Source organism: Ceratotherium simum, chromosome Y, assembly GCF_057802395.1.
Source record: "Ceratotherium simum simum isolate JZ-2026a chromosome Y, ASM5780239v1, whole genome shotgun sequence".
Classification (NCBI taxonomy): Eukaryota; Metazoa; Chordata; class Mammalia; order Perissodactyla; family Rhinocerotidae; genus Ceratotherium; species Ceratotherium simum.
Window position 1 is genome coordinate 13,204,707 of NC_141941.1, and position 142,854 is coordinate 13,347,560.

General features: G+C 48.5%; 5 protein-coding genes and 3 pseudogenes across 5 annotated transcripts; all 8 read left to right on the forward strand.

The window, feature by feature from the left end:
* The first annotated feature begins 27,316 nt into the window (after nucleotides 1–27,316).
* LOC147911674 (uncharacterized) lies at nucleotides 27,317–45,751 on the forward strand. The gene is made up of 16 exons (XM_087427838.1): nucleotides 27,317–27,374; nucleotides 27,695–27,857; nucleotides 28,197–28,444; nucleotides 28,882–29,018; nucleotides 32,560–34,379; nucleotides 34,461–35,274; nucleotides 36,316–36,990; nucleotides 37,075–39,112; nucleotides 39,650–39,818; nucleotides 40,705–40,964; nucleotides 41,139–41,272; nucleotides 41,392–41,692; nucleotides 43,113–43,248; nucleotides 43,621–43,868; nucleotides 44,787–44,920; nucleotides 45,479–45,751. The coding sequence occupies exons 1-16, from the start codon at nucleotides 27,317–27,319 to the stop codon at nucleotides 45,749–45,751; spliced, it is 7,608 nt and encodes a 2,535-aa protein (XP_087283964.1).
* A 2,144-nt stretch (nucleotides 45,752–47,895) lies between these two features.
* LOC147911675 (testis-specific Y-encoded protein 8-like) lies at nucleotides 47,896–55,743 on the forward strand (annotated as a pseudogene).
* A 12-nt stretch (nucleotides 55,744–55,755) lies between these two features.
* Nucleotides 55,756–56,349, forward strand: LOC147911676 (testis-specific Y-encoded protein 1-like). The gene has a single exon (XM_087427839.1). The coding sequence runs from the start codon at nucleotides 55,756–55,758 to the stop codon at nucleotides 56,347–56,349; it is 594 nt and encodes a 197-aa protein (XP_087283965.1).
* Nucleotides 56,350–57,191: 842 nt separating this feature from the next.
* LOC147911677 (testis-specific Y-encoded protein 1-like) lies at nucleotides 57,192–58,616 on the forward strand. Its single transcript, XM_087427840.1, has 5 exons — nucleotides 57,192–57,416; nucleotides 57,573–57,684; nucleotides 57,771–57,910; nucleotides 58,014–58,103; nucleotides 58,440–58,616. The coding sequence occupies exons 1-5, from the start codon at nucleotides 57,192–57,194 to the stop codon at nucleotides 58,614–58,616; spliced, it is 744 nt and encodes a 247-aa protein (XP_087283966.1).
* Nucleotides 58,617–63,640: 5,024 nt separating this feature from the next.
* LOC147911678 (testis-specific Y-encoded protein 1-like) lies at nucleotides 63,641–66,511 on the forward strand (annotated as a pseudogene).
* Nucleotides 66,512–71,521: 5,010 nt separating this feature from the next.
* LOC147911679 (testis-specific Y-encoded protein 1-like) lies at nucleotides 71,522–79,430 on the forward strand. Its single transcript, XM_087427841.1, has 7 exons — nucleotides 71,522–72,088; nucleotides 73,123–73,200; nucleotides 73,359–73,470; nucleotides 73,557–73,696; nucleotides 73,800–73,889; nucleotides 77,280–77,446; nucleotides 79,274–79,430. Exons 1-7 carry the CDS (start codon nucleotides 71,522–71,524, stop codon nucleotides 79,428–79,430), a joined length of 1,311 nt encoding a protein of 436 aa, XP_087283967.1.
* Nucleotides 79,431–87,590: 8,160 nt separating this feature from the next.
* Nucleotides 87,591–95,194, forward strand: LOC147911680 (testis-specific Y-encoded protein 1-like; annotated as a pseudogene).
* A 15,809-nt stretch (nucleotides 95,195–111,003) lies between these two features.
* On the forward strand, nucleotides 111,004–120,685 carry LOC147911681 (testis-specific Y-encoded protein 3-like; the record flags this gene model as incomplete). Its single annotated transcript, XM_087427842.1, has 5 exons — nucleotides 111,004–111,570; nucleotides 112,211–112,288; nucleotides 112,415–112,526; nucleotides 112,618–112,763; nucleotides 120,615–120,685. Coding segments are annotated over exons 1-5 (974 nt in total), but the record flags the coding sequence as incomplete, so codon positions are not given.
* Nucleotides 120,686–142,854: the final 22,169 nt, after the last annotated feature.

A 142,854-nucleotide genomic window follows, 5' to 3' on the forward strand; every position in this document is an offset into this window, starting at 1 on the left:
TTTTTTTTGTGAGGAACATCAGTCTTGAGCTAACATCTGATGCCAATCCTCCTCTTTTTTTGCTGAGGAAGATTAGCCCTGGGCTATAACATCCATGCCTATCTTCCTCTATTTTATCTTGGACGCTGCCACAGCATGGCTTGACAAGCACTGTGCTGGTGCATGCCTGGGATCTGAAGCTGCGAACTGGGCTGCCGAAGCAGACCACATGCTTAACCACTGTACCACCAGGCTGGCCCCCTCTCTCTCATTTTTGAAGAACAGTTTTGTCAGATATAGGATTCTTGATTGACAGTTTTTTTTCTCAGCACTTTGAATATTTATAATCCACTGCCTTCAACTTTTCAAGATTTCTGATGAAAAGTCTGCTGATAAACTGGGAATCCTTTGTATATGATATTACATAGGCTTCTGCACCTGGCCATATGGCAGGGTGTGTGTACATCTGGAAATCACAGCTGCCTGCCTTGGTCCCTAGCCTCTGGACATGGAGGCTTCAACGAAAAATACTTTACCCAGCAAAACTTCCTTCAGAAGTAAAGGTGAGATAAAGGATTTTCCTAATAAACAAAAGCCAAAGGAATTCATCACCACTAAGCCTGTCTTAAAGAAATGCAGAAGAGAGTACTTCAAGCTGAAACAAAAGGGAACATGAAAATATACAAAACACTGGTAAAGTTAAGCATATAGTCAAAATCAGAATAATCTAATTCTGTGTTATGGTGATGTGTTGACCACTTAGTTCTAATATAACAGTTAAGTGACATAAGTGTTAAAAATAGTTATAGCTACAATAATTTGTTAATTATACACAATATAAAAACATGTAAATTGTGACATCAAAAACGTACAAGAGGGGAGAGTAGGAAAGTACAATTTTTATATACATTCTAAGGTAAATTGTCACTAACATTATATAACCACAAAGCAAAATTCTATCGTAGATTAACAAAAGGTAAAGAGAGAGAATCAGACCATACTACTAAGGAAAATTATCAAGTCACAAAGGAAGGCAGCAAGAGAGGAAGAAAGGAACAACAAAACTAAAAGACAGAAAACAGCAAGATAGGATTAGTAAATCCTTACCCATCAATCAGTACTCTAAATGTAAATTGAATAATTTTTCAATCAAAAGGCATAGAGTAGAGAGAAGTCAAGATGGCAGTGTAAGCAGACTCTGAACACACCTCCTCCCGCGAACACAGCCAATTTACAACTTCTTATAGAAAAATTACCCCGAGACAGAACTGAAAACTGGATAAGAGGAACTCCTGCAACAAAGGACAATCCTAATTGAGGTAGAAGAGGCAGAAATTCCCTTCTGGAGAGGAAAAACACCACCTCCACAAGCTGCAGCACTTCACAGCTGCTGGGGAGCAGCCCAAAGGTCCACAGCCCACACTGGAGGAGTGGGGCCCTGAGCCGGGGAGCGCTCCCGCTCTAGGCATTTTGTGGACCCAGCACAATTGAGATGAGTGGCATAATACCTGACTTTGCCTGCTGCTAAAACATTGGGGAGTACTCCCAGAAATGCTGGTTCACAAAGAAATTAAAACCGGCTCTTAAAGGGACCACGGGCAAAATCACCCGTTTCAGAAAGCAACCTAAAATCACCAGAAAGAAAGGTTCACAGTGCTTTGGTGAAAAGAGACTCACCTGATAGGCTCTGAGTGCATCGCAGTGAGAGGTGAGACCTCTCCAGGGACTGGGACATTGGCGGTGGCCATCGTTGTGGCCTGGTGTGGACGTGCTGACACAGACACAATTGGAGTTCTCGCTGGGGCCTGCTAGCCCAGGGTCTCCCCCACCCACTAGAGCACTGATTTAATGCAGCTCAGCCAGGGCAGGCAGCCCACCCTATGGATTGGCCCCACCCAACAACAAGCCCTCAGGCAACTTGTGGGCCTGGATAGATTGGTGACTGCATTCTCTGCAGCCTGGCAACTGAGCCCACTTCAGTGGGGCAGGGCATGGACAAGGAGCAGGTGGGGAGTGTGGGGCGGTGGTGGAGACTGTGGGGCTCCCGCCATGGAGAGACTGGGTCCACTTCAGGAGGTCAGGGCATGCACATAGAGCAGGACTGTGTTGACTGTGTGTGTGGACCTGTGGGCGGCAGGGCTTGTCAGCTGCAGAAGACTTGTGCTTCTCAAAGACCCACATGGGGGTTTGCCCCACCTTCAAAATCCTGAAACAATTGGGTGCTCCCATGCCTGAGGCCAGCCCCACCCAGCTGCAATCCTCAGAGAGCTGACAAGAGACCTAAAGGCTGGAGGCTTATAGCAATTGTAAGCCCCTGAGCCTAACAACCTGCCACGCTGGGGGCCTACTCACTTAAAAGAAATATTGTAACACAAATATGGTATTAGAACTTGCAGCCTACTGTGCTGGGGCTCCCCACACCCGATAAAGAGACTCCAGGGCCCACAACAACTACAAGCAGCTGAGCATTACAACAGCTGGCCAGGAGCATAACTCAGCCTCCCTGAGCACCTACAGGGAGAGCAAACATGCCACAACAGAAAGCCACACGTAGACCACATAGGGGTTACTCCTGGAATATTGAGAACTGAGGGAAGCATACTGCAGGCCTCCTAAGGCATCACTTATATAAGGTCACCTATCCTAGAGCAGGAGACGTAGCTGACCTACCTAATACATACACACAAGCACAGGGAAAGAGGCAAAATGAGGAGGCAAAGGAATACATTCCAAGTAAGGGAACAGGACAAAGCCCTGAAAAAGGAACTAAGTGAAACAGGAATGAGAAACCTACCCAACAGAGAGTTCAAACAGAGTGTTAAGGATGCTCACTGATCCGGGGAGAAGAATAGATGAACTCAGTGAGAATGTCAACAAAGAAATGGAAGATATAAAAAAGAACCAATCAGACATGAAGAATACAATACTGGAAATGAAAAATTCACTAGAAGGACTCAAAAGCAGAGTAGAGGATACAGAAGAACAGATCTGTGAGCTGGATGAAAGACTAGAAGAAATCACCCATGCTGAAGAGGCAAAAGAAAAAAGAATTAGAAAGAGTGAGGACAGTCTAAGGGACCTCTGGGACAACATCAAGTGCACTAACATCCGCGTTATAGGTGGCCCAGAAGGAGAAGAGTGAGACAAAGGGGCAGAGAATCTAGTTGAAGAAATAATGGATGAAAACTTCCCTAAACTAAGGAAGGAAACAGATATCCAGGTACAGGAAGCACAGAGAGCACCAAACAAGATAAACCCAAAGAGGCCCACACCAAGACACAGCATAATCAAAATGTCCAGAATTAAAGATAAAGAGAGAATCCTGAAAGCCACAAGAGAAAGACAAGTTAGATACAAAGGGAACCCTGTAAGGCTATCAGCTGACTTCTCAGCAGAAACCTTACAAGCTAGAAGAGAGTGGCACGATGTATTTAAAATGCTAAAAGGATAAAACCTACAACCAAGAATACTCTACCAGGCAAGGTTATCATTCAAAATGGAAAGAGAGATAAAAAGTTTCCCAGACAAGCAAAAATTAAAGGAGTTTGTCACCAAGAAACCAATACTGCAAGAAATGTTAAAGGGACTGATTTAAGGGGAAAAGAGAAGACCACAAATAGGAAAAATTATCTATTCTATGATAAGAGGGTAACAGATAAAAATGCACAAGAAAAGAGGTTAGACATCATATCAAAAACATAAAATGAGGGAGGAGGGCCGTTAAAGAGTAGAGCTTTTAGACAGATGTCAAATGAAAGAGACCATCAATTCTGTACAGAAGAAGAAAGGAACAGAGAAGGACTACTAACACAGTGAGAAAAGAAAAGTTAAAAAATGCCAAGAAGTACATACTTATAAATAGCTACTTTAAACCTCAGTGGACTAAATGCTCCAATTAAATGGCATAAGGTGGCTGATTGCATTAAAAAACAAGACCCATATATATGCTGCATACAAGAAACACACTTCATGTCTAAAGACACTCACAAACTGAAATTGAAGGGATGGAAAAAGATACTCCACACAAATGGCAATGAAAAGAAAGCTGGGGTAGCAATACTCATATCAGACAAAATAGACTTTAAAACAAAAACTATAAAAAGAGACAAAGAAGGGAATTATATAATAATCAAGGGAACATCCAACAAGAGGATATAACACTTGTAAATATCTATGCACCCAATGTAGGAGCAACCTAAATATATAAAGCAATTATTAACAGACATAAAAAGAGAAATAGTAACACAATAGTAATAGGGGACTTTAACACTCCACTTACACCAACGGATAGATCATCCAAACAGAAGATCAATAAGGAAACATTGGCCTTAAACAACACACTGGAACAGATGCACCTAGTAGATATATACAGAACTTTCCCCCACAAAACCGAAGAATACACGTTCTTTTCAAATGCACATGGAACTTTCTCCAGGATTGATCACATATTAGGCCACAAAACAAGTCTACATAAATTTACGAAGATTGAAATAATACCAAGCATCTTTTCTGACCACAACGGTATGAAACTAGAAATCAACTATAGGAAGAAAATCAGAAAAGCCACAAATACGTGGAGATTAAACAAAATGCTACTGAACAACGATTGGGTCAATGAAGAAATCAAAGGAGAAATCAAAAAATACCTGGAGACAAGTGAACATATGACATGCCAGAATTTATGTGATACAGCAAAAGCAGTTCTAAGAGGTACGTTTATAGCAATACAGGCCCATCTCAACAAACAAGAAAAATCTCAAATAAACAATCTAACAATGCACCTAAAGGAACTGGAAAAAGAACAACAAACAAAGCCCAAAATCAGTAGAAGAAGAGAAATAATAAAAATCAGAGCAGAAATAAATGAAATAGAGACTAAAAAAATAGAAAAAATAATAAAACCAAGAGGTTGTTCTTTGAAAAGATAAACAAAATTTATAAACCTTTATCTAGACCCACCAAGAAAAAAGAGAGAAGGCTCAAATAAGTAAAATCAGAAATGAAAGAGGAGAAATTACAACAGACACCTCAGAAATACAAAAGATTATAAGAGAATACTATGAAAAGCTATATGCCAACCAATTTGACAATCTGGAAAAAATGCATAAATTCTTAGAATCATGAAACCATCCAAAATGGAATCAAGAAGAAATAGAGAATTTGAATAGACCAATCACCAGTAAGGAGATCGAAACAGTAATCAAAAACCTCCCCCAAAATAAAAGTCCACAACCAGATGGCTTCCCTGGTGAATTCTACCAAACATTCAAAGAAGACTTAATACCTATCCTTCTCAAACTCTTCCAAAAAATTGAGGAGGTGGGGAAGCTCCTTAACTCATTCTACGAAGCTGACATACCCTGATACCAAAACCAGGCAAGGACTACACAAAAAGAGAAAATTACAGGCCAAAAGGGCCAGCCTGGTGGCACAAGCAGTTAAGTGCACATGCTGCGCTGTGGCGGCCCGGGGTCCGCTGGTTCGGATGCTGGGCGCACACTGACACACCGCTTGGTAAGCCATGCTGTGGTGGCATCCCATATAAACTGGAGGAAGATGGGCACAGATGTTAGCCCAGGGCTAGTCTTCCTCAGCAAAAAAGAGGAGGATTGGCAGATGTTAGCTCAGGGCTGGTCCTCCTCACACACACAAAAAAGAAAATTACATGCCAAAATCACTGATGAACATCGATGCAAAAATCCTCAACAAAAACTAGCAAATCACATACAAGAATACATTAAAAAGATTTTAATGGTGGGATCCAGTGGGATTTATTCCAGGTATGCAGGGATGGGTCAACATTCGCAAATCAATCAACGTAATATGCCGCATTAATAAAATGAAGAATAAAAATCACATGATCATCTCAATAGATGCAGAGAAAGCATTTGACAAGATACAGCATCCATTTTTATGATAAAAACTCTGAATACAATGGGTACAGAAGGAAAGTAGCTTAACATAATAAAGGCCCTATATGACAAACCCACAGCTGATATCATTCTCAATGGTGAAAAACTTAAAGCTACCCCTCTAAGAACAGGAACCACACAAGGATACCCACTCTCACCACTCCTATTTAACGTAGTACTGGAAGTCCTAGCCAGAGCAAACAGGAAAGAAAAAGAAATAAAAGGGATCCAAATTGGAAAGGAAGAAGTGAAACTCTCACTATTCACAGATGACATTATTTTATGTATAGAAAACCCTAAAGAATGCACCAAAAAACTTTTAGAAGTCATAAACTAATACGGTAAAGTTGCAGGATAGAAAATCAACATAGAAAAATCATTTGCATTTCTATACACTAACAACAAAGTAGCAGAAAGAGAAATTAAGAATACAATCCCATTTACAGTTGCAACAAAAAGAATAAAATACCTAGGAATAAACTTAACGAAAGAGGTCAAAGATCTGTACACCAAAAACTATAAAACATTGCCGAAAGAAATTGAAGAAGATATAAAGAAATGGAAAGATATTCTGTGCACTTGGATTGGAAGAATTAACACAGTTCAGATGTCCATACTTCCTAAAGCACTCTATAGATTCAATGCAATCCCTATCAAAGTTCCAACAACATTTTTCACAGAAATAGAACAAAGAATCCTAAAATTCATATGGAACAACAAAAGACCCTGAATAACTAGCGGAATCCTGAGAAAAAAGAACAAAGCTGGAGGTATCACCCTCCCTGATTTCAAAATATACTACAAAGCTATAATAACCAAAATAGCATGGTACTGGCACATGGTACAGACACACAGATCCATGGAATAGAATCAAAAGCCCAGAAATAAACTCAAACATCTATGGACAGCTAATCTTTGACAAAGGAGCCAAGAACATACAATGGAGAAAAGAAAATCTCTTCACCAAATGGTGTTGGGAAGACTGGATAGCCACATGCAAAAAACTGAAAGTAGACCCTTACCTTACATCATACACAAAAATTAACTCAAAACAGATTAAAGACTTGAATGTAAGACCTGAAACTATGAAACTTCTAGAAGAAAACATAGGCAGTACGCTCTTCGATATCGGTCTTAGCAATATATATTCAAGCTCCATGTCTGACTGGGCAAGAGAAACAATAGAAAAAATAAACAGGACTACATCAAACTAAAAAGCTTCTGCAGAGCAAAGGAAACTATCAACAAAATGAAAAGACAACCTAACAATTGGGAGAAGATATTTGCCAACCATACATCTGATAATGGGTTAATCTCCAAAATATATAAAGAACTGATGCAGCTCAACAACACAAAAACTAACAACCCAATTTAAAAATGGGCAAAAGACCTGAACAGACATTTCTCCAAAGAAGATATACAGATGGCCAACAGACACATGAAAAGATGTTCAACATCATTAACTATCAGGGAAATGCAGATTAAAACTACAATGAGATATCAGCTCATGCCCGTCAGAATGGCTATAATTAACAAGACAGGAAACAATAAGTGTTGGAGAGGATGTGGAGAGAAGGGAAATCTCATACACTGCTGGTGAGAGTGCAAACTTGTGCAGCCACTATGGAAAACAGTATGGAGATCCCTCCAAAAATTAAGGATAGAACTACCATATGATCCCACTATTCCACTGCTGGGTATTTATCCAAAGAACTTGAAAACACCAATGCATAAAGATACATGCACCCCTGTGTTCATTACAGCGTTATTCACAATAGCCAAGACTTGGAAGCAACCTCAGTGCCCATCAAGGGATGAATGGATAAAGAACATGGGGTATATATACACAATGGAATACTACTCAGCCATAAGAAACAATGAAATCCAACCATTTGTGACAACATGCATGGACATTAAGCGTGTTATGCAAAGTGAAATGAGTCAGAGGGAGAAGGTCAAATGCTGTATGATCTCACTCATTAAGTAGTAGACAGTAACAACAACAAACAAACACATAGAGACAGAGATTGGATTGGTGGTTACCAGGGGGGAAGGAGGCGGGCAAAAGGGACAATTTGGCACATGTGTGTGGTGATGAGTTGTAATTAGTCTTTGGGTGGTGAACATGATGTAATCTATGCAGAAATAGAAGTATAATGATGTACACCTGAAATTTATACATTTATAAACCAACATTACTGCAATAAACAAATGTTAAAACAACAACAAAAACTCAAAAAATATTTTATTATTATATCCTATTAAAAAATGGCATAGAGTAGCTAGATGGATTGAAAAAAAAAACTCAACTCTACACTGCGTACAGGAGACTCACTTCAGCTTTAGGGCAGACATTGGTTCAAAGTTAAGGGATGGAAAAGGATATTCTATGCAAGTGAAAACCAGAAGAGAAGAAGAGTATCTATACTTATATCAGACAAAATAGACTTTAAGCCAAATGGTAATGAGACAAAGATAGCCATTATATAACAAGTGGGTCAACTCATCAAGAAGATTTACAATCATATGTATATATATTCCTGACATTGGAGCACCTAAATATATAAGCAAATACTAAAATATATGAAGGGAGGTATCGATAACATTACAATGATAGTAGGGGTCTTCCATATCCACTTTCAATAATGGGTATGTCATCCAGACAGAAAATCAACAATGAAACCTTGGACTTGAACTATAGCTTTAAAAAGTGAACCAAACAGACATACACACTACATTTTATCCAACAGCAGCAGAGTACACATTCTTCTCAAGCACACACAGAACATTCTACGTGATGGATTATATGATGTGTCACAAAAAAAATCATAGCAAATTTAAGAACACTAAAATCATACCAAGAATCTTTCCTACCACCATTGTATGAAACTAGAATCAACAACAGGAAGAAAGCTGGAAAATTCACAAAATATGTGGGAATTAAGCAACAGATTCCTGATCAATCAGTGGATCAAAGAAGTAATAAAAAAATATCTTGAGACAAATCAAAATGGAAACACATCATGTCAAACCCTATGGGATGCTGCAAAAGCAATTCTAAGAGGGAAATTTATTGTGGTAAATGCCTATATTATGATAAAAGAAAGATAACAAGTAAACAAACTAACTTTACCCTTTAAAGAATTAGGAAAGAAGTACAAACCAAGACCAAATTAAAAGGAAAGAAAGCTATAACAAAGATCAGAGCAGAAATAAATGAAATAGATACCAGAAAAAAAATAGCAAAGATCAAAGAAACTTTGATCAAAGCTGGATTTTTGCAAAGATAAATAAAATCCATAGGCCTTTGACTAGACTAAGAAAAAAAGAGAAAAGCCTCAAATAACTTCAGAAATGAAAGAGAAAATGTTACAATTGATAACACAGAAATACAAAGATCCTAAGAGACTACTATGCACAATTATATGACAACATATTGGATAACCGATGAGAAATGAATAAATTTCCAGAAACGTGCAACCTCCCAAGACTGAATCATGGAGAAATAGAATACCTGAGCAAACCAATAACAAGTAAGGAGATTAAGTCAGTAATCAAAAGCTTCCCAGCACTAAAAAGGACCAGATGATTTCACTGGTGAAGTCTACCAAATATTTAAAGAAGAATTAATGCAATTTTTCTCAAACTCATCCAAAACACCGAAGAGGAAGAAACACTCCCAAACTCGTTTTATGAGACTAAGATTACCCTGATACCAAAGCCAGATAAGGACACAAGAAAAGAAAACTGCAGGCCAATATTCCTGATGAATGTAGATGCAAAAATTCTCAAAATATTAGAAAACTGAATTCAACAGCCCATTAAATGGATCATTCACCATATTCAGGTGGGAATTATCCCTGGGATGCAAGCATGGTTCAAAATACTCAAATCAAGAAGTTTGAATTATAGTTAGTCTTTGGGTGGTGAACATGATGTAATCTATGCAGAAATTGAAATATAATGATGTACACTTGAAATTTACATAATGTTATAAACCAATGTTACCACAATGAAAAAGAAGTTTGATAGACCATATTAATGAAATGAGATAAAAATCATATGATTATTTCAATAGATGGAGAAAAATCATTTGACAAAATACAACATCCTTTCATGATAAAACACTTTTTAAGGCCATATAGGACAAACCCAGAACTAATATCATTTTCTAGGGTGAAAGGTTTAAAGGTTTTCTTCTGAGATCAGGAAAAAGACTAAGGTGCCCACTCTCACCACTCCTATTAAACATTGTATGTGACATCCTAGCCAGAGCAGTCAGGCAAGAAAAATAAATAAAAGGCATCCAACTGGAAAGGAAGAAGTGAAATTATCTTTGTTTGCTGATATTATGATGTTATATGTAGAAAACCCTAAAAACTCTACCAAAAATTGTTATAATTAATCAACAAATTCAGTAAAGTTACAGGATACAAAATCAACATAAATATATTCATATGTATATCTATACTCTAACAAAAAAATATTTGCAAAAGAAATAAAACAATCCCATTTACAATAGCATCAAAAATAAAATTCTTGAGTAAGTTTAATGCAGGAAGTGAAGGATCTGTAAATTGAAAACTACAAGACTTTGATTAAAGAAATCAAAAAAACGAATGGAAAGATATCCGATGTTCATGAATCAGAAGAATTAATATTATTGAAATGTCCATACAAACCAAAGCCATCTGTAGATTTCAGTGCAATCCCTATCAAATTTCTGGTGGCATTTATCACAAAGATAGAAAAAAGATTCTAAAGTTTGTATGGAAACACAAAAACCCTGACTAGCAAAGCAATTCTAGGAAAGGAGAAGAAAGCTGGAGGCATCACACATTCCTAATTTCAACTACACTAGAAAGCTATAGTAATTAAAACAGTATGATCCTGTCACACACACATAGATCAATGGAACAAAATCAAGAGTCCAGAAATGAACTCCCCAACTAATATTTTGCAAGACAGCCAAAATACTCAATGGGAAAGAATAATCTCTTCCATAAATGATGTTGGGAAAACTGATAGCCACATGCAGAAAAATCAAATTGGACTCCTATCTTACACCACTTACACAAATTAACTTGTAATCCATTATAGACTTAAATGAGTATGTAAAAAGCAAGAGCATAGAACTCTTAGAAGGAAATATAGAGAAATACTTCGTTGACATTGGTCTTGGCAATGACTTTTTGTGTATGATACCAAAAGCACAGGCAACAAATGCAAAATTTAGTAAATTGGACTATATTAGACAAAGAAGCTTCTGCATACAAAAGATAAGATAAGCAAAATGACCACCTACAGAATGAGAGAAGATATTTGCAAGTCATATAAGATAAAAGATTAATGTCTAAAATATATAGAGAACTCATTCAACTCAATAAGAAAAAAATAAACAAAATGATTAAAAACTTGGCAGAGGAACTAAATAGACATTTTTCCAAAGAAGACATCCAAATAGCCAACAGGTACATGAAGAGGTGCTCAACACCACTAATAATTAGGGAAATGGAAATCAAAACTATAATGAGATATCACCTCACACCTGTTAGAATGGCTCTCATCAAAAAGATAAGTGATAAGTGTTGGTGATGATGTGGAGAAAAAAGAACCCTTGTTCACTGTTGATGAGAATGTAAATTGGTGTAGCCACTATGGAAAACGATATGGAGGTTCTTCAAAAAATTTAAAGTAGAACTACCATATGATCCAGAAATCCCACTTTGGGGTTTATATCCAAAGGAAATGAAAAACAGGATATAAAAAAGATATATGTACCCCTGTGTTCATTGCAACCTTATTCATAATAGCCAGGTATGGAAACAACCTTACTATCTATCAATGGATGAACGGATAAATAAGATGTAGCATATGTACACAATGGTATAAAAAGAAAGAAATCCTGTCATTTTTGACAACATATCATATACTATACTATGTTATATCCCTTATGTGTGGAATCTAAAAAAGCTGAACTCATAGAAACAGATAGTAGAGTGGTGATTACCAGAGACTGGTCAGTGGGGGAAATGGGAAGATGTTGGTTAAAGTATACAAACTTCCAGTTATAAGATGAATAAATTCTGGGAGATCAAGGTACAGCATGGTAACTATAGTTAATAATAGAGTATCTTGTACTTGAGAATTGGTAAGAGAGTATATCATAAATGTTCTCAACACAAAACGAAATGGTAATTATGTGATGTGATGGAAGTATTAGCTAATGCTATGGCGGGAATCATTTTGTAATATATGTGCATCAAATCAACACATTGTACAGTTTAACCTTACACATTGTTTGTGTGCCAAACAACCTGAATAAAGCTGAAAAAAAAAGTGTTTGTCAAGTATGTTGGAATAGTGTGCTTCTTTAGGGTTGGTTTCTGGAGATTTATTTTGTTCCTTTGAATGGGGCATGTTTTCCTGTTTCTTTGTATCCCCTGTGATCTTATGTTGAAAATCTAGCATTTGGAATACATATCTCAGCCTGCTTTGCTGCAGGGGAAGACTTTGACTAACATCATGGAGTGAAGGCTTTGGGTCTTCTCAGGGCTTTTCTGGATATTTGGCTTCACTAGGCTTCTGCATGTACTTTTCCCTAATGGCCCCATATACACAGCTGCTTTTGTATGTCTTATTTTCCTGAGAATCTCCTAGGGCTTTAGACGTTCTATTGTATTCTGCTGCCAGTAGTCTCTTGCACACAAGCATTTGCAGGTCTGTAGTCTTCCCACAGTTTTCACATGCTTTGGCACCTGCCATTACTCAGTGGCCTCCAACTTGATATCCAAATGATACCTTCATATCTTTCTCTTTTTTTTATAATTTTATTTATTTATTTATTTTATTTTATTCCTCCAAAGCCCCAGTAGATAGTTGTATGTCATAGATGCTCATTCTTCCAGTTGCTGTATGTGGGACTCGGCCTCAGCATGGCCGGAGAAGCAGTGCGTCGGTGCACACCCGGGATCCGAACCCGGGCTGCCAGCTGCAGAGCGCACGCACTTAACCACTAAGCCACGGGGCTGGCCCCCTTCATATCTTTCTGAGCCTTGGGTTAGTCAACTTCCTTGGACAGTTATTTGGCCCATAAAATGGCAAACAAGATTATTTTTCCCTTTCATCCTGTAGGAGGAACCATGGGTGGATTGCTTATTCTCAACTGCCTGGGTGTGAGCCTGGGTAGAGGTGGGACAAGAGCAAACAAAAAGGCTGTGAAATTTCTTACCATTTTGAGTGTGACTCTTTTTTGATTGTGCATTTGTTTGCTGTTGAAGATCCTGACTGGTTTCTAGAGCTCCAGCAAAATTATTTTAATCATCGATTATTGTTTGCTTGGTGTTATAATGTGGGATTGAGAGCCTGGAGCTTCCCTCTCTGGCATTTTGAAGATATCACCTCAGTCCTTGGATATTTTTATCAAATACTTTTTAGAATAATTAAACACCCGTTATAGATCATCATGGCGGAGTGAGTTTTTCCTCTTGTCTCTCCTAAGTTACAACTAAATGGACATTCATTAACCAACAGAGGATTCCCTCCATAGCACAATAGGATGTCTGAGAGATCTGTGTAGCCATACATCTGAAGGTAGGGGGACTGGATTCCCAGGAAGCAGTGGAAAGAGGTGAGCAAATCCTTCCCCACTCCCCAGCAGCAGCGATTGAGGTTGCAGTCCTCACACAGCAGTCAGTGCACTACTGTAAGAGGATACAGGGGGGCAGCCTGGCTTGCGTGCAGATGCTTTTGCTTTTGGAGTTGCAGTCCAGCCATGGGAGCAGCACATACCCATGGTGCTCCCACCCGTGGGAACTGTCTCCACCAACTGGCACAGCTCAGCCCCAGTCAAGGGGCTCCCACCAAATGCAACAGCTCTTGTGAACTGTCCATCAGTGAAGAGCGAGCCTGCACATGCAAAAGAAAGTGCCCCTCCTCCTACCTGGTACACCAGTTCACCTGGTCCCCTGCCAAGACAGCAGTACTGCACCAGAGTGTTTACATATGCAATCTGCCAAGTGGCTGCAGCCAGTGGGCAAATGCAAATGAGCCCTACTGGCCAAACATATAGCAGATGGAATGGGTTGAAAAAACAAAGCTTCCTATGAGAGGTGACAGGTGGAATCTGTGACCTGATGCCACTTACAGATGCCCCAGGAAAAATCAGTTCATCGTATACCATGAAAAACTACAGTAATACTTCAGAGCAGAAGGAAAAGGACATGTCTCCAGAAACCAGTCCTGAAGTCACAGAAGTTTACAATCTAAATGATAGAGAATTCAAAATAGTTGTCATAAAGAATCTCAGTGAGTTACAAGAAAACTCAGAAAGACAGTTTAATAAGCTCAAAAATAAAATTAATGAGCAGAAGAAATACTTCACCAAAGAGATAGAAACTAAAAAAAAAAAAAATTCTGGAGATGAACACAATTAATGAGATAAAAAATAATCAGGAATCTTTAAATAGTGCAGCTGGTGTTATGGAAGACGAAATTAGTGACTTAGAGGACAGAAATATAGAAATGTGTCAGGAGGAAGAGCAGAGAGAATTACAATTTTTAAAAAATGAAGAAAATCTTTGAGAAATATCTGACTCAATTAGGAAGTGCAACGTGAAGATTATAGGTATTCCAGAGGGAGAAAGGAGCAGGAAGCTTGTTGAAAGAAGTAATAGCTGAGGACTTCCCAAACCTGGGGAAAGAACTGGACTTACAAATACATGAAGCCACTAGAACTCCTAATTATGTCAATGCAAAAAGTCTTTCTCCAAGGCACATAATAGTAAAACTGGCAAAAGTCAATGCCAAAGAAAAAATATTAAGGTGAGCAAGGTAAAAGGAAACAAACTACAAGTGAACCCCTATTAGGATTTCTGTGGATTTCTTAGCAGACACCTTACAGGCTAGGAGAGAATGGAATGATATAGTCAAAATACTGAAAGACAAAAACTTTAAGCCAAGAATACTCTATGCAATGAAACTATCCTTCATATACAATGGAGAAATAAAAACCTTCCCAGATAAACAAAAGGTGACAGAGATCGTTGCCATTAGACCTCTCTGACATGAAATGTTGAAATAAGCCCTCATACCTGGAACAAAAAAACCCCAGAGGTTTACAATGCTTTGAGCAAGGAGATAAGTAGACAAAATCAGAAAATTGCAACTGTCTATCAGAACACTTTAGCAAACACTTAATTGTAACATAAAAGATAAAAAAAAGGAAAGCACCAAAATAATGATACATACTTCAATTTGGTCAGAAACTTGCAACACAAAACCGAATAATCTGTGCCAACAATAGCTCAGAATGGAAAGAGGAAAAAGATGGAACCTGCTTAATGGAGATAAGAGGCTATCGGGAAATAGACTATCTCTTCTACAAGACCTTTTATAAAAACCTGATGGTAACCATTAAATAAAAAATCAGAGCAGGGAGTGACGTCAGCATCATGGCGGAGTGAGCTTTCCCGTGAACTCTTCCCCCGACAAGATACAACAAAAGCAACAGTCACAGACCAACAATGGAATCCCAGACAGTGAAAAGCTAGAGTGGAGGGATCCACACTGCCGCACATCTGAGAGCGGAACGTGCTGGGCCCCCGGAGGAAGTGGGGAGAGGTAAGGAGAACTCCTCTCCCTCCCCATCAGATCAGCGATCCGGGTCCGCGCGGCTCCCAGAGAGGGGGGAGGGGCGGCCCTCGGCGGGGAAACCGTGGCTCTTCGGACTCTCTCAGCCAGTGGGAAACTCCCGCACAGAGGACTCAGAGGAGCCACAGGGCTACCATCAACATCTGAGCACCCGAGAGAGCGGATAAAGAGGGACAATCGAGAAGCCTCCCACGTCAGGGACCCAGAGGGCAAAAGAGAGATCTCCCCCGCCCCACAAACCGGACTCTGCAGCTGAACCGGCCAGACCAGACCTAGCGATCTGGACAGACCAGACCAAGTGATCCGCGACAGACCAGACCAAGCGATCCGCGGCAGACGGAATCAAACGACTGGACCCGTGGATCGCAGCGGGAAAAAAAACAAAACAAAACTGCGGTTCGCAGCAGAAAAACTGGGGCAGACTGCAGGGGGCTTAGACTACACAGCCCTTTACCACCAGACAGTGGCGGCAGGTGGAAATTGCAGCCAGAGATTTCCAGGATGAGGAAAAACAAAACCAACACAGGAACCACATGCAAAAATATATGAAATCACCAGACCGGAAACAAAATGACAAGCACCCAGAAATCAACCCCGAAGACACAGAAATCCATAAACTAAATGACAGAGATTTCAAAATAGCTATCATAAAAACACTCAACGAAATACGAGACAACACAGACAAACAATTCAATGAGATTAGGAGTTTCTTCACAAAAGAGATTGAAATCATAAAGAAAAACCAATCAGTGCTGATGGAGATGAAGAACACAATGGAGGAGATAAAGGAGAATCTGGAATCTTTAAAGAACAGAGCTGACAATATGGAGGAAAGAATTAGTACTTTAGAGGATAGGAATATAGATATACTCCAGATGGAAAACGAGAGAGAACTAAGACTAAAAAGAAATGAAGAAAGACTCCGAGAAATATCTGACTCTATTAGAAAATGTAACATAAGAATTATAGGTATTCCTGAGGGAGAGGAGAGGGAAAGAGGAACAGAGAGCCTATTCAAGGAAATAATAGCTGAGAATGTCCCAAATCTGGGGAAGGAGCAGGAAATACCAGTAAGTGAAGCCAACAGGACACCTATATATATTAACAGACAAAGGCCTTCACCACGACACCTAGTGGTAAGGCTAGCCAGGGTCAATGACAAAGAAACGATATTAAGGGCAGCTAGACAAAAACAAAAAATAACGTAAAAGGAACTCCCATCAGGCTCTCAGCGGATTTCTCAACAGAAACTTTTCAGGCTAGAAGAGACTGGAATGATATATTCAAAATACTGAAAGGCAAAAACTTTCAGCCAAGAATACTCTATCCAGCAAAAATATCCTTCAAATATGATGGAGAAATAGTAACTCTCCCAGATAAACAAAAGCTAAGGGAGTTCATGGCCACGAGACCCCCACTACAAGAAATACTCAAGAAGGCCCTCAGGCCTGAAAAAAAGAAGAGAAAGGGAACACAAAGCTTGGAGCAAGGAGAAAAGTAGGTAGACAAACTCAGAGAAATAGTAGATCTTTACCAGAATAGGTTAGCAACCACTTAAATACTAAATTCAAAGACCAAAGGAAGAAATTCACCAAAAATAAATTTAACCTCATCACTGTAAACACACAGCCACAACACAAGATAGAATAAGGTATAACAAGAACAACTTAGAAGGGAAAGAGGAAAGTGACTGAATTGACTTAGTGTAAGGAAATAGGAGGCCATCAGATAATGGACTATATCATACACAAGATTTTTTGCCCAAACCTCAAGGTAACCACTAAACAAATAATCAAAGCAAAACCACATATGATAAACAAGGAGAAAACTAGAAGAGTCATAAGACAGAACAAACCACTTAATTGGCAGTCCAAAACAAATGGGACAAGAAACAAAGGAAATACAAAAGAACCAGAAAATAAGTGACAAAACAGCAACATTAAGCCCTCATATATCAATAATTACCCTAAATGTAAATGGATTGAACTCTCCAATCAAAAGATACAGAGTGGCAGGATGGATTAAAAAGCAAGACCCAACAATATGCTGCCTTCAGGAAACACATCTTAGCACTAAAGACAAGCACAGGCTCAGAGTGAAACGATGGAAGACAATACTCCAAGCTAATGGCAAACAAAAGAAAGCAGGTGTTGCCATACTCATATCAGACAAAGAAGACTTCAAGATAAAACAGATTAAGAAAGACAAAGAAGGGAAATATATAATGATAAAAGGGACACTCCATCAAGAAGACATATCACTTATAAATATATGTGCACCCAACATAGGAGTACAAATGTACATAAAGCAACTATTAACAAATCTAAAAGGAGAAATCAACAACAACACAATAATAGTAGGGGATCTTAACACCGCACTTACATCAATGGATAGATCATCCAGACAAAAAGTTAATAAAGAAATAGTAGACTTAAATGAAAAACTGGACGAGCTGGACCTAGTAGACATATACAGAGCACTCCATCCAAAAACAGCTGACTACACATTCTTCTCAAGTGCGCTTGGAACATTCTCTAGGATAGACCATATGTTGGGAAACAAAGCAAGCCTCAATAAATTTAAGAAGATTGAAATCATAACAAGCATCTTTTCAGACGATAAGGCTATGAAACTGGAAATGAACCATGAAAAAAAAACTGGGAAAGTGACAAAAATGTGGAGATTAAACAACATGCTACTGAACAACCAATGGATCACTGATGAAATTAAAGGAGAAATCAAAAACTATCTGGAAACAAACGAAAATGATAATATGCCATATCAAACCATATGGGATGCAGCAAAAGCGGTCCTGAGAGGGAAACTCATAGCAATACGAGCCCACCTTAACAAATAAGAAAAAGCCCTAATAGGCAACCTTAAATTACACCTAACAGAACTAGAAAAAGAAGAACAAACAAAGCCCAAAGCCAGCAGAAGGAGAGAAATAATAAAAATCAGAGCAGAAATAAATGAAATTGAGACCAAAAAAACAGTAGAAAGGATTAATGAAACAAAGAGTTGGTTCTTCGAGAAGATAAACAAAATCGACAAACCCTTAGCCAGGCGTACTAAGAAAAAAAGAGAAAAGGCTCAAGTAAATAAAATTAGAAATGAAAGAGGAGAAATTACAACGGATACCATGGAAATACAGAGGATTATAAGAGAATACTATGAGAAACTATATGCCAACAAATTGGACAATCTAGAAGAAATGGATAAAGTCTTAGACTTTTACAACCTCCCAAAATTGAACCAAGAAGAAATGGAGAATCTGAATAGACCAATAACAAGTAAAGAGATTGAAATAGTAATCAAAAACCTCCCAAAAAATAAAAGTCCAGGACCAGATGGCTTCTCCAGTGAATTTTACCAAACATTCAAAGAAGATTTAATACCCATCCTTCTCAAACTATTCCAAAAAATAGAGGAAGATTGAACACTTCCTAAATCATTCTACGAGGCCAACATCACCCTGATACCAAAACCAGACAAAAACAATACAAAGAAAGAAAATTACAGGCCAATATCACTGATGAACATTGATGCAAAAATCCTCAACAAAATATTGGCAAACCGAATACAACAATACGTTAAAAAGATCATACACCATGATCAAGTGGGATTTATACCAGGGACGCAGGGATGGTTCAACATCCGCAAATCAATCAACGTGATACATCACATCAACAAAACAAAGAATAAAAACCACATGATCATCTCAATAGACGCAGAGAAGGAATTTGACAAGATACAACATCCATTTATGATAAAAACTCTCAATAAAATGGGAATAGAAGGAAAGTACCTCAACATAATAAAGGCCATATATGACAAACCCACAGCCAACATCGTACTCAATGGGGAAAGACTGAAAAGCATTCCTCTGAGAACAGGAACGAGGCAGGGCTGCCCACTCTCACCACTCCTGTTCAACATAGTACTGGAGGTTTTGGCCAGAGCAGTTAGGCAAGAAAAAGGAATAAAAGGAATCCAAATAGGTAACAAAGAAGTGAAACTCTCACTAGTTGCAGATGACATGATTGTATATATAGAAAACCCTAAAGAATCTGTTGGAAAACTATTAGAAACAATCAACAACTACCGCAAAGTTGCAGGATACAAAATCAATCTACAAAAATCAGTTGCATTTCTATATGCTAATAATGAACTAACAGAAAAAGAGCTCAAAAAGATAGTACCATTTACAATTGCATCAAAAAGAATAAAATACCTAGGACTAAATCTTACCAAGGAGGTGAAGGACCTATACAATGAGAACTACAAGACATTATTGAAAGAAATCCATGATGACATAAAGAAATGGAAAGATATCCCATGCACGTGGATTGGAAGAATAAACATAGTTAAAATGTCTATATTACCTAAAGCAATCTACAGATTCAGTGCAATCCCAATCAGAATCCCAATGACATTCTTCACAGAAATAGAAAAAAGAATACTAAAATTTATATGGGGCAACAAAAGACCCCGAATAGCTAAAGAAATCCTAAAGAAAAAGAACAAAGCAGGAGGCATCACAATCCCTGACTTCAAAACATACTACAAAGCAATAGTAATCAAAACAGCATGGTACTGTTACAAAAACAGACACACAGATCAATGGAACAGAATTGAAAGCCCAGAAATAAAACCACACATATACGGACAGCTAATTTTCGACAAAGGTGCTAAGAGCATGCAATGGAGAAAGGAAAGTCTCTTCAATAAATGGTATTGGGAAAACTGGACAGCCACATGCAAAAGAATGAAAGTGAACCATGTGCTATCGCCATTCACGAAAATTAACTCAAAATGGATCAGAGACCTGAAGGTGAGACCTGAAACTATAAAACTCATAGAAGAAAATATAGGCAACACACTATTTGACGTTGGTTTTAAAGGAATCTTTTCAGATGACATGGCTACCCAGACTAGGGAAACTAAAGAAAAAATAAACAAGTGGGACTTTATCAGATTAAAGAGCTTTTATAAGACGAAACCAGAATCAAGATGAACAGACAACCAACCAGCTGGGAGAGAATATTTGCAAAACATACATCTGACAAGGGGTTGATCTCCATAATATATAAAGAACTCACACAACTGAACAACAACAAAACAAACAACCCGATCAAAAAATGGGCAGAGGAAATGAACAGACACTTCTCCAAGGAAGATATACAGATGGCCAATAGGCACATGAAAAGATGCTCAACATCACTAATCATCAGGGAAATGCAAATCAAAACAACCCTAAGATACCACCTCACGCCCGTTAGAATGGCTATAATCACCAAGACAAAAAACAACAAATGTTGGAGAGGATGTGGATAAACAGGAACCCTCATACACAGCTGGTGGGAATGCAAATTGGTGCAGCCTCTATGGAAAACGGTATGGAGATTGCTCAAAGAATTAAAAATAGAGATGCCCTATGATCCAGCCATCCCACTACTGGGAATCTATCCAACGCACCTGAAATCAACAATCCAAAGAGGCTTATGCACTCCTATGTTCATTGCAGCATTATTCACCATAGCCAAGAAGTGGAAGCAACGTAAGTGTCCCTCGACAGACGATTGGATTAAGAAAATGTGGTATATATATACAATGGAATACTACTCAGCCATAAAAAAAGACAAAATCGTCCCATTTGCAACAACATGGATGGGCCTGGAACGTATTATGTTAAGTGAAACAAGCCAGAAAGAGAAAGACAAACACTGTATGATCTCACTCATATGTGGAATATGAACCAACACATGGACAGAGAAAACTGGACTGTGGTTACCAGGGGCAGTGGGGGTGGGGGGTGGGGGCTGGGCACAAGGGGTGAAGGGAGTCATATATATGGTGATGGACAAACAAAAATGTACAACCCAAAATTTCACAATGTTAGAAACCATTAAAACATCAATAAAAAAAAATCAGAGCAGACTCATAATTCATAAATAAAGATAAAATTGAGAAAAACATCACCTAAAACCACCAAACTGAAATGACAGTCAGAAATACAAGGGAAGAGAAACAATGGAAATATAGAACAACTGGAAAACAAGAAATGAAATGGCAGTTAAGCCCTCGTATATCAAGAATCACTGTAAATGTAAATGGATTGTGTAGTCCAATCAAAAGACACAGAATAGAGGAATGGATTAAAAACCAAGACCCAACAATATGCTGCCTCCAGGAAACACATCTCAGCTCTAACGACAAGCATAGGCTCAGAGCCAAGAGATGGAAGACTATACTCCAAGCAAATGGCAAGCAAAAGAAAGCAGGTGTTGCCATACTTACATCAGTAAAACAGTCTTATAGATAAAAAAAACTATAAGAGACAAAAAGGGGCAGTATATAAAGATATATATATTCCACCAAGAGGACATAACACTTATGAATATATATGCACCTAACACAGGAACACCAAAGTATATAAAGCAATTATTAACAGACCTAAAGTGAGAAATTGACAGCAACACAATAATAGTGGGGGATCTCAACACCCCATATACATCAATGGACAGTTCATCCAGACAAAAAATCAACAAGGAAATAGTAATTTAAATGAAACATTAGATCAGAGGGACCTAATAGATATATGTAGAACATTCCTTCCAAAAAGGGCAGAATACACATTATTCTCAAGTGCACATGGAACATTCTCAAAGATAGACCATATGTTGGGAAACAAGGCAACTCTCAATAAATTTTAGAAGATTGAAAACTTATCAGGCATCTTTTCTGACCACAACACTGTGAAACTGGAAATCAACTACAAGATAAAATCTGTGAAAGTCACAAATATATGGAGACTAAACAACATGCTACTGAACAACCACTGGATCAATGAAGAAATCAACGAAAAATTAAAAAATACCTGTAGACAATAAGAATACAACATCCCAACTCTTATGGGATGCAGCATAAGTAGTTCTAAGAGGCAAATTCATAGCAATACGGGCCCACCTCAACAAACAAGAAAAATCTCAAATAAATGAACTACACCTAAAAGAACTAGAAAAAGAAGAATGAACAAAGCCCAATGTTAGCAGGAGGGAAATAATAAAAATTAAAGCAGAAATAAATGAAATAGAGACTAAAGAAAACACTAGAAAAGATCAGTGAGACTAAGAGCTGGTTCTTTGTGAAGATAAACAAGTTGACAAACCCTTAGCCAGACTAAGAAAAAAAGAGAGACGGCTCAAATTAAATATAATTATGAATTAAAGAGCAATTATAACAGATACCACAGGTACGAAGAAATATAAGAGAATACATATAATGAAATATAACGAAAAACTATCTGCCAAGAAATTGGATAACCTAGAAAAAATGGATAAATTCTTAGACTCATACAACCTCCCCAAACTGAATCAAGAAGAAATAGAGAACCTGAATAGACCAATCACAAGTAATGAGATTGAAACAGTAATCAAAAACCTCCAATACAAAAGCCCAGGTCCAGATGGCTTCTCTGGAGAATTGTACTAAGTATTCAAAGAATATTTAATACCCCTCTTTCTCAAACTATTCAAAAAAAGTGAAGAAGGTTGGAATGCTTCGTAACTCATACTATGAGGCCAACATTACCCTGATACCAAAACCAGACAAGGGCAACACAAAGAAGGAAAATTATATGCCAGTATCACTGATGAACATAGATGCAAAAATCCTTAACAAAATATTGGCAAACCAAATACAGCAATACATTAAAAGGATCATACACCATGATCAAGTGGAACTTATACCATGGACGCAGGGATGGTTAAACATCCACAAATCAATCAGTGTGATACACAACATTAACAAAATGAGGAGTAAAAATCACATGATCATCTCAGTACACACAGAGAAAGTATCTGACAAGATCCAACATCAATTTATGATAACAACTCGATAAAATGTGTGTAGAAGGAAAGTACCTCAACATAATAAAGGCCATAAATGACAAACCCACAGAGAATATCATATTCAGTGGTGAAAAAGTGTAAGCCATCCTTCTAAGAACAGGAACAAGACAACAGTGCCCACTCTCACCACTCTTACTCAACATATTACTGGAGGTTTTAGCCAGAGCAATTAGGCAATAGAGGGGAAGGGGGGAGGGAGGAGGGTGAAAGGGATAATTGGGTACATGTGTGTGGTGATGGGTTGTAATTAGTATTTTGGTGGTGAACATGATGTAATCTATGCAGAAATAGAAGTACAATGATGTACACCTGAAATTTTTACAATGTTATAAACCAATGTTACTGCAATAAACAAAAAATTAAAAAAAAAAAAAAAGAAATAAAAGGTATACAAATTGGAAAGGCAGAAGTGAAACTCACAATCTTTGTGGATGATATGATTGTATCTGTAGAAAATCCTTAAAAATCCACCAAAATAAACTATTAGAAATAATCAACAACTGCAGCAAAGTTGCAGGGTACAAAATCAGTTTACAAAAACAAATTACTTTTCTATACATTAATAACGAACTAGCAGGAAGAGAAGTCAAGAAAACAATCCCATTTATGATCACAACAAAGAGAATAAATACCTAGGAATAAATTTAACCAAGGAGGTGAAAGACCTATACACTGAAAACTATCAGACATTGAAAGAAATCAAAGAAGACATAAAGAAGTGGAAAGATATTCCATGCTCATGGATTGGAAGAAGTTAAAATATCCATATTACCTAAAGCAACCGACAGATTCAGTTATATCCCAATCAGAATCCCAATGACTTTCTTCATGGAAATAGGACAAAGAATCCTAAAATTTATATGGAACAACAAAAGACCCCGAATAGCCAAAGCAATCCTGAGAATAAAGAACAAAGCTGGAGACATCACAATCCCTAACTTCAAAATACACTACAAAGCTACAGTAATCAAAAAAGAACAGTACTGGTGCAAAAACAGACACAATCAATGGAACAGGATTGAAAGCCCAGAAGTAAAACCACACATCTGTGGACAGTTAATCTTCAGCAAAGGAGCCAATAACATACTATGGAGAAAGGAAAATCTGTTCAATAAATGGTATTGGGAGAACTGGACAGCTATATGCAAAGGAATGAAAGTAAACCGTATCTTACATCATACACCAAAATTAAATCAAACTGGATTAAAGACTTGAATGTAAGATCTGAAACCATAAAACTTCTAGAAGAAAACACAGACAGTACGCTTTTTGACATCGATCTTAGCAGATCTTTTCAAATACCATGTCTACTCAGGCAAGGGAAACAAAAAATTAACATATGGGACTAGGTCACACTAAAAGTCTTCTGCAAGGCAAAGGAAACCAAGAGCACAATGAAAAGACAACCCATGAACTGGGAGGAAATATTTGCAAATCATATATCCAACAAGGGGTTAATTTCCAAAATATGTAAAGAATTCATACAACTCAACAACAAAGAAACAAACAACCCTATCACAAAATGGGCAGGGGATATGAACAGACATTTTTCCAAGAAGATATACAGATTGCCAATAGGCACATGAAAAGATGTTCAACACCACTAATTATTAGGGAAATGCAAATCAAAACTACAGTGAGATATCACCTTACACCTGTCAGAATGACTATATTTACCAAGACAAAAAATAACAAATGTTGGAGAGGATGTGGAGAAAAGGGAACCCTCATATGCTGCTGGTGGGAATGCAAACAGTTCAGGCACTATGGAAAACAGTATGGAGAGTTCTCAAAAGATTAAAAGTAGAAATACCATATGACCCAGCTATCCCACTACTGGGAGTTTATCCAAAGAACTTGAAATCAACAATTCAAAGAGATTTATGCCCCCCTGTATTCATTGCTGCATTACTCACAATAACCAAGATGAGGAAGCAAGCCAAGTGCTCATCCAAGAATGAGTGGATAAAGACGATGTGGTATTTATATATAACGGAATAGTACTCAGCCATAAAGAAAGACAAAATTGTTCCATTTGCAACAACGTGGATGGACCTTGAGGGTGTGATGTGATGCAAAATAAGCCAGACAGAGAAAGACAAACACAGCATGATTTCACTCATATGTGGAAGATAAACAAACACATGGTTAAAGAGAACAGATTAGTGGTTACAAGAGGGAAAGGGGGTGGGGGGTGGGTGAAATGGGTAAAGGGGCACATATGTATGGTGATGGATAAAAATTAGACTACTGGTGGTGAGCATGATGCAGTCTCTATAGAAACTGATAAAGAATAATGTATGACTGAAATTACGAAATGTTATAAACCATTATGACCTCAATAAAATAATTGAAAAAGAAGACCATTATAAAAACCCAAGGCCACTGCTGCAAGTAGAGGGGGCACTGTGGATTTCTCACCGGGTTACATTGGGTGAATATCGTCCTCTCTAGCCCTATGTTCCTTCCTCTGTCTCTTGTTTTCTTTACTTTCTTTAAAATGGCTTTCGTTAAATACTTTGGATACCACATGCTTTACTTCCTCACACAGACCTCCAAGTTATTGAAAAAGTAGGAACTCCGTTCTTTATCTTATTTTGTTTGCTTACTTTTTATTCATCATCATAGCATTGCGCTCCTCTCATTTTGAGTATTTATTCATATACAAGTTATCATCTTTATTTTATTTATTTTACTTTATTTACAAATTTATTACTTTAAAATGTTTTTCAGAGGTATTGTAAAGCTTAAATGATTACAGTAGTGCCTTTCACTACTTCTTTTTGTGAAAAAGGAAGAAAGAAAGAGAAAAAAACAATAGGGAGGCTGTTGTAGTATAAGCAAAGGCTACTCACTGAGTCTTTTTGGTGCCTGACCCAACTGGAAGGTATAAGATTTTTCCCTCTCTCCTTTCTTCCTTTTTGCTAATTTGAACAAGAATATGAAGACTGGTACAGAGAAGGCATCTTTCAGTCATCTTGAGTATGGAAGTCAAGTACTACAGTTGCTAACCAGAGTGATAGAATGAGCTCAGATCTCTGATAAAATCGTGATGCTGACTTACCTGCTATCTCATGACTCATATCATATGAAATATAAATTTATTCTTATATAATTGACTTTATATTTTCTATGCAGTCCAGCAGAAACTAACCTTAACTAATATACTCCTCCCCTAAATTAAACGCTCTACAAGGGCAAAGACTTCTTTTCTTCACATTTGTGTGTTCAACATATGGCACACTCCATATGGAGGACTTGGTAAATATTTATTGAATTGTTGCTCTTTGCCCTATGTTGCTATCAGAGAGAAGTGAATTTAGGTCTTGATGTAATTTTCTACAAATTTACAACATAAGTATGAGTTAAGAGTGTTGAGTAGGTGTGGGTAAATGAATAAATGTATGAATGAAACATGCTATTACTTTGCATGTTGATCTATAAAGTAAACTATTATCAATCAGTATTTCATTAACTTATTTCTATGTCAGGTCATGTAGGTCTATCTAAGTCTTTTAATTAGTAAGTAGTATGTGACAGGTAAATAAAGCTACATGGTAATGCCACATAGATCATATTTTTTTTACAAAGTATAGCACTGGGATATTAGTTGTCCCACTTCAAATATAAAAGTTCATATAAATGAAATTTTTTTTAATTTTTAAATTTAACTTGACAATATTTAACTTGGCTAAATTTCTTTTGTATAACATTTCTAATTGGTTGATCATAATAGAAATAAGACAGTTACCTCACAAGTAGTTACTATGATGTCAGACATTCTATATTCTAATTTCAATCTCAACCTTGCTAGCTACTGTGCTAGAACTCTATCTTGCATTCATGTACACTTGAGCCAACATGAGAACTCCACTTTGCTTTTACCAGTTTTGGGGATTGCTTTTTCACTGCTGTGGTAGTAAGTTAGAGTTGGAATTCTTTTCTCCTTTTGTGTGTCTTAGTACTAGGGAAGATGTTTTTGTCTTCCCTTAACCTTTTAAAATGTCTTCTGTTTATCCCCTTGTCACTTATCTCATTTCCTATTTCATATTTATACTTCTCTTTCACCTAATCTTACATTTTTGCCACATTTATCTCTTTATATTCTTCTCTGTGTTCTCCTCTTTCCCATCTTCATCAAACAAAAAAAAGTAGGATGACAAATTTCATTCATCATTCAACAAGATGGGTTTTTTAATGTTATGTTTTTCTCTTCCCCTCCCCATCTGACCCTTTTAGTACCCAATTCTCAAAAGCAGTGGTTGAGCTCACTGACCCCAATGATTGCCCCATCGTCAGCATCCAACAACATCCCATGGCTAGTGTCCATGGCTGAAACCTGCCAGGGTATTATTCTGAGTCAGTGGTGGATCCTCTCCACAGCAAGCTGTCTGACTAAACTGTAAGTATAGCTAAATCCATGAAAGAGGTATCATAGTTATGTATACCTTTATATTTGCTTCATATTACTGTATTGGCTTTGGATTTGAGGCATTAAGGGGACTTTTATCTTCTTTGGAAAATGTTATATTAAAAATGAAGTTTTAAGTTCTAAAAGTCAAATGCTATTCAGTGCAATGCAGAACATCAGTTTACAGGGATATAGAGTTGAAATTTGTTGGCTTACATTGCTAAGTAAGTAAAGCCTTACACTGACAGACATTTCAGCTTAAATAGAAGTTTAATGAAATGTTTTTCTCACTATGATTTCATGTTGCTCTTCATTTTTCTGTTCCCTTAGGAAACATTTGCACTCTGACATTTCAGGAGTCATTGATAAAGAAGGTATCTTACTTGGCCATAAAGTATGCCTTCACCCTAGTTTTGATCCACAACTTGGAACAGATCCAGTGAAAGGAGACATAGGAGTGGTCCTTCTGCAGTACCCTATCAGGAGGAAAGAAATATCACTTTCTCACACTTATAACATCTTCTGGAAGAGCTGTTATAACTGCCAGTACAGACACTGCAGGGTGTACCAATATCAGAGTAAGCCACAAGAGTCATGTTCTGTTGTATCATAAATGTAACTCAGAGATTGATATAAAAAACAAAGCAAATTAATATAAAAATAAAATGGAAAGCTTACAAATGCTTATAGATAATTAAATCCCTATTACCCCAAGACTTTATAGTGATAAAAACAGAGTCCTTAAAGAAGTAAAGTGATGATACTATGGGTTACAATTATTCTGTGTTCTTTTATTCCAGTCAAGAGGGATTTGGGCACAGCTAAAAAATCCAAGAGTGTATGGGATTATTGTATGTATGAGATAAGATGGAAGGAAAGAAGTCAAACTATCTCAGAAATTCTGTATAATTAAATGATTGAAAGGTATACTGTGAAAATCTTAGACAGCTATGCCATAAAATGCTTAAGAGACATAACCCATATGTCACAATACTTCCCATCTCTATTCCTTCAGACCATACTAACTTTGGGACCAGTATCAAGAAGTTGTCAGTTAAACTGCTGGACCTCTCATTCTGCAACCATCAACATATCCACCTGACTAAAAGTCACAGTTTATGTATCTGGAGTCAGCCACAAGAAGACTGCTGGGTATTTACTGTATAAGGGCAACATTTCCAATGGGGGGATGTAAAAATGTATGTAAAATTCTATAAAATGGATATAAAGTTTCATTTATGCAAGATGAATAAGTTCTGGAGATCTGCTGTACAACATAGTTTTACGGTTAACAATTTTTTACTGTACACATTAAAATTTTAAGAGGGTAGATATCATGTATTTTTACCACAATAGAAAAAGAAAGGTTCTTTATTTTCAGATGCAACCTACAGATGTAATGTTTATGGTTATTATATAAACGTATATCATATTTATGTAAAAAGAGATACGTAGAGACATATATTCATTTTTTCTTTTTTGAGGAAGATTGGCTGTGAGCTAACATCTGTTGGCCAATCTTCCTCCTTTTTTCCTTTGTGCTCCCCAAAGCCCCAGTAGATAGTTGTATGTCATAGTTGTACATCGTTCTAGTTGTTCTGTGTGGGATGCCACCTCAGCATGGCTTGATGAGCGGTGCATAGGTCCGTGCCCGGGACCTGAACCAGCAAACCTCGGGCTGCCGAAGCAGAGTGAGCAAACTTCACCACTATGCCACCAAGCCCGCCCTGAAACATGTCTTCTTAAGATCAAAGAAATAAAGCAGGAACATTTTCACTGAGAAAATTGAGAAGTAGAGAACTTAACTAAAAAATATCTTTGGAACAATGGAAAGAATAGGAGGTTATGATTCTTAGATTGGGTTAGGTTGTTAGAATACAAATAGAATTCAATTTAGCAAATATAAACTGAGTACTTATGAAAAATACAAGTCTACAATTATGAGGTATAATTATTATCTATTTATCCTGAGGATAGAAAAATAACATAACATAGAATTATCTGTGAAAAACATACGTCTCCCAATGACTATTTTTTAAGGGTATTATGGCCTTTTTCCTAAATCTCAATCTAGGAGATCATGCAGAACATTTTAGAGAAAGTAATGTTTAGTTTATGAGACAGACACAATTAAGATGACAAAAATGGCTGGAAAGAAATTTAAGGCAAAAAAATGCGAAAGTGAAAAAGCCGTTTTAAATTTGCAAGTGTACAGAGATTAGAATTCCCGATGGAGGGGCCGACCCCTTGGCTTAGTGGTTAAGTGGGTGCGCTCCGCTACTGGCGGCCTGGGTTCGGATCCCGGGCGCGCACCAATGCACCACTTCTCCGGCCATGCTGAGGCCGTGTCCCACATACAGCAACTAGAAGGATGTGCAACTATGACATACAACTATCTACTGGGACTTTGGGGGGAAAAAAGGAGGAGGACTGGCAATAGATGTTAGCTCAGAGCCGGTCTTCCTCAGCAAAAAGAGGAGGATTAGCATGGATGTTAGCTCAGGGCTGATCTTCCTCACAAAAAAAAAAAAAAACAACCCTGAATTCTAGGATATAACCAGCAGCAAATTAAAAAAAAACAACAACAAAAAGAATTCCCCATGGAGAAGGAATATGAGGTCACATCAGTATTCTTTCTTAGCAAACTTATTGCCAGAACTTTGCCATGTCTTAAAGACTAAAAGAAGAAACAGTCTCGAAATCAGTATTTAAGAAATTTGAAAGTAGAGGAGAAAAACCACATCTATGGGGTATCCTAATCTGATAGGGTACAGAGAGAAAACAGGCCTAGTCCCAGCTGTCAGAAGATCCCAGCCTGGGGCCCAGTCATCAGGGAGCTTATGATTTGATAGGAGAGAAATTGAAGGTACATTATAGCACAGTAATTTAGTACAATATATTTTGTTAATGTTCTTATAGAAATTTGTATAGTGAATAGTAAAGCCACCATGAAGAAAGGGTCAGTCATATCTACATATTGACTAGATGAAGGAGATGCTTAAAATTTTGAAAGAAAAGTAGCTCTTCACTATAGAGATAGTTTATATAAATACAGGAAGAGCATTTAATGCATAGATGATATTTGAGCAGTAAAACTTTTGGGGGAAATGTTGGTAAGAGAGATACAGAAGAAATTAGAACAGAAAAATAACCTTGGACCATATGATGAAGTAATGATATATAGACTTGATTACTTGAGCAAGAGGAGCCACAGAAAGATTTTAAGGCAAAAAGAGGCATTTTAGAAGAATCACACATTTTCTGTTCTGCAACGTGGTATGAAAGATGGCTTTTAAAAAATTAAATCATATTTATCAGGGCCGGCCCAGTGGCGTAGTGGTTAACTTTGCACTCTCCACTTCGTTGTCCTGAGGTTCACAGTTTCGGATCCCAGGTGCGGACCTACACACCACTCATCAAGCCACGCTGTGGCAACATCCTACATACAAAATAGAGGAAGATTGGCACAGATGTTGGCTCAAGGACACAGATGTTGGCTGAAGGACAATCTTCCTCACACACACAAAAAAATTAAATCAGATTTATTTAGGAATCTAGTCAACAGTCTATTAAAGAAACTTTGTGCTCTTTACATTTGGTTCGTTATAATGATCTGGTATGCAGTGTTAGAACAGTGAGGAATCATTCATTCAGTAACTATTGAGCGCTTAAACATAATTTTATGCTGTGCTAAGATTTAGCAGTTTGAAAATCATATAGTTATCCTTAACTGCATGAAGCTTACAAGTGACAAGGAACAAATTAAAAAGTAAAATATTGAGTGGTAAAACATACTTGGAAGAGAATATTTGGTGATAGGAAGATGTTGAAAATGTGCTTTCAAAATAGGAGGTGTGCAGAAGGCCTTTTAAAAATGTTTTATTTGAACAAAGACCTAAAGCCATTGAAGAGTCAATCCATGTTAATATTTGAAGGAAAAAAATTCCAGGCACAGGAAAATACTTTTGGAAAATTTCTGAGACTAGAATGAGCTACTATGATGGTATCAAAACAAACAAAGGAAAAATAGTGAGATCAGAGAATAACAAAATCTTCAACTTTTACTCTGAGTATCATTCTGCCTGCTGGGAGGAGAAAAAAACATATGATGAGGGTTGGTATGGGAAGGAAACAGAAATGATTATGGCTTAAAAACAAGAATATGGTGAAAACAAGAAATGATGTTGGCTTAAACCAGAGTAATGGCAGTGGAGGTGATAAGGATAAACACAATCATTATATATGTTTAAGTTGTGCTCTGCCTAGAAATATTCAGCTAATGGAATAAGTGTTATCCAAATAAAGATGTTGAATATTTAGTTGATTTTTTAGAGTTGGGCAGGTTTCTCTAAATTGCCCCTGGCATTTGGTTTTTCTCTTTTAACCAGAGTTAAAAGTTATATTCTGGAGCTCCTTGAACTATGCACCATGTAACATTTATTACTGTTCACCATGTCATATGCATTTTACATGTAGTAGAAAATATATATAAACCTTACATATTTGAATGTATTTATAAACAATATTAAGTATCTACATAATGTATAAATGTGTTATTTATAAACATATATAAATATGTATTACACAGTTATGTATAATTTATATAGGTTACATATATTTTAATGTATGCATACTGTATATGTCTGTCTATCTATGTCACATATGTATGCATTATCTTTGTTTCTTCCTTCAGGTACAGCAGGGTAGTCCTGTTCTCTGTCTCTTTGGCAACCACTGGAAACTGTTAGGCCTGGTCAATGAGTCCTCCATGGCCTATTATGATCCTATTCTTGTCATCAAGACAGCCCCATACCTATCTTGGATGAGATGGCTTATCAAGGCATCCCAGAACCCTCTGGATCCTATTTTTTCTCTAACCTGCAGTTTGTTTCCTGGGGTAGAACATGGTCCACAAGACAGGCTTAGCCTGAACAGGGGCTCTGCCATTTTGACCTCCCGTGGATTCTCTGTACAGTCACGGAATAGATTAGGCACTCTCCCACTGAACAGACAGCGCCGGAATCCTCCTTTAGTATTTTTTGGTTCAAATATTAGAGACTCTTTTCCTAGCAGTAGACAGTTACATCTTAAAAGTAGTCAGCTCTCCTCAGCTAGCAAATTCCCAATGGTACAATCTTGGACCTCTCCTGTTGCCGAACCATGGGATCCTCCTGATAAAGCTGAGTCCTGGAGTAACCTAATAGCTGATACTTCTGAACTCTTGGTTCTTTTTGGACCCCAGAACCCTCCAACAGCTGATATACCTATACCCTGGGATCTTCCTCAGAGAGATGCAATGAATTATCAAAATGGAACTATGACTGATGTAGTAAGATCCTGGATTAAACCTTTAGCTGGTATAATTGGGCTTCATACTCTACCATTAGTTAATGCTGGTAAATACTGGGTTCTGTTTTCAACTGACATAGATGAATTGCAAGTTCCTTCTGAGATTAATACTGTCCCATCTGAAGTTCAATCTAGTAAGGTTCCTTTCCATGATCAACTTCTAGCTAGACCCTGGCTAGAAATTACGCCTGACATTGGACCTTGGACACATTCTGTGCCTGGTAAAACAGGAATGGTGATGCAGATTCAATCTAGTGAAGCGAGTATTAGAACCCAAATACACCATGTAGTTGATAGAGTTAACACTGTTGTTAAACCAGTAACCTATAACCTGCATCCATGGATCCCTTTAATTGTTAATAAAATTGAATTCTGGACTCATTCCACACTAAATGCAGATGGATCCCAGTATCCTACAGTAACTGAGACTTTAGAACCCTGGTTTCAGCCAGTATTAAATATAGTTGGATCCCAGGAACCTATAGAAAAGACAGATGAATACTGGATTTTTCCTGAATCTGAGTCAACTCACTTTTGGACTTCCTCGGCCCTTAATATACCCTTTACGTGGGCTCCAAGTGCAGGCAATACTATTAGGTCTTGGGCCCAATATAAGGCAGATATAATCAGACCCTCAAGTCAAATGGATAGAATTAGTCCATTGAGTAAACATGAGGCTATTATAGTCAAATCCCAGATGCAGACTGTAGACTCAACATGGGTCTTGGTCCATACTATTACTAATGAAATTGAGCCTTTCATTCACTCTAAAGTTGACACAATCAGACCTTGGACTCAACCTGAAGCTAATGTAGTCCAAACCCAGACCCAGTCAGAAACCCAGGCAAGAAGACCGTTGACTCAGCTGAAAGCTGATAAAATCGGACAATGGGTACAGACTAAAACTGAAAGAATCAGACCCTGGATGCAGCCCAAATTTCAAATTATCAGACACAGAACCCAGACTGAAGAAGGTAAATATGAACATTGGACGCAGCCAGAAGCAGATACAATTAGGTCCTGGACCTATACTGAAATTGAAAGAGTCAGACCCTGGAACCAGCCTGAAGCTGGTATAGCCAGATATTGGTTCTGGACTAAATCTGATCAAATGATTCCAAGGACCCAGCCAGACTTTAAAACTCTCCACTCTTGGGCTCAGCCTGGATTTGATATAGTCAGACCATGGACTCAATCTGAAGCGGATAGTGTCCAACCATGGACAACGTCTGAAGCATCTACTTTCAGGCCCTGGACCCAGTCTAAAATTAATACTGTCACACCCTGGACAAAGCCTGAAGTTGATGCAGTCACACTTTGGGTGCAGACACAAACTGATACAATCAGAACCTGGAGCCAACCTGAATCTCAAACAATCGTTTCCTGGTCTGAGCCTGAAGCTGATAGAATCAGATTTTGGTTGCATACTCATGCTCAGATGGATACGTTCAAACCTGGGATCAAGACTGAATTTCGAACAGCCCATTTCTGGACCCAACCTAAAGATGATATAGAGAGACCTTGGACACAGTCTGAGGCTGATAATGTCAAACTTTGGCTCCAGACTCAAATGGAGACAGCCACACTGTGGACACAGCCAGTAACCAAAACAGCTCACCACTGGATACAGTCCAAAATGGAAATAGTCAGGCCTGTGGCTGAGAAAGTAAAAGCCTGGATACAACATGATACTTATACCATCAGTCCCTGGGAGGAGTTTGAAGGTGATAAAGTTGGATTCTGGATCCCATCAGAAGATGAAACAATGAAACCCTGGTTTCAGCCAGACGTTGGTATAATCAACCCTGGGGCACAAAATGAAGCTGGTACATTAACACTGTGGACCCAGTCTCAGTCTCCAGAAGTAAATCTCTGGACACAATCTGAAACTGAAACAGTTCCACTGTTGACTCAGGATGAAACTCAAACAGTACATTACTGGACAGAGATGTTAGCCAATAGTGTCACAACAAGAGCAAAGGCTGAATTTCCAGGACTAAAGCTCTTGACACACCTTTTGTCTGATATAGTCACACCATGGACCCAGGCTGAATATCCAGTAGTAAATCCCTGGATGCAATCTGAAAATGATACAGTCATACCATGGACCCAGGCTGAGTCCCTAGCAGTAAATCATGGGACACAGTCTGTAGCTGATACAGTCACACAGTGGACCCAGGCTGAATCTCCAGCAGTAAATCCTTGGACAGAGGCTGAAACTGATGCAGTCATACCATGGATTCAAGCTGAATCTTTAGTAAATTCCTGGACAGAGGCTGTAGCTTCCATAGTCACACCGTGGACCAAGGCTGATTCTCCAGCAGTAAATATCTGGACAGAGCCTGTATATGATAGTGTTGTATGGTGGACCCAAACTGAACCTGCAGCAGTAAGTCAGTGGACACAGATTATGTCTAAATCAATCACATCATTTACCTGGGCTGAATTTCCTTCAGTAGAGAGTTGGACAGATCCTTTGGCTGACATAGTCACATTGTGGAGTCAGGCTGAATCCCCAGCAGTAAATCCCTGGTCGGAGACTATAGTTAGTATATTAACACCATTGAACCAAGCTGAGTCCCCTCCAGTAAAGCCCTGGACAGTTCTTGAAACTAATACTATCACACTATGGACCAAGGCAAATTCTGGCATCATAAATCTCTTGACACAGGCCATGGTTGATATAGTCAAACCATGGACTCAGGGTGGATATTCAGCATTAAATCCCTGGACACAGTCTGTAGCAGGTACAGCCACACAGTGGGCCATGGTTGAATCTCCAAGAGTATATCCTTGGACACAACCATTAGCTTCTACAGTCACATTCTGGGCCCAAGCTGAAAGTCCAGCAGTATTTCCTGGGACACAGTCTGTTTTTGAAATAGTCCTGCCATCAACCCAGGATCAATCTGTAGCAGTTAAACCCTGGATACAGTCTGAAAATGACAGAGCCACACTGTGGACCCAAGGTCAATCTTCTGCAGTGAATTCCTGGATAGACATTGTAGCTTTCACAGTCACATCCTGGACTCAGGCTGAGTCTCTTGCAGAAAAGGCCTGGACAGAGACTGTAGCTTCCACAGTCACACCCTGGACTCAGGCTGAGTCTCCAGGAGTAGAGACCTGGAGAGAAACTGTAGCTTCCACAGTCACATCTTGGACTTGGGATAAATCTCTAGCAGTAAATTCTTGCACACAGAGTGTAATTGATACAGTCATCTTTTGGACAATGCTTACAACTGAATCTAAGAAACCCTGGACACTGCCAGAAGCTAGTATATTCAGTATTTTATTACATTCTCAGAGTGATACTACTCAATCCTTGATTCAAGTTGAAAATCAAGCATCTCTTCTGTGGACACATCCTGAAATTGATAATGTCAATGATTGGACCTTGCCTGAATCTGGAACACTAATATCATGGGTAGTGCCTGTGCCTCAAGCAGCCAGACTCTGGCCCCAACTTGAAGGTGATATTAGCAGATCTTTGTTTGAAACTCAAACAGAAAGAATGAGACCCTGGGCCCAGTCAGAATCTCATACAGTGAGTATCTTGACAAAGTTTGAAGCTGGTATTGCCACGCCTGTGGCCCAACAGGAAACTGCTACAATCACATCATGGATTCAGACTGAAACTGGTATATTCCACCCCTGGAACAAGTCTGCAGGAGATGCAGTGAGATCCTGGACCCTTTCTGAAGCTGATGCAATAAGACCATGGATCCAGACTAAAGCTGGTATAGTCAACCCCTGGACTCAACCTAAAAGTAGTACAGTCAGACCCTGGACCCAAGCTGAATCTGAAACAGTCAGGCTCTGGACACAATCCGAAGCTACTATAGTTACACTACTGACCCAGATTGAAATGCAAGCAGCGAAACGCTTGACCATGCCTGACATTAATACTGTCAGACCTTGGTTCCAGACTCAAACTGATGCAATAAGACAAAGGACTCAAATTCAACCTGAACCTCAAATAGTTACTACCTGGATCCAACTAGAATGGCAAATAGTTCACCCCTGGATCCAGTCTGAAACTAATGTAGTCAGATTTTGGACCCACCCTGAAGGTGATTTAGCCCAACCCTGGATCCAAGCTGAAACCAACACAGTCAGACCCTGGACACATTATGAAATTGATACAATAAAATCATGGACCCAGCATGAATCTCAATTAGTCAGTACCTGGACTGAAGTGGATACAGTCACATTTTGGTTCCTGACTCAAAATGATGCAATTAGTCCCTGCTCCCAACTTGAATCTCAAATGATATGTTCCTTGACCCAAAATGAAGTTGGTTTAATCAACCCTTGGACTCAGTACAAAACTAGTTCAGTCAAATCCTGGACAAAGGTTCAAACTGGTACAGTTCAACCCTGGATCTACCTTGAAGCTGCTACAATCAGACCTTGGATCCAATCTGAAACTTTAGTAATCTACCCCTCAACCCAGCCTGAAGCTGATACAGTAATAAGACAGTGGTTCCAAACTCCAGTGGATTCAACTAAACCTTGGAACCAGCCTGAAGCTAATACACTTAGATCCTGGCCCCAGCCTGAAAATGAGACAATCCAAATTTGGACCCAGACTGAAAGACAAGTAGTAAAACCTCCAGTCTTATCTGAAGTTGATATAGCTATACCTTGGTTACAGACTAAAAGTGATACAACTAGACCCTGGATTCAAGAGTTAGGATTGCCTCACTTGCAGGCAATCAGTCCCTGGACCCAGACTGAAGTTGGTATAGTGCACTCCTGGACTCAGCAAAGAACTGCTACAAATCAATCCTGGATCTACCTTGAGACCCAAGCAGTTAGACCTTGGATCAAACTTGAAGCTGATACAGTCAGATCTTGGTTCCACATCCAAATGAATCAAGTCAGACCATGGACCCACTCAGAATCTCAAATATTCACTTTCTGGATCCAGCCTGAAGTTAGTGTAGTTCACCCTTGGATCCAGCCTGAAAACCAAGCAGTCAGATCCTGGGCCCAACCAGAAACTAATATTGCATCCTTTGCTATTCCTAAACCTGACAAAGTCAGAACATGGATCCAGCCTGAAGTAGAAATAAGGCCTGGCACCCATTATAAAGCTGGTATAACTACATCATTTTCTCCTGAATTTGAGCCAGATAGAGCAACCCTATTAACTAGTCATTTTGGCTCCTGGTCTAAATATGTACCTTTTTTACTGATAGAAAGTATTCCTTCCCCAAATCAGTATTTTATAGCTTTGTCAACTGAAATAGCTGCAACAGAAAGCCGAGATCAAATCAATTCTCTCCAACACAGTGAGGTCACAAACATTCTCCTTCTTACACTTTCAAGCACCTGGATTCCTGGAAAAGTTGGTTACCTGAACTTTGGTGGTAAATTACCAATCACCAAAACAAAAGGAAGTCCTGATGCCTCATCTACTTCTCTTAGCCCCCTTTCTCCATCTTTTCCCTCTCTTGTTCCTTGTTCTCTCTCATCTCCATGTACATTGTCACCTTCCTGTTCACTCTTTTCTTCTTGCACATTCCCTTCATCCTGTATTTTTCCTTCTTGCTCCCTTCTTTCTCCTGTGGCCTTCTTTTCTCCCATTCTCCTGCCCTTAGCTGCCTCTGATAGTTCTCTTCAGGAACTATCTTCCTCAAAATTTACTGAAGAGACCATTCTGTCTCATAGTGTTTCAACCCTGCGTGCTGCTCCAGCCACACTTTTAACAAAACAACCTTCTCTGATGCCTGGATCTCAATCTGGAACCAAGGCTAATCACCCTGAACAAGATCCTGTTAAGTATTCAGAACTCAATGTTTCCTTAGCTGAGTGTCACCTGGGTATGGTCTGGAAGGACAGTCTTCAGGCTTTCTGGCTCTTCAAGACGGCTGTTATTTCTCCTGAAACCACAGGTCAGTTCAGCCTAGTCATCTAGCTGATTTATTATCCTTGGGACTAAGTTCTTTGTTGAAGCATGAAACCTAAGTTTCTGAGTAGATCATAGATCACATTCTCAAACTTTGGCAGGACCAAAATTCAAATTATTATCTGGATCAGAAGACAGGGAATGAATTATATAATTTTAAAGGATGTTCACATATTGAGAGAAGATCTAACTTTGCCACAAAGAGTTTAAGAGCTAAGTTTTATAAACACAGTTCTTTTCAGAATACAGTACTATAAAAAAACTTTTAGTGCTTAAAAATGGTTTATTATTTCACTTGAAGAATGAACAGAGATACTTCAGATTATTCTGAGAGAGAGAGTACAGACAACTTCTGTTACTATAGCTAACTTTGTAGGATTAAAAACATAGATTTTGAAGAATTTTCCCAAAGAAGATTTACAAGTATTTTCCTAGATTCTAAAAATAGGAAATTGACATGTTCAGGGAAAGGAGGGTAGTAACACTAACTTTACACTATTGTACATGTGGATTCCTTCTGCAGAGTGTGGATTACGCCCTGGCCTTGTCCCCCACTGTCCCAACTGCTGGGAGGCAGAAGTGGGTGAATTCCCTTGGATGGTTTCCGTGCAACTTTCTTTCTCTCATTTCTGTGCTGGCTCTATACTGAATGAACAGTGGATCCTTACCACAGCCAGATGTGCAAATTTCATGTAAGTCTAAGTGAGTCATTTCAAGGTTAACATATCGTTATAAAATATGAAAACTTTGAGATTGTTAATATGTATCTTTCTTTGAAGCAGGTAGATATTCTTCCTTAGATATAGAAATCAAATTTTATTTATCTTAGTTGTAGTAATCACATCTGATATATTTCCTTAGCTTAAGAGAAAGCATATCCCCTCTTGTATCTCCTCATATCGTCAGGTATCTTGAAATTAGTGCTTTAGCTGTTTTTCAGGGATAATTTCAGGATCTAAAGAAATAGATTTGTAGTTGTAAAAAGATATCCTATTTTTAGGTAATTTTATCTGTAAAATGATGGAAAGTATCTTGAGTTTGTCATAACCTACATTAGCATCACAGTTTTGCATTTTATGACTTCAAGCATCTTGGCTCTTAAAACTCAATTTATTAATCTCAAGAAGAATAATAACTATCTGAAAATATTCTTTTGGGTATATAATTTTATTTCTCATTTCAACATTGTGAAGTAAAGCCGTTAGTATAGACAGGAAAAACAAAGCTCAGGGACAGAGAGTAACTGTCTAAAGTCTCACACCTTGTAAGTGGGATATTTCAAGTCCTAACCTTCAAGTCTATATCACTAAATATTAAACACTGTAGATATTAGGATGTGTAAAAATTTGTTTTAAGTTAAAAATTTTCAGCAAGGGTATGGCTTGCATCACAACATTTACATTCTCATCCTGAAGATGTCCATGTATATTGTGCATTATGTATTGGTGACAAGTAAAGAACAGAATACAAGTGGTACTTTAGTGCTTGCCTGGATGTCGTCTGATCCCTGTGACCTCCGAAGTTCCTTTTCACATTCAAAAATGTAATAATAATATGCTTGATAAATTTTCCCCCCAGAAAAAACTCAGAAGCTCTTGCCCTGGTTCAAGTGGGGCTTATTGATCTTCAGGACCCTGCCCAAGCTCAAACTGTAGGCATTCACCGTGCCTTGCCCTACCTAGGTCCCAGGGGACCTTTGGGACCTGGGCTAATCTTCCTGAAGCAACCACTACATTTTCAACCCCTGGTGCTTCCTATCTGCCTGGAGGAAAGCCTGGAAGAAGAGAAAAACATACAACTGTATGACTGCTGGCTACCCAGTTGGTCCCTCATGAGGGGTGAGTAATGCAGAACACACTGGGATGGGATGAGAACGACACATTTGGAAAGAGAGAGTAGTATCCTTTCATGTGTAATAGTAGAAGGTTTGTCATTATCTTTCTCTTTAGCCATATTTTACCCTCTAATCTAGGCTAAAGCTAAAAAACTTCTCTGTCTCTGTTTTCTACCAGGAAGTCCTGGAATTCTGCAAAAAAGGCACCTAAGCATCCTGCAAGTCAGCACTTGTGCCCAATTTTGGCCCAAGCTGAATGAATTTACTTTCTGCGTGGAAGCCAAGAAAGCTATGGGGGAGGCTGGCTGTAAGGTGATAAGACGGGGAGTGTGAAAGGCAGGGAGAAAGAGAGGAATAACCTTCAATAGTAGAACTTACTTCCTAGCCTTCTTTAACATATGCGTGAATATCTTTCTCCTTGTTTCTTGCAGGGTGACCTAGGGGCACCTCTGGTGTGCCATCTACAACAAAAGGACTCATGGGTGCAGATGGGAATCTTGACTCACTTTGATGAACATTGCACAAAGCCCTACGTCTTCAGCCAAATCAGCCCTTTCCTTTTCTGGCTCCAGGGAGTTACACAGCCCAGCCATGCACCCTGGTCCCAGCAAGGGCCCGTGACTACCTCTGCTTCCATCTCCCTTTCAGTCTCTACCTCTATGAATGCCTCGGCTTTTACCTCCACTCCCATTTCTGTTCGGCCTCACTTCATCTCTCTGCCACAGCCTCAAAGTAAGGCCCAAGAAAATGGTAGTGAGGGAGGTATAAGAAGGAAAGGAAGAAAAGAGGTTAATGGAAGTAGAAAAAGAGGGGGAGAGAAGCTTTTTTCTTGAGATATGTGTGAGTTTTTATACCAACCAAGTAATAGGAATCATTTACCTCATGGATGACAAAGGTGTTTCATACTTCGTATATTATTTACCTTGTATAATATTCGTATATGATATAGGTGACGTGATTATTATAATTATCTTAACTGATTACTCTGAGACCCAGAGAAGTAAAAAGGATTGTTCATGTTCTTAGGAGCAAAAGAGGAACAGGGCTGACAGAGAGATTCAAAATTCTAACACAAAGTTCTTTCTTTACTACCATACAGTGCCTTAGAAATGTTATGGTAGAATTTTAAGTTAACAGTATATATTTTTTGTTGGTAGGTAATATATAATGATTTCTGTAGGTTGCTGTGTACCCAATTGTCTATTACATTGTGATTATCATCTTCCTCCTTTCCTTGACTGTTATGAAACCTATCACTATTATCAATGTTTATTTCACATTTCTCTTCTTCCCCTTCTTCCTTTAGAAATTTATTTTTGACAGAATCACATTCCCACATATTATATTTTCACCTAATTAAAGCTGTTTACTCTGTCTCATATTGCCATGTCCATAGTGAATGATGTTTTTAAAATGTGAGATCATCTCACTTCTTTCCTCAAATCCTTCAAAGTCTTTTTCACTCACAGAACTCAAAGACTACTTCACTGAACAGGATTCTAGGTTCTATTTTCATCTATATTCTTTACTTAGGTTTTTATAGGTAGGTTACCTCTACCATTTTTTATTTATGTATATATTAAATATGATTGCTTCAACTCACACTTTTTTGAGGAACTCTAAAATTTGTTTTATTTTTAAATATAAGCTATTTCCAGAGCTTCAAACTTGAATCTCCTATTTAATGCATCTATTTTCTATCTCATTAAGATTTTAAATTTAGTAAATTTAAGTTTAGTAATTTTAGTAAATTCCAGTTCCAGCTAAACTAAAATTTTTAATTTATTTCTCTAACATTTTCAAATCAAATTATTTTTTCTTTTTTATTGCCTAATACATTAATAACTCCTAACTGGCTAAGCTAACAGCTTTATAAGGATTGCAGTGGGGGAGAGAGTTGGAATAGTTCTCAATATTTTGACTAAAGGGAGCTTAAACTGGGCCATAAAGAAATCATAGACTTGGAAAAGATAATAATAAGGGGAGCATTCTTTGTAGAGAAATAACATGGACACAAAAATGCAGAGTTTGTGTTTGCAAGTCAATTTTGATAATATTGAAATGCTAGTAGAGCTAGGAGCCATGAAAAACTTTTAAAGATGGGCTACAGATGACAACTCTGGTGAGTTTACTTTTACTGTTTTTTTCTCAGCTTTGGCAGATCGGATTTCTCTGCGATATGCCATGCCTTGGCAGGCCATGATCATCAGCTGTGGCAGTCAAATTTGTAGTGGTTCCATTGTTAGCAGCTCTTGGGTTCTCACTGCTGCCCACTGTGTCAGGAACATGTAAGTTTGCATCCTCCCTCTTCCAATAAAGTATAATCCAGTATCTCCAAATTACCTTGCTGAAGTCTTCTTTAGATAAATTCACTTCATTTTATGCCTGAACTTTATCTTGGATCCCCATAGCATCTTTGCTTCAAGCTAAGCAAGAAATTTGCCTCAGTGTGTTTGGGTGGGTGGTACCTCTTTTAATTTCTCTGTAATCCCATTGTCTGTGAACTCTGACTTGATTGATAGGCTTCTGATTTCCTTGGAAGTTCAGTAGAACTTTGTGCCTCATAGCTAAGGAAATACCTTAGACAGCCTAATGTGGTGGCTTTTAAGGGCTCAGAATCCTGTGAATCTATTCTAATTATTCTCTAAATACACACATAGGAATCCTGAAGACACTGCTGTAATACTGGGCCTGAGGCACCCTGCAGCACCTCTGAGAGTTGTTAAAGTCTCTACCATTCTACTGCATGAGAGATTCCGGTTGGTGAATGGAGCAGCAAGAAATGACCTAGCACTGCTACTCCTTCAAGAGGTCCAGTCTCCCATTCAGCTTTTAGCACCCTTGGGCCATATGAAGAACCTGAATACCTCGGAATGCTGGCTCTCTGGGCCACGAATTCTTAAACCAGGTCAGTGGTTATTTTGCTTGTTAGGGCAGTGGTTTTAAAACAAGTAAGATAGAGGGTTCATATTTTCCATGTTACAGTTTAAGGAAGAACTCAAATCGCAATTGTCTGCATTACTTATTTTAAGATTTTTATCCAAATCAAATATATACTCTGATATTTGTTTTTGTTTTATAAAATGATGGTTTTGATGATGACAGCACAGGATTTTAAAGATGAAAAACAACACAAGCTCCCTTTCTGTGTTCTGTGTAGTCAAGTGTCACAAACAAGGTAGAAATGATTTGCTTCCCAACTCTTTGCTAACTTTAGAAAAAAGGAGTAGATAATAACAACAACAAACAAACACATAGAGACAGAGATTGGATTGGTGGTTACCAGAGGGGAAAGAGGGAGGGACGAGGGTGAAAGGGATAATTCGGCACAAGTGTGTGGTGATGGGTTGTAGTTAGTATTTGGGTGGTAAACATGATGTAATCTATGCAGAAATAGAAGTATAATGATGTACACCTGAAATTTATACAATGTTACAAACCAATGTGACTATAATAAACAAAAAATTTAACAATAAATAAAAATAAAAAAATTAATTAAAAAAAAGTAAAAAGGAAAAGAAGTTTTTGTTTTGTTTTATTTATAGTTAGTGAAGTTAGACTTGAGTTGAAATTCATAATTCTACAAATGAAAATGGACTTGTTCATTATGAAGAGTGACATTTAAAAAGGAAAGAAAAGCATTGGAATAGATAAATTTGTGGAGTAAGATGGTAATGGTGGTGATAATAAAATAAATGAAACTTCTTAGCATAAAATGTTAGAGATAAAATTAAATTGATGATACAGATCACGGTTTTAGCTCAACAGTTGGTGTTTCAATATGAGCTATGTCTTTTGGGCTTTTATTTTCCATCCGTTTTTCTAGAAGAGACAGATGAGAATCCAGAAATGTTACAGATGCAGGTGTTGGGAGCTTCAAGCTGTGCCCACCTCTACCCTGACATAGGTACTTCTATTGTCTGCTTCAATACTCGGGCCAAAGACTCTGACACAAATGTGGTAAGAAGCTCTGTTTTTTTCTTTCTAATTTCAACTGATAGAATCTACCACTTTCTCCATTTATGAGAATGTACACCACCCAATCCATAAATGATAAATATAAGAAAGTGAACTCTTCCTGAGTGGGGAAGAAACAAAATTTCTTTAATTACAAAACAAATTTCCTCAAAAACTTATGTTACTAATATCAGGTTTATCTGACATTGGTTATTCTTCTCCAACCACACTAAACAGCTGGTATGGTGTTCTCCGAACAAATAAGCATTTTATAGAATTTCCTCCTTTCTAATTATAGAATCCTTGCTTATCAGAGTCCACCATACATGAAACCTCTCTTTTCTCTTTACAAATGACTTCTGTATGATCTAACCCTCAATGCTTTTATTTGTAGTATTACCTATGAGAGGAATATATTTGGTAATAATTGCCTTGCTTATGTACCTGTTTGATGTCTCACTCTCTTCTGAAGACTTTCATTAATTGCTCACTTACAAAATCTAGGGTTAAGTAAGAATTCGAGACAGTGACTTGAGTCTAATTCTACCTTTCACTTCACAGGAGCCAGTGAGTCCAGGGAGTGCTGTTATGTGCAGACCAATGTCTGGCAATGGCAGTTGGAGACAGATAGGCCTCACCAGTCTGAAGGCATTAGCTACCGTTATGAGACCACACTTCTCTTGGATATTATCTACTTCGGCAAAAGCAGGCCATCCCCTAAACCAAGCCCTCATGCCTTGGATGGAAAAGCCCAAGTCGTCTAGTCTCCTTACACAGCCAACCACATTGCCACTTTCTTCAGTAATGATTATTGCAGTGCAGAGTCTTTTGTAACTCAAGAGCTATGAAAGGCAGTGCTAAGCTGTTCACACTGTGATAGAAAAGCTCTCAGAACAACAAAAAGGAAAAGATTCATTTAGGCCATATAGGATCTCCCTATATGATTGTTAAATAAAGACTCACTCTGTCAATAATGAAAAATTTCTGTGTACATCATCAAAGACTACATACATTTTCATTAAATGTTTTCTAATCTCAGGGTATTCAAACTTTCACATTTTTAACATGAAAATGATGCCAGGTTTAACACTAAACAAACTGGCCCACTGCCACAAACAACTGTGTTCAGACATATTGAGGAGTGGGGCCTGCAGGTTCATGAATGTGTCAGAAGACTGGGAAAAGAAGTAACAAGTCGGGGCCCACGATCACAGACATAAAGGTAAGAGCAGATTAGGGTCACTGAATCTGCTGTGATTAAAGAGAGACCCTTTAATCCGCATTTGTCTGAGGACAGTTGTCTGTGACAGTTGGCCAGGGCCTTGGTCTTATTCTCCCCTTATTCTGGGTGATTCTGCTTCAGACCTGCCTGCCTTCCTGTCCTTTGGTGTGCGTTTCGAGTCTGCGTTTCTCTTTCTCTGCCTCTGACCAGAACACGCTCTGTCAGCTATCTTCCATTTTTGCATGTCTAAATGTCACATCCGCATGTCCCTATCCATCTCTGTGTTGGCCTGTCTGCGTCTCGTCCCGGGTGCTGGGACGGGTTCTGTCCTCTGGTCCCAGTGAACCTGAAGTAGTTCTGAATCCGGGGACATTGACACGTCACCCCGATTCTACATGCTCTCCCTCCATATCATCTGAACATCACATTCCCTGGAGAGGGGAGCTTTCCTAATACGTAGGCTGCAAAGAATACCTGACCTGTAGGCACGACTAAGAAAGGCATAGGCAGAGAGACAGATGGGCAGCCTTGTGGTTTCAGGAAATCAGTGAGACCCTGCCTGACAACAAGCCGCCTTAGCACATGAAGAGGAATGCTGCTTTCTGCCAAAGGGACCCACAGCTGTGGTCCCCAGAGAAGGGAAGCTTCCCTGAGTGAGCACCAGGATGGTGGCTCTGTGTGTGTTTGGTAGCACCTGCTAAAGCAGAGGGGAAGGGAGTTCCCCTTATCGTTGCCGCCTCCCCTTCGATGGCAGAATTCTTCACAAACCTTGTGGATGTGCCCTTTCTCCAAGACACTGTGTCACACAATGCCCAAAGCAGTGTACCTTTGGGCTGTTTGTGGTCCAAGGAGACAGCTCTTTAGTGTGGTGGAGGGGAAAGAGAGAGGGAGAGGGAAAGAAAGAGGGAGACAGGCAGAGAAGGATAGACCGAAAAGAGAGGGAAAGAGAGAAAAAGAGAGGGAGAGAGGGAAGGAGAAAGAGAGAGCGAGAGAGGAAGAGATAGGGCGAGGTGGAGAGAAGGATAGAGAGACAGAGTGAGGGAGAAGGAGAGAGAGACAGGGAGAGACAGGGAGAGAAGCAGAGGGAGGCAGGCACACAGAGCACTGGGGGGCTTTTCTCAACACAGGAGTTCACCTCTGAGAAAACTGGGGCAGCCAATCCGCTGTCAGCCAGAGACCTGCACACTCTCTCTACCCGGGAACTAAAAGATCCTTTGTACTTAGCGATTCTCCCCTGCGGACGCTTTCTTTCCTCGGGTCCTTTGTGAGAGATCCGTGAGGTTCAGTGGTGGCACAGGAGATAGAGGAATCCAGTGTGCCCGTGCGAATGGCTGGTTCGCTTTCTCAGAGGCGAAAAAGGAGGAGGTGTGCACCTTGGCAGCGCCGGCCTCGCTGGAAGCATCCTCCACTGGGAGGGTGGGCGCTGAGGCGGGCGGCCGGCCCAAGTTGCCTGGCGACGAGGGGCGGGGCAGTGCAGGGCGACGCCCACTGCCCGCTCACTGATTGGGTCGGACGGGCCGGGCCGCCTGGCCGTGGCTCCAGCTCCTTCCCGCCAGGAGCTCCGCCAGTCCTGGCTCCACACAGCCCTGCCCGCGCGCCCCCTGCCTGCGCGCTCTCAGAGGCGGCAGGAAGAGCCCAGGCGCCCAGCGCGGGTGCTGGAGCGCGGGCCGCTGCTGTGCCTGGCGTGCCTGGTGTGGGGACCCGGAGCTTCGACCTCCGGCTCTTTGGCAGCTGCCGCAGCTGAGGGCCGGGCCGCATGGCCAGTGAGGTGTGGTGTGGGGAAGGCGAGCCTCCCCGGGAATCCTGGGCGGCCTCCGTGGTGGGAGGGGTCCTTGTGGTGGCGGGGGCCGGCGGGCCTCCGGCTGGCCTGGGCGGCGTGTGGGTTGTGCCGGCCGGAGCTGGTGGGTCAGCTGAGGAGGCGACGGTCTTCAGCGTGGAGCCTCGGCCCGAAGCTGCGGCCCCTGACGAGAGAGAGGAGAATGGGTTGGGCGAGGACGCGGGGCTGCTGGTGGAGGACATAATGCAGGTGGTGGAGGTGGTGGCGGAGGAGGACAAGGAGACGGAGGAAGACCACGCGGTGCAAGCGGAGGAGCCGGAGGAGAAGCCTGAGCAGCAGGAGCAGGAAGAGCCCGAGGCGGGTCTCACGACGACGCGGTCCCCCCTGGAGACACTGGAGGTCCTTCAGTTGGAGCTGAGCTCTGAGAATGCACGAGCCAGCAGGGCCTACTGTCGGCTGAAGCGCAAGATCCGTCAGAGGCGGAAGCACCATCTAGATCGGAGAAGGGCCATCATCCAGAGCATCCCTGGCTTCTGGGCCTAAGCCGTATCCTTCCTGCTGCTCCCAGGGGTCGGCTGCTGAGGGTCTGGCTGAGAGGACAAGGCGGGGGGAGGATGGGGGAGGATGAGGGAGGGGGGCCAAGGGGCTCCCAAGACACAGCAGAGGTGAAAAGTGAGGGGCTGAGGCCAAACCCATAGGCTTCTGAGCAGAAACTAGGTGCAAATGGTTTTGGCCTGCAGGTTGCTCGCGCACACTTCCTGGGGACCAGAGGCAAACGTCAGCACTCACAGATGACAGGAGCACAAAGTAGCCTTCACAGGGGCAGATGTGGGAAGGACACATGTTCCGGGGAACATCCCAGGAGACAGGGGAGTCCACTTAGCTACCCACTCAATCAGAGCCTGTGTAGTCGTGCCAACTACCTCAGGGGAAAAAACACAAGGTCCTGCGTCCACACAGGGGTTTACCCCGGACATTGATGCTCCGTATGGCAAGACACCAGGTCCTGAGAGAAACGGGCAGGCAAGGCTACAAACTCTGCGTCCACGGGCCCTCCACACACACAGACACACTCACAGGGGCACACAGTCTGGGCCAAACTCCCAGTGTACCGTGGGAGTCCAGCAGAGTTCCAGATGTAGCCATGCAGCCCATTCTGAACACTGGGAGCTCAAGAAAGACATGGCTTCACAAGATCACACACACCCTCTCAGAGAAGCCATGAGACAGGGACAGAGCACAGGGCAGACATGATGAGGAGTGACTTGCCTGCAGTCAGAACACACAGGACAGGTGGAGATCAGGAAGGGTCAGGAAACAGGCCCTCCCCTCCCTCCCCATGTTGGTGCGGACAGCCTCGGCTGTGCAGGAACCCGAGAGAGGCCACAGCCCTGGGCACGATTGATGAAAGGGCAGGGGCTGAGGAGGTTGGGGCCGGCAGTGCCCGGAGTCCTGGCAGGTTGCCCGGGGCAGTCTGTTCCGTTCACCCCAGATGGGCTCTGTGCTCCTGGCTCCTTTTGCCGTAGCACCTGAAGGCTCCTTGACCGAAAGCAGATTCGGAACCACCCCCAGCTGTCTGTCATGATCAGTGACCAAGATGAAGACATCCTTAGCTACATGATCGATTTGGAGGTCAGGCTGCGGAGACTGCGGCTGGAGGTGGGGGGCCCAGGGGGGGACACACTTGGAGCGAGACAGGGGTCGGGGACGTGGTTCATCCCTGCAACCAGGCAAGCTAAGGCTACTTACAATTGATTTCACCCGTCTTCTCCTCCTCCTGGCTGTGGCAGGTGGAGGAGTCCGGCTATCCCGACGACCTCTGCAAGTTGAGGTTTTTCTTCCGGGACAACCCCTACTTCTGGAACAAAGTGATCGTTAAGGAGTATCAGCTGAGCATGGCTGGTAAGAAGTGGCTCCCAGGATGGTGGCGGGGCGTGCGGTGGAATCTAGGTCAACCAGATCCTTCCCTCCCTCCTCTCTTCCTCCAGGATATAGGGAGTCTCATTCCACTCCGGTCCAGTGGTTCTGCGCTTATGAACGGGGAGCCCCCAGACATGACACCACCAGCCTTAACTTCTTCACCTGGTTGTCTCACCACAAGTGCCCAGGGTCTAACAGGATTGCTGAGGTGGGCCCCTCAGGACGGCTTGCCAAGTGGCCATGACAGAGTCACCAGCGGCTTGGGATTGGGGTCGGGGCCCTGTCCTCACCTGCCCTGTTTGCCCTCCCAGCTCATCAGCGAGGAACTGTGGCCCAATCCCCTGCAGTACTACCCCAGGGAGGACGGCAGCAGCAGACCCAATGGAGAGGAGGGCTTGTCGGTGAGGAGCCCCGGGGCTGGGGGCTGGAGTGTGTGTTGTGGGGTCCCTGGGACATTCGTTCCACAGGCAGGGACACGGAGGCTCAGAGAAGACCGGGGGAGTCCCCAGGTCGTCCAGGGAGTGGTTGAGAGGGTGACAGGGGAAGCGGGAGGACCATAGTGCCCACACACAGAGCTCGGGGGCACTCTAACCACCTGAGCCCGCAGCGTGGAGGTCCCAGGTCACTCAGAAAAAAGCAACCGGATGTCTCTGAATTCTCTTTGTCTCGCTGTTGACCCCTCCCTCAGGCCTCCCAAGGCTCCTTCAGGTTCTGACCCCCTCGCTCATCCCCCCCAGCCCCTGTGCAAAGAGCTGCGAATCTTGAGGAGTTGCCCTCCCACATCCCATCCCTCTTCTGTGCGGATAATCTGGGTCTTCTTGGATAGTCACATCCACCCCTTACGCTCCCACAGCCATACAGACAATCCTGGCTGTCTGGAGGACATTGCTGAAGTCCCAGGGGAGGAAATGTGAAGGGATCACAGAAGGGCCATGCACTCTGAATAGTGTCACAATCTTTCACAGTGTGTGACCTATGCAATTTGACCTGTGCCTTTCTTGTTCCTGTGCATGTGTGTGTGTGTGTGTATCTGTGTGTGTGTGTTTGCCATGGGGGGCACTCCAGATCTGGATATGAAGACCACGGAGCGTCAACGTTTGGCCAAAGCAGAGAGGAGTTAGCAGTTGTGTACAGATGTCAGAGATGGGTGGAGGACAGCTTACTTGGTTCCTGCACGGGAGACAAATGAGGAAAGCGTCATCGGCGATGGATCCAGAGAGTCCACACGACATATCTGGAGTGAGGCTTGAGAGAGACATAAAACAAGCTGCCAAGGTCTGGTGTGTTTGTGTGTGCTTTCTGGGGAACATGGAGTAAGAATGAGTAAGTCAGCTCAGGTGGGGCTTTTGAATCCACTGCCCGTGGAATTCCCTGTCTGTGGGAGAGAGGCAGGCTCATGGAAGTGGAGGCGTTGGATGGCACAGGGCTTGGGATCCCCGAGAGGCCACCATCCTTGCTAAGGGCATAAAGGTCAGACCGCTGTACTGGAGACCTGTTCTTCGGGCAGGCGAGGGAGAGAAGGAAGGGTCCCCGTGAGCAGGACGTAAAAGGCCCCGGGAAACCTGGGTTCAGGCTTCCTCAGGCTGGGAGAGCTCTAGCTGGTACCCTTCCTCTTGGACGTCTGCCAAAAGTTGACCTGACCCAGACGGGGGACCTCGTAAGGTCGGGATCCCGTCACAGCACGTGTCCCAGGAGACAGATTGTGAATGCTCAAGAATTACAGGCACTACCAACCTCGCCCTCAGGGGCAGGGTTCCCAGTGAGGGGAAGGGACGTGCAGCTGGGAGGTGTGTGCCCATGTGTGGGTGTGTGTCTGGGGTGTGTGTCTGGGGCTGTATGCGCCTGGGCGTGTGCCGCCTGTCTGTGTGTAGGCAGGGACTGTGGGACCGGGAGAGACGGTGAGGCCAGTGGCAGGCGAGAGATTTTGGTGACTCAGGCTCTGGTGATGAGAGGAAGAGGGCGACCACCAGAGAGCAGCCATTTCCCTCAGGAGGGAGAGGCCTCGTGTGAGTTCCTTCCTTTGGCTGGGGTTCCCTAACTGGGATGGGCAACGAGAGGCCCAAAGGTAGGGCGACAGAGGCCGAGGCTGAAATGCATGTGCCAAGCTCCCCACCCTGTGGCTATGTTTCCTGAAGATCCTAGGGCTAGGAAGTAGTGTTTTCAGCCTAGAGGACAGGTCGGCTGCAAAGAGCGTCCACGCATCAGCCAAGGGACCCAAATATCTAGCGTCCATAATGGCCAAGAGGAGAACATTTGACCTCAGGAGACACTCCAGCGATGATCTGTCCTGATGGCAGAATGGCTTTCGGATCACGATTTCAACTGTCCAGGAACAGTGGCCCTGGTAGGGCCCTCTCAGCGTGCTGTGCATCAGGCCAGAAGAAAGGCAAAGGCCTGGAGCAGACACCGCTCTGGTTACTAGAGTGACGGAGGGGTGGGGGTGGTGTTTGGGGCACGTGGGGTGGGGCTGAGGTGGGCTGGGTGTAGTGAGAGGTGGGGATGAGATGGGCTAGGTGTGGTGAGGGGTATGGTTGATGTGGGCCGGCTGTAGGGTGCGGTTGGGGTGAGGTGGAGTGTGGGGCAGGGGGCAGGGGAACGTGCGGCCTGGGGACATTGAGGTTCAGGTTTCGGTCGGGAGGGCTAGTGGGAGGGTGGGGTGGTTGTAGGTGCCCTGTCCGGTGAGGTGAGGTGTGGGTGAGGTGGGCTGTGTGTAGGTTGGACTTAGGTTGAGGTGGGGTGAGTACGGAGAGTGATGGTGTTGAGGTCAGGTACGTGTACAGAGGGTTGGGGGTGAGGTGGGGTGGGTTGACATGGGGCAGGGGGAGCAGAGGTCGTGGTCGGTCAGGCGATTGGGTTTGGGTAGGGTGGAGAAGTGGTAGGGTTCTGTGGTTGTAGGGTAACGTGGGGCTGAGATCAGGCCGTGGTGAGGTGAGGTGGGTTAAGTTGCGGAGAGGTGAGTGTAGGCTGGAGTGGTGGGACGTGCGGTGGCAGAAGTGCGGTGGATGTTGGGTTTGGGTGACGTGTAGGTAGGGGTAGGGTGAGCTGGGCGGGGTGGGAGTGAGCTGGGGCAGGGATACCGTCTAGCGGGGTTGAAGTAGGTGTGGGTGGCAAGCACCCAGTGTGGTCCTTCATGAGCAGAGAGCTGCTTCCTTGAAACACCTCTTATCTGTGCATGAGCTGCGGGACTGACTCTGCCACAGCTGGGCCTTGGAGTTCCAGGCGTGCCCGCAACCCTCTCCCCTGCTACCTGTCATTCGGTTCCGGTGTGAGCTCGTCCGTCCCTCAAGTACCACACTGACAATTCTTTGCCTGTTTGGACTCCTCCACACACTTACTTGGGGACCTGCTTGACTCATTGTCCCCGCCATATTTCAAGGTTGTGGGAGGTCTGAGGAAGGTCAGGCTCCGGAAGCCTCGTCCTCCCCTCTGAACAACACCAGATGGCACCTGGGGTTTGCCAGGTGTCTCTATCTGCCACCCTCCAACCCATCTGGCTGCAGAGAGCCGTGGCCCTAGAGTGGAAAGCTTGCCCTGCTCTGCCTGCTGCCCTCACAGTCAGAAAGGAAGCCTTTCTGCCCAGCTCCTTCATCCACAGGCTAGACAGAAGCCTCGAGGCGCCCACAGGCCAGTGCCTAGGATTTGTTGTGGCGCCCAAAGGAAAGCAGGTTCCAGTGGCCCTGTGGGTCAGAGCCCACGGAGGACCTCTGAACAGGCCAAGTCCTCGAATCACCTTTAGAACCCTTTCCCCCTCCTCAGGGCTTTAGCAAGGACCTGCCTGGGATCAAGGAGCAGAGGAGAGTTTTGGCACTGTCTTCAGACCACTCGTCAAGGGCTGCCAGCACACAGGGGGCAAGGCTGGGTTCCGGTCCCTCCGGCCTGCTCTCTACCGAAGTCGGGGATGGCATCACGCCCAGATCAGATAGGTGAGGAAGGCTGACGCTGCCGGCTAGGGACGCGAGGGCGGTGCTGGGCCTTGGGGTGCAACCCAGAGACTGCGGCCGATAAGAATGTGCCTGGAGGACAGAGCTTAGGCAGAGGGGAAGCCCTGTCAGCCCTCTTGAGCCATTTCACACGGGGCCCAGTGAGTGGCTGTGTGTTCCGAGGAAAGGGCCCATGGAGTCAATGTCCCGAATCTGATCTTCCCTCGATGTGGCTGCACGAGGGCCGGCGGACTTGCTACTCCTTTTCCCAGACAGTCTCCTCATGGATTCGTGAGCCTGCAGCCCCCGCTCCACTAGTGGTCTGAAGACAGTTGTCTGTGACAGTCGGCCAGGGCCTTGGTCTTCTTCTCCCCTTATTCTGGGTGATTCTGCTTCAGACCCGCCTGCCTTCCTGTCCTTTGGTGTGCGTTTCGAGTCTGCGCTTCTCTTTCTCTGCCTCTGACCAGAACACGCTCTGTCAGCTATCTTCCATTTTTGCATGTCTAAATGTCACATCCTCATGTCCCTATCCATCTCTGTGTTGGCCTGTTCATGCCTCGTCCCGGGTGCTGGGACGGGTTCTGTCCTCTGGTCCCAGTGAACCTGAAGTAGTTCTGAATCCGGGGACATTGACACGTCACCCCGATTCTACATGCTCTCCCTCCATATCATCTGAACATCACATTCCCTGGAGAGGGGAGCTTTCCTAATACGTAGGCTGCAAAGAATACCTGACCTGTAGGCACGACTAAGAAAGGCATAGGCAGAGAGACAGATGGGCAGCCTTGTGGTTTCAGGAAATCAGTGAGACCCTGCCTGACAACAAGCCGCCTTAGCACATGAAGAGGAATGCTGCTTTCTGCCAAAGGGACCCACAGCTGTGGTCCCCAGAGAAGGGAAGCTTCCCTGAGTGAGCACCAGGATGGTGGCTCTGTGTGTGTTTGGTAGCACCTGCTAAAGCAGAGGGGAAGGGAGTTCCCCTTATCGTTGCCGCCTCCCCTTCGATGGCAGATTTCTTCACAAACCTTGTGGATGTGCCCTTTCTCCAAGACACTGTGTCACACAATGCCCAAAGCAGTGTACCTTTGGGCTGTTTGTGGTCCAAGGAGACAGCTCTTTAGTGTGGTGGAGGGGAAAGAGAGAGGGAGAGGGAAAGAAAGAGGGAGACAGGCAGAGAAGGATAGACCCAAAAGAGAGGGAAAGAGAGATAAGAGAGGGAGAGAGGGAAGGAGAAAGAGAGAGCGAGAGAGGAAGAGATAGGGCGAGGTGGAGAGAAGGATAGAGAGACAGAGTGAGGGAGAAGGAGAGAGAGACAGGGAGAGAAGCAGAGGGAGGCAAGCACACAGAGCACTGGGGGGCTTTTCTCAACACAGGAGTTCACCTCTGAGAAAACTGGGGCAGCCAATCCGCTGTCAGCCAGAGACCTTCACACTCTCTCTACCCGGGAACTAAAAGATCCTTTGTACTTAGCGATTCTCCCCTGCGGACGCTTTCTTTCCTCGGGTCCTTTGTGAGAGATCCGTGAGGTTCAGTGGTGGCACAGGAGATAGAGGAATCCAGTGTGCCCGTGCGAATGGCTGGTTCGCTTTCTCAGAGGCGAAAAAGGAGGAGGTGTGCACCTTGGCAGCGCCGGCCTGGCTGGAAGCATCCTCCACTGGGAGGGTGGGCGCTGAGGCGGGCGGCCGGCCCAAGTTGCCTGGCGACGAGGGGCGGGGCAGTGCAGGGCGACGCCCACTGCCCGCCCACTGATTGGGTCGGACGGGCCGGGCCGCCTGGGCGTGGCTCGAGCTCCTTCCCGCCAGGAGCTCCGCCAGTCCAGGCTCCACACAGCCCTGCCCGCGCGCCCCCTGCCCGCGCGCCTCAGAGGCGGCAGGAAGAGCCCAGGCGCCCAGCGCGGTGCTGGAGCGCGGGCCGCTCCTGTGCCCGGCGTGCCTGGCTGCGGACCCGGAGCTTCGCCCTCCGGCTCATTGGCAGCTGCCGCAGCTGAGGGCCGGGCCGCATGGCCAGTGAGGTGTGGTGTGGGCAAGGCGAGCCTCCCGGGAATCCTGGGCGGCCTCCGTGGTGGAGGGGTCCTTGTGGTGGCGGGCCGGCGGGCCTCCGGCTGGCCTGGGCGGCGTGTGGGTTGTGCCGGGCGGAGCTGGTGGGTCAGCTGAGGAGGCGACGGTCTTCAGCGTGGAGCCTCGGCCCGGCTGCGGCCCCTGACGAGAGAGGAGAATGGGTTGGGCGAGGACGCGGGCTGCTGGTGGAGGACATAATGCAGGTGGTGGAGGTGGGGGCGGAGGAGGACAAGGAGACGGAGGAAGACCACGCGGTGCAAGCGGAGGAGCCGGAGGAGAAGCCTGAGCAGCAGGAGCAGGAAGAGCCCGAGGCGGGTCTCACGACGACGCGGTCCCCCCTGGAGACACTGGAGGTCCTTCAGTTGGAGCTGAGCTCTGAGAATGCACGAGCCAGCAGGGCCTACTGTCGGCTGGAGCGCAAGGTCCGGCAGAGGCGGAAGCACCATCTAGATCGGAGAAGGGCCATCATCCAGAGCATCCCTGGCTTCTGGGCCAAAGTCAGATCCTTCCTGCTGCTCCCAGGGGTCGGCTGCTGAGGGTCTGGCTGAGAGGAGGAGGCGGGCGGGCGGGCGGGTGGGGGCCGCGGGGTGGGGCGGGAGGGAGGATGAGGGAGGGGGGTCAAGGGGCTCCCAAGACACAGCATAGGTGAAAAGTGAGGGGCTGAGGCCAAACCCATAGGCTTCTGAGCAGAAACTAGGTGCAAATGGTTTTGGCCTGCAGGTTGCTCGCAAGACACTTCCTGGGGACCAGAGGCAAACGTCAGCACTCACAGATGACAGGAGCACAAAGTAGCCTTCACAGGGGCAGATGTGGGAAGGACACATGTTCCGGGAACATCCCAGGAGACAGGGAGTCCACTTAGCTACCCACTCAATCAGAGCCTGTGTAGTCGTGCCAACTACCTCAGGGAAACACAAGGTCCTGCGCCCACACAGGGGTTTACCCCTGACATTGATGCTCTGTATGGCAAGACACCAGGTCCTGAGAGAAACGGGCAGGCAAGGCTACAAACTCTGCGTCCACGGGCCCTCCACACACACAGACACACTCACAGGGGCACACAGTCTGGGCCAAACTCCCAGTGTACCGTGGGAGTCCAGCAGAGTTCCAGATGTAGCCATGCAGCCCATTCTGAACACTGGGAGCTCAAGAAAGACATGGCTTCACAAGATCACACACACCCTCTCAGAGAAGCCATGAGACAGGGACAGAGCACAGGGCAGACATGATGAGGAGTGACTTGCCTGCAGTCAGAACACACAGGACAGGTGGAGATCAGGAAGGGTCAGGAAACAGGCCCTCCCCTCCCTCCCCATGTTGGTGCGGACAGCCTCGGCTGTGCAGGAACCCGAGAGAGGCCACAGCCCGGGCACGAATGATGAAAGGGCAGGGGCTGAGGAGGTTGGGGCCGGCAGTGCCCGGAGTCCTGGCAGGTTGCCCGGGGCAGTCTGTTCCGCTCACCCCAGATGGGCTCTGTGCTCCTGGCTCCTTTGCCGTAGCACCTGAAGGCTCCTTGACCGAAAGCAGATTCGAACCACCCCAGCTGTCTGTCATGATCAGTGAGCAAGATGAAGACATCCTTAGCTACATGATCGATTTGGAGGTCAGGCTGCGCAGACTGCGGCTGGAGGTGGGGCGCCCAGGGGGGGAGACACTTCGAGCGAGACAGGGTCGGGACGTGGTTCATCCCTGCAACCAGGCAAGCTAAGGCTACTTACAATTGATTTCACCTGTCTTCTCCTCCTCCTGGCTGTGGCAGGTGGAGGAGTCCGGCTATCCCGACGACCTCTGCAAGTTGAGGTTTTTCTTCCGGGACAACCCCTACTTCTGGAACAAAGTGATCGTTAAGGAGTATCAGCTGAGCATGGCTGGTAAGAAGTGGCTCCCAGGATGGTGGCGGGGCGTGCGGTGGAATCTAGGTCAACCAGATCCTTCCCTCCCTCCTCTCTTCCTCCAGGATATAGGGAGTCTCATTCCACTCCGGTCCAGTGGTTCTGCGCTTATGAACGGGGAGCCCCCAGACATGACACCACCAGCCTTAACTTCTTCACCTGGTTGTCTCACCACAAGTGCCCAGGGTCTAACAGGATTGCTGAGGTGGGCCCCTCAGGACGGCTTGCCAAGTGGCCATGACAGAGTCACCAGCGGCTTGGGATTGGGGTCGGGGCCCTGTCCTCACCTGCCCTGTTTGCCCTCCCAGCTCATCAGCGAGGACCTGTGGCCCAATCCCCTGCAGTACTACCCCAGGGAGGACGGCAGCAGCAGAGGCAACGGAGAGCAGGGCTTGTCGGTGAGGAGCCCCGGGGCTGGGGGCTGGAGTGTGTGCTGTGGGGTCCCTGGGACATTCGTTCCACAGGCGGGGACACGGAGGCTCAGAGAAGACTGGGGGAGTCCCCAGGTCGTCCAGGGAGTGGTTGAGAGGGTGACAGGGGAAGCGGGAGGACCATAGTGCCCACACACAGAGCTCGGGGGCACTCTAACCACCTGAGCCCGCAGCGTGGAGGTCCCAGGTCACTCAGAAAAAAGCAACCGGATGTCTCTGAATTCTCTTTGTCTCGCTGTTGACCCCTCCCTCAGGCCTCCCAAGGCTCCTTCAGGTTCTGACCCCCTCGCTCATCCCCCCCAGCCCCTGTGCAAAGAGCTGCGAATCTTGAGGAGTTGCCCTCCCACATCCCATCCCTCTTCTGTGCGGATAATCTGGGTCTTCTTGGATAGTCACATCCACCCCTTACGCTCCCACAGCCATACAGACAATCCTGGCTGTCTGGAGGACATTGCTGAAGTCCCAGGGGAGGAAATGTGAAGGGATCACAGAAGGGCCATGCACTCTGAATAGTGTCACAATCTTTCACAGTGTGTGACATATGCAATTTGACCTGTGCCTTTCTTGTTCCTGTGCATGTGTGTGTGTGTGTGTGTATCTGTGTGTGTGTGTTTGCCATGGGGGGCACTCCAGATCTGGATATGAAGACCACGGAGCGTCAACGTTTGGCCAAAGCAGAGAGGAGTTAGCAGTTGTGTACAGATGTCAGAGATGGGTGGAGGACAGCTTACTTGGTTCCCGTGCACGGGAGACAAATGAGGAAAGCGTCATCGGCGATGGATCCAGAGAGTCCACACGACATATCTGGAGTGAGGCTTGAGAGAGACATAAAACAAGCTGCCAAGGTCTGGTGTGTTTGTGTGTGCTTTCTGGGGAACATGGAGTAAGAATGAGTAAGTCAGCTCAGGTGGGGCTTTTGAATCCACTGCCCGTGGAATTCCCTGTCTGTGGGAGAGAGGCAGGCTCATGGAAGTGGAGGCGTTGGATGGCACAGGGCTTGGGATCCCCGAGAGGCCACCATCCTTGCTAAGGGCATAAAGGTCAGACCGCTGTACTGGAGACCTGTTCTTCGGGCAGGCGAGGGAGAGAAGGAAGGGTCCCCGTGAGCAGGACGTAAAAGGCCCCGGGAAACCTGGGTTCAGGCTTCCTCAGGCTGGGAGAGCTCTAGCTGGTACCCTTCCTCTTGGACGTCTGCCAAAAGTTGACCTGACCCAGACGGGGGACCTCGTAAGGTCGGGATCCCGCCACAGCACGTGTCCCAGGAGACAGATTGTGAATGCTCAAGAATTACAGGCACTACCAACCTCGCCCTCAGGGGCAGGGTTCCCAGTGAGGGGAAGGGACGTGCAGCTGGGAGGTGTGTGCCCATGTGTGGGTGTGTGTCTGGGGTGTGTGTCTGGGGCTGTATGCGCCATGCGTGTGCCGCCTGTCTGTGTGTAGGCAGGGACTGTGGGACCGGGAGAGACGGTGAGGCCAGTGGCAGGCGAGAGATTTTGGTGACTCAGGCTCTGGTGATGAGAGGAAGAGGGCGACCACCAGAGAGCAGCCATTTCCCTCAGGAGGGAGAGGCCTCGTGTGAGTTCCTTCCTTTGGCTGGGGTTCCCGAACTGGGATGGGCAACGCAGAGGCCCAAAGGTAGGGCGACAGAGGCCGAGGCTGAAATGCATGTGCCAAGCTCCCCACCCTGTGGCTATGTTTCCCTGAAGATCCTAGGGCTAGGAAGTAGTGTTTTCAGCCTAGAGGACAGGTCGGCAGCAAAGACCGCCCCCGCATCAGCCAAGGGACCCAAATATCTAGCGTCCATAATGGCCAAGAGGAGAACATTTGACCTCAGGAGACACTCCAGCGATGATCTGTCCTGATGGCAGAATGGCTTTCGGATCACGATTTCAACTGTCCAGGAACAGTGGCCCTGGTAGGGCCCTCTCAGCGTGCTGTGCATCAGGCCAGAAGAAAGGCAAAGACCTGGAGCAGACACCGCCTGGTTACTAGAGTGCCTGAGGGGTGGGGTGGGGGGCGGGGGGGGGGGGGGTGAGGTGGGCTGGGTGTAGTGAGAGGTGGGGATGAGATGGGCTAGGTGTGGTGAGGGGTATGGTTGATGTGGGCCGGCTGTAGGGTGCGGTTGGGGTGAGGTGGAGTGTGGGGCAGGGGGCAGGGGAACGTGCGGCCTGGGGACATTGAGGTTCAGGTTTCGGTCGGGAGGGCTAGTGGTAGGGTGGGGTGGTTGTAGGTGCCCTGTCCGGTGAGGTGAGGTGTGGGTGAGGTGGGCTGTGTGTAGTGTAGGTTGGACTTAGGTTGAGGTGGGGTGAGTAAGGGGAGTGATGGTGTTGAGGTCAGGTACGTGTACAGAGGGTTGGGGGTTAGGTGGGGTGGGTTGACATGGGGCAGGGGGAGCAGGGGTGGTGGTGGGTCGGGGGATTGGGTTTGGGTAGGGTGGAGAAGTGGTAGGGTTCTGTGGTTGTAGGGGAACGTGGGGCTGAGATCAGGCCGTGGTGAGGTGAGGTGGGTTAAGTTGCGGTGAGGTGAGTGTAGGCTGGAGTGGTGGGACGGCGGTGGCAGAAGTGCGGTGGATGTTGGGTTTGGGTGACGTGTAGGTAGGGGTAGGGGTGAGCTGGGCGGGGTGGGAGTGAGCTGGGGCAGGGATACCGTCTAGCGGGGTTGAAGTAGGTGCGGGTGGCAAGCACCCAGTGTGGTCCTTCATGAGCAGAGAGCTGCTTCCTTGAAACACCTCTTATCTTTGCATGAGCTGCGGGACTGACTCTGCCACAGCTGGGCCTTGGAGAGTTCCAGGCGTGCCCCGCAACCCTCTCCCCATTACCTGTCATTCGGTTCCGGTGTGAGCTCGTCCGTCCCTCAAGTACCACACTGACAATTCTTTGCCTGTTTGGACTCCTCCACACACTTACTTGGGGACCTGCTTGACTCATTGTCCCCGCCATATTTCAAGGTTGTGGGAGGTCTGAGGAAGGTCAGGCCCGGAAGCCTCGTCCTCCCTCTGAACAACACTAGATGGCACCTGCCGCTTGCCAGGTGTCTGGATCTGCCACCCTCCAACCCATCTGGCTGCGAGAGAGCCGTGGCCCTAGAGTGGAAAGCTTGCCCTGCTCTGCCTGCTGCCCTCACAGTCAGAAAGGAAGCCTTTCTGCCCAGCTCCTTCATCCACAGGCTAGACAGAAGCCTCGAGGCGCCCACAGGCCAGTGCCTAGGATTTGTTGTGGCGCCCAAAGGAAAGCAGGTTCCAGTGGCCCTGTGGGTCAGAGCCGGAGGGCAAACTGGGGCCCGCCCACGGAGGACCTCTGAACAGGCCAAGTCCTCGAATCACCTTTAGAACCCTTTCCTCCTCAGGGCTTTAGCAAGGACCTGCCTGGGCTCAAGGAGCAGAGCAGAGCCTGGGCCCTGTCTTCAGACCCCTCGTCAAGGGCTGCCAGCACACAGGGGGCAAGGCTGGGTTCCGGTCCCTCCGGCCTGCTCTCTACCGAAGTCGGGGATGGCATCACGCCCAGATCAGATAGGTGAGGAAGACTTACGCTGCCGTCTAGGGACTCGAGGCCGGTGCTGGGCCTTGGGGTGCAACCCAGAGACTGCGGCCGATAAGAATGTGCCTGGAGGACAGAGCTTAGGCAGAGGGGAAGCCCTGTCAGCCCTCTTGAGCCATTTCACACGGGGCCCAGTGAGTGGCTGTGTGTTCCGAGGAAAGGGCCCATGGAGTCAATGTCCCGAATCTGATCTTCCTCGATGTGGCTGCACGAGGGCCGGGCGGACTTGCTACTCCTTTTCCCAGACAGTCTCCTCATGGATTCGTGAGCCTGCAGCCCCGCTCCACTAGTGGTCTGAAGACAGTTGTTCAGACAGTCGGCCAGGGCCTTGGTCTTCTTCTCCCCTTATTCTGGGTGATTCTGCTTCAGACCCGCCTGCCTTCCTGTCCTTTGGTGTGCTGAGTCTGCGCTTTCTTTCTCTGCCTCTGACCAGAACACGCTCTGTCAGCTATCTTCCATTTTTGCATGTCTAAATGTCACATCCTCATGTCCCTATCCATCTCTGTGTTGGCCTGTCTGCGTCTCGTCCCGGGTGCTGGGACGGGTTCTGTCCTCTGGTCCCAGTGAACCTGAAGTAGTTCTGAATCCGGGGACATTGACACGTCACCCCGATTCTACATGCTCTCCCTCCATATCATCTGAACATCACATTCCCTGGAGAGGGGAGCTTTCCTAATACGTAGGCTGCAAAGAATACCTGACCTGTAGGCACGACTAAGAAAGGCATAGGCAGAGAGACAGATGGGCAGCCTTGTGGTTTCAGGAAATCAGTGAGACCCTGCCTGACAACAAGCCGCCTTAGCACATGAAGAGGAATGCTGCTTTCCGCCAAAGGGACCCACAGCTGTGGTCCCCAGAGAAGGGAAGCTTCCCTGAGTGAGCACCAGGATGGTGGCTCTGTGTGTGTTTGGTAGCACCTGCTAAAGCAGAGGGGAAGGGAGTTCCCCTTATCGTTGCCGCCTCCCCTTCGATGGCAGATTTCTTCACAAACCTTGTGGATGTGCCCTTTCTCCAAGACACTGTGTCACACAATGCCCAAAGCAGTGTACCTTTGGGCTGTTTGTGGTCCAAGGAGACAGCTCTTTAGTGTGGTGGAGGGGAAAGAGAGAGGGAGAGGGAAAGAAAGAGGGAGACAGGCAGAGAAGGATAGACCCAAATGAGTGGGAAAGAGAGAAAAAGAGAGGGAGAGAGGGAAGGAGAAAGAGAGAGCGAGAGAGGAAGAGATAGGGCGAGGTGGAGAGAAGGATAGAGAGACAGAGTGAGGGAGAAGGAGAGAGAGACAGGGAGAGAAGCAGAGGGAGGCAAGCACACAGAGCACTGGGGGGCTTTTCTCAACACAGGAGTTCACCTCTGAGAAAACTGGGGCAGCCAATCCGCTGTCAGCCAGAGACCTTCACACTCTCTCTACCCGGGAACTAAAAGATCCTTTGTACTTAGCGATTCTCCCCTGCGGACGCTTTCTTTCCTCGGGTCCTTTGTGAGAGATCCGTGAGGTTCAGTGGTGGCACAGGAGATAGAGGAATCCAGTGTGCCCGTGCGAATGGCTGGTTCGCTTTCTCAGAGGCGAAAAAGGAGGAGGTGTGCACCTTGGCAGCGCCGGCCTGGCTGGAAGCATCCTCCACTGGGAGGGTGGGCGCTGAGGCGGGCGGCCGGCCCAAGTTGCCTGGCGACGAGGGGCGGGGCAGTGCAGGGCGACGCCCACTGCCCGCTCACTGATTGGGTCGGACGGGCCGGGCCGCCTGGGCGTGGCTCGAGCTCCTTCCCGCCAGGAGCTCCGCCAGTCCTGGCTCCACACAGCCCTGCCCGCGCGCCCCCTGCCCGCGCGCTCTCAGAGGCGGCAGGAAGAGCCCAGGCGCCCAGCGCGGGTGCTGGAGCGCGGGCCGCTGCTGTGCCTGGCGTGCCTGGTTGGGGACCCGGAGCTTCGACCTCCGGCTCTTTGGCAGCTGCCGCAGCTGAGGGCCGGGCCGCATGGCCAGTGAGGTGTGGTGTGGGGAAGGCGAGCCTCCCCGGGAATCCTGGGCGGCCTCCGTGGTGGGAGGGGTCCTTGTGGTGGCGGGGGCCGGCGGGCCTCCGGCTGGCCTGGGCGGCGTGTGGGTTGTGCCGGCCGGAGCTGGTGGGTCAGCTGAGGAGGCGACGGTCTTCAGCGTGGAGCCTCGGCCCGAAGCTGCGGCCCCTGACGAGAGAGAGGAGAATGGGTTGGGCGAGGACGCGGGGCTGCTGGTGGAGGACATAATGCAGGTGGTGGAGGTGGTGGCGGAGGAGGACAAGGAGACGGAGGAAGACCACGCGGTGCAAGCGGAGGAGCCGGAGGAGAAGCCTGAGCAGCAGGAGCAGGAAGAGCCCGAGGCGGGTCTCACGACGACGCGGTCCCCCCTGGAGACACTGGAGGTCCTTCAGTTGGAGCTGAGCTCTGAGAATGCACGAGCCAGCAGGGCCTACTGTCGGCTGAAGCGCAAGATCCGTCAGAGGCGGAAGCACCATCTAGATCGGAGAAGGGCCATCATCCAGAGCATCCCTGGCTTCTGGGCCAAAGGCGGATCCTTCCTGCTGCCCCCAGGGGTCGGCTGCTGAGGGTCTGGCTGAGAGGAGGAGGCGGGCGGGCGGGTGGGGGGCCGCGGGGTGGGGCGGGAGGGAGGATGAGGGAGGGGGGCCAAGGGGCTCCCAAGACACAGCATAGGTGAAAAGTGAGGGGCTGAGGCCAAACCCATAGGCTTCTGAGCAGAAACTAGGTGCAAATGGTTTTGGCCTGCAGGTTGCCCGTGCACACATCCTGGGGACCAGAGGCAAATGTCAGCACTCACAGATGACAGGAGCACAAAGTAGCCTTCACAGGGGCAGAGGTGGGAAGGACACACGTTCTGGAGAACATCCCAGAAAACACGGTTGTCCACATATCCACCCAGTCAATCAGAGCCTGTGTAGTTGTTTCAGCTACCTCAGTGCAAGAACACAAGGTCCTGGCGCCCACACAGGGGTTTACCCCGACATTGATGCTCTGTACGGCAAGACACCAGGTCCTGAGAGAAACGGGCAGGCAAGGCTACAAACTCTGCGTCCACGGGCCCTCCACACACACAGACACACTCACAGGGGCACACAGTCTGGGCCAAACTCCCAGTGTACCGTGGGAGTCCAGCAGAGTTCCAGATGTAGCCATGCAGCCCATTCTGAACACTGGGAGCTCAAGAAAGACATGGCTTCACAAGATCACACACACCCTCTCAGAGAAGCCATGAGACAGGGACAGAGCACAGGGCAGACATGATGAGGAGTGACTTGCCTGCAGTCAGAACACACAGGACAGGTGGAGATCAGGAAGGGTCAGGAAACAGGCCCTCCCCTCCCTCCCCATGTTGGTGCGGACAGCCTCGGCTGTGCAGGAACCCGAGAGAGGCCACAGCCCGGGGACGAATGATGAAAGGGCAGGGGCTGAGGAGGTTGGGGCCGGCAGTGCCCGGAGTCCTGGCAGGTTGCCCGGGCAGTCTGTTCCGCTCACCCCAGATGGGCTCTGTGCTCCTGGCTCCTTTGCCGTAGCACCTGAAGGCTCCTTGACCGAAAGCAGATTCGAACCACCCCCAGCTGTCTGTCATGATCAGTGAGCAAGATGAAGACATCCTTAGCTACATGATCGATTTGGAGGTCAGGCTGCGGAGACTGCGGCTGGAGGTGGGGGGCCCAGGGGGGGACACACTTGGAGCGAGACAGGGGTCGGGGACGTGGTTCATCCCTGCAACCAGGCAAGCTAAGGCTACTTACAATTGATTTCACCTGCCTTCTCCTCCTCCTGGCTGTGGCAGGTGGAGGAGTCCGCTATCCCGACGACCTCTGCAAGTTGAGGTTTTTGTTCCGGGACAAGCGCTACTTCTGGGACAAACTGATCGTTAAGGACTATCAGCTCAGCATGGCTCCTAACAAGTGGCTCCCAGCATGGTGGCGGGCGTGCGGTGGAATCTAGGTCAACCAGATCCTTCCCTCCCTCCTCTCTTCCTCCAGGATATAGGGAGTCTCATTCCACTCCGGTCCAGTGGTTCTGGCGCTATGAACGGGGAGCCCCAGACATGACACCACCAGCCTTAACTTCTTCACCTGGTTGTCTCACCACAAGTGCCCAGGGTCTAACAGGATTGCTGAGGTGGGCCCCTCAGGACGGCTTGCCAAGTGGCCATGACAGAGTCACCAGCGGCTTGGGATTGGGGTCGGGACCCTGTCCTCACCTGCCCTGTTTGCCCTCCCAGCTCATCAGCGAGGACCTGTGGCCCAATCCCCTGCAGTACTACCCCAGGGAGGACGGCAGCAGCAGACCCAATGGAGAGGAGGGCTTGTCGGTGAGGAGCCCCGGGGCTGGGGGCTGGAGTGTGTGTTGTGGGGTGCCTGGGACATTCTGCTCCACAGGCAGGGACACGGAGGCTCAGAGAAGACTGGGGGAGTCCCCAGGTCGTCCAGGGAGTGGTTGAGAGGGTGACAGGGGAAGCGGGAGGACCATAGTGCCCACACACAGAGCTCGGGGGCACTCTAACCACCTGAGCCCGCAGCGTGGAGGTCCCAGGTCACTCAGAAAAAAGCAACCGGATGTCTCTGAATTCTCTTTGTCTCGCTGTTGACCCCTCCCTCAGGCCTCCCAAGGCTCCTTCAGGTTCTGACCCCCTCGCTCATCCCCCCCAGCCCCTGTGCAAAGAGCTGCGAATCTTGAGGAGTTGCCCTCCCACATCCCATCCCTCTTCTGTGCGGATAATCTGGGTCTTCTTGGATAGTCACATCCACCCCTTACGCTCCCACAGCCATACAGACAATCCTGGCTGTCTGGAGGACATTGCTGAAGTCCCAGGGGAGGAAATGTGAAGGGATCACAGAAGGGCCATGCACTCTGAATAGTGTCACAATCTTTCACAGTGTGTGACATATGCAATTTGACCTGTGCCTTTCTTGTTCCTGTGCATGTGTGTGTGTGTGTGTATCTGTGTGTGTGTGTTTGCCATGGGGGGCACTCCAGATCTGGATATGAAGACCACGGAGCGCCAACGTTTGGCCAAAGCAGAGAGGAGTTAGCAGTTGTGTACAGATGTCAGAGATGGGTGGAGGACAGCTTACTTGGTTCCCGTGCACGGGAGACAAATGAGGAAAGCGCCATGGGCGATGGATCCAGAGAGTCCACACGACATATCTGGAGTGAGGCTTGAGAGAGACATAAAACAAGCTGCCAAGGTCTGGTGTGTTTGTGTGTGCTTTCTGGGGAACATGGAGTAAGAATGAGTAAGTCAGCTCAGGTGGGGCTTTTGAATCCACTGCCCGTGGAATTCCCTGTCTGTGGGAGAGAGGCAGGCTCATGGAAGTGGAGGCGTTGGATGGCACAGGGCTTGGGATCCCCGAGAGGCCACCATCCTTGCTAAGGGCATAAAGGTCAGACCGCTGTACTGGAGACCTGTTCTTCGGGCAGGCGAGGGAGAGAAGGAAGGGTCCCCGTGAGCAGGACGTAAAAGGCCCCGGGAAACCTGGGTTCAGGCTTCCTCAGGCTGGGAGAGCTCTAGCTGGTACCCTTCCTCTTGGACGTCTGCCAAAAGTTGACCTGACCCAGACGGGGGACCTCGTAAGGTCGGGATCCCGTCACAGCACGTGTCCCAGGAGACAGATTGTGAATGCTCAAGAATTACAGGCACTACCAACCTCGCCCTCAGGGGCAGGGTTCCCAGTGAGGGGAAGGGACGTGCAGCTGGGAGGTGTGTGCCCATGTGTGGGTGTGTGTCTGGGGTGTGTGTCTGGGGCTGTATGCGCCATGCAGCCGCCTGTCTGTGTGTAGGCAGGGACTGTGGGACCGGGAGAGACGGTGAGGCCAGTGGCAGGCGAGAGATTTTGGTGACTCAGGCTCTGGTGATGAGAGGAAGAGGGCGACCACCAGAGAGCAGCCATTTCCCTCAGGAGGGAGAGGCCTCGTGTGAGTTCCTTCCTTTGGCTGGGGTTCCCGAACTGGGATGGGCAACGCAGAGGCCCAAAGGTAGGGGCGACAGAGGCCGAGGCTGAAATGCATGTGCCAAGCTCCCCACCCTGTGGCTATGTTTCCTGAAGATCCTAGGGCTAGGAAGTAGTGTTTTCAGCCTAGAGGACAGGTCGGCTGCAAAGAGCGCCCACGCATCAGCCAAGGGACCCAAATATCTAGCGTCCATAATGGCCAAGAGGAGAACATTTGACCTCAGGAGACACTCCAGCGATGATCTGTCCTGATGGCAGAATGGCTTTCGGATCACGATTTCAACTGTCCAGGAACAGTGGCCCTGGTAGGGCCCTCTCAGCGTGCTGTGCATCAGGCCAGAAGAAAGGCAAAGACCTGGAGCAGACACCGCTCTGGTTACTAGAGTGCCTGAGGGGTGGGGGTGGTGTTTGGGGCACGTGGGGTGGGGCTGAGGTGGGCTGGGTGTAGTGAGAGGTGGGGATGAGATGGGCTAGGTGTGGTGAGGGGTATGGTTGATGTGGGCCGGCTGTAGGGTGCGGTTGGGGTGAGGTGGAGTGTGGGTCAGGGGGCAGGGGAACATGCGGCCTGGGGACATTGAGGTTCAGGTTTCGGTCGGGAGGGCTAGTGGTAGGGTGGGGTGGTTGTAGGTGCCCTGTCCGGTGAGGTGAGGTGTGGGTGAGGTGGGCTGTGTGTAGGTTGGACTTAGGTTGAGGTGGGGTGAGTAAGGGGAGTGATGGTGTTGAGGTCAGGTACGTGTACAGAGGGTTGGGGGTTAGGTGGGGTGGGTTGACATGGGGCAGGGGGAGCAGAGGTCGTGGTCGGTCAGGCGATTGGGTTTGGGTAGGGTGGAGAAGTGGTAGGGTTCTGTGGTTGTAGGGTAACGTGGGGCTGAGATCAGGCCGTGGTGAGGTGAGGTGGGTTAAGTTGCGGAGAGGTGAGTGTAGGCTGGAGTGGTGGGACGCGGTGGCAGAAGTGCGGTGGATGTTGGGTTTGGGTGACGTGTAGGTAGGGGTAGGGTGAGCTGGGCGGGGTGGGAGTGAGCTGGGGCAGGGATACCGTCTAGCGGGGTTGAAGTAGGTGCGGGTGGCAAGCACCCAGTGTGGTCCTTCATGAGCAGAGAGCTGCTTCCTTGAAACACCTCTTATCTGTGCATGAGCTGCGGGACTGACTCTGCCACAGCTGGGCCTTGGAGAGTTCCAGGCGTGCCCCGCAACCCTCTCCCCATTACCTGTCATTCGGTTCCGGTGTGAGCTCGTCCGTCCCTCAAGTACCACACTGACAATTCTTTGCCTGTTTGGACTCCTCCACACACTTACTTGGGGACCTGCTTGACTCATTGTCCCCGCTCATATTTCAAGGTTGTGGGAGGTCTGAGGAAGGTCAGGCTCCGGAAGCCTCGTCCTCCCCTCTGAACAACACTAGATGGCACCTGCCGTTTGCCAGGTGTCTGGATCTGCCACCCTCCAACCCATCTGGCTGCGAGAGAGCCGTGGCCCTAGAGTGGAAAGCTTGCCCTGCTCTGCCTGCTGCCCTCACAGTCAGAAAGGAAGCCTTTCTGCCCAGCTCCTTCATCCACAGGCTAGACAGAAGCCTCGAGGCGCCCACAGGCCAGTGCCTAGGATTTGTTGTGGCGCCCAAAGGAAAGCAGGTTCCAGTGGCCCTGTGGGTCAGAGCCCACGGAGGACCTCTGAACAGGCCAAGTCCTCGAATCACCTTTAGAACCCTTTCCCCCTCCTCAGGGCTTTAGCAAGGACCTGCCTGGGATCAAGGAGCAGAGGAGAGTTTTGGCACTGTCTTCAGACCACTCGTCAAGGGCTGCCAGCACACAGGGGGCAAGGCTGGGTTCCGGTCCCTCCGGCCTGCTCTCTACCGAAGTCGGGGATGGCATCACGCCCAGATCAGATAGGTGAGGAAGACTTACGCTGCCGTCTAGGGACTCGAGGCCGTTGCTGGGCCTTGGGGTGCAACCCAGAGACTGCGGCCGATAAGAATGTGCCTGGAGGACAGAGCTTAGGCAGAGGGGAAGCCCTGTCAGCCCTCTTGAGCCATTTCACACGGGGCCCAGTGAGTGGCTGTGTGTTCCGAGGAAAGGGCCCATGGAGTCAATGTCCCGAATCTGATCTTCCCTCGATGTGGCTGCACGAGGGCCGGCGGACTTGCTACTCCTTTTCCCAGACAGTCTCCTCATGGATTCGTGAGCCTGCAGCCCCGCTCCACTAGTGGTCTGAAGACAGTTGTCTGTGACAGTCGGCCAGGGCCTTGGTCTTCTTCTCCCCTTATTCTGGGTGATTCTGCTTCAGACCCGCCTGCCTTCCTGTCCTTTGGTGTGCTTTCGAGTCTGCGCTTTCTCTTTCTCTGCCTCTGACCAGAACACGCTCTGTCAGCTATCTTCCATTTTTGCATGTCTAAATGTCACATCCTCATGTCCCTATCCATCTCTGTGTTGGCCTGTTCATGCGCCTCGTCCCGGTGCTGGGACGGGTTCTGTCCTCTGGTCCCAGTGAACCTGAAGTAGTTCTGAATCCGGGGACATTGACACGTCACCCCGATTCTACATGCTCTCCCTCCATATCATCTGAACATCACATTCCCTGGAGAGGGGAGCTTTCCTAATACGTAGGCTGCAAAGAATACCTGACCTGTAGGCACGACTAAGAAAGGCATAGGCAGAGAGACAGATGGGCAGCCTTGTGGTTTCAGGAAATCAGTGAGACCCTGCCTGACAACAAGCCGCCTTAGCACATGAAGAGGAATGCTGCTTTCTGCCAAAGGGACCCACAGCTGTGGTCCCCAGAGAAGGGAAGCTTCCCTGAGTGAGCACCAGGATGGTGGCTCTGTGTGTGTTTGGTAGCACCTGCTAAAGCAGAGGGGAAGGGAGTTCCCCTTATCGTTGCCGCCTCCCCTTCGATGGCAGATTTCTTCACAAACCTTGTGGATGTGCCCTTTCTCCAAGACACTGTGTCACACAATGCCCAAAGCAGTGTACCTTTGGGCTGTTTGTGGTCCAAGGAGACAGCTCTTTAGTGTGGTGGAGGGGAAAGAGAGAGGGAGAGGGAAAGAAAGAGGGAGACAGGCAGAGAAGGATAGACCCAAAAGAGAGGGAAAGAGAGAAAAAGAGAGGGAGAGAGGGAAGGAGAAAGAGAGAGCGAGAGAGGAAGAGATAGGGCGAGGTGGAGAGAAGGATAGAGAGACAGAGTGAGGGAGAAGGAGAGAGAGACAGGGAGAGAAGCAGAGGGAGGCAAGCACACAGAGCACTGGGGGGCTTTTCTCAACACAGGAGTTCACCTCTGAGAAAACTGGGGCAGCCAATCCGCTGTCAGCCAGAGACCTTCACACTCTCTCTACCCGGGAACTAAAAGATCCTTTGTACTTAGCGATTCTCCCCTGCGGACGCTTTCTTTCCTCGGGTCCTTTGTGAGAGATCCGTGAGGTTCAGTGGTGGCACAGGAGATAGAGGAATCCAGTGTGCCCGTGCGAATGGCTGGTTCGCTTTCTCAGAGGCGAAAAAGGAGGAGGTGTGCACCTTGGCAGCGCCGGCCTGGCTGGAAGCATCCTCCACTGGGAGGGTGGGCGCTGAGGCGGGCGGCCGGCCCAAGTTGCCTGGCGACGAGGGGCGGGGCAGTGCAGGGCGACGCCCACTGCCCGCTCACTGATTGGGTCGGACGGGCCGGGCCGCCTGGGCGTGGCTCGAGCTCCTTCCCGCCAGGAGCTCCGCCAGTCCTGGCTCCACACAGCCCTGCCCGCGCGCCCCCTGCCTGCGCGCTCTCAGAGGCGGCAGGAAGAGCCCAGGCGCCCAGCGCGGGTGCTGGAGCGCGGGCCGCTGCTGTGCCTGGCGTGCCTGGTTGGGGACCCGGAGCTTCGACCTCCGGCTCTTTGGCAGCTGCCGCAGCTGAGGGCCGGGCCGCATGGCCAGTGAGGTGTGGTGTGGGGAAGGCGAGCCTCCCCGGGAATCCTGGGCGGCCTCCGTGGTGGGAGGGGTCCTTGTGGTGGCGGGGGCCGGCGGGCCTCCGGCTGGCCTGGGCGGCGTGTGGGTTGTGCCGGCCGGAGCTGGTGGGTCAGCTGAGGAGGCGACGGTCTTCAGCGTGGAGCCTCGGCCCGAAGCTGCGGCCCCTGACGAGGCAGAGGAGAATGGGTTGGGCGAGGACGCGGGGCTGCTGGTGGAGGACATAATGCAGGTGGTGGAGGTGGTGGCGGAGGAGGACAAGGAGACGGAGGAAGACCACGCGGTGCAAGCGGAGGAGCCGGAGGAGAAGCCTGAGCAGCAGGAGCAGGAAGAGCCCGAGGCGGGTCTCACGACGACGCGGTCCCCCCTGGAGACACTGGAGGTCCTTCAGTTGGAGCTGAGCTCTGAGAATGCACGAGCCAGCAGGGCCTACTGTCGGCTGAAGCGCAAGATCCGTCAGAGGCGGAAGCACCATCTAGATCGGAGAAGGGCCATCATCCAGAGCATCCCTGGCTTCTGGGCCAAAGCCGTATCCTTCCTGCTGCTCCCAGGGGTCGGCTGCTGAGGGTCTGGCTGAGAGGAGGAGGCGGGCGGGTGGTGTGGGGGGCCGCGGGGGTGGGGCGGGGAGGGAGGATGAGGGAGGGGGGTCAAGGGGCTCCCAAGACACAGCATAGGTGAAAAGTGAGGGGCTGAGGCCAAACCCATAGGCTTCTGAGCAGAAACTAGGTGCAAATGGTTTTGGCCTGCAGGTTGCTCGCGCACACTTCCTGGGGACCAGAGGCAAACGTCAGCACTCACAGATGACAGGAGCACAAAGTAGCCTTCACAGGGGCAGATGTGGGAAGGACACATGTTCCGGGGAACATCCCAGGAGACAGGGGAGTCCACTTAGCTACCCACTCAATCAGAGCCTGTGTAGTCGTGCCAACTACCTCAGGGGAAAAAACACAAGGTCCTGCGTCCACACAGGGGTTTACCCCGGACATTGATGCTCCGTATGGCAAGACACCAGGTCCTGAGAGAAACGGGCAGGCAAGGCTACAAACTCTGCGTCCACGGGCCCTCCACACACACAGACACACTCACAGGGGCACACAGTCTGGGCCAAACTCCCAGTGTACCGTGGGAGTCCAGCAGAGTTCCAGATGTAGCCATGCAGCCCATTCTGAACACTGGGAGCTCAAGAAAGACATGGCTTCACAAGATCACACACACCCTCTCAGAGAAGCCATGAGACAGGGACAGAGCACAGGGCAGACATGATGAGGAGTGACTTGCCTGCAGTCAGAACACACAGGACAGGTGGAGATCAGGAAGGGTCAGGAAACAGGCCCTCCCCTCCCTCCCCATGTTGGTGCGGACAGCCTCGGCTGTGCAGGAACCCGAGAGAGGCCACAGCCCGGGGCACGAATGATGAAAGGGCAGGGGCTGAGGAGGTTGGGGCCGGCAGTGCCCGGAGTCCTGGCAGGTTGCCCGGGGCAGTCTGTTCCGTTCACCCCAGATGGGCTCTGTGCTCCTGGCTCCTTTTGCCGTAGCACCTGAAGGCTCCTTGACCGAAAGCAGATTCGGAACCACCCCCAGCTGTCTGTCATGATCAGTGAGCAAGAGGAAGACATCCTTAGCTACATGATCGATTTGGAGGTCAGGCTGCGGAGACTGCGGCTGGAGGTGGGGGGCCCAGGGGGGGACACACTTGGAGCGAGACAGGGGTCGGGGACGTGGTTCATCCCTGCAACCAGGCAAGCTAAGGCTACTTACAATTGATTTCACCCGTCTTCTCCTCCTCCTGGCTGTGGCAGGTGGAGGAGTCCGGCTATCCCGACGACCTCTGCAAGTTGAGGTTTTTCTTCCGGGACAACCCCTACTTCTGGAACAAAGTGATCGTTAAGGAGTATCAGCTGAGCATGGCTGGTAAGAAGTGGCTCCCAGGATGGTGGCGGGGCGTGCGGTGGAATCTAGGTCAACCAGATCCTTCCCTCCCTCCTCTCTTCCTCCAGGATATAGGGAGTCTCATTCCACTCCGGTCCAGTGGTTCTGCGCTTATGAACGGGGAGCCCCCAGACATGACACCACCAGCCTTAACTTCTTCACCTGGTTGTCTCACCACAAGTGCCCAGGGTCTAACAGGATTGCTGAGGTGGGCCCCTCAGGACGGCTTGCCAAGTGGCCATGACAGAGTCACCAGCGGCTTGGGATTGGGGTCGGGGCCCTGTCCTCACCTGCCCTGTTTGCCCTCCCAGCTCATCAGCGAGGACCTGTGGCCCAATCCCCTGCAGTACTACCCCAGGGAGGACGGCAGCAGCAGACCCAATGGAGAGGAGGGCTTGTTGGTGAGGAGCCCCGGGGCTGGGGGCTGGAGTGTGTGTTGTGGGGTCCCTGGGACATTCGTTCCACAGGCAGGGACACGGAGGCTCAGAGAAGACTGGGGGAGTCCCCAGGTCGTCCAGGGAGTGGTTGAGAGGGTGACAGGGGAAGCGGGAGGACCATAGTGCCCACACACAGAGCTCGGGGGCACTCTAACCACCTGAGCCCGCAGCGTGGAGGTCCCAGGTCACTCAGAAAAAAGCAACCGGATGTCTCTGAATTCTCTTTGTCTCGCTGTTGACCCCTCCCTCAGGCCTCCCAAGGCTCCTTCAGGTTCTGACCCCCTCGCTCATCCCCCCCAGCCCCTGTGCAAAGAGCTGCGAATCTTGAGGAGTTGCCCTCCCACATCCCATCCCTCTTCTGTGCGGATAATCTGGGTCTTCTTGGATAGTCACATCCACCCCTTACGCTCCCACAGCCATACAGACAATCCTGGCTGTCTGGAGGACATTGCTGAAGTCCCAGGGGAGGAAATGTGAAGGGATCACAGAAGGGCCATGCACTCTGAATAGTGTCACAATCTTTCACAGTGTGTGACATATGCAATTTGACCTGTGCCTTTCTTGTTCCTGTGCATGTGTGTGTGTGTGTGTATCTGTGTGTGTGTGTTTGCCATGGGGGGCACTCCAGATCTGGATATGAAGACCACGGAGCGTCAACGTTTGGCCAAAGCAGAGAGGAGTTAGCAGTTGTGTACAGATGTCAGAGATGGGTGGAGGACAGCTTACTTGGTTCCCGTGCACGGGAGACAAATGAGGAAAGCGTCATCGGCGATGGATCCAGAGAGTCCACACGACATATCTGGAGTGAGGCTTGAGAGAGACATAAAACAAGCTGCCAAGGTCTGGTGTGTTTGTGTGTGCTTTCTGGGGAACATGGAGTAAGAATGAGTAAGTCAGCTCAGGTGGGGCTTTTGAATCCACTGCCCGTGGAATTCCCTGTCTGTGGGAGAGAGGCAGGCTCATGGAAGTGGAGGCGTTGGATGGCACAGGGCTTGGGATCCCCGAGAGGCCACCATCCTTGCTAAGGGCATAAAGGTCAGACCGCTGTACTGGAGACCTGTTCTTCGGGCAGGCGAGGGAGAGAAGGAAGGGTCCCCGTGAGCAGGACGTAAAAGGCCCCGGGAAACCTGGGTTCAGGCTTCCTCAGGCTGGGAGAGCTCTAGCTGGTACCCTTCCTCTTGGACGTCTGCCAAAAGTTGACCTGACCCAGATGGGGGACCTCGTAAGGTCGGGATCCCGTCACAGCACGTGTCCCAGGAGACAGATTGTGAATGCTCAAGAATTACAGGCACTACCAACCTCGCCCTCAGGGGCAGGGTTCCCAGTGAGGGGAAGGGACGTGCAGCTGGGAGGTGTGTGCCCATGTGTGGGTGTGTGTCTGGGGTGTGTGTCTGGGGCTGCATGCGCCTGGGCGTGTGCCGCCTGTCTGTGTGTAGGCAGGGACTGTGGGACCGGGAGAGATGGTGTGGCCAGTGGCAGGCGAGAGATTTTGGTGACTCAGGCTCTGGTGATGAGAGGAAGAGGGCGACCACCAGAGAGCAGCCATTTCCCTCAGGAGGGAGAGGCCTCGTGTGAGTTCCTTCCATTGGCTGGGGTTCCCGAACTGGGATGGGCAACGCAGAGGCCCAAAGGTAGGGCGACAGAGGCCGAGGCTGAAATGCATGTGCCAAGCTCCCCACCCTGTGGCTATGTTTCCCTGAAGATCCTAGGGCTAGGAAGTAGTGTTTTCAGCCTAGAGGACAGGTCGGCTGCAAAGAGCGTCCACGCATCAGCCAAGGGACCCAAATATCTAGCGTCCATAATGGCCAAGAGGAGAACATTTGACCTCAGGAGACACTCCAGCGATGATCTGTCCTGATGGCAGAATGGCTTTCGGATCACGATTTCAACTGTCCAGGAACAGTGGCCCTGGTAGGGCCCTCTCAGCGTGCTGTGCATCAGGCCAGAAGAAAGGCAAAGACCTGGAGCAGACACCGCTCTGGTTACTAGAGTGCCTGAGGGGTGGGGGTGGTGTTTGGGGCACGTGGGGTGGGGCTGAGGTGGGCTGGGTGTAGTGAGAGGTGGGGATGAGATGGGCTAGGTGTGGTGAGGGGTATGGTTGATGTGGGCCGGCTGTAGGGTGCGGTTGGGGTGAGGTGGAGTGTGGGGCAGGGGGCAGGGGAACGTGCGGCCTGGGGACATTGAGGTTCAGGTTTCGGTCGGGAGGGCTAGTGGGAGGGTGGGGTGGGGGTAGGTGCCCTGCCCCGTGAGGGGAGGTGTGGGTGAGGTGGGCTGTGTGTAGTGTAGGTTGGACTTAGGTTGGGGTGGGGTGAGTAAGGGGAGTGATGGTGTTGAGGTGAGGTACGTGTACAGAGGGTTGGGGGTGAGGTGGGGTGGGTTGACATGGGGCAGGGGGAGAAGAGGTCGTGGTCGGTCAGGTGATTGGGTTTGGGTAGGGTGGAGAAGTGGTAGGGTTCTGTGGTTGTAGGGTAACGTGGGGCTGAGATCAGGCCGTGGTGAGGTGAGGTGGGTTAAGTTGCGGTGAGGTGAGTGTAGGCTGGAGTGGTGGGACGTGCGGTGGCAGAAGTGCGGTGGATGTTGGGTTTGGGTGACGTGTAGGTAGGGGTAGGGTGAGCTGGGCGGGGTGGGAGTGAGCTGGGGCAGGGATACCGTCTAGCGGGGTTGAAGTAGGTGTGGGTGGCAAGCACCCAGTGTGGTCCTTCATGAGCAGAGAGCTGCTTCCTTGAAACACCTCTTATCTGTGCATGAGCTGCGGGACTGACTCTGCCACAGCTGGGCCTTGGAGAGTTCCAGGCGTGCCCCGCAACCCTCTCCCCGTTACCTGTCATTCGGTTCCGGTGTGAGCTCGTCCGTCCCTCAAGTACCACACTGACAATTCTTTGCCTGTTTGGACTCCTCCACACACTTACTTGGGGACCTGCTTGACTCATTGTCCCCGCTCATATTTCAAGGTTGTGGGAGGTCTGAGGAAGGTCAGGCTCCGGAAGCCTCGTCCTCCCCTCTGAACAACACTAGATGGCACCTGCCGTTTGCCAGGTGTCTGGATCTGCCACCCTCCAACCCATCTGGCTGCGAGAGAGCCGTGGCCCTAGAGTGGAAAGCTTGCCCTGCTCTGCCTGCTGCCCTCACAGTCAGAAAGGAAGCCTTTCTGCCCAGCTCCTTCATCCACAGGCTAGACAGAAGCCTCGAGGCGCCCACAGGCCAGTGCCTAGGATTTGTTGTGGCGCCCAAAGGAAAGCAGGTTCCAGTGGCCCTGTGGGTCAGAGCCGGAGGGCAAACTGGGGCCCGCCCACGGAGGACCTCTGAACAGGCCAAGTCCTCGAATCACCTTTAGAACCCTTTCCCCCTCCTCAGGGCTTTAGCAAGGACCTGCCTGGGATCAAGGAGCAGAGGAGAGTTTTGGCACTGTCTTCAGACCACTCGTCAAGGGCTGCCAGCACACAGGGGGCAAGGCTGGGTTCCGGTCCCTCCGGCCTGCTCTCTACCGAAGTCGGGGATGGCATCACGCCCAGATCAGATAGGTGAGGAAGACTTACGCTGCCGTCTAGGGACTCGAGGCCGTTGCTGGGCCTTGGGGTGCAACCCAGAGACTGCGGCCGATAAGAATGTGCCTGGAGGACAGAGCTTAGGCAGAGGGGAAGCCCTGTCAGCCCTCTTGAGCCATTTCACACGGGGCCCAGTGAGTGGCTGTGTGTTCCGAGGAAAGGGCCCATGGAGTCAATGTCCCGAATCTGATCTTCCCTCGATGTGGCTGCACGAGGGCCGGCGGACTTGCTACTCCTTTTCCCAGACAGTCTCCTCATGGATTCGTGAGCCTGCAGCCCCCGCTCCACTAGTGGTCTGAAGACAGTTGTCTGTGACAGTCGGCCAGGGCCTTGGTCTTCTTCTCCCCTTATTCTGGGTGATTCTGCTTCAGACCCGCCTGCCTTCCTGTCCTTTGGTGTGCGTTTCGAGTCTGCGTTTCTCTTTCTCTGCCTCTGACCAGAACACGCTCTGTCAGCTATCTTCCATTTTTGCATGTCTAAATGTCACATCCTCATGTCCCTATCCATCTCTGTGTTGGCCTGTCTGCGTCTCGTCCCGGGTGCTGGGACGGGTTCTGTCCTCTGGTCCCAGTGAACCTGAAGTAGTTCTGAATCCGGGGACATTGACACGTCACCCCGATTCTACATGCTCTCCCTCCATATCATCTGAACATCACATTCCCTGGAGAGGGGAGCTTTCCTAATACGTAGGCTGCAAAGAATACCTGACCTGTAGGCACGACTAAGAAAGGCATAGGCAGAGAGACAGATGGGCAGCCTTGTGGTTTCAGGAAATCAGTGAGACCCTGCCTGACAACAAGCCGCCTTAGCACATGAAGAGGAATGCTGCTTTCTGCCAAAGGGACCCACAGCTGTGGTCCCCAGAGAAGGGAAGCTTCCCTGAGTGAGCACCAGGATGGTGGCTCTGTGTGTGTTTGGTAGCACCTGCTAAAGCAGAGGGGAAGGGAGTTCCCCTTATCGTTGCCGCCTCCCCTTCGATGGCAGATTTCTTCACAAACCTTGTGGATGTGCCCTTTCTCCAAGACACTGTGTCACACAATGCCCAAAGCAGTGTACCTTTGGGCTGTTTGTGGTCCAAGGAGACAGCTCTTTAGTGTGGTGGAGGGGAAAGAGAGAGGGAGAGGGAAAGAAAGAGGGAGACAGGCAGAGAAGGATAGACCCAAATGAGTGGGAAAGAGAGAAAAAGAGAGGGAGAGAGGGAAGGAGAAAGAGAGAGCGAGAGAGGAAGAGATAGGGCGAGGTGGAGAGAAGGATAGAGAGACAGAGTGAGGGTGAAGGAGAGAGAGACAGGGAGAGAAGCAGACGGAGGCAGGCACACAGAGCACTGGGGGCTTTTCTCAACACAGGAGTTCACCTCTGAGAAAACTGGGGCAGCCAATCCGCTGTCAGCCAGAGACCTTCACACTCTCTCTACCCGGGAACTAAAAGATCCTTTGTACTTAGCGATTCTCCCCTGCGGACGCTTTCTTTCCTCGGGTCCTTTGTGAGAGATCCGTGAGGTTCAGTGGTGGCACAGGAGATAGAGGAATCCAGTGTGCCCGTGCGAATGGCTGGTTCGCTTTCTCAGAGGCGAAAAAGGAGGAGGTGTGCACCTTGGCAGCGCCGGCCTGGCTGGAAGCATCCTCCACTGGGAGGGTGGGCGCTGAGGCGGGCGGCCGGCCCAAGTTGCCTGGCGACGAGGGGCGGGGCAGTGCAGGGCGACGCCCACTGCCCGCTCACTGATTGGGTCGGACGGGCCGGGCCGCCTGGGCGTGGCTCGAGCTCCTTCCCGCCAGGAGCTCCGCCAGTCCTGGCTCCACACAGCCCTGCCCGCGCGCCCCCTGCCTGCGCGCTCTCAGAGGCGGCAGGAAGAGCCCAGGCGCCCAGTGCGGGTGCTGGAGCGCGGGCGCTGCTGTGCCTGGCGTGCCTGGTTGGGGACCCGGGCTTCGCCCTCCGCCCCTTTGGCAGCTGCCGCGGCTGAGGGCCGGGCCGCATGGCCAGTGAGGTGTGGTGTGGGGAAGGCGAGCCTCCCCGGGAATCCTGGGCGGCCTCCGCGGTGGGAGGGGTCCTTGTGGTGGCGGGGGCCGGCGGGCCTCCGGCTGGCCTGGGCGGCGTGTGGGTGGTGCCGGCCGGAGCTGGTGGGTCAGCTGAGGAGGCGACGGTCTTCAGCGTGGAGCCTCGGCCCGAAGCTGAGGCCCCTGATGAGAGTGTGGAGAATGGGTTTGGCGAGGAAGTGAGGCTGCTGCTGGAGGACATAATTCAAGTGGTCCTGGTGGTGGCGGAGGAGGATGAGTATGAGGCGCAAGGCCACGGGGTGCAAGCGGAGGAGCCGGTGGAGAAGCCTGAGCAGCAGGAGCGGGAAGAGCCAGAGCTGGGTCCCAGGACCGTTGGGTCCCCACTGGAGGCGCTGGAGGCCCTTCAGTTGGAGCTGAGCTCTGTGAATGCACGAGCCAGCAGGGCTTTCTCTCGGCTGAAGCTCAACATCAGTCAGAGGCGGAAGCGGCATCTTGAAGACCGAAGCACCCTTATCCAGAGCATTCCTGGCTTCTGGGTAAAAGCTGTATCCTTCCTGCTGCTCCCAGGGGTCGGCTGCTGAGGGTCTGGCTGAGAGGAGGAGGCGGGCGGGCGGCCGGGGGGGGGGGGCCGCGGGGGTGGGGCGGGGAGGGAGGATGAGGGAGGGGGGTCAAGGGGCTCCCAAGACACAGCATAGGTGAAAAGTGAGGGGCTGAGGCCAAACCCATAGGCTTCTGAGCAGAAACTAGGTGCAAATGGTTTTGGCCTGCAGGTTGCTCGCGCACACTTCCTGGGGACCAGAGGCAAACGTCAGCACTCACAGATGACAGGAGCACAAAGTAGCCTTCACAGGGGCAGATGTGGGAAGGACACATGTTCCGGGGAACATCCCAGGAGACAGGGGAGTCCACTTAGCTACCCACTCAATCAGAGCCTGTGTAGTCGTGCCAACTACCTCAGGTAAAAAAACACAAGGTCCTGCGTCCACACAGGGGTTTACCCCGGACATTGATGCTCCGTATGGCAAGACACCAGGTCCTGAGAGAAACGGGCAGGCAAGGCTACAAACTCTGCGTCCACGGGCCCTCCACACACACAGACACACTCACAGGGGCACACAGTCTGGGCCAAACTCCCAGTGTACCGTGGGAGTCCAGCAGAGTTCCAGATGTAGCCATGCAGCCCATTCTGAACACTGGGAGCTCAAGAAAGACATGGCTTCACAAGATCACACACACCCTCTCAGAGAAGCCATGAGACAGGGACAGAGCACAGGGCAGACATGATGAGGAGTGACTTGCCTGCAGTCAGAACACACAGGACAGGTGGAGATCAGGAAGGGTCAGGAAACAGGCCCTCCCCTCCCTCCCCATGTTGGTGCGGACAGCCTCGGCTGTGCAGGAACCCGAGAGAGGCCACAGCCCGGGGCACGAATGATGAAAGGGCAGGGGCTGAGGAGGTTGGGGCCGGCAGTGCCCGGAGTCCTGGCAGGTTGCCCGGGGCAGTCTGTTCCGTTCACCCCAGATGGGCTCTGTGCTCCTGGCTCCTTTTGCCGTAGCACCTGAAGGCTCCTTGACCGAAAGCAGATTCGGAACCACCCCCAGCTGTCTGTCATGATCAGTGACCAAGATGAAGACATCCTTAGCTACATGATCGATTTGGAGGTCAGGCTGCGGAGACTGCGGCTGGAGGTGGGGGGCCCAGGGGGGGACACACTTGGAGCGAGACAGGGGTCGGGGACGTGGTTCATCCCTGCAACCAGGCAAGCTAAGGCTACTTACAATTGATTTCACCCGTCTTCTCCTCCTCCTGGCTGTGGCAGGTGGAGGAGTCCGGCTATCCCGACGACCTCTGCAAGTTGAGGTTTTTCTTCCGGGACAACCCCTACTTCTGGAACAAAGTGATCGTTAAGGAGTATCAGCTGAGCATGGCTGGTAAGAAGTGGCTCCCAGGATGGTGGCGGGGCGTGCGGTGGAATCTAGGTCAACCAGATCCTTCCCTCCCTCCTCTCTTCCTCCAGGATATAGGGAGTCTCATTCCACTCCGGTCCAGTGGTTCTGCGCTTATGAACGGGGAGCCCCCAGACATGACACCACCAGCCTTAACTTCTTCACCTGGTTGTCTCACCACAAGTGCCCAGGGTCTAACAGGATTGCTGAGGTGGGCCCCTCAGGACGGCTTGCCAAGTGGCCATGACAGAGTCACCAGCGTCTTCGGATTGGGGTCGGGGCCCTGTCCTCACCTGCCCTGTTTGCCCTCCCAGCTCATCAGCGAGGACCTGTGGCCCAATCCCCTGCAGTACTACCCCAGGGAGGACGGCAGCAGCAGAGGCAACGGAGAGCAGGGCTTGTCGGTGAGGAGCACCGGGGCTGGGGGCTGGAGTGTGTGCTGTGGGGTCCCTGGGACATTCGTTCCACAGGCGGGGACACGGAGGCTCAGAGAAGACTGGGGGAGTCCCCAGGTCGTCCAGGGAGTGGTTGAGAGGGTGACAGGGGAAGCGGGAGGACCATAGTGCCCACACACAGAGCTCGGGGGCACTCTAACCACCTGAGCCCGCAGCGTGGAGGTCCCAGGTCACTCAGAAAAAAGCAACCGGATGTCTCTGAATTCTCTTTGTCTCGCTGTTGACCCCTCCCTCAGGCCTCCCAAGGCTCCTTCAGGTTCTGACCCCCTCGCTCATCCCCCCCAGCCCCTGTGCAAAGAGCTGCGAATCTTGAGGAGTTGCCCTCCCACATCCCATCCCTCTTCTGTGCGGATAATCTGGGTCTTCTTGGATAGTCACATCCACCCCTTACGCTCCCACAGCCATACAGACAATCCTGGCTGTCTGGAGGACATTGCTGAAGTCCCAGGGGAGGAAATGTGAAGGGATCACAGAAGGGCCATGCACTCTGAATAGTGTCACAATCTTTCACAGTGTGTGACCTATGCAATTTGACCTGTGCCTTTCTTGTTCCTGTGCATGTGTGTGTGTGTGTGTGTATCTGTGTGTGTGTGTTTGCCATGGGGGGCACTCCAGATCTGGATATGAAGACCACGGAGCGTCAACGTTTGGCCAAAGCAGAGAGGAGTTAGCAGTTGTGTACAGATGTCAGAGATGGGTGGAGGACAGCTTACTTGGTTCCCGTGCACGGGAGACAAATGAGAAGCGTCATCGGCGATGGATCCAGAGAGTCCACACGACATATCTGGAGTGAGGCTTGAGAGAGACATAAAACAAGCTGCCAAGGTCTGGTGTGTTTGTGTGTGCTTTCTGGGGAACATGGAGTAAGAATGAGTAAGTCAGCTCAGGTGGGGCTTTTGAATCCACTGCCCGTGGAATTCCCTGTCTGTGGGAGAGGCAGGCTCATGGAAGTGGAGGCGTTGGATGGCACAGGGCTTGGGATCCCGAGAGGCCACCATCCTTGCTAAGGGCATAAAGGTCAGACCGCTGTACTGGAGACCTGTTCTTCGGGCAGGCGAGGAGAGAAGGAAGGGTCCCCGTGAGCAGGGCGTAAAGGCCCGGGAAACCTGGGTTCAGGCTTCCTCAGGCTGGGAGAGCTCTAGCCGGTACCCTTCCTCTTGGACGTCTGCCAAAAGTTGACCTGACCCAGGCGGGGGACCTCGTAAGGTCGGGATCCCGTCACACCACGTCTCCCACGGGGCAGATTGGGAATGGTCAAGAATTACAGGCACTACCAACCTCGCCCTCAGGGGCAGGGTTCCCAGTGAGGGGAAGGGACGTGCAGCTGGGAGGTGTGTGCCCATGTGTGGGTGTGTGTCTGGGGTGTGTGTCTGGGGCTGTATGCGCCTGGGCGTGTGCCGCCTGTCTGTGTGTAGGCAGGGACTGTGGGAACGGGAGAGACGGTGAGGCCAGTGGCAGGCGAGAGATTTTGGTGACTCAGGCTCTGGTGATGAGAGGGAGGGGGGGACCACCAGAGAGCAGCCAGTTGCCTCAGAGGGGAGAGGCCTCGTGTGAGTTCCTTCCTTTGGCTGGGGTTCCCGAACTGGGATGGAGCAGCATGAGGCCCAAAGGTAGGGCGACAGAGGTCGAGGCTGAAATGCATGTGCCAAGCTCCCCACCCTGTGGCTATGTTTCCCTGAAGATCCTAGGGCTAGGAAGTAGTGTTTTCAGCCTAGAGGACAGGTCGGCTGCAAAGAGCGTCCACGCATCAGCCAAGGGACCCAAATATCTAGCGTCCATAATGGCCAAGAGGAGAACATTTGACCTCAGGAGACACTCCAGCGATGATCTGTCCTGATGGCAGAATGGCTTTCGGATCACGATTTCAACTGTCCAGGAACAGTGGCCCTGGTAGGGCCCTCTCAGCGTGCTGTGCATCAGGCCAGAAGAAAGGCAAAGACCTGGAGCAGACACCGCTCTGGTTACTAGAGTGCCTGAGGGGTGGGGGTGGTGTTTGGGGCACGTGGGGTGGGGCTGAGGTGGGCTGGGTGTAGTGAGAGGTGGGGATGAGATGGGCTAGGTGTGGTGAGGGTATGGTTGATGTGGGCCGGCTGTAGGGTGCGGTTGGGGTGAGGTGGAGTGTGGGGCGGGGGGGAGGGGAGCGGGCGGCGTGGGGCCATTGAGGTTCAGGTTGCGGTCGGGAGGGCTAGTGGGAGGGTGGGGTGGTTGTAGGTGCCCTGTCCGGTGAGGTGAGGTGTGGGTGAGGTGGGCTGTGTGTAGTGTAGGTTGGACTTAGGTTGAGGTGGGGTGAGTAAGGGAGTGATGGTGTTGAGGTCAGGTACGTGTACAGAGGGTTGGGGGTGAGGTGGGGTGGGTTGACATGGGGCAGGGGAGAAGAGGTCGTGGTCGGTCAGGTGATTGGGTTTGGGTAGGGTGGAGAAGTGGTAGGGTTCTGTGGTTGTAGGGTAACGTGGGGCTGAGATCAGGCCGTGGTGAGGTGAGGTGGGTTAAGTTGCGGAGAGGTGAGTGTAGGCTGGAGTGGTGGGACGTGCGGGGGGAGAAGGGCGGTGGAGGGTGGGTTTGGGTGGCGGGGAGGTAGGGGTAGGGTGAGCTGGGCGGGGTGGGAGTGAGCTGGGGCAGGGATACCGTCTAAGCGGGGTTGAAGTAGGTGTGGGTGGCAAGCACCCAGTGTGGTCCTTCATGAGCAGAGAGCTGCTTCCTTGAAACACCTCTTATCTGTGCATGAGCTGCGGGACTGACTCTGCCACAGCTGGGCCTTGGAGAGTTCCAGGCGTGCCCCGCAACCCTCTCCCGTTACCTGTCATTCGGTTCCGGTGTGAGCTCGTCCGTCCCTCAAGTACCACACTGACAATTCTTTGCCTGTTTGGACTCCTCCACACACTTACTTGGGGACCTGCTTGACTCATTGTCCCGCTCATATTTCAAGGTTGTGGGAGGTCTGAGGAAGGTCAGGCTCCGGAAGCCTCGTCCTCCCCTCTGAACAACACTAGATGGCACCTGCCGTTTGCCAGGTGTCTGGATCTGCCACCCTCCAACCCATCTGGCTGCGAGAGAGCCGTGGCCCTAGAGTGGAAAGCTTGCCCTGCTCTGCCTGCTGCCCTCACAGTCAGAAAGGAAGCCTTTCTGCCCAGCTCCTTCATCCACAGGCTAGACAGAAGCCTCGAGGCGCCCACAGGCCAGTGCCTAGGATTTGTTGTGGCGCCCAAAGGAAAGCAGGTTCCAGTGGCCCTGTGGGTCAGAGCCGGAGGGCAAACTGGGGCCCGCCCACGGAGGACCTCTGAACAGGCCAAGTCCTCGAATCACCTTTAGAACCCTTTCCCCCTCCTCAGGGCTTTAGCAAGGACCTGCCTGGGATCAAGGAGCAGAGGAGAGTTTTGGCACTGTCTTCAGACCACTCGTCAAGGGCTGCCAGCACACAGGGGGCAAGGCTGGGTTCCGGTCCCTCCGGCCTGCTCTCTACCGAAGTCGGGGATGGCATCACGCCCAGATCAGATAGGTGAGGAAGACTTACGCTGCCGTCTAGGGACTCGAGGCCGTTGCTGGGCCTTGGGGTGCAACCCAGAGACTGCGGCCGATAAGAATGTGCCTGGAGGACAGAGCTTAGGCAGAGGGGAAGCCCTGTCAGCCCTCTTGAGCCATTTCACACGGGGCCCAGTGGTGGCTGTGTGTTCGAGAAAGGGCCCATGGAGTCAATGCCCCGAATCTGACCGTCCCTCGATGTGGCTGCCCGAGGCCCGGCGGACTTGCTCCTCCTTTTCCCAGACAGTCTCCTCATGGATTCGTGAGCCTGCAGCCCCCGCTCCACTAGTGGTCTGAAGACAGTTGTCTGTGACAGTCGGCCAGGGCCTTGGTCTTCTTCTCCCCTTATTCTGGGTGATTCTGCTTCAGACCCGCCTGCCTTCCTGTCCTTTGGTGTGCGTTTCGAGTCTGCGTTTCTCTTTCTCTGCCTCTGACCAGAACACGCTCTGTCAGCTATCTTCCATTTTTGCATGTCTAAATGTCACATCCTCATGTCCCTATCCATCTCTGGGTTGGGCTCTCTGCGTCTCGCTCCGGGGGCTGGGACGGGTTCTGTCCTCTGGTCCCAGTGAACCTGAAGTAGTTCTGAATCCGGGGACATTGACACGTCACCCCGATTCTACATGCTCTCCCTCCATATCATCTGAACATCACATTCCCTGGAGAGGGGAGCTTTCCTAATACGTAGGCTGCAAAGAATACCTGACCTGTAGGCACGACTAAGAAAGGCATAGGCAGAGAGACAGATGGGCAGCCTTGTGGTTTCAGGAAATCAGTGAGACCCTGCCTGACAACAAGCCGCCTTAGCACATGAAGAGGAATGCTGCTTTCTGCCAAAGGGACCCACAGCTGTGGTCCCCAGAGAAGGAAGCTTCCTGAGTGAGCACCAGGATGGTGGCTCTGTGTGTGTTTGGTAGCACCTGCTAAAGCAGAGGGAAGGAGTTCCCCTTATCGTTGCCGCCTCCCCTTCGATGGCAGATTTCTTCACAAACCTTGTGGATGTGCCCTTTCTCCAAGACACTGTGTCACACAATGCCCAAAGCAGTGTACCTTTGGGCTGTTTGTGGTCCAAGGAGACAGCTCTTTAGTGTGGTGGAGGGAAGAGAGAGGAGAGGGAAAGAAAGAGGGAGACAGGCAGAGAAGGATAGACCCAAATGAGTGGGAAAGAGAGAAAAAGAGAGGGAGAGAGGGAAGGAGAAAGAGAGGCGAGAGAGGAAGAGATAGGGCGAGGTGGAGAGAAGGATAGAGACAGAGTGAGGGAGAAGGAGAGAGACAGGGAGAGAAGCAGAGGGAGGCAAGCACACAGAGCACTGGGGGCTTTTCTCAACACAGGAGTTCACCTCTGAGAAAACTGGGGCAGCCAATCCGCTGTCAGCCAGAGACCTTCACACTCTCTCTACCCGGGAACTAAAGATCCTTTGTACTTAGCGATTCTCCCCTGCGGACGCTTTCTTTCCTCGGGTCCTTTGTGAGAGATCCGTGAGGTTCAGTGGTGGCACAGGAGATAGAGAATCCAGTGTGCCCGTGCGAATGGCTGGTTCGCTTTCTCAGAGGCGAAAAAGGAGGAGGTGTGCACCTTGGCAGCGCCGGCCTGGCTGGAAGCATCCTCCACTGGGAGGGTGGGCGCTGAGGCGGGCGGCCGGCCCAAGTTGCCTGGCGACGAGGGGCGGGGCAGTGCAGGGCGGCGCCCACTGCCCGCTCACTGATTGGGTCGGACGGGCCGGGCCGCCTGGGCGTGGCTCGAGCTCCTTCCCGCCAGGAGCTCCGCCAGTCCTGGCTCCACACAGCCCTGCCCGCGCGCCCCCTGCCTGCGCGCTCTCAGGCGGCAGGAAGAGCCCAGGCGCCCAGCGCGGTGCTGGGCGCGGGCGCTGCTGTGCCTGGCGTGCCTGGTGTGGGGACCGGGCTTCGACCTCCGGCTCTTTGGCAGCTGCCGCGGCTGAGGCCGGGCCGCATGGCCAGTGAGGTGTGGTGTGGGAAGGCGAGCCTCCCGGGAATCCTGGGCGGCCTCCGTGGTGGGAGGGGTCCTTGTGGTGGCGGGGGCGGCGGGCCTCCGGCTGGCCTGGGCGGCGTGTGGGTTGTGCCGGCCGGGCTGGTGGAGTCAGCTGAGGCGGCGGTCTTCAGCGTGGAGCCTCGGCCCGGCTGCGGCCCCTGGCGAGAGAGAGGAGAATGGGTTGGGCGAGGGCGGGGCTGCTGGTGGAGGACATAATGCAGGTGGTGGAGGTGGTGGCGGAGGAGGACAAGGAGGCGGAGGAAGACCACGGGGTGCAAGCGGAGGAGCCGGTGGAGAAGCCTGAGCAGCAGGAGCGGGAAGAGCCCGAGGCGGGTCTCACGGCAGCGGTCCCCCCTGGAGACACTGGAGGTCCTTCAGTTGGAGCTGAGCTCTGAGAATGCACGAGCCAGCAGGGCCTACTGTCGGCTGAAGCGCAAGATCCGTCAGAGGCGGAAGCACCATCTAGATCGGAGAAGGGCCATCATCCAGAGCATCCCTGGCTTCTGGGCCAAAGCCGTATCCTTCCTGCTGCTCCCAGGGGTCGGCTGCTGAGGGTCTGGCTGAGAGGAGGAGGCGGGCGGGCGGGTGGGGAGGGGGGCCGCGGGGGTGGGGCGGGGAGGGAGGATGAGGGAGGGGGGTCAAGGGGCTCCCAAGACACAGCATAGGTGAAAAGTGAGGGGCTGAGGCCAAACCCATAGGCTTCTGAGCAGAAACTAGGTGCAAATGGTTTTGGCCTGCAGGTTGCTCGCGCACACTTCCTGGGGACCAGAGGCAAACGTCAGCACTCACAGATGACAGGAGCACAAAGTAGCCTTCACAGGGGCAGATGTGGGAAGGACACATGTTCCGGGGAACATCCCAGGAGACAGGGGAGTCCACTTAGCTACCCACTCAATCAGAGCCTGTGTAGTCGTGCCAACTACCTCAGGGGAAAAAACACAAGGTCCTGCGTCCACACAGGGGTTTACCCCGGACATTGATGCTCCGTATGGCAAGACACCAGGTCCTGAGAGAAACGGGCAGGCAAGGCTACAAACTCTGCGTCCACGGGCCCTCCACACACACAGACACACTCACAGGGGCACACAGTCTGGGCCAAACTCCCAGTGTACCGTGGGAGTCCAGCAGAGTTCCAGATGTAGCCATGCAGCCCATTCTGAACACTGGGAGCTCAAGAAAGACATGGCTTCACAAGATCACACACACCCTCTCAGAGAAGCCATGAGACAGGGACAGAGCACAGGGCAGACATGATGAGGAGTGACTTGCCTGCAGTCAGAACACACAGGACAGGTGGAGATCAGGAAGGGTCAGGAAACAGGCCCTCCCCTCCCTCCCCATGTTGGTGCGGACAGCCTCGGCTGTGCAGGAACCCGAGAGAGGCCACAGCCCGGGGCACGAATGATGAAAGGGCAGGGGCTGAGGAGGTTGGGGCCGGCAGTGCCCGGAGTCCTGGCAGGTTGCCCGGGGCAGTCTGTTCCGTTCACCCCAGATGGGCTCTGTGCTCCTGGCTCCTTTTGCCGTAGCACCTGAAGGCTCCTTGACCGAAAGCAGATTCGGAACCACCCCCAGCTGTCTGTCATGATCAGTGACCAAGATGAAGACATCCTTAGCTACATGATCGATTTGGAGGTCAGGCTGCGGAGACTGCGGCTGGAGGTGGGGGCCCAGGGGACACACTTGGAGGCGAGACAGGGGTCGGGGCGTGGTTCATCCCTGCAACCAGGCAAGCTAAGGCTACTTACAATTGATTTCACCCGTCTTCTCCTCCTCCTGGCTGTGGCAGGTGGAGGAGTCGGCTCTCCCGCCGCCCTCTGCAAGTTGAGGTTTCTCTTCCGGGCCAACCCCTACTTCTGGAACAGAGTGATCGTTAACGAGTATCAGCTGAGCATGGCTGGTAAGAAGTGGCTCCCAGGATGGTGGCGGGGCGTGCGGTGGAATCTAGGTCAACCAGATCCTTCCCTCCCTCCTCTCTTCCTCCAGGATATAGGAGTCTCATTCCACTCCGGTCCAGTGGTTCTGCGCTTATGAGCAGGAGCCCCAGACATGACACCACCAGCCTTAACTTCTTCACCTGGTTGTCTCACCACAAGTGCCCAGGGTCTAACAGGATTGCTGAGGTGGGCCCCTCAGGACGGCTTGCCAAGTGGCCATGACAGAGTCACCAGCGGCTTCGGATTGGGGTCGGGGCCCTGTCCTCACCTGCCCTGTTTGCCCTCCCAGCTCATCAGCGAGGACCTGTGGCCCAATCCCCTGCAGTACTACCCCAGGGAGGACGGCAGCAGCAGAGGCAACGGAGAGCAGGGCTTGTCGGTGAGGAGCCCCGGGGCTGGGGGCTGGAGTGTGTGTTGTGGGGTCCCTGGGACATTCGTTCCACAGGCGGGGACACGGAGGCTCAGAGAAGACTGGGGGAGTCCCCAGGTCGTCCAGGGAGTGGTTGAGAGGGTGACAGGGGAAGCGGGAGGACCATAGTGCCCACACACAGAGCTCGGGGGCACTCTAACCACCTGAGCCCGCAGCGTGGAGGTCCCAGGTCACTCAGAAAAAAGCAACCGGATGTCTCTGAATTCTCTTTGTCTCGCTGTTGACCCCTCCCTCAGGCCTCCCAAGGCTCCTTCAGGTTCTGACCCCCTCGCTCATCCCCCCCAGCCCCTGTGCAAAGAGCTGCGAATCTTGAGGAGTTGCCCTCCCACATCCCATCCCTCTTCTGTGCGGATAATCTGGGTCTTCTTGGATAGTCACATCCACCCCTTACGCTCCCACAGCCATACAGACAATCCTGGCTGTCTGGAGGACATTGCTGAAGTCCCAGGGGAGGAAATGTGAAGGGATCACAGAAGGGCCATGCACTCTGAATAGTGTCACAATCTTTCACAGTGTGTGACCTATGCAATTTGACCTGTGCCTTTCTTGTTCCTGTGCATGTGTGTGTGTGTGTGTGTATCTGTGTGTGTGTGTTTGCCATGGGGGGCACTCCAGATCTGGATATGAAGACCACGGAGCGTCAACGTTTGGCCAAAGCAGAGAGGAGTTAGCAGTTGTGTACAGATGTCAGAGATGGGTGGAGGACAGCTTACTTGGTTCCGTGCACGGGAGACAAATGAGAAGCGTCATCGGCGATGGATCCAGAGAGTCCACCACGACATATCTGGAGTGAGGCTTGCAGAGACATAAACCAAGCTGCCAAGGTCTGGTGTGTTTGTGTGTGCTTTCTGGGGAACATGGAGTAAGAATGAGTAAGTCAGCTCAGGTGGGGCTTTTGAATCCACTGCCCGTGGAATTCCCTGTCTGTGGGAGAGAGGCAGGCTCATGGAAGTGGAGGCGTTGGATGGCACAGGGCTTGGGATCCCCGAGAGGCCACCATCCTTGCTAAGGGCATAAAGGTCAGACCGCTGTACTGGAGACCTGTTCTTCGGGCAGGCGAGGGAGAGAAGGAAGGGTCCCCGTGAGCAGGACGTAAAGGCCCGGGAACCCTGGGTTCAGGCTTCCTCAGGCTGGGAGAGCTCTAGCTGGTACCCTTCCTCTTGGCCGTCTGCCAAAAGTTGACCTGACCCAGCCGGGGGACCTCGTAAGGTCGGGATCCCGTCACAGCACGTGTCCCAGGAGACAGATTGTGAATGCTCAAGAATTACAGGCACTACCAACCTCGCCCTCAGGGCAGGGTTCCCAGTGAGGAAGGGACGTGCAGCTGGGAGGTGTGTGCCCATGTGTGGGTGTGTGTCTGGGGTGTGTGTCTGGGGCTGTATGCGCCTGGGCGTGTGCCGCCTGTCTGTGTGTAGGCAGGGACTGTGGGACCGGGAGAGGCAGTGAGGCCAGTGGCAGGCGAGAGATTTTGGTGACTCAGGCTCTGGTGATGAGAGGAAGAGGGCGACCACCAGAGAGCAGCCATTTCCCTCAGGAGGAGAGGCCTCGTGTGAGTTCCTTCCTTTGGCTGGGGTTCCCGAACTGGGATGGAGCAGCGCAGAGGCCCAAGGTAGAGGCGACAGAGGTCGAGGCTGAAATGCATGTGCCAAGCTCCCCACCCTGTGGCTATGTTTCCCTGAAGATCCTAGGGCTAGGAAGTAGTGTTTTCAGCCTAGACGACAGGTCGGCTGCAAACGGGGTCCACGCATCAGCCAAGGGACCCAAATATCTAGCGTCCATAATGGCCAAGAGGAGAACATTTGACCTCAGGAGACACTCCAGCGATGATCTGTCCTGATGGCAGAATGGCTTTCGGATCACGATTTCAACTGTCCAGGAACAGTGGCCCTGGTAGGGCCCTCTCAGCGTGCTGTGCATCAGGCCAGAAGAAAGGCAAAGACCTGGAGCAGACACCGCTCTGGTTACTAGAGTGCCTGAGGGGTGGGGGTGGTGTTTGGGGCACGTGGGGTGGGGCTGAGGTGGGCTGGGTGTAGTGAGAGGTGGGGATGAGATGGGCTAGGTGTGGTGAGGGTATGGTTGATGTGGGCCGGCTGTAGGGTGCGGTTGGGGTGAGGTGGAGTGTGGGGCAGGGGCAGGGGAGCGTGCGGCCTGGGGACATTGAGGTTCAGGTTTCGGTCGGGAGGGCTAGTGGTAGGGTGGGGTGGTTGTAGGTGCCCTGTCCGGTGAGGTGAGGTGTGGGTGAGGTGGGCTGTGTGTAGTGTAGGTTGGACTTAGGTTGAGGTGGGGTGAGTAAGGGAGTGATGGTGTTGAGGTCAGGTGCGTGTACAGAGGGTTGGGGGTGAGGTGGGGTGGGTTGACATGGGGCAGGGGAGCAGAGGTCGTGGTCGGTCAGGCGATTGGGTTTGGGTAGGGTGGAGAAGTGGTAGGGTTCTGTGGTTGTAGGGTAACGGGGGGGTGAGATCAGGCCGTGGTGAGGGGAGGTGGGTTAAGTTGCGGAGAGGTGAGTGTAGGCTGGAGTGGTGCGGCGTGCGGTGGCAGAAGTGGGGTGGATGTTGGGTTTGGGTGGCGTGTAGGGAGGGGTGGGGTGTGCTGGGGGGGGTGGGAGTGAGCTGGGGCAGGGATACCGTCTAGCGGGGTTGAAGTAGGTGTGGGTGGCAAGCACCCAGTGTGGTCCTTCATGAGCAGAGAGCTGCTTCCTTGAAACACCTCTTATCTGTGCATGAGCTGCGGGACTGACTCTGCCACAGCTGGGCCTTGGAGAGTTCAGGCGTGCCCGCAACCCTCTCCCGTTACCTGTCATTCGGTTCCGGTGTGAGCTCGTCCGTCCCTCAAGTACCACACTGACAATTCTTTGCCTGTTTGGACTCCTCCACACACTTACTTGGGGACCTGCTTGACTCATTGTCCCGCTCATATTTCAAGGTTGTGGGAGGTCTGAGGAAGGTCAGGCTCCGGAAGCCTCGTCCTCCCCTCTGAACAACACTAGATGGCACCTGCCGTTTGCCAGGTGTCTGGATCTGCCACCCTCCAACCCATCTGGCTGCGAGAGAGCCGTGGCCCTAGAGTGGAAAGCTTGCCCTGCTCTGCCTGCTGCCCTCACAGTCAGAAAGGAAGCCTTTCTGCCCAGCTCCTTCATCCACAGGCTGAACCCAGAAGCCTCGAGGCGCCCACAGGCCAGTGCCTAGGATTTGTTGTGGCGCCCAAAGGAAAGCAGGTTCCAGTGGCCCTGTGGGTCAGAGCCGGAGGGCAAACTGGGGCCCGCCCACGGAGGACCTCTGAACAGGCCAAGTCCTCGAATCACCTTTAGAACCCTTTCCCCCTCCTCAGGGCTTTAGCAAGGACCTGCCTGGGATCAAGGAGCAGAGGAGAGTTTTGGCACTGTCTTCAGACCACTCGTCAAGGGCTACCAGCACACAGGGGGCAAGGCTGGGTTCCGGTCCCTCCGGCCTGCCCTCTACCGAAGTCGGGGATGGCATCACGCCCAGATCAGATAGGTGAGGAAGACTTACGCTGCCGTCTAGGGACTCGAGGCCGTTGCTGGGCCTTGGGGTGCAACCCAGAGACTGCGGCCGATAAGAATGTGCCTGGAGGACAGAGCTTAGGCAGAGGGAAGCCCTGTCAGCCCTCTTGAGCCATTTCACACGGGGCCCAGTGGTGGCTGTGTGTTCGAGGAAAGGGCCCATGGAGTCAATGTCCCGAATCTGATCTTCCCTCGATGGGGCTGCACGGGGGCCGGCGGACTTGGTACTCCTTTTCCCAGGCAGGCTCCTCATGGATTCGTGAGCCTGCAGCCCCGCTCCACTAGTGGTCTGAAGACAGTTGTCTGTGACAGTCGGCCAGGGCCTTCGTCTTCTTCTCCCCTTATTCTGGGTGATTCTGCTTCAGACCCGCCTGCCTTCCTGTCCTTTGGTGTGCGTTTCGAGTCTGCGTTTCTCTTTCTCTGCCTCTGACCAGAACACGCTCTGTCAGCTATCTTCCATTTTTGCATGTCTAAATGTCACATCCTCATGTCCCTATCCATCTCTGTGTTGGCCTGTCTGCGTCTCGTCCGGGTGCTGGGGCGGGTTCTGTCCTCTGGTCCCAGTGAACCTGAAGTAGTTCTGAATCCGGGGACATTGACACGTCACCCGATTCTACATGCTCTCCCTCCATATCATCTGAACATCACATTCCCTGGAGAGGAGCTTTCCTAATACGTAGGCTGCAAAGAATACCTGACCTGTAGGCACGACTAAGAAAGGCATAGGCAGAGAGACAGATGGGCAGCCTTGTGGTTTCAGGAAATCAGTGAGACCCTGCCTGACAACAAGCCGCCTTAGCACATGAAGAGGAGTGCTGCTTTCCGCCAAAGGGACNCACAGCTGTGGGCCCCNGGGAAGGAAGCTTCCTGAGTGAGCACCAGGATGGTGGCTCTGTGTGTGTTTGGTAGCACCTGCTAAAGCAGAGGGAAGGAGTCCCCCTTATCGTTGCCGCCTCCCCTTCGATGGCAGATTTCTTCACAAACCTTGTGGATGTGCCCTTTCTCCAAGACACTGTGTCACACAATGCCCAAAGCAGTGTACCTTTGGGCTGTTTGTGGTCCAAGGAGACAGCTCTTTAGTGTGGTGGAGGAAAGAGAGAGGAGAGGGAAAGAAAGAGGGAGACAGGCAGAGAAGGATAGACCCAAATGAGAGGGAAAGAGAGAAAAAGAGAGAGAGAGGGAAGGAGAAAGAGAGAGCGAGAGAGGAAGAGATAGGGCGAGGTGGAGAGAAGGATAGAGAGACAGAGTGAGGGAGAAGGAGAGAGAGACAGGGAGAGAAGCAGAGGAGGCAAGCACACAGAGCACTGGGGGCTTTTCTCAACACAGGAGTTCACCTCTGAGAAAACTGGGGCAGCCAATCCGCTGTCAGCCAGAGACCTTCACACTCTCTCTACCCGGGAACTAAAGATCCTTTGTACTTAGCGATTCTCCCCTGCGGACGCGTTCTTTCCTCGGGTCCTTTGTGAGAGATCCGTGAGGTTCAGTGGTGGGACAGGAGATAGAGGAATCCAGTGGGCCGGTGCGGATGGCTGGGTCGCGTTCTGACAGGCGAAAAAGGAGGAGGTGTGCACCTTGGCAGCGCCGGCCTGGCTGGAAGCATCCTCCACTGGGAGGGTGGGCGCTGAGGCGGGCGGCGGCCCAAGTTGCCTGGCGGCGAGGCGGGGCAGTGCAGCGCGACCCCCACTGCCCGCCCACTGATTGGGCCGGACGGGCCGGCCCGCCTGGGCGTGGCTCGAGCTCCTTCCCGCCAGGAGCTCCGCCAGTCCTGGCTCCACACAGCCCTGCCCGCGCGCCCCCTGCCTGCGGCGCTCTCAGAAGCGGCAGGAAGAGCCCAGGCGCCCAGCGCGGGTGCTGGGCGCGGGCGCTGCTGTGCCTGGCGTGCCTGGTGTGGGGACCCGGGCCGACCTCCGGCTCTTTGGCAGCTGCCGCGGCTGAGGCCGGGCCGCATGGCCAGTGAGGTGTGGTGTGGGGAAGGCGAGCCTCCCGGGAATCCTGGGCGGCCTCCGTGGTGGGAGGGGTCCTTGTGGTGGCGAGGGCGGCGGGCCTCCGGCTGGCCTGGGCGGCGTGTGGGTTGTGCCGGCCGGGCTGGTGGAGTCAGCTGAGGAGGCGGCGGTCTTCAGCGTGGAGCCTCGGCCCGGCTGCGGCCCCTGGCGAGAGAGAGGAGAATGGGTTGGGCGAGGGCGGGGCTGCTGGTGGAGGACATAATGCAGGTGGTGGAGGTGGTGGCGGAGGAGGACAAGGAGGCGGAGGAAGACCACGGGGTGCAAGCGGAGGAGCCGGTGGAGAAGCCTGAGCAGCAGGAGCGGGAAGAGCCCGAGGCGGGTCTCACGGCGGCGGTCCCCCCTGGAGACACTGGAGGTCCTTCAGTTGGAGCTGAGCTCTGAGAATGCACGAGCCAGCAGGGCCTACTGTCGGCTGAAGCGCAAGATCCGTCAGAGGCGGAAGCACCATCTAGATCGGAGAAGGGCCATCATCCAGAGCATCCCTGGCTTCTGGGCCAAAGCCGTATCCTTCCTGCTGCTCCCAGGGGTCGGCTGCTGAGGGTCTGGCTGAGAGGAGGAGGCGGGCGGGCGGGGGGTGGGGGGGTCGCGGGGGTGGGGCGGGGAGGGAGGATGAGGGAGGGGGGTCAAGGGGCTCCCAAGACACAGCATAGGTGAAAAGTGAGGGGCTGAGGCCAAACCCATAGGCTTCTGAGCAGAAACTAGGTGCAAATGGTTTTGGCCTGCAGGTTGCTCGCGCACACTTCCTGGGGACCAGAGGCAAACGTCAGCACTCACAGATGACAGGAGCACAAAGTAGCCTTCACAGGGGCAGATGTGGGAAGGACACATGTTCCGGGGAACATCCCAGGAGACAGGGGAGTCCACTTAGCTACCCACTCAATCAGAGCCTGTGTAGTCGTGCCAACTACCTCAGGGGAAAAAACACAAGGTCCTGCGTCCACACAGGGGTTTACCCCGGACATTGATGCTCCGTATGGCAAGACACCAGGTCCTGAGAGAAACGGGCAGGCAAGGCTACAAACTCTGCGTCCACGGGCCCTCCACACACACAGACACACTCACAGGGGCACACAGTCTGGGCCAAACTCCCAGTGTACCGTGGGAGTCCAGCAGAGTTCCAGATGTAGCCATGCAGCCCATTCTGAACACTGGGAGCTCAAGAAAGACATGGCTTCACAAGATCACACACACCCTCTCAGAGAAGCCATGAGACAGGGACAGAGCACAGGGCAGACATGATGAGGAGTGACTTGCCTGCAGTCAGAACACACAGGACAGGTGGAGATCAGGAAGGGTCAGGAAACAGGCCCTCCCCTCCCTCCCCATGTTGGTGCGGACAGCCTCGGCTGTGCAGGAACCCGAGAGGCCACAGCCCGGGGCACGAATGATGAAAGGGCAGGGGCTGAGGAGGTTGGGGCCGGCAGTGCCCGGAGTCCTGGCAGGTTGCCCGGGGCAGTCTGTTCCGTTCACCCCAGATGGGCTCTGTGCTCCTGGCTCCTTTTGCCGTAGCACCTGAAGGCTCCTTGACCGAAAGCAGATTCGGAACCACCCCCAGCTGTCTGTCATGATCAGTGAGCAAGATGAAGACATCCTTAGCTACATGATCGATTTGGAGGTCAGGCTGCGGAGACTGCGGCTGGAGGTGGGGGGCCCAGGGGGGGACACACTTGGAGCGAGACAGGGGTCGGGGACGTGGTTCATCCCTGCAACCAGGCAAGCTAAGGCTACTTACAATTGATTTCACCCGTCTTCTCCTCCTCCTGGCTGTGGCAGGTGGAGGAGTCCGGCTATCCCGACGACCTCTGCAAGTTGAGGTTTTTCTTCCGGGACAACCCCTACTTCTGGAACAAAGTGATCGTTAAGGAGTATCAGCTGAGCATGGCTGGTAAGTGGCTCCCAGGATGGTGGCGGGGCGTGCGGTGGAATCTAGGTCAACCAGATCCTTCCCTCCCTCCTCTCTTCCTCCAGGATATAGGAGTCTCATTCCACTCCGGTCCAGTGGTTCTGCGCTTATGAGCAGGAGCCCCAGACATGACACCGCCAGCCTTAACTTCTTCGCCTGGTTGTCTCCCCACAAGTGCCCAGGGTCTAACAGGATTGCTGAGGTGGGCCCCTCAGGGACGGCTTGCCAAGTGGCCATGACAGAGTCACCAGCGGCTTGGGATTGGGGGCGGGGCCCTGTCCTCACCTGCCCTGTTTGCCCTCCCAGCTCATCAGCGGGGACCTGTGGCCCAGTCCCCTCCAGTACTACCCCAGGGAGGGCGGCAGCAGCAGACAATGGAGAGGAGGGCTTGTTGGTGAGGAGCCCCGGGGCTGGGGGCTGGAGTGTGTGTTGTGGAGTCCCTGGGACATTCGTTCCACAGGCAGGGACACGGAGGCTCAGAGAAGACTGGGGGAGTCCCCAGGTCGTCCAGGGAGTGGTTGAGAGGGTGACAGGGAAGCGGGAGGACCATCGTGCCCACACACAGAGCTCAGGGGCACTCTAACCACCTGAGCCCGCAGCGTGGAGGTCCCAGGTCACTCAGAAAAAAGCAACCGGATGTCTCTGAATTCTCTTTGTCTCGCTGTTGACCCCTCCCTCAGGCCTCCCAAGGCTCCTTCAGGTTCTGACCCCCTCGCTCATCCCCCCCAGCCCCTGTGCAAAGAGCTGCGAATCTTGAGGAGTTGCCCTCCCACATCCCATCCCTCTTCTGTGCGGATAATCTGGGTCTTCTTGGATAGTCACATCCACCCCTTACGCTCCCACAGCCATACAGACAATCCTGGCTGTCTGGAGGACATTGCTGAAGTCCCAGGGGAGGAAATGTGAAGGGATCACAGAAGGGCCATGCACTCTGAATAGTGTCACAATCTTTCACAGTGTGTGACATATGCAATTTGACCTGTGCCTTTCTTGTTCCTGTGCATGTGTGTGTGTGTGTGTGTATCTGTGTGTGTGTGTTTGCCATGGGGGGCACTCCAGATCTGGATATGAAGACCACGGAGCGTCAACGTTTGGCCAAAGCAGAGAGGAGTTAGCAGTTGTGTACAGATGTCAGAGATGGGTGGAGGACAGCTTACTTGGTTCCCGTGCACGGGAGACAAATGAGAAGCGTCATCGGCGATGGATCAGAGAGTCCACACGACATATCTGGAGTGAGGCTTGAGAGAGACATAAAACAAGCTGCCAAGGTCTGGTGTGTTTGTGTGTGCTTTCTGGGAACATGGAGTAAGAATGAGTAAGTCAGCTCAGGTGGGGCTTTTGAATCCACTGCCCGTGGAATTCCCTGTCTGTGGGAGAGAGGCAGGCTCATGGAAGTGGAGGCGTTGGATGGCACAGGGCTTGGGATCCCCGAGGCCACCATCCTTGCTAAGGGCATAAAGGTCAGACCGCTGTACTGGAGACCTGTTCTTCGGGCAGGCGAGGAGAGAAGGAAGGGTCCCGTGAGCAGGGCGTAAAGGCCCGGGAAACCTGGGTTCAGGCTTCCTCAGGCTGGGAGAGCTCTAGCTGGTACCCTTCCTCTTGGGCGTCTGCCAAAAGTTGACCTGACCCAGGCCGGGGACCTCGTAAGGTCGGGATCCCGTCACAGCACGTGTCCCAGGAGACAGATTGTGAATGCTCAAGAATTACAGGCACTACCAACCTCGCCCTCAGGGGCAGGGTTCCCAGTGAGGAAGGGACGTGCAGCTGGGAGGTGTGTGCCCATGTGTGGGTGTGTGTCTGGGGTGTGTGTCTGGGGCTGTATGCGCCTGGGCGTGTGCCGCCTGTCTGTGTGTAGGCAGGGACTGTGGGACCGGGAGAGGCAGTGAGGCCAGTGGCAGGCGAGAGATTTTGGTGACTCAGGCTCTGGTGATGAGAGGAAGAGGCGACCACCAGAGAGCAGCCATTTCCCTCAGGAGGGAGAGGCCTCGTGTGAGTTCCTTCCTTTGGCTGGGGTTCCCGAACTGGGATGGGCAGCATGAGGCCCAAAGGTAGGCGACAGAGGCCGAGGCTGAAATGCATGTGCCAAGCTCCCCACCCTGTGGCTATGTTTCCCTGAAGATCCTAGGGCTAGGAAGTAGTGTTTTCAGCCTAGAGGACAGGTCGGCTGCAAGAGCGTCCACGCATCAGCCAAGGGACCCAAATATCTAGCGTCCATAATGGCCAAGAGGAGAACATTTGACCTCAGGAGACACTCCAGCGATGATCTGTCCTGATGGCAGAATGGCTTTCGGATCACGATTTCAACTGTCCAGGAACAGTGGCCCTGGTAGGGCCCTCTCAGCGTGCTGTGCATCAGGCCAGAAGAAAGGCAAAGACCTGGAGCAGACACCGCTCTGGTTACTAGAGTGCCTGAGGGGTGGGGGTGGTGTTTGGGGCACGTGGGGTGGGGCTGAGGTGGGCTGGGTGTAGTGAGAGGTGGGGATGAGATGGGCTAGGTGTGGTGAGGGGTATGGTTGATGTGGGCCGGCTGTAGGGTGCGGTTGGGGTGAGGTGGAGTGTGGGGCAGGGGGCAGGGAGCGTGCGGCCTGGGGACATTGAGGTTCAGGTTTCGGTCGGGAGGGCTAGTGGTAGGGTGGGGTGGTTGTAGGTGCCCTGTCCGGTGAGGTGAGGTGTGGGTGAGGTGGGCTGTGTGTAGTGTAGGTTGGACTTAGGTTGAGGTGGGGTGAGTAAGGGAGTGATGGTGTTGAGGTCAGGTGCGTGTACAGAGGGTTGGGGGTGAGGTGGGGTGGGTTGACATGGGGCAGGGGAGCAGAGGTCGTGGTCGGTCAGGCGATTGGGTTTGGGTAGGGTGGAGAAGTGGTAGGGTTCTGTGGTTGTAGGGTAACGTGGGGCTGAGATCAGGCCGTGGTGAGGTGAGGTGGATTAAGTTGCGGTGAGGTGAGTGTAGGCTGGAGTGGTGGGGCGTGCGGTGGCAGAAGTGCGGTGGATGTTGGGTTTGGGTGACGTGTAGGTAGGGGTAGGGTGAGCTGGGCGGGGTGGGAGTGAGCTGGGGCAGGGATACCGTCTAGCGGGGTTGAAGTAGGTGTGGGTGGCAAGCACCCAGTGTGGTCCTTCATGAGCAGAGAGCTGCTTCCTTGAAACACCTCTTATCTGTGCATGAGCTGCGGGACTGACTCTGCCACAGCTGGGCCTTGGAGAGTTCCAGGCGTGCCCCGCAACCCTCTCCCCGTTACCTGTCATTCGGTTCCGGTGTGAGCTCGTCCGTCCCTCAAGTACCACACTGACAATTCTTTGCCTGTTTGGACTCCTCCACACACTTACTTGGGGACCTGCTTGACTCATTGTCCCGCTCATATTTCAAGGTTGTGGGAGGTCTGAGGAAGGTCAGGCTCCGGAAGCCTCGTCCTCCCCTCTGAACAACACTAGATGGCACCTGCCGTTTGCCAGGTGTCTGGATCTGCCACCCTCCAACCCATCTGGCTGCGAGAGAGCCGTGGCCCTAGAGTGGAAAGCTTGCCCTGCTCTGCCTGCTGCCCTCACAGTCAGAAAGGAAGCCTTTCTGCCCAGCTCCTTCATCCACAGGCTAGACAGAAGCCTCGAGGCGCCCACAGGCCAGTGCCTAGGATTTGTTGTGGCGCCCAAAGGAAAGCAGGTTCCAGTGGCCCTGTGGGTCAGAGCCGGAGGGCAAACTGGGGCCCGCCCACGGAGGACCTCTGAACAGGCCAAGTCCTCGAATCACCTTTAGAACCCTTTCCCCCTCCTCAGGGCTTTAGCAAGGACCTGCCTGGGATCAAGGAGCAGAGGAGAGTTTTGGCACTGTCTTCCAGACCACTCGTCAAGGGCTGCCAGCACACAGGGGGCAAGGCTGGGTTCGGTCCCTCCGGCCTGCTCTCTACCGAAGTCGGGGATGGCATCACGCCCAGATCAGATAGGTGAGGAAGACTTACGCTGCCGTCTAGGGACTCGAGGCCGTTGCTGGGCCTTGGGGTGCAACCCAGAGACTGCGGCCGATAAGAATGTGCCTGGAGGACAGAGCTTAGGCAGAGGGGAAGCCCTGTCAGCCCTCTTGAGCCATTTCACACGGGGCCCAGTGAGTGGCTGTGTGTTCCGAGGAAAGGGGCCATGGAGTCAATGTCCCGAATCTGGGCTTCCCTCGATGTGGCTGCACGAGGGCGGCGGACTTGCTCCTCCTTTTCCCAGCCAGTCTCCTCATGGATTCGTGAGCCTGCAGCCCCCGCTCCACTAGTGGTCTGAAGACAGTTGTCTGTGACAGTCGGCCAGGGCCTTGGTCTTCTTCTCCCCTTATTCTGGGTGATTCTGCTTCAGACCCGCCTGCCTTCCTGTCCTTTGGTGTGCGTTTCGAGTCTGCGTTTCTCTTTCTCTGCCTCTGACCAGAACACGCTCTGTCAGCTATCTTCCATTTTTGCATGTCTAAATGTCACATCCTCATGTCCCTATCCATCTCTGTGTTGGCCTGTCTGCGTCTCGTCCCGGGTGCTGGGACGGGTTCTGTCCTCTGGTCCCAGTGAACCTGAAGTAGTTCTGAATCCGGGGACATTGACACGTCACCCCGATTCTACATGCTCTCCCTCCATATCATCTGAACATCACATTCCCTGGAGAGGGGAGCTTTCCTAATACGTAGGCTGCAAAGAATACCTGACCTGTAGGCACGACTAAGAAAGGCATAGGCAGAGAGACAGATGGGCAGCCTTGTGGTTTCAGGAAATCAGTGAGACCCTGCCTGACAACAAGCCGCCTTAGCACATGAAGAGGAATGCTGCTTTCTGCCAAAGGGACCCACAGCTCTGGTCCCCAGAGAAGGGAAGCTTCCCTGAGTGAGCACCAGGATGGTGGCTCTGTGTGTGTTTGGTAGCACCTGCTAAAGCAGAGGGGAAGGGAGTTCCCCTTATCGTTGCCGCCTCCCCTTCGATGGCAGATTTCTTCACAAACCTTGTGGATGTGCCCTTTCTCCAAGACACTGTGTCACACAATGCCCAAAGCAGTGTACCTTTGGGCTGTTTGTGGTCCAAGGAGACAGCTCTTTAGTGTGGTGGAGGGGAAAGAGAGAGGGAGAGGGAAAGAAAGAGGGAGACAGGCAGAGAAGGATAGACCCAAAAGAGGGAAAGAGAGAAAAAGAGAGGGAGAGAGGGAAGGAGAAAGAGAGAGCGAGAGAGGAAGAGATAGGGCGAGGGGGGGAGAAGGGGAGAGAGACACAGTGAGGGAGAAGGAGGGAGAGACAGGGGGGGAAGGAGAGGGGGGCAAGCACACGGAGCACTGGGGGGCTTTTCTCAACACAGGAGTTCACCTCTGAGAAAACTGGGGCAGCCAATCCGCTGTCAGCCAGAGACCTTCACACTCTCTCTACCCGGGAACTAAAAGATCCTTTGTACTTAGCGGTTCTCCCCTGCGGACGCTTTCTTTCCTCGGGTCCTTTGTGAGAGATCCGTGAGGTTCAGTGGTGGCACAGGAGATAGAGGAATCCAGTGTGCCCGTGCGAATGGCTGGTTCGCTTTCTCAGAGGCGAAAAAGGAGGAGGTGTGCACCTTGGCAGCGCCGGCCTGGCTGGAAGCATCCTCCACTGGGAGGGTGGGCGCTGAGGCGGGCGGGCGGCCCAAGGGGCCTGGCGGCGGGGGGCGGGGCAGTGCAGGGCGACGCCCACTGCCCGCTCACTGATTGGGTCGGACGGGCCGGGCCGCCTGGGCGTGGCTCGAGCTCCTTCCCGCCAGGAGCTCCGCCAGTCCGGGCTCCACACAGCCCTGCCCGCGCGCCCCCTGCCTGCGCGCTCTCAGAGGCGGCAGGAAGAGCCCAGGCGCCCAGCGCGGGTGCTGGAGCGCGGGCCGCTGCTGTGCCTGGCGTGCCTGGTGTGGGGACCCGGAGCTTCGACCTCCGGCTCTTTGGCAGCTGCCGCGGCTGAGGCCGGGCCGCATGGCCGGGGTGGGGTGGGGGGGGGGAGGCGAGCCTCCCGGGGAATCCTGGGCGGCCTCTGTGGTGGGAGGGGTCCTTGTGGTGGCGGGGGCCGGCGGGCCTCCGGCTGGCCTGGGCGGCGTGTGGGTTGTGCCGGCCGGGCTGGTGGAGTCAGCTGAGGAGGCGACGGTCTTCAGCGTGGAGCCTCGGCCCGAAGCTGCGGCCCCTGACGAGAGAGAGGAGAATGGGTTGGGCGAGGACGCGGGGCTGCTGGTGGAGGACATAATGCAGGTGGTGGAGGTGGTGGCGGAGGAGGACAAGGAGACGGAGGAAGACCACGCGGTGCAAGCGGAGGAGCCGGAGGAGAAGCCTAAGCAGGAGGAGCGGGAAGAGCCCGAGGCGGGTCTCACGGCAGGCGGTCCCCCTGGAGACACTGGAGGTCCTTCAGTTGGAGCTGAGCTCTGAGAATGCACGAGCCAGCAGGGCCTACTGTCGGCTGAAGCGCAAGATCCGTCAGAGGCGGAAGCACCATCTAGATCGGAGAAGGGCCATCATCCAGAGCATCCCTGGCTTCTGGGCCAAAGCCGTATCCTTCCTGCTGCTCCCAGGGGTCGGCTGCTGAGGGTCTGGCTGAGAGGAGGAGGCGGGCGGGCGGGTGGGGGGGGGCCGCGGGGGTGGGGCGGGGAGGGAGGGTGAGGGAGGGGTCAAGGGCTCCCAAGCCACAGCATAGGTGAAAAGTGGGGGGCTGAGGCCAAACCCATAGGCTTCTGAGCAGAAACTAGGTGCAAATGGTTTTGGCCTGCAGGTTGCTCGCGCACACTTCCTGGGGACCAGAGGCAAACGTCAGCACTCACAGATGACAGGAGCACAAAGTAGCCTTCACAGGGGCAGATGTGGGAAGGGCACATGTTCCGGGGAACATCCCAGGAGACAGGGGAGTCCACTTAGCTACCCACTCAATCAGAGCCTGTGTAGTCGTGCCAACTACCTCAGGGGAAAAAACACAAGGTCCTGCGTCCACACAGGGGTTTACCCCGGACATTGATGCTCCGTATGGCAAGACACCAGGTCCTGAGAGAAACGGGCAGGCAAGGCTACAAACTCTGCGTCCACGGGCCCTCCACACACACAGACACACTCACAGGGGCACACAGTCTGGGCCAAACTCCCAGTGTACCGTGGGAGTCCAGCAGAGGTCCAGATGTAGGCATGCAGCCGAGTCTGAACACTGGGAGCTCAAGAAAGACATGGCTTCACAAGATCACACACACCCTCTCAGAGAAGCCATGAGACAGGGACAGAGCACAGGGCAGACATGATGAGGAGTGACTTGCCTGCAGTCAGAACACACAGGACAGGTGGAGATCAGGAAGGGTCAGGAAACAGGCCCTCCTCCCTCCCCATGTTGGTGCGGACAGCCTCGGCTGTGCAGGAACCCGAGAGAGGCCACAGCCGGGGCACGAATGATGAAAGGGCAGGGGCTGAGGAGGTTGGGGCCGGCAGTGCCCGGAGTCCTGGCAGGTTGCCCGGGGCAGTCTGTTCCGTTCACCCCAGATGGGCTCTGTGCTCCTGGCTCCTTTTGCCGTAGCACCTGAAGGCTCCTTGACCGAAAGCAGATTCGGAACCACCCCCAGCTGTCTGTCATGATCAGTGAGCAAGAGGAAGACATCCTTAGCTACATGATCGATTTGGAGGTCAGGCTGCGGAGACTGCGGCTGGAGGTGGGGGGCCCAGGGGGGGACACACTTGGAGCGAGACAGGGGTCGGGGACGTGGTTCATCCCTGCAACCAGGCAAGCTAAGGCTACTTACAATTGATTTCACCCGTCTTCTCCTCCTCCTGGCTGTGGCAGGTGGAGGAGTCCGGCTATCCCGACGACCTCTGCAAGTTGAGGTTTTTCTTCCGGGACAACCCCTACTTCTGGAACAAAGTGATCGTTAAGGAGTATCAGCTGAGCATGGCTGGTAAGAAGTGGCTCCCAGGATGGTGGCGGGGCGTGCGGTGGAATCTAGGTCAACCAGATCCTTCCCTCCCTCCTCTCTTCCTCCAGGATATAGGGAGTCTCATTCCACTCGGTCCAGTGGTTCTGCGCTTATGAGCAGGAGCCCCAGACATGACACCACCAGCCTTAACTTCTTCACCTGGTTGTCTCACCACAAGTGCCCAGGGTCTAACAGGATTGCTGAGGTGGGCCCCTCAGGACGGCTTGCCAAGTGGCCATGACAGAGTCACCAGCGGCTTGGGATTGGGGTCGGGGCCCTGTCCTCACCTGCCCTGTTTGCCCTCCCAGCTCATCAGCGAGGAGCTCTGGCCCAATCCCCTGCAGTACTACCCCAGGGAGGACGGCAGCAGCAGAGGCAATGGCGAGGAGGGCTTGTCAGTGAGGAGCCCCGGGGCTGGGGGCTGGAGTGTGTGTTGTGGGGTCCCTGGGACATTCGTTCCACAGGCGGGGACACGGAGGCTCAGAGAAGACTGGGGGAGTCCCCAGGTCGTCCAGGGAGTGGTTGAGAGGGTGACAGGGGAAGCGGGAGGACCATAGTGCCCACACACAGAGCTCGGGGGCACTCTAACCACCTGAGCCCGCAGCGTGGAGGTCCCAGGTCACTCAGAAAAAAGCAACCGGATGTCTCTGAATTCTCTTTGTCTCGCTGTTGACCCCTCCCTCAGGCCTCCCAAGGCTCCTTCAGGTTCTGACCCCCTCGCTCATCCCCCCCAGCCCCTGTGCAAAGAGCTGCGAATCTTGAGGAGTTGCCCTCCCACATCCCATCCCTCTTCTGTGCGGATAATCTGGGTCTTCTTGGATAGTCACATCCACCCCTTACGCTCCCACAGCCATACAGACAATCCTGGCTGTCTGGAGGACATTGCTGAAGTCCCAGGGGAGGAAATGTGAAGGGATCACAGAAGGGCCATGCACTCTGAATAGTGTCACAATCTTTCACAGTGTGTGACATATGCAATTTGACCTGTGCCTTTCTTGTTCCTGTGCATGTGTGTGTGTGTGTGTGTATCTGTGTGTGTGTGTTTGCCATGGGGGGCACTCCAGATCTGGATATGAAGACCACGGAGCGTCAACGTTTGGCCAAAGCAGAGAGGAGTTAGCAGTTGTGTACAGATGTCAGAGATGGGTGGAGGACAGCTTACTTGGTTCCCGTGCACGGGAGACAAATGAGGAAAGCGTCATCGGCGATGGATCCAGAGAGTCCACACGACATATCTGGAGTGAGGCTTGAGAGAGACATAAAACAAGCTGCCAAGGTCTGGTGTGTTTGTGTGTGCTTTCTGGGGAACATGGAGTAAGAATGAGTAAGTCAGCTCAGGTGGGGCTTTTGAATCCACTGCCCGTGGAATTCCCTGTCTGTGGGAGAGAGGCAGGCTCATGGAAGTGGAGGCGTTGGATGGCACAGGGCTTGGGATCCCCGAGAGGCCACCATCCTTGCTAAGGGCATAAAGGTCAGACCGCTGTACTGGAGACCTGTTCTTCGGGCAGGCGAGGGAGAGAAGGAAGGGTCCCCGTGAGCAGGACGTAAAAGGCCCCGGGAAACCTGGGTTCAGGCTTCCTCAGGCTGGGAGAGCTCTAGCTGGTACCCTTCCTCTTGGACGTCTGCCAAAAGTTGACCTGACCCAGACGGGGGACCTCGTAAGGTCGGGATCCCGTCACAGCACGTGTCCCAGGAGACAGATTGTGAATGCTCAAGAATTACAGGCACTACCAACCTCGCCCTCAGGGGCAGGGTTCCCAGTGAGGGGAAGGGACGTGCAGCTGGGAGGTGTGTGCCCATGTGTGGGTGTGTGTCTGGGGTGTGTGTCTGGGGCTGTATGCGCCTGGGCGTGTGCCGCCTGTCTGTGTGTAGGCAGGGACTGTGGGACCGGGAGAGACGGTGAGGCCAGTGGCAGGCGAGAGATTTTGGTGACTCAGGCTCTGGTGATGAGAGGAAGAGGGCGACCACCAGAGAGCAGCCATTTCCCTCAGGAGGGAGAGGCCTCGTGTGAGTTCCTTCCTTTGGCTGGGGTTCCCGAACTGGGATGGGCAACGCAGAGGCCCAAAGGTAGGGCGACAGAGGTCGAGGCTGAAATGCATGTGCCAAGCTCCCCACCCTGTGGCTATGTTTCCCTGAAGATCCTAGGGCTAGGAAGTAGTGTTTTCAGCCTAGAGGACAGGTCGGCTGCAAAGAGCGTCCACGCATCAGCCAAGGGACCCAAATATCTAGCGTCCATAATGGCCAAGAGGAGAACATTTGACCTCAGGAGACACTCCAGCGATGATCTGTCCTGATGGCAGAATGGCTTTCGGATCACGATTTCAACTGTCCAGGAACAGTGGCCCTGGTAGGGCCCTCTCAGCGTGCTGTGCATCAGGCCAGAAGAAAGGCAAAGACCTGGAGCAGACACCGCTCTGGTTACTAGAGTGCCTGAGGGGTGGGGGTGGTGTTTGGGGCACGTGGGGTGGGGCTGAGGTGGGCTGGGTGTAGTGAGAGGTGGGGATGAGATGGGCTAGGTGTGGTGAGGGGTATGGTTGATGTGGGCCGGCTGTAGGGTGCGGTTGGGGTGAGGTGGAGTGTGGGGCAGGGGGCAGGGGAACGTGCGGCCTGGGGACATTGAGGTTCAGGTTTCGGTCGGGAGGGCTAGTGGTAGGGTGGGGTGGTTGTAGGTGCCCTGTCCGGTGAGGTGAGGTGTGGCTGAGGTGGGCTGTGTGTAGGTTGGACTTAGGTTGAGGTGGGGTGAGTACGGGGAGTGATGGTGCTGAGGTCAGGTACGTGTACAGAGGGTTGGGGGTGAGGTGGGGTGGGTTGACATGGGGCAGGGGAGCAGAGGTCGTGGTCGGTCAGGCGATTGGGTTTGGGTAGGGTGGAGAAGTGGTAGGGTTCTGTGGTTGTAGGGTAACGTGGGGCTGAGATCAGGCCGTGGTGAGGTGAGGTGGGTTAAGTTGCGGTGAGGTGAGTGTAGGCTGGAGTGGTGGGACGTGCGGTGGCAGAAGTGCGGTGGATGTTGGGTTTGGGTGACGTGTAGGTAGGGGTAGGGTGAGCTGGGCGGGGTGGGAGTGAGCTGGGGCAGGGATACCGTCTAGCGGGGTTGAAGTAGGTGCGGGTGGCAAGCACCCAGTGTGGTCCTTCATGAGCAGAGAGCTGCTTCCTTGAAACACCTCTTATCTGTGCATGAGCTGCGGGACTGACTCTGCCACAGCTGGGCCTTGGAGAGTTCCAGGCATGCCCCGCAACCCTCTCCCCGTTACCTGTCATTCGGTTCCGGTGTGAGCTCGTCCGTCCCTCAAGTACCACACTGACAATTCTTTGCCTGTTTGGACTCCTCCACACACTTACTTGGGGACCTGCTTGACTCATTGTCCCCGCTCATATTTCAAGGTTGTGGGAGGTCTGAGGAAGGTCAGGCTCCGGAAGCCTCGTCCTCCCCTCTGAACAACACTAGATGGCACCTGCCGTTTGCCAGGTGTCTGGATCTGCCACCCTCCAACCCATCTGGCTGCGAGAGAGCCGTGGCCCTAGAGTGGAAAGCTTGCCCTGCTCTGCCTGCTGCCCTCACAGTCAGAAAGGAAGCCTTTCTGCCCAGCTCCTTCATCCACAGGCTAGACAGAAGCCTCGAGGCGCCCACAGGCCAGTGCCTAGGATTTGTTGTGGCGCCCAAAGGAAAGCAGGTTCCAGTGGCCCTGTGGGTCAGAGCCGGAGGGCAAACTGGGGCCCGCCCACGGAGGACCTCTGAACAGGCCAAGTCCTCGAATCACCTTTAGAACCCTTTCCCCCTCCTCAGGGCTTTAGCAAGGACCTGCCTGGGATCAAGGAGCAGAGGAGAGTTTTGGCACTGTCTTCAGACCACTCGTCAAGGGCTGCCAGCACACAGGGGGCAAGGCTGGGTTCCGGTCCCTCCGGCCTGCTCTCTACCGAAGTCGGGGATGGCATCACGCCCAGATCAGATAGGTGAGGAAGACTTACGCTGCCGTCTAGGGACTCGAGGCCGTTGCTGGGCCTTGGGGTGCAACCCAGAGACTGCGGCCGATAAGAATGTGCCTGGAGGACAGAGCTTAGGCAGAGGGGAAGCCCTGTCAGCCCTCTTGAGCCATTTCACACGGGGCCCAGTGAGTGGCTGTGTGTTCCGAGGAAAGGGCCCATGGAGTCAATGTCCCGAATCTGATCTTCCCTCGATGTGGCTGCACGAGGGCCGGCGGACTTGCTACTCCTTTTCCCAGACAGTCTCCTCATGGATTCGTGAGCCTGCAGCCCCCGCTCCACTAGTGGTCTGAAGACAGTTGTCTGTGACAGTCGGCCAGGGCCTTGGTCTTCTTCTCCCCTTATTCTGGGTGATTCTGCTTCAGACCCGCCTGCCTTCCTGTCCTTTGGTGTGCGTTTCGAGTCTGCGTTTCTCTTTCTCTGCCTCTGACCAGAACACGCTCTGTCAGCTATCTTCCATTTTTGCATGTCTAAATGTCACATCCTCATGTCCCTATCCATCTCTGTGTTGGCCTGTCTGCGTCTCGTCCCGGGTGCTGGGACGGGTTCTGTCCTCTGGTCCCAGTGAACCTGAAGTAGTTCTGAATCCGGGGACATTGACACGTCACCCCGATTCTACATGCTCTCCCTCCATATCATCTGAACATCACATTCCCTGGAGAGGGGAGCTTTCCTAATACGTAGGCTGCAAAGAATACCTGACCTGTAGGCACGACTAAGAAAGGCATAGGCAGAGAGACAGATGGGCAGCCTTGTGGTTTCAGGAAATCAGTGAGACCCTGCCTGACAACAAGCCGCCTTAGCACATGAAGAGGAATGCTGCTTTCTGCCAAAGGGACCCACAGCTGTGGTCCCCAGAGAAGGGAAGCTTCCCTGAGTGAGCACCAGGATGGTGGCTCTGTGTGTGTTTGGTAGCACCTGCTAAAGCAGAGGGGAAGGGAGTTCCCCTTATCGTTGCCGCCTCCCCTTCGATGGCAGATTTCTTCACAAACCTTGTGGATGTGCCCTTTCTCCAAGACACTGTGTCACAGAATGCCCAAAGCTGTGTACCTTTGGACTGTTTGTGGTCCAAGGAGACAGCTCTTTAGTGCGGTGGACGGGAAAGAGAGAGGGAGAGGGAAAGAAAGAGGGAGACAGGCAGAGAAGGATAGACCCAAAAGAGAGGGAAAGAGAGAAAAAGAGAGGGAGAGAGGGAAGGAGAAAGAGAGAGCGAGAGAGGAAGAGATAGGGCGAGGTGGAGAGAAGGATAGAGAGACAGAGTGAGGGAGAAGGAGAGAGAGACAGGGAGAGAAGCAGACGGAGGCAGGCACACAGAGCACTGGGGGCTTTTCTCAACACAGGAGTTCACCTCTGAGAAAACTGGGGCAGCCAATCCGCTGTCAGCCAGAGACCTTCACACTCTCTCTACCCGGGAACTAAAAGATCCTTTGTACTTAGCGATTCTCCCCTGCGGACGCTTTCTTTCCTCGGGTCCTTTGTGAGAGATCCGTGAGGTTCAGTGGTGGCACAGGAGATAGAGGAATGCAGTGTGCCCGTGCGAATGGCTGGTTCGCTTTCTCAGAGGCGAAAAAGGAGGAGGTGTGCACCTTGGCAGCGCCGGCCTCGCTGGAAGCATCCTCCACTGGGAGGGTGGGCGCTGAGGCGGGCGGCCGGCCCAAGTTGCCTGGCGACGAGGGGCGGGGCAGTGCAGGGCGACGCCCACTGCCCGCTCACTGATTGGGTCGGACGGGCCGGGCCGCCTGGGCGTGGCTCGAGCTCCTTCCCGCCAGGAGCTCCGCCAGTCCTGGCTCCACACAGCCCTGCCCGCGCGCCCCCTGCCTGCGCGCTCTCAGAGGCGGCAGGAAGAGCCCAGGCGCCCAGCGCGGGTGCTGGAGCGCGGGCCGCTGCTGTGCCTGGCGTGCCTGGTTGGGGACCCGGAGCTTCGACCTCCGGCTCTTTGGCAGCTGCCGCAGCTGAGGGCCGGGCCGCATGGCCAGTGAGGTGTGGTGTGGGGAAGGCGAGCCTCCCCGGGAATCCTGGGCGGCCTCCGTGGTGGGAGGGGTCCTTGTGGTGGCGGGGGCCGGCGGGCCTCCGGCTGGCCTGGGCGGCGTGTGGGTTGTGCCGGCCGGAGCTGGTGGGTCAGCTGAGGAGGCGACGGTCTTCAGCGTGGAGCCTCGGCCCGAAGCTGCGGCCCCTGACGAGAGAGAGGAGAATGGGTTGGGCGAGGACGCGGGGCTGCTGGTGGAGGACATAATGCAGGTGGTGGAGGTGGTGGCGGAGGAGGACAAGGAGACGGAGGAAGACCACGCGGTGCAAGCGGAGGAGCCGGAGGAGAAGCCTGAGCAGCAGGAGCAGGAAGAGCCCGAGGCGGGTCTCACGACGGCGCGGTCCCCCCTGGAGACACTGGAGGTCCTTCAGTTGGAGCTGAGCTCTGAGAATGCACGAGCCAGCAGGGCCTACTGTCGGCTGAAGCGCAAGATCCGTCAGAGGCGGAAGCACCATCTAAATCGGAGAAGGGCCATCAAGCAGAGCATCCCTGGCTTCTCGGTTAAAACTGTAGCCTAGATACTGTAACTCAGCTGCCTTAGTGTTAATGCGCCCATGGAACAGGAACATAGAGGAGGGGCAGTACAGTTATAAAATATACATGTTTGAGAAGGGCCTGAGTTTGTAGCCACTCTCTTGCAAATCTGATCTGGCAATTTTGTGGTCATCCTTATTCTTACAACAACCCTGAAACAGCGCTTGGGGTCTAGCATCAGAGGTTCAAATCAGAATTATGAATAGCACAACGGGCTCATCCTAGAAAGCAGGTAGTTTATGTCCATGTTCTCCTCAGAATAATGCTGCAGGAAACGGGGTCTGAATGCCCATTCTCTTCCATCTCAGCAAAGAATGCTCAATGTCCAGAAATGAGTCTATGTGTTGCAGCCCTGAGCACGCAAGGATCAGAGTGAGATCAGGATCTCTCAGGAAACCCTGCCTCCATGTAACAGATACAGATATTAACTGTATCTGTGAGTGCACAGATGGACACAACCCAAGGGTCCCAATGGTCCTTAATGCAGTCTGTGTTGAATGAATGGGACTAGGGCCGAGGAGGAGAAGTCAGGCAATGCCAGGTGTCTCTCCAGACTTGCTGTGTTGTCCTAGCCTTTTCACCTCCAGCGTTTGAAGGTTCCTTGACCTAGAGCAGTTTGTGAACCATGCCCAGATGTCAGCCATGATCAGTGAGCAAGATGAAGACATGCTTAGCTACATGATCAATTTGAAGGTCAGGCTGGAGAGACTGAGGCTGGGGCTGGGTTAGGGTAGGGGAATGGATTTAACCCTGAAAACAGGAAAACGGTATGTCTCTTCCAAATAGAGTTCATCCTCCTCCCCCACTTTGTCCTGGCAGGTGCAGGAACTGAGGCACCCCAGTGATTGCTGCAAGATCATGTTGTTCTTTCGGAACAATCCCTACTTCCAAAATAAATTGATCATTAAGGAGTATCTCATTAGTGACACTGGTAGGAGATAGCTCCCTGGATGGTTGGTAGAAAGTCTGGGTTGAACTTGAAACATGACCCAGCCCCTTCTCACATACTCCTGTTCCTGCAGGGTATAGGGTGTCTCATTCCACTCGAATTCAGTGGTACCAGAAATATGAACGTGAGGCCTACAAGCGCAGGCACCGCAACAGCAGCCTTAACTTCTTCAACTGGTTCTCTGACCACAACTTTGCAGGATCTAGCAGGATTCCTGAGGTGGGGCCTTACTGGCAAATAACATGGATGACCTCAATGGATTCATAGCTGCTTAGGATTGGGATCTGAGTCTTGCCCTGTCCTGTTTGCCTTTCCAGATTCTCAGTGAGGCCCAATCCCCTGCAGTACTACCCCAGGGAGGAAGGCAGCAGGAGAGGGAAATGAGAGGAGGACGTGTCGGTGAGGAGCCCCATGGCTGGGCACTAAAGTGTGTGTTGTGGGGTCTCTGGGACACTGGCATCACAAATGGGGAAACTGAGGCTCAGCGGAGTAGAGGGTGTGACACTGGGTCCTAAGGGCATCAGGATGAGACAGGAAGTCTGGAGAACTGCAGTGCAAAACGGGTTCTGACAGGAGAAGATGAAGGCAGATGAAGCGGCCTGAATGTGCTAAGTCACTCAGAAGCAAAGCTGAGTCATTAACTCCACTCCTCTGAACTGTCATTCCATCATGAGGAACCACATCCTCGGCCCCCCTACCACCCCATTACATTTTGGGTCTGCTGATGTTCCTCCTACCACCCTTTCTAGAAGTGTCTGTGAATCGTCTTGATGCAAAGGCTTCCGCCGCTGTCCCACCACTTGTCTTTTTGGATCACCACGGTCATTGTCTAAATTTCTTATGCATGTCTTTTGTCTCTCACAGCCATACTGAGTATACTGGCCATCCTGCAGAGCTTACGGAGGACAGTTATTAATACATGCATGAAGGAAGCTTAAGAGATCACAAAAGGGAAGTGACTGTCTTTCCTGGGCAGGGCCTTGAAATATTAAAAGAATCTTTAGTATTTCCCCGAGATGATACGTTTTTGTGTGTCTCTGTTCAAGGGAACTCCCAGACCTTGAGATGAATATGATGGTGTGTCACACTTTACCTAAAATTGTAGCAAATAGGGCCTGCCTGGTGGCATGTTGCTTAAGTTTGGCGAACTCTGCTTCAGCAGCCCGGGGTTTGGTTCCCAGGTCGGATCCTGGGCACCGACATATACTACTCATCAAGCCATGATGAGCCAGTGACCCAGGTACAAAATAGAGGAAGGTCCACACAGATGTTATCTCAGGGCCAGTCCTGAGATAACAACTCCTCCAAAAAGAGGAGGATTGGCAACAGATGTTAGATCAGGGCCACTCTTTCTGGTATATATATATATATATTAGAAAACCTAAGAAGCCACTTGAGATAAAGACGAAGGGACAACGTGGTTCTCATGCATGAAATGTATGTGTCTGCATGTTGTTTGTGAACAGGATTGGGGTGAGTCAATGAATAAATCATGAAGGATTTTTAATTTGCTGCCTGGCAATTACCAGTCCGTGGGAGGGCTTGGCTTGTCAAGTTGTAGAGAGAGGTAAGCCATGCTTTGGGATTGCCTCTGAGAACACTATTCTTGCTAAGGGGTGGGGGCTGGGGAGGAAGAAGCAATAAGGGAAGAGTCTGTTAATTGGGCTTATCATTTTTCCAAGGGAAATAAGAAAGTCCAAGCAAGGGCCTGGTGAGCCAGGGGCTAAAACATCCAGTACTCGATTTTGTGGGGGTGATGGTCCTCCAGGTATCCTCCCCATTGTCTATGCTCAGACACAATGACTGTGTACAATACGGACAGAGTCTTAATGTCCATTTCATTGTGGGAACAAATGCTGCCCTCCTTAGATATACGGATGCACAATCTTTTGCTGAAATAATTGGCCGTTCAGGGCCAGGGTTCCAAGCAACATTTCAGGAGATGGGGGCATAAGGCGTCAGTATGGAGGGACTGTGGGAAAGGGAGACAGAGTCATGTGGGAAGGCAGTAATGATGTTGCGTTGTTTCTCCAAAAGGTGATCAGCTGAAATGAAAAACTGCTGTGGAAAAGACACAGCTTTCTTCATCTCTATAGGACCTCATGAGAATGCCATTGTTTTTCTAAGGGAACTCATTTTGGGTACGAGATGCAAACAGAAGTGACAGGAGCGGGGAGGTGGGGGTGTTAAACATGCAGTTGCCAGGCCATGCACAAATGTGTTCTCCGTCCATGATGACGCTATTGTTACTATTCCCACTTTTAGATGGGCTTAAGCCATTTGCCCAAGGCCCTTAATCAGGTGAAGACCCCAAATGTAAACAATACCAACAGGAGTACATTTTTCTCATGAGCACTCCAATGAGGATGTGCCCTCCTCGCTGAATGGCTGTGCACAGAGGGTTTCAACCACACAGGCACTGTACATTTTCTGAGGCCTGCTCCTCATTCTGGGCATGAGGCCAAGAGAAAGACCTGGGGGGTACAGAGCAGGTGTTGCAGGCCTCACCCAGAAAGCGGTGAGTGCTTAGAGCACTCCTTCTCGAGTGGGCCTCTGCTTCCCAGACACCTCTATCTACAGACCAGGCAAAGGACACTCTGCCACAAAGGGAGTGGGGCGATTCGAGCCTTTGCCCCACTGCAGTCTCCCCTATTCCCAGATGAAAAGGCTCCAACATGAGCATCCCCGAGAGGGATGAACTGACTGGGCATTTATTTCTGTCCCACATGGACTCCCCAACTCTGAAGCTTTTGGGAGAAGAGCTATCTCTGCAGCAGCTCCTTCCAGGATGCGAGTTAGGCAGTCCAAGTCCATGGTTGCTTTTTGTCTGCTTCACTATGCACTCAAAGTCTGCTTTTAGTGGGTTTGGACTTGAAAACCTGTAACCCTGCTTTGCCCCTTCTAGGCTGGAGACTTCTGAGGCTCTAGAAGGGAAGGCTTGGCCTTCTCTGACTGCTGTCTCCACCACCACCCCACACACACTGCAGAAACTGGTCTTCTCCTCACCCAGAAGTGAGTACTTGGGGTCTTAGTTCTTATCTGAGCATGTGACTATGCATGGCCTTCTGGTTAGCCCCTGTACAGGGTAGCTCTTCAAAACCTTTATACCTCCACATATTTCCTTTCCAGCCTCAGAGTCCCTCGGCATTTTACTGTTTCTCTTGCTCTCCCCATCAATCACTTAACCCTCTCGCCCAGCAGCTGTGGCTACCATATGTCTGTGTGTATTCATATACGGTATATGTCCACATATGCTGACTGGAGGCCACGCCAATGCTGTCACCATCCTGCATGGTGAGGTGGGGTGCACTAAAATGATCCTCAAGAAAGCTGCAAATAGGTCAAAAGCACAACAAAGATGTTTTGAGAACAAGGTCTATATCATCCTGTACAGCACAGGAAGGCATAGCAGGATCCTGATGCCCTGTCCAGCAAGCTGCCTCTGAGCTGAGGCATGGGTGATGCTAGGCCAGTCAGCAAACACACCCTAACAGTCTCCTACCACAATTTAGCATCTTCTTTCTTCATTAAGCACTGCCCTTGTTCTTGTAGGGTTTGTTGATTAGATTTCTGATTTGGGGCAGAGTTGATTCTCACAGCTGTGGCCAGCTTAATCGTTGCTCTCCTGTAGATACCAACCTTCAGAGTCCCCTACTCCACCATTTGTGGTCCCTCCATTCAGTTTTAAAAGACACATCCCCAGGGTGAAAATCTTGGCCTACTTCTCTCTTGATTGTGGGTAGGAAGTTTTCATCTTTCTAAGCCCTAAAGTCCTGCCCTGGTTTTGGATGTGAATATCCAACTTGCATGGACCCAGCTTTTTTCCTCCTTGAATACAGGTGTGAGAGTCCTGCTTTATAACGGCTGGACTTTGTTGTATAATTCACACACTTTTCTCCCTTGTAACTGACGTGGGTTTTCAACTCCATAAACACAGGCCTTGACTGTGGGCATGGAAAAGACATGAGCTTTGTGACTATAAAACCTGGCCCCTTCTTCCCTGGGTATGAATACAAATCCCATGGCCATGTAACCCCTGGATTGCTGTCTTCTTGGATATGTTGTGACCTTCCTGCTTATAAAGGGCCTGAAGTTCTTCTATCTTGGTGTGGACTGGGCTCGCTGGCTCTGTAAACCCTCTGCTTCTCCATGCTGAAATCAAATATGAGTTTATTTGGTTATAAGCCCTGCTATTATTCTGTTTTGATTTAGGACATAGCTTCCTAGGTATATGGTATCTAGCCTCCTCGATCCATGGATGTGAGCTTTATGGCTGTTGACACTCTGACAGCTCTCATTCTTGGTTATGGACAGGACTTCTCAGCTGTGCAAACCCAGTTCTTCTTCCTTCAATATGAATGCAGGCCCTGTGACTGTATTAATTTGCACTCTTTGTTTTTAGGATATTCATGTGAGTTTCCTGGCCATATCAGTCCTATCCTGTTTTCTTAAGTGTACGCATGAAATTCCCGTTTCTTAAAACCTCGAAGTGCTTTTAAGGTGGATGTGGGTGTTAAGGACACACACCCTGTACTCTTAGCTTGGGGAAGACTGCATGCTGCTTGGCTTGCAATCCCAGTTCAACTGTCTTGAGTATGGATAAGAAACAACAAGCAGTATAAACCCTGCATACCTTCACCATTGCCATGAGCTGAATTGCACACCTCTCACTAATTTGTATGTTGTAGCTCTAACACTCACTGTGATGGTGTTCAGAGATGGGGCCTTTAGGAACCAATTAGGGTTAGATGAGGTCACGAGGGTGGGGTCCTCACGAAGGGATTGGTCTCCTGACAAGAGGAGCCACCAGAGAGCTTGCCCTCTCTTGCTGCCATTGGAGGGCACAGCAAAAAGGTGGCCTTCTGAGAACCAGGAAGAGAGCCCTCACCAAAATGTGACCATGATGCCACCCTGATCTTGGATTTCCAGCCTCCAGAACTGTGAGAGATAAAGTCATGTTGTTTAAGCCACTCAGTCTGAGTTACTTGGTTTTGTCAGCCCAAGCTGACTAATACAACCCTGTACTTTGCATTTAGATACTATGCAAACTCTAGCTTCCTTCTTCCTTGGGTGTGTGTGTGTTTCTCGGCCTTACACTACCTGTTCTCTTCTGCTCTAAAATGTGGGTGTGATCAGCCTCGGCCTCATTCTTCTCTGGACCTGAGTCTGACCTCTCAGACTTACAAACACTGCACCTTCTTTTTTACCCACATGTTCACATGGTCATCTGACCCCTCACAGCCTTCTTCGCTGGATATGGATGTGAGTTGGCTGCATTCATCATGTCTTCTTTTTTATTGTGGAAAGTGGACGCATACTTCATGCGTATACAAGCCATGACGTTTTCTTCCTTGGATAGTGATGCACGCTTTCCTGCTGTACATACGGCCGTCCCCTTCCACTTTGGAAAAGGATGTGAACTTCTGGCTGTATAGACACCAGTATTTGTGTTTCTAGGCTACGCTGTGTGCTCACTGAGTGAATCAACTGGGATCGCTCTGTGGGTTTCTGGACTGTACATACCGTGAACCCATTCTTATTAGAGTGTGGAAATGAGTTTCTGAGCCACATCAACCCTTGGTTCCTGTTCCTTGAATGTATTGCTACTTTCCTTCCATGACAAATCCTGTTCCTCCTCTCCTGGATTTGGATTCCAGTCCCCTGTTTTGTAAATCCAGCCTCCTACTTTCATGGATGTGGATGGGTGTTTCTTGGTGAATAATGCCAGGTCTCATTCATTTTACATATGCATGTGAACTATCCACCTTCCTGCTTCTCACTTATGCAATTGACTATCGTGTTGTAAAGTACTCTGCTCGTGTACTGTGGATAAGAGCCTCTCTCTTGCATAACATGTGACTTAGATTTCCTTAGGAATGGATACAGCCTCCTGTTTGTATCAACCTTGGCCCACTTCTTCACTGGACATCACTGTGATCTTATTCACCACATAAATTCTGGACTACTCTTACATGGATATTGATGTAAGTTTCCAAGTTGAGAAACCCTGTCCTTCTGATTCTTGAATATGGAAGCATGTTTGATCCAAATTACCCTTAGCCTCCTTCTAATGTTGCTATAAATCAGTTCATCACACTTGCAGAATCTTAGGCAGAACAGTCCCCAGCCATCTTCATTTTTGCATGTGAATGGGAAATAGGGTCCCATAACCACGGGCCACCTTGCTTGATTAGGAAAATGTGCATCCCTTCTGAGTAGAGGTTTAACTAATTCTTCATTGAATATGGATGAGAACATCACACCTTTATAAACACTGTCTTTGTTCTTCCTTGAAAGTCAACTCAAGCTTACTGGCTATATAAGCCCCAGGCTCTTTCTTCCCTAGACATCGGTGTACATATCAGAGCTAAATAAATTCTGTGCTAATCTTACATGAATAATATTATGAGTTTATGGGTTGTAGACATCCTGATCTCCTTCATTCTTGTGTATGTTATATGGGCCTTTGTCTGCAGAGTCTCTGAAAGCCACTTCCTTAAATTGAGATTGTGAACTTCTGACTGTATCAACACCAGCATGCTTCTTCCTTGGATGGATGAGAGCTTCCTGGCTACTTATCACTGGACTCCATCTTTCTTGTGTATAACATGAGTTTCTCCTTTACATAAACCTGGCCTCTTTTGACCTTGCACATGGATGATATCTTCCTAGGTAGGGCAGGGCCTGACAACACCCTGGCCCACACTGGAGGAGCTGGACACCCTTCTGGTACAACTGAGCACCGTGAATGCCTGAGCCAGCAGGGCCTAGTCTTGTCTCAAGCACACAATTGCACAGAGGCACACCCACGCCATGGAATTTGTCTGTGTGGACATTCCAATGATCAGTGCAAAAACACAAGATCCTCAACAAGGTCCTTTGTACAATGCCTGTGGTCTTTGCAGGACACCAGCTCAAAGGCATACTCTTGCTGGCTGCAGATTCTGTTATCCCAAGGCCCTCCACACACACACCTGTCCATTGCATTTTTTGAGCTCACAGGAGCTCCAAATGCTCTCACGTAGGCACATGTGAATCCAAAGGAGCTCATATAGACACACGTCATCAGAAAGACCACCACACCTCCTCACAGAGGCCTGGACACCGCTGCAGGAGAGCCAATTCAGTTCCTCCAGACATAAGCAGTGCCATGGCAGCATCCAGTGCACAGAGAAGAGATAGACATAAGGACGTCCCGTGAATCACACTGTCCCTGTTCAGCATAAGGTGTACATGAGTCCTGTAGACCCTAAGACAGCCTCTGATGAAGGGTTGCCATTGCCTGGGTCCTACGAGGGTGGGCAATGCCAGGAGATCTGGGAGATGTCTGACGCCAGCCTCTGGTTGCTCTCCAGACGTGCATTGCCTGATTCTTGGTTTTCCAGCCCTAGACTCTAAAGATTCCTTGACCTAAAGCAGATTCTGAACCACCCACAGAGGTCAGCCATGATGACTGACTAAGATGAAGACACACGCTTGCGTGATCAATTTGGAGTTCAGGGTGAGGAGGCTGAGGTAGAACTTTGAGTGGAGAAGGGGAAGGGGAAATTATTTACCCCTGCAGATGGGCCTGGAGAGAGAACTTTCTCTCTGTCCTACATTTCACTCAGGAAGGTGGGAGAACACGGTCTTCACCAGAATTCCTTCAAGATCCTGTGACTCTTCCAGGACATCCCTACTTCTGGATGATCATTAATTATTGTCAGATTAGCTTCACAGTTTAGAGGTGGCCCACTGTGGGGATTGTGGTGGGGGTGGGACTTAGGACAACATGATCCAGCTCCTTCTCCACATCTTCTTCTTCCTCCTAGTGGAATGTGGACACAGGTGTTTCATTCCCCTGCAATCTAATGGGTCTGGGCTATGAAGCTGGGGCCCAAGCTTCAGGCACTACGCCACCACTGTTATCTTATTCCAGCTGGTCCTCTGACCACAAATTCCCAGGGTCTTATCTGACAGGACTCGCGAGGTACGGCCCTCTAGGCAAACTGAGAAATGATGTTGGGCAGTCCCCAACTCTTTGGAAAGGTGTCTGATTCCTGATCTCACGTGTTCTGTTTCTTCTACCAGATAATCGGCAAGGTCCTGGAAATCAGTATTCTAATTGCCTTAGGGATGAAGACAGCAGGAGAGGTGAACAGGTGAGAAGACAGAGGGTGGGGTATGTAATTACAGGCTTCTGGTAAGTGAGACATTCATCATTCTGGCTCAGAGGAGACAGGGAGTGACTTGTAGCATCCAGGCAGTGGACTGAGACAGGATCACTGGAGATTTGTACTGCAAACAGGTTGTAGACCTGTTTAGAAATTTAAGAAGCTTAAGGTTCTTAAGTGGCATGCTTACCCATGGTCACTCAGAGAAGAGCAGAAAACCACTTCTTGAACTGTCCATTCCATGGCCATCAACCCCAGCCCCTGGCCTCCTAGCACCCCCTTAAATTTTGGCTCACCTAATGTTCCTGGTAGCCAGCACTGGTGGTCTAGTGGTTGAGACTCAGAGCTCTCTCCACTGCATCCCAGGTCTGGGGTCCAGTCAGGGAACCACACCACCCTGTTGGCTGTCACACTGTGGAGGGTAGTTGTTGTTGTTATGATGCTGAAAGCTATGCCGCCAGGATTTCAAATCCCAGCAATGTCACCTGTGGGGGATAGGATTCAACAGAGCATACAGACTAAGACAGACTGGGGAGAAGGACCAGGCCACCCACTTGCAGAAAAATTGGCCATGAGAACCCCATGACTGGCAGTGGAGCATTGTCTGATATGGCCCTGGAAGGTAAGATGATGGTGCCAAAAAGTCTGGGCAGGGTCCTGCTCTGCTGCACCCAGGGCACTAGGAGTCAGAATCTACTCAGCAGCACTGAGAACAAGAAAAGTTCCTCCTACCACCCTTCTCACAAACGTCTGTGAATCTTTTTACTTCACTGTCCCATCACTTTTCTGTTTTCATCATCACAGTCTCCTTTGAGTTTTTTTTTCCCCACATCTCCTTAGCCTCTCCAGGTCATGTAGAGAATACCAGCAAATGTGCAAATATTATGCAGGACGTCATCAATACACGGGGGAGAAAATGTAGGTGATAGCAAATGCGAAGTGAATTGTTTTGTTTTGGCATGGTATCAGTGCCTTAAAAGAACGGTTAATATTGTTCCGAGGGAATAAAATTTTGTGAATGCATGTGTTCTCAAGGGCACTTCCAGATTTAGAGATATTTATGATGGAGCATCAATGTTTCTCTGCTGTACAAAATTGAAGAATGTATGTTAAATATAGAAGATGAATAGTCTCAAGTACAGGTGATAATGAAGAAAGGATCAGGTGGTGAAAGAGACAAAAGTGAGGCACCCATACACCCGGAAAAATACTGAAATATAAATGATCACTATCAAGTGTGTATGCTTCTGTGTGCATTTGTATGTAAGGTTCAGTTGAAGTCCATGAATAGTCAACACCATGTAGGTTTTAATTTGCCACCCTGGGAATTCCAGTCTGGGAAGTGGGACCTATAAAGGTATAGACAGGGAGTAAGTCATGATTTGGGATGGCCTCTCAGGACAGGATTCTTCCTACAGGTCAGGGTCTGGGGACAAAGGGGAGGCAACAAAAAGGCCAGTTGACTCGGGAATTATCATTTTTACAGGGGAAAGGAGGGATGATCAAGAAGAGGGCCTGGTGAATATGGAATTAACAGGCTGAAAAAACCTAGGCGAGTGCTTGGAAAATCTTTTCATAGGTCGGACAGAGAGGCCCTAAGCTGTCGTCTGTGGACCTGACTGCCGTTCCCCATGCCGTGGCATGTTGTGCAACTATAGAGGTTACAGCTTTGGACGTTCTTCCTGGATTACAAAGCTTAGACCCGGGTGGAATCAGTCTCCTTAGGGGTTTCACATGGACCCAAGATTCAGGCGTTAGCCACAGTGAGGGCCCAGTTGTAAACTGACCCCAACCGCTTCTTCCATTATGTGTCAGAGTCCCATGGGCTAAGAGTTCTCCCTCTTCAAAGAAAGTCCCCTACCAATGCATTCTGGCTCAGTCTCGGAACCCTCCTTTTCTCCTGATCCCTCCAGATCTTGATATTGTTCTGACTGAAACATAGATTCTGGGTCCATATTTGCCCATGTTTCCCTCCCTCTCTTTCTGTGTTTGTGTTTCTCTCTTGACTCTGTCTACTCCTTTTTCCCTGATATCGTTCATTCTTATGTGCCTAAATTACAGATATATTCCCCATCAGTATACCATAACTGCATCTGTCTCTGAGTGCTGATGTTTTATATCCCTGACTCTGCATGTTTCTAACTCGGTGGTTGTGATCTTCTCAGCCTTAGAAAACCTTTTCTCTCCCATTCTTATGTATGAATGTGATAAACCTCAGCCTCATTTCTCTCTCAATGAATCTAGACATGAATGTGACATTTCAGATCTAGAAACACGTCTTCTCTTTACATGATTACTTTAATTTCTCATCTCTCTGAAACCTGACAGCCTTTATTCTTGGATATGAATGTGAGCTGACTGCATAAATCTTGTCTTTTTTATTGTTGAATGTGGAGGCAGACTTCTCACTGTAAAATCCCATACCATTTTTCTTCCCTAGATTCAATGCATCCTTCCTCCTCTACCTATGCCTGACTCATTCCTCCAGATATGGATGTGAGCTACCAGCTGTGTAAACCCTGACTTTGTGTTTCCAGCCTGCTCTGTCAGCAGAGCAAATAAATAAGCTGATAGCTCTTAATGGGTTTGTAGGTTGTATACACTTTGATCTCCTCCACTCTTGGGGATGGAAATGAGTTTCTCAGCTGTGTCGACCTCTGTCTCCTCTTTCATATGGTGCAGTATGACTATGGAACCAGTTCCACATCTATGATACGCTAGCCCCTTACTTCCTTGGATATAGGTGTGTGAGTTTTTTCCTGGCAAAACAACAACAGGACTCTTTCAGTTTACGTACACAGTGAAATATCCACCTTTTTGCCTGAGCATGCAATCGAGTATCCTGTTGGAATAATACTCTGCTCTGTCTTTGTTTAATGTGGGTAAGAACCCCTCTCCTGTATACTCCCTGATTTAGACTTCCACGAAATGGAGAGAATCATCAGATTGTGTCGATCTTCGGCTCCTTCTTCCTTGGACATGGATGTGATCTTCTTCACCACATCTATTCTGGGATCCCATGACAAGGCTATTAATAGAAACTTCCAGGATGGCAGGGACACCGTCCTCATTCCTGAATATGGAAACATGTGGCCGGCTATGCGAACCCTTCTTTCCACCTCAGATATCGATCAGAACTTCGCATGTATATAGCTCCTGGCATAATGTCCCAAGCTTCCTAGAAGAGAAATTCCAGTTCTACTTCATTTTGCAGACAGATATTCAATATGAGGCATGTAAACATGGTCCAACTTCTTTCTGATTGTGAGATTGAGCAGCACTCTTTCATAAACATTAGACTAATTATTTGTTGAAGTACAGATGAGAGCATTTCCCCTCCATAAGAGCAGTATTTGTACTTACTTGAAAATGAATGCAAGATTCCTGGCTGCGTAAGTTCCCCACTCTCTCTTCCTTAGATGTGGATGTAAATCTCTTGGCGATATATATCCTGGGCTAATCTTACACGCACATTTTATGCGCTTCTGATCCTCAAGAACTGACCTTCTTCATTCTTTGATGTGTGCGTGAGCCCTGGCTTCTCACCTCTTAAACTCCACTTTCTGAATTATGATTATGATCTTCCATCTATATCATCTCTGGCATCCTTCTTCCTTGGATGGGTGACAGTTTTGCGGCTATTTATTGCTGGTCTCCATCTTTCTTGTGTATAATCTGAGTCTTCCCTGCCCATATACCTGGCCTCTTTCTACCTTGAGTGGGCAGGACAGCTCCCTAGCCCTCAAGAAATAAATCCTATTTCACTGATTGGTTTATGATCAATAAAAACTAGCTGCCTTCTTTCCTGATTCTTATGAGTGCTTCCAAACTATAACTCCTGAATCATCCTTCTTTGTATATGGATAGGAGAATCCTGGCCTGTTAAGCCCAAGGCTCCTTCTCCTTGCACATGGATGTGAGGTACATGGACCTAAAAACCCAACTTCCTTAAATTTGCATGTGGATAGCATCTTCACGGCTCTGTATACCCTGTTCCCATTTAATTTGGGTATCAGTGTGACCTTTCAGACTAGTCAAATGCACACTGTGTCTGCCCTGGGAGTCAGCGTAACCCCGCCTGCTCTAAAGTCCTTTATCGCAGGGCCGGCCTGGTGGCGCAAGCATTTAAGTGCACACACTCTGCTTCGGCGGCCCAGGGTTCACAGGTTCTGATCACGGGTGCGCACCAAGGCACCGCTTGGTAAGCCATGCTGGGGCAGCATCCCATGCAGAGTGGAGGAAAATGGGCACAGTTAGCCCAGGGCCACTCTTCCTCAGGAAAAAAAGGGGACGGCTGGCATCTGATGTTAGTTCAGAGCTAGTCCTCCTCAGCAAAGTAAATAAATAAATAAATAAATAAATAAATAAATAAAAAGGCCTTTATCTCATTCCTTCTGAGTGTGGGTGCCCACCTCACAGTTTCATGAAAGGACACTGGGGTGTCCTTTCAACTTTGTTTTTGTTGGGAACTTGTGGCTCCCTATAGCCTTATCTACTTTTAACTAGCTTCCTGGTTTTTATAAACGCTCTCTCCTTCTTCATTTACTGATGCAGGTTTGCAGGATCCCTCACATCCATCTCTTTTCTTGTGGATATGTTATTTCCAGCTGCATAAACCACAGCTGTTTTCTGAAATATAGATACCAACCTGCCAAGGACAACTCAGGGACTCACCTTGGAGACAACAGTTAACTACCTAGCAATGTAACCCCTCGTCTTTCTCCAATATTATGAATGTGTGATTCCTGTCTGTATGAACATTGGCTATTTTATTCAAATCTGAGCTTTCTGTCTTTGTAAATGATGACTCCTTCTTCTTTGTGTAGAGGTGTACGCTAAAATGGCCATCTCCTTTCTTGACACTGACAAGAAATATCTGGCTGTGTAAACACTAACTCTTAGGTGGAAATTAAAGCAAGTTTCTAGGTGCATTCAACACTGGCCATCCTGCTTGCTTGCTACATATGTGAGATACCTGGCTCCATAAATCCTGATCTTTTTCCAGGGATAGGCATGTGAGCTACAGAGTTGTAGAAGCCATGGATGTAATTCTTTTCTAGATACTGATAAGAACTTCTGACCCTACGCATTTGGACACTTCTTTCCCCCAAATACAACTGTGAGCTTCCCAGCTGTGAGCACATTGGCCATTTGCTTCTTTATTACTGATTTAATTAGGTCCTCAGAGGCATCTAACCCACTACTCTTTTTATGGATTTGCGCTTCCCAGCTGCATATGCACTGACTGCCTTTTCCTTTGAGACTGATATCAGGACCAGGAGGTGTAAAACCCCAAATCTTCGTCCCTGGGGATGAAAGTACCTGCCAGCTCTATATGCACTGGGCTTCGAATTCCAAGATACCTACTTGAACTTCACAACTGCATACCCCGAGTTCCTTTCTTGAATACAAAGATGAAATGTCTGTCTGTATACCTTCTACCTTGACACTGATGAGACATTCCTACTGTGTTACACACACACACAAATATACACAGACACAGACACACAAATCCTGACTCCTTTCTTATGCATTTCACTGTGGGCTTCTAAGCTGGTTAAACCCTGACTTCTTGTACATAAATAACCACATGAACTTGTGCCTATGGAAACTCTGGGGTTTGTCTTTTGATACTATTGTGAGCCCTCAACCACATAAACCCAAATTCCTTCTGCTTGGATGTGGATGTGAACTTCTTGTCAGTAAAGAACCTGGTCCCTTCTACTGGTATGGATTTGAGCTTCCTGGCTTCAGAAACCTGAAGGATACCTTCTTGTGTGAAGTGTGATCTTCCAGATGTGTACACAGTGGATTTTCTCCTGGTGTGAATGGGAACTTTTCTGATGTGTACTATCTGGCTTTATTTTCTTTACCCAAGCATACAGGGGTGGACTTTAGGCCTATATAAAATATGGACTACTTCTGTAGACATGGACGTGCCCTTCTCATTTATTTAGCCTTGATTTACACTTTTTCCTATTTGTGAGATCTCATCTATATAAACACTACGTTTGGATGTGCATATGATTTTCCTGGCTGTGACAAAATGTTGACCTTTTCTTGGGTATGGATGAGAGATTCCTAGCCAGGTAAATCCTCTCAGCCTGATGCTGGTATATTGTGCTAATCATGACCACTTCTTTATACATACAGAGCAGTGCAATTTCTGATCTATAAACCTTACAATGTACCCCTTGGGTGTGGATTCAAGCATCCCTTCCTTACATATTCTCCACTCATCTCTTTCTGGATAGCTGTCTTGATATAAACAGTGACTTTATGTCACATGGTTACGGATATAGGTTTTCCTAGTGAATGGATGCCTGACTTCCTTCACCTTAGTAATGGATGTATGCTTTTTGGATATAGAAACACTGGACTCCTTCTTCTGAGATAAGCATGCAGGCTCCAATCTATGTAAACCGTGACCATTTTCTTCCTTGTATGTAAAGTCTACACACATCTAAGTCATGACCAACTACCTTTTAACCTGTGTGAGCTCCCACCGAACCCAGTTCTCCTTCTTCCTGAAATATGGATATGAACTTTCCAGCTGTGTAAACCTTAACCTCCATTACTTTGGTTATGAACATGAGCTTCAAAAAAGTATAAATCTTGCCCTCCTAGTGTTTGTATATGGATACAGGAACGTTGGCCGTATAAACTCTGGCTTTCTTTTTCATTGCACGGGAAATGTGAGTTTCCCAGAGGTATGAACCAATCTGCTTTCCTGCATAAGGATGTGAGTTTACATTGTGTAAACCCCAACTCCCTCCTCTTTGGATAGGAATGTAAACATTCCACTGTATAATTGTTCTTCATCTACATATATATATGATTGATATATGTAAACTGTAGCATATATTTTGAATATAAAATAACATTTTCTATATATGCTGAGGTTTATATATATAATATCCTGCTATATTATATATAATATTCCATTCTATATATATTATATGTAAATATAATATTACATCATATGTCTAATGAATAATATTCAGCCATGAGAAAGAAGGAAATCTTGATGTCTACAAAAACATGGATGAAACTTGAGGGCATGATGTTGAGTGAATAAGTTAGAAGGAGAAAGACAAATACTTATGATATCACAAACACTTGGAATCTAAAGAAGCCAAACTCAGAGAAACAAAGAGTAGAAGGGTGTTTACCACAGGCTTAAGGGTGGAGGAAACAGGAGATGTAGGTCAAAGGATGCAGACTTCCAGGTAAAAGTTCAGAGAGATCTATGTACAGCACTGTGAGTACAGTTGACAATATTGTGTTATATACCTGAAAACTCTGGAGTATAGGTATTAAATATTCTCACCACAAAAAAGAAATGAGAAGCATGTGATGTGAGGTAGCTTTTGCTAATGGTATGGGGATAATCATTTTACAATATATAGGTGGATCAGATCAACACCTTGTACACCTTAAACTTACAGAATGTTATATGTCAGTTTTATCTCATGAAAAAAATCCAAGGAATTAAAACATCATATACCATGATCCAGAGGATTTATCCCTGGGATTCTGTCAACAAGACACCCCCTTTATCTTAAGAAGACACATGGATTGAGAGCGAACAGACAAAAATGTTATACACAAATGGTAAAGAGAGAGAGGGTAAATGGGGCTATGTTTATGTCATGCAAAATAGACTTTAAATCAAACATTTTCACAAGAGACAAAGAGGATATTATTTAAACATTGAACAATAAATTCACGAAGAGATCAACAATTATAAATTACGAATTCTTCCAACATCAGAGCATCTAAATATATAAACCAAATATTAACAGAACTGAAGAGAAATAGCAGTGCAAAAATATCAGGAGGCTTCAATAACCCACTATCAATGATGAACAGATCAACCAATCAGAAAATCAATAAGAAAACTCAGACTTGATCAGCACTATAGATTACATGGAATTGACAAACCTATACAGAATATTTCATTGAAAAAGAGAAGAATACATATTTTTGCAAGTGCACCCAGCACACTCTCATGATACATCACATGTCAGATGACAAAACAAATCTTAACAAAATTAAAAAGGCTGAAATCCCATCAACTGCTTCTTACCACAACTGTATAAAAATAGAAATCAGTACCAGGAAAATAACTGGAAAATTCACAATTATTTGGAAATAAAATGACACCATGAAAAACTAATGGGTCAAAGAAGAAATCAAAAAGGAAATCAAATATATATTGAAACAAGGAAAAAATGGAATCACAACATATCAAAACTTATGGGATGCAACCACAGCAGTTCTAAGGGTGCCATTTATATCTTAAACCCATGCAGCAAGGAAATGGAAAGTTCTCAAATAAACAACCTACATTTACACCTCAAGGAACTAGAAAGGAAGAAAGTCTAAACCTAAATTTGGCAGAAGGAAGGAAATAAATATTAGAACAGAAACAAGTGACGTGAACGACTATGAAACAACAGAAATATTAACAAATGAACAACTAAGAGATGGTTCTTTGAAAAGATAAAAACAAAAATGACAAACTCTTAGTGAGACTACATAAGAAAAAAACAGAGGACCCAATTCGTCAAAATTACACATTAAAGAAGAGACATTACAACAGATACCACAGTAATGCAAATCATAAGAGGCTACTCGGAACAATTATACAGCAACAAATTACACAACCCAGAAGCAATGGATAAATTCTTCAAAACATATATCCTGCCAAAATGGAATCAGGAAGAAAAAGAAAATAAGATGAGACAAATTACAAAGAGGAAGTCTGAAACAGTAATCAAAAATCTCTCAACAAAGAAAAGCCCAGAAATAAATGGCTTCCTTGCTGAATATCACCCTTTTACATTTATAGAAGAATTAATGCCAATCCTTATCAAACTCTTCCGAAATTTCAAAGAGAACATGGCTAAACTCACAGTATGAGGCTAAACTCACAGTATGAGGCTAGCAATAGCTTGACACCAAAGCCAGATGAGGACACTGCAGAAAACTACAGGAAAATATCTCTGATAACTACAGATGCAAAAATTCTCCATAAAATGCTAGCAAACTGAATTCAGCAGCACATTAAAAGAATCATTCATCATGATAAAGTGGGATTTATCCCAGGATGCAAGGATAATTCAACATATGCAAATCCATAAATGTTATACGCCACACAAATAGAATGACAGGAAAAACTGTACAATGATTGCACTAGACACTTAACAAAATTCAACATCCGTTCATGATAAAAACTGTCAACAAATTACGTATATACAGATGTGGCTCCACATAATAAAAGCCACATCTGACAAGCCCAAATCTCACCTCATACTCAATGGTGAAAGTTTGAAAACTTTTCCCCTAAGATCATGACCAAAAAGGGTACCCACTCTATTCAACACAATATTGGAAGTCCCGGCCATACAAATGAGGCAAGAAAAGAAATAAAGGGGATCAGAATTGGAGAAGAAGAAGTAAAATTTTCTCTACTTGCTGACGACATGATTTTATGCAGGAAATCCTAGAGAGTCCACCAAAAAACTGTAAGACCTAAAAAGCAAATGCAGTAACATTGCAGGATATAAAATCAACATGCAAAGATCAGTAGCATTTCTGTAACTAACAATGAATTGTCTGAAAGAGAAATAGCAAAAATCATCCCATTTACAATAGCATCAAAAACAATTAGATAGTAACTTACCTATTAATATAACCAAGGAGATGAAAGATCTCGTCACTGAAAACTGCTAGGGATTGGTGAAAGAAATTGAAGAGACAAATAAAGGAAAAGATATCCCACATTCATGGATCAAAATAATTAATATTGTTAAATTGTCCATAACTATCCAAAGCTATCGATAGATTCAGTGCAATCTCTATCAAGATTCCAATGGTATGTGTTACAGAATTAGAAAAAACAATCCTAAAATTTGTATGAAGCCAAAAAAGACTCTGAATAGCCTGAGCAGTCCTGAGAAAGAACAACAATGCAGGAGGCATCCTACATCCTGATTTCAAGCTATACTGTAAAGTTATAGTAATCAAAGCAGTACAGTACTGGCATAATACCCAACACAGTACTTGCATAAAAACCAACACACAGACCAATGAAGAGGAATCAAGAGCCCAAAAATAAACCCGTGCATATAGAGTCTACGAATACTTGACAAGGAAGCCAACAATAGTCAATGGAGAAAAGACAATCTCTTTAATAATTGGTGCAAGGTACATGAAAAGGTGCTCAACAACACTAATCATTAGGAAATGCAAATCAAAACCACAGTGAAGTGTCACCTCACTCACTCCAGGTAGAATGGTGATCATCAAAAATACAATAGATACAAAAATACAAGCGATAACAGATGCTGCCGGGATGTGTAGAAAAGGAAAGCTTTGTGTACTGTTTGTGAGACTGTAAAGTGGTATAGCCAGCTGGAAAATAGCATGGATGTTCCCCAAAAAATAAAAAATAAAACAACAACATGATCCAGCAATTCTATTCGTGGGTATATATCTGAAGGATATGAAGCCACTATGTCTAAAAGATATCCTCACCCCCAGGATCATTGCAGGATTATTTACAATAGCCAAGACATTATGGAAACAACCTAAGTGTCCATGGATGGATGGATTATATGTGTATAATATATGTATAATATAAATAAAAATAAAATATATATTTTCAATGAAGAGCATTCAGCCATAAAAAGAAGTAAATCCTGCCATTTGTGACAAATGGATGGACCTTGAGGGTGTTACACTAGGTGAAGTAAGTCAGACGGACGAGGAAAAGTACTGTAAGATCTCAATTATACGTAGAATCTAAAAGTAGAAAACAAAAAAAACAAACTCATAGAAAAGTGATCAGACTGTTTTTACCAGAGGTGGGGCATCAGCATGTAGACATAAGATAAGGAAGTACTGGGGATATGACGTACAGCATGCTGACTATAGTTAATACTGCTGTATGGTGAATTTGAAAGTTGCTGAGAGGGTAAATCCTAAAAGTTCTCATCATGAGGACTTAAAAACACTTTGACATGACCAACGTTAACTAAACCTACTGTGGTAATCATTTCACAATATACGTAAGTCAAGTCATTACGTTGTACATCTTAAATTTGCATAGTGCTATACATCAGTTATGTCTCAATAAAACTGAAAGAAATAAAATGAATAGATCAACCAACCAGAAAATCAATAAAAAAACTTGAACTTGAACAACACTGTAGTCCAGATGGAACTAAGAGACATATAGAGAACATTCCATTCCCAAGAGAACAATATGCATTTTCAAATGCACCCAGATACTCTCACATGTTGGGACCACAAAACAAGTCTTAACAAAATTAAGAAGGCTGAAATCACATGTGCTTTTTCTGACAACAGTGGTATGAAAATAGACATCAGTAAGAGGAAGACAAGTGGAATACTCACAAATATGTGCAAATTAAACGAGAACCTCTTGAAAAATGATAAGTCAAAAGAAGAAATCAAAGGAACTCAAAACATACACTGAAACAAACAAAAAGGGAAACACAATACAACAAACTCATATGATGCAGCAAAAGCAGTTGTTAAAAGAGGGAACTTTTCAGTGATAAATACCTACATTTAGAAAGAAGAAAGATCTGAAAATAACAACCTAATTAGAACCATCAAGGAATTAGAAAAGGAAAATCTAAACCCAACGTAGAAGGAGGAAAGATAAACATCAGAGCATAAATAAATGAAATAGAGACTAGGAAAACAATACAAAGATGAAAGAACTAAGACCAGTGTTTTTAAAAGATAAACAGAATTGACAAAGCTTTAGCTAGATTTACCAAAAGACAGAGAGAGGGAGAGAGAAAGAGAGAACAAGTATCAAATAAATAAAACCAGAAGAGGAGGAGGAGACTTTACACCTCATACCACATAAACACAAAGGAACATAAGGGAAGATTGTAAATATTTATATGCTAACAAATTGGATAGGCTAGAGGCGATGGATAAATTGCTGAAAAAGTAGAATTCACCAACACTAAATCATGAAAAAATAGAAAATCTGAACAACCAGTAATGACTAAGGACATTGAAACAGTAACAACATCCTACCAACAATGACAATCCTGTGAGCAGATGGCTTCACTGGAGAATTCTACCAAACACTGAAGAAGATTTAATGCCAAGCACTGTCAAATTCTTCAAAATATAGAAGAATATTTTGATTCTTAGGGAAATGCAGACTTCCAATCCAATTTTATGAGGAAAGCATTATCCTCATAGAAAATCCAGACAAAGATGATTTGAGAAAAGAAAATTACAGGCTTATGTCTGTCATGATCGCAGATGCAAAAACCCACAACAAAACTCAGCAAACCGAATTAAATAGCACATTAAATTTATTGTACACCATTATTAAGTGGGATTTATCCCTGGGAAGCAAAGATGTTTCAACATATTCAAATCAATACAGGTGATACACCATATTGTGAGGGTGTAGTGTAAAAATCATGATCATCTCAACAGATGCAGAAAAAACATTTGACATAATTCAACATCCTTTAATGATGGAACATGCAACAAATCAGGTGTAGAAGGAACACACCTCATTGTAATAAAGTCCACATATGACAAGCCCGCAGTTGACATACTCAATATTGAAAGTTTGAATGTCTCCTCTAAGATGCTTGCCTTGACAAGGGCACTTGCTCTCTCCACTCCTATTCAACAGAGGACGCTGAGTCCTCATCAGAGCAATTAGACAAAACAAATAAAAACAAGAGTATCCACGTTGTAAAGGAAGAAGTACAATTGTTTCTGTTTGCAGAAGACATCATCTTACATATAGAAAACTCTAAGACTGCACAAAATAAATGGCTCTAACAAATTCAGCAAATTAGGAGGGTACCACATCAACACACAAAAAAATCAAATGTTCCTATATACTAACAATGAACTATCCAAAATGGAAATTAAGAAAGAAAAACTATTTACAATAGCACTGGAAGAAACACTATTGAGAAACAGCTGGCTAATAAGTGTTTAAAACTTCCTATTTTCCTGGTCCCTCAACCTCCTGCAGACAGGCTAGGGAGCCCTGCCTAAGAGACCAGGAGCACCAGGCTGATGAGGCTGTCCCTGACAAGTTCCCTTTTCCCCCCACTGACTGTGCTCTAGGAACCTTCACATACACCAGTGAAATCCCTTCACACCTTTGGCTCGTGTGTTCCAACCTCCCCAGTCAACGTACTTGCCCACAGGTCTGCAGGATCTCTCAGCTCCCCACCTGCTGGGTCAGCCCACTCCCTGGGTGCCACTCCCATAAGACCCCCTGCACAGCATGCCATACCATGCCTCCCTCCTCTAGGACCTGTGAGTATAATGAACACTTTAATTTCCTATGTTTAATTTCATGCCTCTCCTCATTAATTTCTGCAGCCATGTTGAAGTAATCCTCAAAAGCCCCACAAGATGGACTTACTTCCCCATTTACACTACCTTATCCGAAGAGATCATTGTGCACTGAAAACTAGAAAGCACTGATGATAGCAATTAAAGAAACACAAATATAACAGAAAGATTTCCTGAGGTACGTGACTGTAGAATTTATGATATTAAAATGTCCACACCACGCAAGCCAACCTACAGAAAAAGAAAATCCTAAAATTCAAAGGGGACCACAAAAGACCCTGAAAGACCTTCAGAAAGAAGAACAACTCTGGAGACATCACACCTTCTGATTTCAACCTATATTATAAAGCTATAGCAATCAAAAGAGTACACTTTGATTACTGTTTTTCAATCAAACAGACATAAAGAGCAGTGTAACAGATCAGAGAGCGCCAAAATAAGTCTAACTACTTGTGTGGTCAAGTACAACAATGGAGCCCAGAATATCTGACGGGGAGAGGAGAGTGTCTTCAATAAATGGTGTTGGGAAAACTGGACAGCCAGGTACAAAAGAATGAAACTGGACCACTATCTTACAATGCACAAAATCGACTGAAAATGGAGTAGGACTTGAGCATATACCTGAAAACATAAAACTCCTAGAATATAACATAGGCGGTATGCTCCTTGACAACTGTCTTGGCAATGATTTTTCTGCATGTGATAACAAAAGCAAAGGCAACAAAAGAAAATATAAATGAGTGGGACTTCACCAAATGCAAAGATTCTGTACAGCAAAGAACACCATCAAGAACATGAGAAGACAATCTATTAAATGGAAGAAATATTTTCAAATCATTTTTCTGATAAGGCGTTGACATCTAAAACATGTAATGAACTCATACAACTGAATAGCAAAAAAATCTGATTAAAAATGGGCAGAGGCTCTCAATAGACATTTTCCAAAAAAAAACATACCGATGGCCAACAGGTATGTGAAAAGGTGCTTGACATCAGTAATGTCGTCAGGGATATGCAAATCAAAACCCCAATGAGATGTCACCGCACACCTGTTGGATAGACTACTATCAAAAGAAAAGAAATAACGTGTGCTGGTGAGGATGTGGAGAAAAGGGAACCCTTGTGAACTGCTGGAGGGAATGAGAGTTTGCAGCCCCTTTGGAGAACAATATGAAAGTTCCTCAAAAAAATTAAAAACAGAACTACAGGAAGATCTAGCAATTCCACTGGAAACCAAAACACTAACTATATTCACTGCAGTATTATTTTCAATAGTCAAGACATGAAAACAACCTGCTGTCCATCAACGGATGAACAGATAGAGAAAATGTGTGTATATATGCAATGGTGTATTAGTCGGCCATTTAAAAAAGGAAATCCTGCACTTTGCAACAACAAGAGGGACCATTAGGGCATTATGCTAAGTGAAATAAGTCAGACAGAGAAAGACAAATACTGTATGATTTCCATTGTATTTGGAATCTATTAAAAAAAATCCCAAAACCCTGACCTCATTCACAGAGAACAGATTGGTGGTTGCCAACTGCAATGGTTGTAGTGGGGTGGGGGGAGGTGAAAATGGAGTGGAGGAGAACAAAAGGTACAAGCTTCCACTATAAGTCCTGTGGCTATGATGTACAGTATGTTGACTACATTAATAATACTATATTGCATATTTGAAAGTTGCTAAGAGTAAATCTTAAACGTTCTCATCACAAAAAAATTGCACTAAATGTGGTGGTGGATGCTCACTTATTATGGTGATAATTTCTAAATACATAAATATATTTGAAAAATAAAATTAAAAAGCACATTTGAAAAAAATTGCAAACTCAAAGTAAGAACTTTCCAAACTAATGAGGGAGACAGGCAAAAGCAGAATGAGGGAATGTGAAGCATCAAAGATTATCAGCGGACTTCTCAAGAGAAACCTTGCAGTCTAGAGGGAGCGAGACAATATATTCAAAGTGCTGAAAGAAAAATATTGGCAACCAACATCAGTATATCCAACAAAACTGGTCTTCACACTAAAGGAGAAGTTAAGACCTTCCCAGATAAACAAGGGCTGAGAGAATTCACCTCCACCTGATATGAACTCCAAATGCTGAAGAGAGTCCTTCAAGTTGAAGAGAAGTTATGATAAACACCAAACAAAACCATTTAAACATAGAAATCTTTGGTAAACATATAGACACCTATGGAACCCTGTAATATTGTAATGTAAGTGTAAATCACTTTAGAGAATTTAAAAAAGAAACGCATAAAGTCATTGCAAATTGAGATCAATAGATCCACAACATAACAAGAAATAATTTGTGTCATCAATAATATAAAGTGTGGAGATCAGAGATGTGACATATTAGTATTCTGACATGAGTTTGAAGTTAGTGGTTATCAGTTAAAATAGATTGTTATAATTTTCAGACGTTGTATTTAATTGCAGTGGTAACCACAAAGGCAAGAGCTAAAGGATATACTGTAAAGGTAATGCGAAGGAATCACACACATCACTATAAAAACAAAGTCAATGATGGGGCCAGCCCGTGGCTTAACAGTTAAGTCTGCGCGCTTGGCTACAGGCAGCCCGGGTTCAGATTCCGGGCGCGCACCGACGCACCGCTTCTCCGGCCATGTTGAGGCCGCATCCCACGTACAGCAACTAGAAGGATGTGCAACTATGACAGACAACTATCTACTGGGGCTTTGCAGGGGGGAAAGGAGGAGGATTGGCAATAGATGTTAGCTCACAGCTGGTCATCGTTAGAGGAGGATTAGCATGGATGTTAGCTCAGGGCTGATCTTCCTCACCCACCAAAAAACAAACAAACAAACAAACAAAAAAACAAAATCAATGCAGCACAAAGAGGCAGAGAGGGAGGAACGGCGGGACAAGAAGCTACAAGACAAAAGCAATTAAGAAAACAGCAATTGCAATTCTTCCCTGTCTGTAATTACTTTAAACGTTACTGAATTAAGTGCCCTATTTAAAAGACAGTGGTTGGCTGAACAGAGTTTAAAACTTTCCAACTATATCCTCTCCACAAAGGACTCATTTTTGACCTAAGCACACACAAAGGCTAAGAATGAAAGGGCAGAAAAAGGTATCCACGCAAAGGGGAACCTGAGTAGAGAAGGGGTAGGCATATCTGTCTAGGACGAAATAGAGAATATGCCAAAAACTGTAACGAGATAGAAATGGTTAAATGATAAATTTCATATTGTGTATATATATATTTTTTGAGGAATATCAGCCCTGAGCTAACATCCACGCCAATCCTCCTATTTTTGCTGAGGACCACTGGCCCTGAGCTAACATCCCTGCTGATCTTCCTCCACTTTATGGGATGGCGCCACAGCATGGTTTGACAAGCTGTGTCGGTGCACGCCGGGATCCAGGCCTGTGAACCCCAGGCTGCCATGGCGCAGCATGCTCATAACCGCTTGTGCCACGGGCCGGCCCTCATGTTATATTTTACCACCATAAAAACATATATATTGCTAAACTACGGTGTCTTCAAGATGTCTGAAATATCATTTTACCTTTAAATATGTTTGGATATTTTCTTGCTCTTTATAAAATTGCCTTTTATGAAACTAATGTCTACAACATGTAACCAATGTAAACTATATTGGAATGAAGGACAGAGAGCAAAGAGTATGAAATATTTCAGGCAATTTTAGATGATTACAGTGTAATAAGTGACATCCAAAAATTTTTCACTCAGAAAACCTTTATGCGCCTCAAGCAAGAATATTGATAGGAATTTTAGTTCTGCATTTCTATTTCTAATACAGTGTTTTAGTCAAGAATAAGCAAAATATCTTCATCAATTAACAGGACCATGAGGCACCCACTAAAACTGGGAATATTATCAAGTGTTCAAATTGAAGCAAGAGCTTTATACAATATACTTGTAGAGGTTTGGATTTTCTCTATCTCTTTCCATGTAGTCTCTGCCAATTAAGAATTCTATGCTCTTTGTCAGATCACTAGCCTATAAAATAAAGTAAATTATTAGGGTCAATAGAAAGGAAATCACAATATTGACTTACCATTCTCCCCTAAAATAGACAAAATTCATGATCACTGACTTACCTAGATATGCTTCCACTTAAAAATAGTTTACTTAACTAAACTAGATTACTATCTGTTAGTAACCAGGAATAAAACATACTTAACACATAATGAAGAGTGTAAAAATACATCTGGGCTGCACTTTAGGGAAAGTCATATTTCAACTGCTTTAGTAACTTTGCAGAGGAAAATAAACTTAGTCGTTAACCAAGTCGCCATATAACAAAGGCTCTAAAGCAGAAGACAGTTAATGCCTTAGGCACTGATGTTTCTACTAGGCATCTGTTTAGTTAGGAGGTACAGACTGACCTCACTTGGCAGGCAAGTTAGGAAAATTAATGCATGATTTACTAAAACACAAGGAGGCATCAGGCAAGCCATGGGTAGACAACTGGGAAAGGGTAAAGAATAAATGTGTTTACCTCCAAGAAGCACAACAGCTTTTAAAGTGGAAAAAATAAAAAAATACAACACTGATAATGAGACTAGTGACAGCTGGGATTTACACAGCACTTACTCTACTTTAGGCAACACTTTCGTCTTAACATCGTTAGGGTAAAATATTATTTATTTAAAATCACCATTTCTCATGAGGAAACTGACGTAAGACAAGTTAGGTAAACTTGGCAAGAGTCTCAAAAAGAGTAAGAGACGAGATGACGTGGGACTAAAATCTAGCTGACGGGCTCCAGACTCTATAGAGGCACACCAGAATCTTCCGTCTAGAAATCTATGTCTTCTGTAGCAATTGTATTTTAATTATTTAGGATATGTGAAACTACACACCATTTGTTACCTTATTTTAAAGACAAAGTACTGACAAGTCAGCTTGAAATTGCTAATATTTATTACAAAACAAAATTTACTCAAAAGCCTAAACTACAGGAATCAAACAACACTGTAGTAACTTTTTAAATGATCTCTCTTATTTTTTAATTTTAATTAAGAAATAATTTGCCAAAAAATTATGTTATATAAACTGTTAGTTTATAATGTTTAAGATAGTATCATGAAGTTCCATCTCAAGAGACAAGAATAGACTGAAAAAGGACTATCTAATGAGACCAAAGTCCCCTTTTGCTGGTAATTGTGGAGTACTCAATGACAAGCAGTACACATAAAGACCGCTTTAACTGAAATCTATCAAGTAGGTACATCAGGAGGGACATCTAAATCGTGGAGGTCCATCGAAATATTTACAACTGGATCATGAGGCTAATTTCTTTTCCTGTTACCTTTGGAAAGGTAACAATGTTTCTGCTTATAAAATTGATACAATTTAATAATTTAAATACAGTAAAGTATAACACCAAAAGGGACAGAAGTCCTGTATGAGAACCACACTGCTGTACAATTGTTTTCCTCCATAGAAATACATGATTTACTGAAAATTAATTTCTAAATTTACCCTTTAATTTAAAAAAGTACTCGATGCCATCGGATATGGGTAGATTACCATTAGTGTAAATTTTAGCTGGTTACACAATTTTGAGAGAAGTACACTGTGGTTAAGTGTTTTCCTTATCTTCATAATTCAAACAATGGCCACATCAATCTGATACTGTCGGACTGGAAAAACTCTCTCCGTGGTGATGGTATGTTCCTCTGTCTAATGAAAACAAAAGATAAAATGTGAACACATGACATTTCAATAGTATATAAACTGTTATGCAAATGGAATGTTCTAAGGGATCAAACTTCTAACAAAGTAACAAAGACATAAACATATATATATATATATATATCTACTACCTTAAATTGAAATCTTTTATATATTATTCCTTTTAGAATTAAAAGTTTGCATTAAGTCATCTTCGATTTCCAGTCAGTCTCCTTTTAACCAGAGGAAGGAAAAGGAAAGTCCATAGCCATGATTTGAGATTTCAAGTTCCTTACGACTAATTATATGTCTCTTTGGCCCTGCATACTCTCATGATCCTGTATGATTATAGCTTTCAAGTTACCGTCTTTAAATGTGATGTCAAAGGTACAAAGTAAAATTTATCTTGTACACATTAAAATGACTCCATTACTCCTTTTTCCATTTATTCAAGCTAAAGCTTTACTTTTCTACTCTACTTCACATGCAGTCATTTATTTTCAGAGACTCTTCTCATTTTAACCTCTGGCAATTGTAAGAGAATATGTCTGACGAACTAGTTTAAAATTGTATGTCTACATTCTAAACATCATTCTAACTTCTAACTTCAAACATTTTTCATCCTGTCTTCTATCCTAAACCTTCGAGAGGAATCTTCCAAATCATCTGAGTTTCCAGTTAGGAATCTACAATATCTTCTTCATTGCCTCAGGGTTCCAGATTCCAAATAAAGCTCCAAATAGTCTCGAAGCAAGAGTGGCTTAGTTTTAACTTCTCAGTATTACCTAACTTTGTTTTACCACTTCACAGTCTGTGTGTGCTTTCATCAGTAGTATTTTTCCTTCAATGCTCACTCCACCTCACTTTATTAGAACATTTTAACTCCAACTTTCCCCATAAAGTTTTAAATATATCCCTATCTCTACTCAAAAATATATTCATCGTCTACCATTCAGATATATACATACATATTACTGAGGTGAAATTGACAAAACATACATTATCCATTTTAAAATGTACAGGTTGGTGGCATTTAGTGTACTCCCAGGTTGGGCAACCACCATCTATCTCTAGTTTCAATACCTCGTCACCACTCCAGAAAATCCCTGCACACATTAAGTAATCACTTCTCATTCTGCATTTCCCAAGACTTGCTCACCACTACTCTGCTTTCTTTATCTAGAGATTTGCCTACTCCTCACGTATCATAAGAAAGAAATAATATAAAATATGACCTTTACATCTGGCTGCTTTCACCTAGCATATTGTTTTCATACTCATAATATTTTCAAGGTTCATTCACACAGAAGGATATATTAGTACTTTGTTTCCTTTTATAGATGAATGATATACCATTGTATGTATATGCTACAATTTATTTATCCATTTATCTACTGATGGCATCTTGGTTATTTCCATTTTGGCTATTACGAATAATGTGAAAAGCATTTGTGTGATGCTTCAACGTGACATATGTTTTCTTTTCCTCTTTCATATATAGTGATAATTGCAGAGTCATATGATCACTCTGTGTTTAACTCTCTGAGGAAACTCAAACTGTTTTACACAGAGGATGCACCAGTATATATTCACACCAGCAATGTACCAAGATTTCTTCACATCCTCATGAAATGTTTAATATCTGATTTGCTATTTTAAGCCATCCAAGAGAATGTGAAGTCGTAACCATTGTAATGTTTTTTTCTGAGGAAGATTTGCCCTGAGCTAACAGCTGTTGCCAATATTTCTCTTGTTTTTCTCGCTTGAGGAAGATTAGACAATCTTCCTCCATCATGTGTATGGGTGACTGCCACAGCATGACTGACAAGTGGTCTAGGTCTGTGCACCACTGAACCGGCAAAACCTGGCCACTGAAGCGGAGCACACCAAACCTAACCACTTCACCACGGGGCCAGCCCCTCATTATAATTTCGATTTGAATTTCTTTGATGGCCAATGATGTTGAATATTTTTCATGTGCTCATTTGCCATTTGAATACCTTCTCTGAAGAACCATCTATTCGAGTGCTTTGACCATCTTTTAAGTAGCTTACATTTAATTTTTGAATTGTAAGGGTTCTTGAATTTAATACACAGATTGTGTGTATATGAACATATATACATATATAAAATTTTAAGTCAAAATTACTACAAGAGACAAGAAGAATATTGCTGATAAAATGGTCAATACGTCAAGGAAATACAGCAATTCTCAAAATGTTTGCACCAAGAAAAAAATGCCACAAAGTGTGTGAAGCCAATATTGACAACTTGAGCAAGAAACAGTTTTAAAACAATTATTGGAGACTTTAATACCACACTTTCAACAATACACAGAACATCTAGACAGAGGAATAATATGGATATTGAGGATTTCAACAGTTCTATAAGCGAACTAAACTTAATAAAACACTCCAGCCATGAAGAATAACATAAATAGTTTTCTGAAGTCATGTGAAATATTTTCAAGGATATACCATACGTTATGCTATAAAACAAGTCTCAGCAAATTTTAAAACATTAAAATCATACAAAAAATATTCTCCAGCCACAACAGAATCAAGCTAGAAATCAGTAAAAAAAAGAAAAACTTGGAAAATTCATAAATACATAGACATAAACAACATACTCTTAAATAACGAAAAGATTAGTGGAGAAAACACTGGGGAATGCAGCAAATACTTAGAGATGAATGAGAAAGAACAGACAACCAAAAATAAAATTTTTGGGATGCTTTGTACAACAGTGCTCTGAGGAAATTTAAAGCTGTAAATATGCACACATTAACAAAAGAGAGAGAGCTCAAATCAATAGCTTGAGGAACTAGAAATAGAAGAGAAAACTAAACTCAAAGCCACGTGAAGGAACAAAATAATACAGATAAGTGCAGAGGCAAACCAAATGGAGAATTAAAAGAGAGACAAACAGCAAATCAAAAGTCCCTTCTTTGAAAACATAAAATAGGCAAACATTCACATTGACTAAGGAAAAAGAGAGATGACAAAAGTCACTAAAAGAAGAAATGAAAGTGCAGACTTGCTATTTTTTGAACTTCCATATTATTCAAAGTCTAAGAAACATCCAAAGCCTTAAGCAAAA

Bases quoted from the DNA above. Each gene is read 5' to 3' on its own strand.
- LOC147911679 (XM_087427841.1), top strand. From the start codon at position 71,522: ATGGCCAGTGAGGTGTGGTGTGGGGAAGGCGAGCCTCCCCGGGAATCC. The intron at 72,089-73,122 runs GTATCCTTCCTG...GACCGAAAGCAG, and splicing joins CTGGCTTCTGGGCCAAAGCC to ATTCGGAACCACCCCCAGCT. The intron at 73,201-73,358 runs GTCAGGCTGCGG...TGGCTGTGGCAG, and splicing joins GCTACATGATCGATTTGGAG to GTGGAGGAGTCCGGCTATCC.
- LOC147911676 (XM_087427839.1), top strand. From the start codon at position 55,756: ATGGCCAGTGAGGTGTGGTGTGGGCAAGGCGAGCCTCCCGGGAATCCT.
- LOC147911674 (XM_087427838.1), top strand. From the start codon at position 27,317: ATGAGAACTCCACTTTGCTTTTACCAGTTTTGGGGATTGCTTTTTCAC. The intron at 29,019-32,559 runs GTATTTACTGTA...TTCTTCCTTCAG, and splicing joins AGCCACAAGAAGACTGCTGG to GTACAGCAGGGTAGTCCTGT. The intron at 41,693-43,112 runs GTAAGGCCCAAG...TTTTTTTCTCAG, and splicing joins CTCTCTGCCACAGCCTCAAA to CTTTGGCAGATCGGATTTCT.
- LOC147911677 (XM_087427840.1), top strand. From the start codon at position 57,192: ATGAAAGGGCAGGGGCTGAGGAGGTTGGGGCCGGCAGTGCCCGGAGTC. The intron at 57,685-57,770 runs GTAAGAAGTGGC...CTCTTCCTCCAG, and splicing joins GTATCAGCTGAGCATGGCTG to GATATAGGGAGTCTCATTCC. The intron at 58,104-58,439 runs GTGAGGAGCCCC...CATCCCCCCCAG, and splicing joins ACGGAGAGCAGGGCTTGTCG to CCCCTGTGCAAAGAGCTGCG.